We start from the raw sequence: 144,179 nt of genomic DNA, 5'->3' as shown, positions 1-144,179 counted from the left end.
CATTACAATGATGGTTATTATGGCTCATGGTCCGACACATGTGTGTGCGCGGACGTTAACAAAAATGCTACACAGTGTATGGGCCAATGATAAGATTTTCTGGTAGCATATGTAACAGCCCCATTTTGCCAGTATACAAAAAAGGTGATAATGCGATTCCCTTTCGTTTTATAATTGATTTACGCGCAATTAACAAAATTGTGGCTCCTCAATTTCCTATTGTACCTGATGTTACAACGATATTAACCATGATTCCGGCATCTGCCACTCACTTTAGCGTGGTTGATCTTAAAAACGCGTTTTTCAGTATTCCTATACACAAGGATAGTAGGTATTTGTTTGCGTTTTCCCTAGGTGGACGCTCGTTTACATTTACTCGTGCACCACAAGGGTACACTGAGAGTCCAAGTATTTATAGTAGGGCATTAAAAGAGCAGCTTGATACCCTCGAGTTGCCTACTACTTGCACGTTACTACAGTACGTAGATGACCTCCTCTTGGCTGCTGATTCTGAGAGTGCCTGTAAAGAAGGCACTGTGTTGTTGCTTTGTCATCTAGCAAAACATGGCCACAAAGCTTCACTTAAGAAATTCCAATATTGTTGCCAGGAGGTTGCCTATTTAGGCTATCTCCTGTCAAAGGAGGGAAGACGGTTGACACCTAAACAAATAAAGACTATCTCTGGTATGCCTGTCCCAAATACGCAAAAGGAAGTTAGAGCCTTGATAGGTATATTGTAGATTGTGGATCCTGAATTTTTCGTTAACGATTAAACCAATGTTGGCTTTGACAAAGAATGGCATTTCTTTGCCATTGCCATGGACCTTGGAACACCAGACAGCATTCGATTTGCTCAAATCCGCCCTGTGTCCGGCGCCAGTTTTAGGAACTCCGAATTATGATAAGGCCTTTGTATTTTTTGTGCATGAACGTGATGGATGTGCTTTGGCTGTGTTAACGCAGGAACATGGAGGGAAGAATAGGCCGTGCGGCTACTATTCCTCCGCCCTTGATCCTGTAGCATGCGCTTTGCCAAGTTGTTTGCGCGCTGTTGCTGCTGCTGCTGCGTCTATAAAACAGAGTGAGGGAATGGTCCTGGGTCATGCGTTAACCCTAATGGTACTTCACTCTGTAGATATTCTATTGAATAGAACTCAAATGCAACACCTCACTTCTGCACGATTGACAAGATATGAACTGATCTTGTTTGCTCCCCACATTCAAATTCAGAAGTGTTGCGTATTAAATCCGGCTGAACTTTTACCTGTCTCACAAAATATTGTTGATGATGACGATACGTCACACGATTGCCTTTATATGACAGAACAAGAGACTAAAGGCAGAATCGATTTGAAAGACACGCCTTTGAATAGCCCTCCAGGAGAGCTATTTTGTGATGGCTCTTGTTTTAAACTTCCAGACGGTACATCCACGGCTGCTTATGCTGTCACTACTTTAAGCACGGTTGTTGAAACTAAAAGAATGATGCATAACTCTGTGCAGGCCGCAGAAATTATAGCGTTAACTCGAGCTTGTGAGCTTTCTGAAGGGCGTACAGTGAATACATATACTGACAGTCAGTATGCCTTTGTGGTGGCCCACAATTTCGGTAGACTTTGGAAAGAACGAGGTTTCTTGACCTCGCACGGAACGAAAATCCAGCACGGCACTTTAATAGTGCGATTGCTTTCAGCACTTGCACTCCCTGTTCAGTTAGCTATCATAAAATGTTCAGCACATCAAAAAGTTACAGATGATGTAGGAAAAGGGAATGCCTTCGCCGATCAGATAGCTAAACAGACTGCCACTGATTTCAGTTCAGAAATGTACGCTGTAAAAGAAGTTGTAAATGTTTGCACTTTGGGAGAAAGTATCGATGTTGTAAAAGATATTCAAGCAGATGTTACCATAGAGGAAACTAAGAGATGGATCGAGGGTGCAGGAAGATTGGATGATGATGGGTGTTGGGTAGACAATGTTGAAGGGAAATGGTTACTCCCTGACACCTACATTACAATGATGGTTATTATGGCTCATGGTCCGACACATGTGTGTGCGCGGACATTAACAAAAATGCTACACAGTGTATGGGCCAATGATAAGATTTTCAAAATTGCGGAGTGTTTCGTCCAGAACTGCATGGTTTGCTTGCAGCACAATGTAGGGAAAGGTACCTCGACTCCTAGAGGAAGATTCGCTCCACCTTCTGTCCCATTTGAGGTTATTCACTTTGATTTTATTGAAATGGAACGGTGTAACAATCTTAAATATGTATTGGTTGTTATTTGCGCCTTTAGTAAGTGGGTTGAGGCCTTCCCGGTTAAAGATGCAACGGCCATAACCACGGCAAAAACTCTGTTGAAAGAGTTTTTTCCTAGGTTCAGGCTGCCGAGAGTCATCTGGTCTGATAATGGGCCACACTTTATTGCCACTGTAATCCTGCAAATTTGCAAAGGATTACAGATTGACAAGCGGTTCCATTCAGCTAGACATGCCCAGAGTGCCGGATTAGTGGAAAGGCACAATGGCATTATAAAGAACAAACTCGCTAAAACGTGTGCTGCCACCAAGCTAAAATGGCCGGACGCCTTACCGATCGTGTTACTATCGATGAAAACGACCCCTCAAACTAAGACTGGGCTCTCTCTCTTTGAGGTGGTAATGGGGAGACCTGCTAATATTTGGGGTATGCCAAAAAGTCGCTCTTTACGGGATATAGAAAATGCGCTTCTTTCAGACTACTGTAACCAGTTGACTAAAAATCTGTTTTCAATTTATCACCAGGTGCGAGAGGCATTACCTGTACACTACTAGGGCCCCGGTCACAGTCTACGACCGGGGGACTGGATTCTCATGAAGGTTTTTGAGAGGTTATCTTGCCTTGCACCTCGGTGGAGGGGTCCCTACCAAGTCCTGCCAGTCACCCAGACTGCCGTGCGGGTAGCGGGTCGTAAACACTGGATCCATGCGACGCACACCAAATGGATCCCACAGCCCGTGCCATATGATACAGAAGATACAGAATCTCTTCCCACTGCTGTAACTCGCGTGCCTGAAACAGCAACAACCGACAAGGGAGAATCAGAGACCGCTTCAGAATATGCAAGGTCGGACAAAACGGCCATCTTGTCTCCGCACTCCCCAACAGTGGAACTTCCGTATCAATCCTTTCTTGATCCCATTTCCGTCCGTTCGCCACTTCCAGGAGGAAGTGACGACACTTTGTTCCCACCAGAAACTGCAAAATATAATTTGCGCCCAAGGAAATAAATGTACAGCATGGTCTGACTGTGCGACTGAAAAAAAATCATTTGAGGGCTTGTCTTTTTGGCCCGATTGTACGGAAAGATTCTGTTGGCTAAGGGTTGTGGGAAAGACATTAAGAAGACGCGTGACTGGAGTCGCCAGCAAACGAACAATTGGTGTTTTTCGATTGAAGACTACGATGCCTGCACCCGCTACCACTCGTACTGAACTTTTAGATAAAAATGTGACTAGCAGAGACAATGATCAAGTATGTAAGGGGACCCCCAAAGTGTATTGTTGCCTCTTCGTACTAATTACTGGATTTGTAATGACTTTTGGGTTTGGGTTATGGTATCTGGAAGAAGCATATCCGTTAGAGGACTTTTTACCTATTGAAAATGTATCTGTGATTCCCACTCCTTCTGTGCAATTGCATACTTTGTCGCCTAGAGATTCTTTGCATAGACGGAATTATCAGAATAATACCCTTTTATTAATAATGAATGCCACTCATGCAATTTTTACTAAAACCAATTGCTGGATCTGTACACATTTACCGCAACATGGGGATAAAGGGCTAGGTTGGTATATTTACCCTATGCCTCTGGCAACTGCCTATTACGCTTCTCTTAGAGCACTATTTTTTGGTCGATGGAATGACAGCATCTCAGGGAACTTTGATGGTACAAATTTAAATAGTTTTGAAAAGAATGTTTTGATGCCCCTAGGATGCTCGCTTTTTGCAAATAGAAGTAAGCCAAACGTTGCTTCTGTTAGGCCCTCTGATAGATTGTTTCGTCCTTTTCAGTCTTTAATCTCTTTCAAAATGGCTCCTATAGGCAATAAGGATGACACGCCTCCATCTTATTCTGTTAATCACAGCCCCGATTCAGTATCTGTCTGCATACAGAGGAATGGAACACGGTCAATGGGTAATTTTAGAAAGTGCACCAACGTTGCGAATTTGACTAGTGAAAACAGACCTCTGTACGTAGGCGAACCTGTCTATTTTGTTTGCGGTAATGTGACATTTCCGTGGTTGCCCAGGGATTGGCAAAGAACCTGTTATTTAGGGATTCTATTACCTGGGGTATTTGTTTCCAGTACTACAGAAATTTCAAAGACTCGTCCACGACGAGGTGTAAAAGGGGATACTCCAGCGCAAACGTTAGGAGATATTATGAAATCTTTTGTACCATTTTTTGGGAAAATTACGAATTCTGAAGATATTAGGGGACTAGCGAGAGTATTGGAGAGAACCATCAATCGGACCACTGACATACTCTATAATATGACGTTAGAGCAGAGAGCGATAAGATTAGTGGCTCTTCAGAACCGGATGGCATTAGATGTCATCCTGGCAGAGCGAGGAGGAGTATGTAAATTAGTGGGGTCCGCTTGCTGCGTTTACGTTCCAGACTCCTCTCCAACGATCTTTAGGGCGATCCAAAATCTACATGTTCTTAGTTCAGAAGTACATGTTCCTGAGGGAAATTGGGAACTTGGTACATGGTTTTGGGACCTCCTACGGTCATGGGGATGGAAGTTGTTCTCGGCCCTACTGATTATCTTGGGAAGTTTTCTGTTTCTTTGTTGTTGTATACAGTGTCTCCCTGGTATATGCTCAGTATTAGGGGGATGTTGCGTGCAAGCAACAAGTGTATTAGGGAATAAAATATACGCCCCAAAGGAGCTCTCCAAAGAGTATGTGTTGAAGGAAACTCTGGTATCAGACCTAATGGCAATAGATATGTCCGACAGTGATTCGGGGTGTCTGGATGATGACGCATGGAGTTACTAGCAATCAAATCAGAAATAGTATTAGCACTTGGCATAGGCCAAAAGGAGGGTTTGTCAAACCGGATATTAAATGATGCCTCTTATTACAAACGATTTGTATGTATATTGGCCCACGCCAAGTTGCTTAAAAATTGTACGCGAATAACTCTCTGCGGCAAGGTCTTGACCTTAGAAATTGATGTAAGCCGCCATCTTGAATCAAGCCTCCATTTTAGGTTAGAAACCGCCATTTTGGGGTTTTATACAAAGTCACCCTGTAATCTAAAATGGCCGTCTCGTGTGTCCTTGTTCTTGCCTTAACCTCTCCAACCTCTGTAGGGGAGTTAATGTCCAACCTGCCCTCAGGCTACATGTTAGGGTCATGTAGACCTTGTCCTTTGTTGACCTCGGGAGCAGGGGATTACTTGAATTAGCAATGTTAAACTACAAGTATCCAAGAACAGTAATGCTATCCGAATATAATATGCAAAACATTGTTTGGTCTGTATTAAAGCAATATATAAAGAGTGTAAATGTTAAATTGAAGAATAATGGAGTGTGTTAGCAAATGTATTGAAAAAGTAAACCACAAGCACGGGATATGTAAATTAGGAAAGTGAACCTGGCGCGACCCTAGCCCAGTGCATGATTAACCTGTAAAGGGGCTGGACATCATTTTACAAATTGTATAAATGCGTCGGTGTCCAGCTAGGAAATTCCCTCACTGCTCATATTGAACCCTGCTGGTGGTCTCTGTGATGTATTGACGGCCAAATAGCTATTTGTGTACTGTGTTGAATACTGTTCAGTTTTGTAATAAAGATTCTGGGAAGCTTTATAAGCCTGTGTCGGTGTATTTTCCTTTGCTCGGTGTAAAAGCCGTAATTTTGTATTTTTTTCTTATTCCACAATGTAACAATATCCATTAACGCCAACAAAATGCTAGAAAGGGTAAAAGTATATGAATGGGGATGTATGTATTTGATTATGTAATAATATACAGGAGGAGTCACCAGGGAAGAAGATAGGAGGAACTCCCAAAGAAATGGAACAGTAATTGATGTTCTTCCAAACATTAGCAGTGAACAAACCTGTGGTTTCGTATTCTATGGGTGGATCGTTCTTTGAAGTGGTCTATCACCCACATTGAAATTTGAGATCTTAATAATTCAAAAAGAAAATTGTTTATCAATCTACATTAAATATAATAATATTTGTTTTGGATCAGGGTATTGTTTTTTCAAGACCAATGATTAACGTTAAAGTGCACAACGTCCAGTGACTTTATATGCCAAAACCGCGAATTACCATGTATAGCTCAAATACAGTGGTATAAATGCATGCGAGTTATCTTTAATGTAAAAATGAAGTAACTAGCAACTGATTAAAGGAACATTCCCAAGTATAACCTTAGTTAAGTGAAGCATGTGGATAGATTGCTATGGACCGTATCACCTCTTCAAAATGGCCGCCGCCATAACGATAGATGGAGACAGCGATGAGGGACAACTAGGTTGTCGTGGTAACATATTAAAACAACACTGTGCGCGCGGCCAGCACTTCCAGCAGACTGGAGCCGACGCGAGGGACTGAAACACTAAGAAAACAAAGATAAGCGCGGCGGGTGGATTTTTCTGTCCGCCTGCAACACGCATTACTCAGAGATATCAAGCTATAAGTGATTGCTTGCACTTACGCACGGGCCGGTCGAAAAAAGAGACAGGATGGGTCTTTTAAAATACAATGGGGGAGGAGAAATTCAGCAACGGTAAAACTAATTTAAAGAATGTGGACATTTATGAAAGCAACGGGAGTACATAGTCAAGTATAAATAAATATTTGGAGTTATGACAATGAAAGGCTAAAATACGGAGCTAACGGGTGCAAAGTGATATGTATTATATATTTTTTACAGGGATTAACACATGATTAGGTGAACATGAATTTTGGTAAGCAGAAACCACTTATTCACTATTAAAGGTGTCTAAAGTAAATACACCGGACGCGGTGGCACGTCATTGAATAATGTATTTTTAAATGAATAGGAAAAATGAAAAAGATAACAAATTTCTTAGGTGTAAGAGAACGGTGATACACAACCACAATACTTAGTGTGCTTCAACTCAAGAAACAAAGTGAGCATAGTCATATATAGTGCATGATTTATAAACATTACCAAACGGAATGGGTTGAATGCAGGGGTAAAGTAAAATTTAGGGGTATACCGTTCAGGACAAGCAATTATACTCAAATGTTTTTTCTATTTTCTCTTTTTTTCCTTTTTTTTATTTTTCTCTTTTTTCACAAATGCATTCTCTCCCTTATTGTTATTGTTATGTCGGTTATCAATATATGCGTAAATATGTATACTTATTTGATTACATGGGTATTGTAACATATATAACTTTTGAATTGCTTACATATTACGATGATGAATGGTGAATGCAATCAAAACCCCCCTTCTCCTTTCTTTTCTTGTTTTTCGAATGCATGGCTAAACCAAATCATTGAAATACTGATTTATTTTGAAGTGATTACCAAAAAGGATTTTTGCCCAGACCTTTAGTCACTGTTTTGAAAAAGGCCCTTGAGAGGCTGAAACACGTGTTAACAAACAAAACGGGCAATGGAATTAATTAACAAGTGAAAATAAAAAATTGTTTTGACAATAGCAAATCAAGTGTGAGCAAGTTTCATCCATTCAAGAGGGTGGCGCAGTCCAAGTGTGTACCAATCTTTCTATATTCAGACCAAGGGAAGGAGGGGATTGGTCCTTCCCTAAACCTGCACACCAATGCGACACCAGACCGAAAGGATTCATATTTAAGGTTGCTGGCTTAATTAGCTGCACCCAGGAAAAAAAAAACATTTCACATAGTACATCGACGATATCCTAGTATATTCTGCATCAAAGCAGGACCACGTTAAACACGTCCGATCCGTATTGGAGAAACTCTGTCAACATCAGCTCTACGCCAGGCTCGAAAAGTGCCCATTCCACGTCTCCCAGGTGGAATTCCTGGGCTTTATTCTCAGCCTGAATGGAATCCGAATGGATGTACAGAAGGTAGATGCTATCCTGAACTGGCCATCCCCAAATTCATTCAAGGGGGTTCAAAGCATGCTGGGTTTTGCAAACTTCTACCGCCGGTTCATCCCAGGATTTTCGCAAATCGTGCATCCCATCACGTCATTACTAAAGAAAAGCAACAAAAAGTTCCAGTGGACAACAGAAGCCGAGGTGGCTTTCCAGGAACTCAAAGCAAGATTCACATCTGCCCCAATCTTATGCCACCCTCGCCCTGATCTCTCATACCTGGTGAAACGGACGCCTCAAGCATGGCTATGGGAGCCGTCCTCTCACAAAAGGACCCCTTTGCCTTCTGGGCACGTAAATTCACACCCGCTGAACTCAATTACGCTATCACAGACAAAGAACTCCTGGCCATTAAGTCAGCCTTTAAGGCATGGCAGAACTACCTCTTGGGCACCAGACACACAATCACCATAATAACTGACCACCGGAACCTGAAGTACCTAAAGACGGCAAAAGGCCCAATCCTCAGGACAACTACGTTGGGCTCCTTTTTTTTGCTGAATATGACTACGTGATTACATTTCGACCAGGGGTGAAAAACGGGAAGGCCGATGCCCTTTCCCATATGGGGGTGGAAGAGCAAGGGTATCAGACCCCTGACCCAATAGTAATCATCCCGAGTGACAAGCCCCTAGGAATCACAGCAACCATAACTCAGAAAGAATTACATGAAGAAATCCAAAACCTGATGAGTCCGGAGCAATTATAAGTGTGGAGTGCACAAGGAGAACATTACATGATAAAAGATCAGTTGCCCTACTTCAGGAATCATTTATTCTTACCAAACCAAGAACCACAAGAACAAGTCATGTCCGGTTATCATGATTCCTTGATCGAGGGCCACCCCGGAATCGCTAAAACCCTAGCCAAGGTAAAACGGAATTATTGGTGGCCCACGTGGCGTAAAGATATTATCCAATTCATCCTATCTTGTGGAGTGTGTGCTCAAAACAAGTCATCCAAGCAGAAACCGGCTGGGCTATTACAACCATTGGAAATCCCACCAGCACCCTGGCACACGCTGTCCCTCGATTTTATTACTGACTTACCACCCAGTCAAGGGTTTAACACTATTCTTGTGGTCGTGGACCTATTTTCAAAAATGGCACATTTCATTCCTCTTAAGGGGCTCCCAAATGCTTCCACTCTGGTAAAGGTATTTCTTGAAGGCATTGTATGGCTCCATGGGTTTCCTTCAGTTTTGGTCTCAGACCGAGGTACTCAATTTGTATCTAACTTCTGAAGAAAATGCTGCTCTATGGCCCAGATCGACATCCGGCTATCCACCAGTCACCATCCCCAAACGGATGGTCAAACTGAGAGGACAAATCAGACGCTCAAGCAGTATCTGCGCTGCATGTTACACCAAGCTGAAGGAAGCTGGCTCGACCTATTATGGATAGCTGAATATGCTTATAATAATTCCCTACACACCAGCACTGGGAAGACACCCTTTTATACCATGTATGGCAGGCACCCACATACTTCTGAGTTGGATGTTCCTACAACCCTGGAAATGCCAGCAGTCAAAACCTTGCACACAACCATTTCTCAAACCTTTAAAAGGGCAGCTGAACACCTACTCCAAGCTAAGAATCACCAAAAGAAGTTTGCTGATCAACACCGAGCAAAGGCCCCCAACTATCAAGTGGGAGACAAAGTCTGGCTGGCGTCTAAACACGTGTCCATTAAAGGAACCCAAACTTTCCGTCCAAGATACCTGGGTCCATTCACCATCACCTCCGTGATAAATCCTGTGGCGGTCAGACTAGCTTTGCCATCAAACATGCAGATTCATCCTGTGTTCCACGTGTCTCTCCTTAAACCTGTTCAACCTGGGACCCGGGTGGCAACGCCACCGCAGCCAGTAGTAGTCGCCGGGGAGCCAGAATTCGAAGTGAAGGACATCCTAGATTCAAAGTACGTCAGATCCAAATTATACTACTTAGTAGACTGGAAGGGATATGGTCCACAAGACAGGACATGGGAGCCTTGTGATTACATCCATGCACCTTGCTTTCTTAGACAATTTCATCAAAACCATCCAACCAAACTAGGACCAGACAGAAGAGCCACCTTGAGAGGGGCCTTGGGCGGGGAGTGCTGTCATGATTCCTGCCCCTCATGTCCGCAGCCCTCCAAGATGTCAGGCTGGAGCCAGGCCACGATCACCTACATGGCCCTCAAGGGCCCCTCCATCCCTCCAAAGACCCACTTGGAGTCAGACTTGGCGCTTGTGGCACCGGACTCACTCACGCCCATAGGATAACATTGGAGATTGGACTTGTAGTGCATTGATGGGGACAAGATGGATGCCCCCACATATTTCGTTTCCCAGATCTGCATGTGCGGTCTAGTCTTTTGGGTGTGGTTCAGCCCAGAGACACCTGGGATACCCAGAGACTATTTAAGCCACACCCAGGCTGAGAAACATGCTTTGCGTTTTCTGCACCTGCAGCGTGACACTCACCGTGTTTGGAACGGTCTCCAGTAAGCCTGTATCTTTCTTCTGCGCTCAGCTCCTTCAAGAACCTAAGGAAAAGGGAAAAGAACAGAAAAAAGGCATTAGTAAGCATTCTGCAAGTCTTCGCTTATTTTTAAATACTGTACGAGCTTCAAATGCTTACCTGAATCCCAGCCGCTCTGGAGGAACTCTGTCTCCGGAACTTCTCATCCATCTGCAAGAGGGAAAAGACACTCCAGGTTAGCATGGAAACATCTAGAGGCGCTGCATACCGCGCTTACCCACTGCATTTGTTCTTCATTACCGGCATCCACCCTGAAAACATTGCAGCACCTAAAAGACACAGAAAAATAACTCAATTCTACAAATACGAAAGGGGTGCATCGCGCTCTCACTCACCTTCAGTGCTACTCGTCTCAGCAGCACGCCGCCATCCCTGGACGCCGGCCATCATCTAAGGAAGGAAAGGAACGAAGTTAGAGAACTGTTCAAAAGACTCATTATACTTACCTGTCAGACACTTGCCAGTGAAGTAACTAGGCAGCAACGAGCCCGCATCAATCAACATGCCCCTGCGCTGAAAGCAGGATGGAGAGCACACTATCCAAGAAAGCATGGTGAGCTGTGGATCAAAGTGAAGGGTTGGACCCCGGGGAAGAAGGGGTTCAAGCACACAGAGACAATAGGGAGTTAAACTCTACCAATCCTGTCACGCCCAGTCTCCAGTCGAATAGCCTCCAGGGAAGGGTTAGAGGTCGTAAGAGGTCAGAACAGGCGGAGTGACGTCCCTGTGGATACCAGGTGAGCGTTACAATAACCATCACCACTGACTACATGGCCCAAATATTCCAGGCTCTTTAAATTTGCATTTACTCTTCTTAACTTTCAAATCCGTCTCACTCAACTTAGTCAATACATCACACACCCGTCTATCGTGCTCTTCTATCGTGTTCACCCTCTCCCTTTCCAAACCCAATTATGTCATCCTGGTAAACCAACACCCCTTTAGAGCCTTCAGCACTTGCGTCATGGCCCTCTGAAACACTGCAGCAGCATATGTCAGTCCAATCAGCATTCTTTTGTATCGATACATGCTGAAAGGTGTTATGAAAGCTGTCGGGCTCCTGTAATCTTTTGTAAGGTTAATTTGATGGTACGCATTAGACAAATCCAACGTAGTAAATAGGTCTGTCCCCTCAATCCAGTTCTACATTTCTGATATTAAGGGCAGTGGATATTTGTCCACCAAAGTACACTTGTTTAAGTCTCTGAGATCTACACAGATTCTCAATTTTCCATTCTTTTTGACAGCAACCACAATGAGTCTCACCATCCAGGTGATTCAATCCTTTCAATTATGCCTTTGTTCTCAATCTATATAATTCATGCTCCACGCTTTCCACCAAGGCGAAAGGGATTGGCCTCGCTTTCGTATGTGCAACTGGAATTGGTCCCGGTTTCAAAACAATCTTGTGAGCATAATTCTTTAACAGTCACAACTCCTGATGAAACACAACATCATCCTTTTTGTTGAAATCCCTCCCTGTGCCTGGGTTACTGTTCTTCACTAATAGCAGAGGCTCTTCCTCACACAGATCTAATCTTATCTTCAACACTGCCTGATCTCTCCAGCCGAGAACATTTACCCTTTTCTTTACTATGTAGACTTTGATTTCGACCTGATGACCTTTGAACTGTACAAAACTCTTGATTCAACCTGTAATGTGAATTTTTGAACCTTCAAATCCTCCTGGATTCTTGATGTTGGGTGGATGAACTCTTGCTCTCAATCCCTGGTACGTCAGTCTTACCCAAGTACCAGTAGTAATTATGGTGTATGGAGTGCAGCTATGCACCATAACTGATAACTCCAATTTACACTCAGCATATCACATCTTGGACACTTTAATTCTCCCTTTCCTCGCACTACTGCAGGCTCTTCTTCTGAATCAGAATCCTCTTGTATCAATGACACCTTTTATTGTTTCTACAGAAAATGTCCCCTGATCTTGCAAATTGCACAAATCTGATTAATAGATGGACAGTTTTTTGAATAGGCATAATGCCCCACATTACCACACCTGAAGCATCTGTCTTTGTGTCTTCATTTTTTAATCCTGTCTCCTTATGCCTTTCTTATTTTCTCTACAATCTTGATTGCTTTTCACTTGTTTCATCACCCTCAGCCTTGTCTCTCTTGCTCCTTACTACACTTACAAGAGATTGTTCTCCGACCTCCTTCCCCCACTTGGCTTTGACTCCCAGTTTGTGCTTGCAGGACTTCCATCTTCTTACTTTTGATCTCTCTAGCACACACGTGGGTGTGTTCAACTCTTTTCGTTTGGCCACCGCTTCAGACAGTGAGGGATTACCCACCATCCACAACCGATCTTGAACCAGGGGGTCTTTGGTGTGAATAATGATCTGATTCCCTAATCAACTCATCAAGTGTGATGCCTGCACCAAATCAACACATGTGAGCTTGCTTCTTGATTGCTGAAACATACTCTTCCACTGTCTCATCTTCTTTCTAAGATCTGGTGTAGAAATTGTACCTCATGATGGCGACAATTATCTCTGGAGCATAATATTTGTCTAATTGCCTTAATGCCCGTTAATATTCATCAATGTCACCAGGTTCATCACCAGTCAATTCCGGCAACTCCCTGTATATGCGCTGACCTTCAATCCCCAAGGCATGTAATAAAAGCAATATCTTCTTTTGTGGTGATAAACCTGTCTGTTACACAGTATTAATGCCATTTTTCCAAGTCTTTCTCCATTCTGGTCACAACACATTTGGCTGACCAGGGTTTGGTAGAAAACTTTCCGGTGGATGCACCGTGATGCCTTGCATTTTGTGCTGTGATATTTCTCAATGACTATAAGTAGGCTAAATAAATCATATTTACACTTGTGGCAAGCTGTTTGTTCCTCTCTGTCCCTTTATCTTATCTTTCTTTGTTTAAAATGAAAATGTAACTGGGAAGAGGAAGCTCTTCAGGAAGGACGAAGATCGCAGTCTATGCCTAGGCTCACTTAATCCTACTCAAAATGGCGGCACGTTGTTCGACCTTCAAGTGTGCTTTCCTCTAACTGTGTCAACAATGCCATTGCTACAAGCTCACACTGGGAGTCTCAACTCGATTTCCGGAGAATAAACAGATAAGGATCTGCAGTTGTTCATGAACTGTACCTAACTGCGTGCACTTTGGGATGTCATTTTCTGCATTTTTCCCCGGCTCTGATAATCAGTGCCTAAGCCAGCCTGGAAGAAGCTCTGACTGAAAGATGCAGCCTCCTTGATGCGTGGGTCCTCCACTGGCCATTGGTATCCTTATCGCCAAATATTGCATCCACTTAACAGGCATGGAAACCAGCAGTAAGTGAATGAAAGCAGTATCTTTATTATAACCAATGGCCCTTTGCTTCCTCCGTCATTCATCTCTCAACTGCCTACCACGAATCTCTCCAACATTCTCCTCGCGCACTGTACACTCCGCATTCCAACAATCACATATTCAGCATTCATCCGACAATCAACCGGAACTACAAAGCATAAAACACTACACGTAGTTTCAGTAGGCATTGTATATTTTCTCACCCCAAGTACCTCACATTAAGGTGTTCCCTCATGTGTCATGGTCACCAGTAGACATTGACTGCTAGAGCCTGCGTATCAACAATCACCACCACCCCGAACTAGACTACCAGGGATGTTCTTAGGGGGATAGGGCCTACAGGTAGGCCGTACAAGAAGGGAACAGCTGTTCCCCATGAGCCATCACATGACCCAGGTCAGAAACGTGGCATGGGAAAGGGGGTCGGGCTTAGAAGCCCTTATTAGTTCTCCCCAACCTCTTCCCCTGTCTCACCACCTGGACAAAGGTAAATGATTGACTAGGGGAAGTTGGCCAATCCTGGGAGGGGATTGGGGTATTTAAAGATAAGCTTGGGAATACTTAATGTGGGGTGTAGGTGAGGAGGTAGAAGTAGGAGGACCGACAGACCAGTAGGAGGATGGAGTGGTGAAGCGTGGAGGCAGTTGGAGAGATGGATCTAGAGAAGGAGTTGTGTGTGGGTGGGAGGAGTGAGTGCAGTAATGGTAGTGTTAGCTGTAGAGTCAGTGAAGAATAAATCAAAAGGGTAGGTATTAGTGGCAGTTAAAGGTAGTGTGTAGTGCTAAAGGGAGAGAGAGAGTAGTAGAAGTAGTGGTATTGGTAGAAGCAGAAGGAAGAGGTAGTGAGAGTGAGAAGTGGTAGTATGAAGTGCTAGTTGTAGTAGCAGAAGAAGAGAAGAGGAGTAGCGGTAGTAGTGGGGAGATCGTAGTTGTAAAGAAGCAATGTGGTGTAAGAGGTGGAGTAATAGGAGAAATAGAGTGGTAGTGGTAGTAGCAGTGGCAGTATTAGTGGAAGCAGATAATATGTGGTAGTAGTGAGAAGCGATAGCGGAGGGTTAGGAGCTGTAGTAGGTGTGGAGAGGTATTCGTGGTAGTGGAGTAGTAGCAGTGGTAAGGAGGTGAAGTAGAGTGAGAGGAGGGAGGTAGTCGTAAGGGGTAGTAAAGCAGTAGTAAGAGATAGTGGTAGAGGTGAGTAGATAAATAGAAGGGGAAGAAAGAAGGTAACATCAAAGGGTGGAGGTAGGAAGGCAGAGTGTGACATCAGAGGGACAGTAGCATGGTGGGAATGAAACACCATGGGAACATCCGTGTAGCAGGACAAGGTGAGAGTGTGCGTGAGTGCTGGGTGATTCAAACAGCACGGGTGTAAGTCACCATTCCCTAACTCACCAAGACTACCGAACGGGAATAGCTGAGGAACAGAATAGAATGTCCCTAGTGAGGTAGTTAGCCAATGCCTTAGGGGACCACTGTAGTTCTAGGCCTAGTCCAAGACAGTAGGGGTTACCATGCCCTAGAACTAACTATGGTTAGGGACTACTGGGTTAGGGTGAAGGTAACCCAAGGGAGTCGAGCAAGAGAAGGGACGGTCCTAGTGCAAAGTCCTCTAAAACACTCTGGCCCTCATTACGACCCTGGCGGAAAGTGACTGACCGGACCGCCACAGCGTAAATAGCGTTTCCGCCATTGCACGAAGGAGCAAAGTGCGGCCCATTCCGACCCATCGGGCACGAGCACCACGGCATGGCGGAAGTGCAAAGTCCGCGATGGCGGAAATGACCCCAAAACGGCCCACACCGCCGCCGTACGGCGCCCTAGGTGCAATACCGCCACCCATCACAGCGGACACCGCAGTGTGCGCCTACCGGAAAGTACGGTGACCGGAAATATACGGAAACGGAAGTTAAAACATGGGCCCGGAACGGGAAACATCCCGCCGTACACCTATAAAACCACTAAAACCACACAACCACTAAAATCATTACCCTGAGACACACCCCAACCCGTCATCCACCCTAGCGAAACCAAGAAAAATGGGAAAAGTAGCGAAGAAAGCGTGCGACCGCAAGCGGCAGGTCCACTTCTCCCGTGAGGAACTCACCGTGCTAACAGAGACCCTCCAGGAGAATGCTGCCGTCGTCTTCTGCACGCAAATGACCAGGACGGCACTTGCAAACAAGAAGGCCATATGGGCTCTGGTGGCACAGCGGGTAAGTGCGGTGGGGACCGCACCCCGCACCCCACAGCAATGCCGTAAGCGATGGGACGACCTGCGGATACGCGTCCGCAGCATACTCTCTGCCAACCGCAACATTGCCACAGCCACCGGGGGAGGTCCTGAATCACCCATCAAGTTGACCCCCTGGGAAGAAATCTGTGCCTCCACCATCGGAATGGAGAGCATAGAGGGAGTCGGAGGGATGGAGAAAGGAGTGCAGACATCCGAAGATTCAGGTAGGTGGCCCAAATATAACAATGCCAAATCCACAAAGTCCATCCATGTGAAGTACCATGCGTCCACATAGTGCAACAGAAACACATGTCCAGGAGAACGTCCACACACATTGGCCTGATAGCGCACGTTAAAACCCACAATAAATACATAAATAATTAAAAACCCCTAAAACACGCACTACACGTGCAGCAGGCACACCCTAACTGCAGGCTGCCAAACAACTGCACCCTCACTCCACACACAAATGAAAGCACCTCCAAGGCCCCGACCCAAATCACCCTCAGGTACCACCCCAATGCATGTGATACAATGCCATTCCAATTCCCACAGACCCATCAATAACCCTCGCCCTCCTTTACTCCACCACAGGGTCCGATCCAAACGACGAGCTTCAGGACACCCCTACCAGCACACCTGCAAAGAGGGCCAAGACCAACGGCCAAAGACCCTCCACCTCAGCTGCACGCATCAAGACACGGCAGCAGCACAAATCAGGTGGCAGCACAGAGGAGGGAACATCAACAGGCACCCCAGCAGCCAGCATGCCCACAACACCACCACCACAGGTCCCCCCAACGGATGCCACAGAAGGCACTGCCTCCGGTGGCAGCAGCACCATAGGTGACACCCCATTGATGGCAGCATGCTCCGACACAGAAGACGGGGATGTCGAAGTCAGATCCATCCATGACCTGTCCCAATCCCCCTGTCTGTCCCATCCCGTACAACATGAGGATACCATGCAGGGGCACCCACAAGACGACGACTGGCCATCCCCCACAAGCCCTTTGGCAAGGCAACATGAGGTCAACAGCCCCTCTGTGACACCCCCGCAAATGGCCATGGCCCAGCAGAGGCAACAGTCCCTCGACCAGTTAATCGTGCAACAGCAGCAACTGGCCACGCTCCTCAAGGACCATGCCGATGAATGTGGGGGCACTAAGGCAGACATAGAAACATCAACTGAGACACTTAGGGCAGAAATGGAGAGAAGCACAGAGACACTAAGGGCACAAATGGAGAGAAGCACCGAGAGCCTGAGGGGGGAACTGCATGCGACGGCCAAGGACGTATGTGCCGAACTTGCCGCAGTGCGCCGTGTGCTCACTGAGCTCTCGCAAACCCTTAGGGACATGCATGGACGTGAGCAGGCAGAGACATCATCCGTTGCAAGTTCCGTCCAGGGCAGCCCCCAACGTAGATCTGGGAGGAACCTGCGCTCCACAGGCAGGGGTGCCCCTGATACCCGCAGAGGGGGCTTGCAATAGCGACTGCCCACTGACAATGAGCATCTTTGGACACTGGTGTTCGGGGGGGAGGTAGGAGGGTGGAGGGGGTGTGTTGGGCTCACTTGGGTGGCGGGTCGATAGGGTGTACAACATGAAATCACATATGCCATAAAAAGTGCACGATCAACCAATGAGATGTGTGGACATTGATCTTTGTGTACTAGGCCATCATAGGCGTACAGTCCATATTGTGCATGTCCCAGACACACACAGTGCCACGAGTCCCGTGTCCATGTATCAGCCACCAGGCGTGAGTGCTAGAAGCATACATCAATGAGATGCTGACGAATGTCACGGCCCTCCGGTGCCTCGCAGACTCCTTGAGGTGCTGCCACATCCCCACCCTCATCATGACCATCATCAGGTGCTTGCAGTTCTGCGTCAGGGGGCATGGGCACATTTCTACGTACGCACATGTTGTGGAGCATGACACATGCCATCACCATCTTTGCAACCTTCTCATGGCGGTACAGGAGTGCCCCGCCAGACCTGCTGAGGCAGCGGAAACGAGTCTTCAGTAGGCCGAATGCCTGTTCAATGACTACACGGGTACGTGAGTGGGCATGGTTGTAGTCCTCCTCATGCTGGTCCCGTGGGTTCCGGACTGGTGTGAGGAGCCATCTCTTCAGTGGATATCCAGCATCACCTGTATGTGGACGAGAAACGTATGATGTGGAATGCCATTGCTACGTACGCACACCCCGCCCCCTTCCTGCCAGGTCATTGCCGAATCACATACCCCACATTATCATGCATGTAATGAGACTCACCGAGTAGCCAGGATCTGTTCCCTGCGTGTCGCTCCATGTAGCGTGGTATTGTAGAGTTCCTCAAGACCATAGAATCATGGGTTGATCCAGGGAATCGGGCACAACAATGTGTAATGATCCTGTTGGAGTCACACACCATTTGTACATTCAGAGAATGAAATTGTTTTCGGTTGCGGTACTGGGCCTCCATGGCATGTGGGACGACCAATTCCACATGGGTGCAGTCGATGGCACCAATGCAACCAGGTATGCCGGCAAGTGCATGGAATCCCACTTTTGTGTTGGTAATTTCCTGCTCCGAGCGTGGTAGGGAGATGTAGTCGTCTGCGTGCTGCAGGAGGGCATCGAGCACTTGCAATAGTGTCCGTGAGAACAGTGGCTGAGAAATGCCATGCAACTGTCCGACTGTGTGCTGGTAGGTGCCTGTGGCCAGGAAGTGGAGTACAGACACCACCTTCAGTATGGGTGGGATGGCGGTTGGGCTGTCTATCATGCTGACAAGGTCAGCCTGTGTCATGTCCACAATGGCGGCTATGGTGTCCCGGTCCAGACGGTAGAGGGTGTGGATCTGCTCATCAGTGAGGTTGAACGGATGTGCTCGGAGGCGTGGGATTGCGGGCTGCCTGCGTGGTGGTAGTGGCTGTGCTGGCGGCCCTTGCTGGCCCTGCCTTGGCCTCCTCCTCCTCCTGCGTCTCCTCCGTGCGGCCGGTTGTAGTTGGTGTTCGTCTTCTTCTTGGAGTTGGAGTACTTGCAGTGCTATCAGGTCCCCCAGGGCCAACATCGCGAGTCCTGCCGGTAGCATTTCGGTGTGGTTGTGGGAGGAGACTGGCTGTGCAATTTATGTGTTTTCAGGCTGAATGGCCTCCACCTGTGGTGATTCATTCCACCTGTGCAAACTGCTCTCCCCTTTGGCCGAGCACGTCCCGCGCACAACGCTGCAATTCGTGGAATGGCATCTTGCTATTGCAATCATGTATTTGTACCCAATGGCCGTGTAACATTGGTTGATATGTTCATTCTGCTGTGGTCCCATTGTTTCACATACTATCTGTGCAGTCGCGAACAGAGTTGTGAAGGGTCAGTGGAACGTAGTACTCGAGTAACGGTGGGCCCTCATGCATCACTGTACCGAGTTGCAACGACGGGCGGGGCGTCCCATTCGTGGGTGAAGGCAGTTGCCATTTTCACACACAGCCGCACTCGATGGATTAATTAGTGTTTTCAAACGGCCACAGATGCCTCTTCGACGTGATGTTGCAAATGAGGAATTCGAAGGGCGGCGCTTTCGGTTTTCAGCTAGCGGCGAGGAAATGCCCACAGGTCTGACTGCAAATATAACGTTCTATTGTTCAATGTCCTTGGGACAGGGGCCATGGCGAGGATGCAATGATTGATATGAATGGTTTGGGATGCGCAATAGCGACGTGGGCGATGAGGCCGGACGTTCCCAAATACATGTTACTTCACTACACTGGAATTACGGGCTGGGGCACTGTGGATTTTGCAGGCTGCATAACGCACAGACTCAATGGATATTTCTAATGTTATGTGAGTAAATATTCAGGCGTTTTTATACCGGGATGAGGGAATGATGAATGGATGCATGGGCAGATGATTTGATACAGAGTTTGCCATGTACAGGGCTTCTTGGAATCTGTCCGCCTCCCCTGCGCTATGTGATGCAGGGCTGCCATAGTGGGACCATCGTCTATCTGGCCTTGTTGAGCCCTCCCTGTCTCGACGCGCCTTCAGACACTTGTGTCCATGCACGTTAACAATCCCATCAGATGGATTCTGTTTTCACAGACGCATGCACAGGTACACTCGTTTGTGATGGTGTTTACACCTCGATATAGATAGTTATGAGTCGCAAGTGGTTTTGGGGTGGTGATGATCCTTTGGAGTGGGCTAGCATGCATATGGCTGTGGATTTAGTGTGATCATTGCAGTGAGTTGTTGGAATGTAGTACTGATGGCCATTCTGTTCTTTTTCTTTTCTTTTGGTTGACAGGTATCTCCTCCCCTTTTGCCACTGCCATCTGTATGCCACTCCTGCAGATGGGTTTTACTCCCGACACCTGCTGCTTCGTGTTAATCAGTGGAGCAGCATTACGATCTTATGGGACGATCGCCAATGGGCCACATGCCCTTACGCAGTACTGGTGGCTCGGAGCAACATTTCGGCCTTTCAGCTGGACTAGTGCCTCCCCATTGGGACGGCCCTGCGGTTTTGTGCGCTTCCATGTTGCCTTTTCGTACGTGAATGTGGCTCTGTGTACCATGAGGGAACAGGGCGTCACACAAGTAGTGGCTGGTCATTTCTTGCGGATGCAGCCCACAATGGTGAAATGTGTTTTGGAGTTCATGGCCTGATGGCTGTATGGGCTTGGTAATTTTGATGTGCATTAAATTTCTATTCTGATTTGGCCCGTGTAGCGTTCTTCTTTGCAAGTGATGTGGCATATGCCTATTTGGGGGGCGATGTATTGTGAGGAGATCTGCACTGGGTTCCAGCTTCGGAGTTTAGTTGCGTGGTACTGTACTGGGCGCGTTTGCCTACGAAGCCCGTGAGGTCAGGGATGGGGGCTGCCAATATGACAGTTTGAATGTTGTCATGCTCAGGGGCGGGGGATTGGGTTTTGTGTAACAGATGCCGGTCAGCCAGGTGGACTGGTGGAATGATGTGATTTTCGGAATATTGCTGGTCACAGGTGCCTGTGTTTGCGTGCGTTTCTTGGTGGGGGACTGTGGTCATGTCCATTGGGATGGCTTCTGTATTCGTGCCATCTGTGCCCTGCAGCTCCCATTGGCCCCTGTTGTGTTTCTTTTGTTCGTTGGCATGCATGGGTGACTTGTACATTTCAATGGTTGCATTGTGACTTCATTGCACCTACGGGGAGTTGTACTTTGTGGGCAGGGAGCGGTGTACGGGCACTCAGTGGGGCCGTTTACGGTTGATTCGCGATGCCGTACTTCTCACCATGGCGGAATGGTGCATTCCGCCATGCTTGATGGCGTTAGGTACATGTCCGCTAGGGTCGGAATTGGCGTACCCTTGCGCCATGGTGGTGTTTACGGTTTGGCATGGCGCGCGCGCGCGTGCTTGGTGCAGTTAGCGTTGGCGTTCACTACGGTGTCGCTAATGGCATCGTACTTTGCGGTGACGGGTCATAGTCGCACCGAGCGCTATTCGATGGCGGTATTGCATTTCCGCCATCGTTTTCCGAATTCCGCCAGGGTCGTAATGAGGGCCTCTGAAATCCTTGGCAAATATCATCAAGAATTAATCCGCCTGTGCATATCCCAAATAAACACATTTGAACAGCTGTTCCGTGTCAGTGTGGCTAATTTTAGCGACACCCATCACAGTATGTATATATGAGAGAGGAGGGAGAGAGGATGGATAGCTCAAGGGCAACGCGTTTGTCGTGGAAGCAAGACAACGCAGTGCAACACAGGTTCAAATCCCGATCCTTCGAAACAACTCGCTGGTATTAAGTATGGTACAAAATAACAATAACATAAATAAAATAAAAAAAATAAGAGTGAGACAGAGAGTGCAAGAGACTGGGATGTCAATGTCGCAGTAAGATTGCCGGCTTCGATAGCAGTTCTTGGTGATCCCAGGATGTTCCTGCAGAGCTCTACAGCGTATAGCGTAGAACGTGGACTAGGCGCATTGGTTTTGTCACATAAAATGCAAACGCCTGACATTTCACAAAATTGGCAGAATGCCATATGCAGATCTCAAGCTAAATGTGCAGTTTTTCAGAAAGCAATATTTTTTAAAGTGTATTGTCGCCCTGCCCAGGATCAATAAAGAGAGAAAAAGTACAGTAGCCTGAATCGAGCCTTAGTAAAGCAATAGCTGCAGTATGGCTCTACTGGATCACTTTGAGCTCGCCAGGTTGGGTACATGAGTGCGATTCTGAGCAAACACGAGAGTAAATGAATGGATAGATGGGTGGTTGGATGCATGGGTGGATGATCGTCGATGGATGGGTGAGGGGATGAAAGAGTAAGGAATAGTAGGATAAATGGGGGAATAAAGTGAGTGCTAGGTGGGTGAATGAGTGGATTGGTGAATGGATGGATGGGTAAATGGAGGTGTGAGTGACTAGATGAGTGCTTAAGTGGATTAGTGGGTCACTGGATGTATGTGTGGGTGGATGTGTGGGTGGATGACTGAAAGGATGGGTTGATTGATGGATGGACCAGTGGATGTATGGTCGCATAGATGAGTGGATAGATGCATGGTGTTACCCTGTGCACATACCATGCTCTGGAGGCTACTTTGTCATTACTTATTTATTTATTCATTCACTGGTTTAACACAAAATAAATAAGTAAACCTTACTCAAATAACTTGAATACATTAAATTGAATCTTATAAATAATGTTCAGTTTATAACAAGTTTAAAATCCGATGCCAATAAAATATCACTGCATTAATTAGCAAAATGTATTTTCCGCTCATTAGGCGCGACCAACATACATCCTTATTTATAAACTCTTCATGTTAAACACACCTACTAACAACGCTTTTGCGCCTCCTTTTCAAAGCAGGGCATTCTATGAGCAGATGTTTAAGTGTCTTCACAGCCTGGCGATTAAAACAAAGTCGACAAGTGTGAGAAGCTCTGGGAACCTTCATACGGACTCCCAACATTTCATATGTGGGTAATAATTTGAAACAAAACAACATAAAAGTCTTGACAATATGTCCATTGTGAGAACGTATCACGGAAGGCTGAGCAATATAGAACCTGGGGAAACAACACACATAGTCAGACACTCCAGATAACCTATTCAATTGTTCGAATTTATTGAATCAATCCAGTGGCAGCTGGTCATTTTGTTTTAATATGAGGGTTGTATATGTTTCCCACCAATATGTGGGAGCGACCTCAAATAGCAAAGGAGCCTGAAGCGACAGAGGGAGGTTTGCAGGATTCTCCCCCCAAGAACATTTTTAAATAATGGTTTAAAAGGGTGCATTTTACAGCACACTTTCAGTGAAAATTGGATAAAAAGTCATAAAGTTTGCAATCAGTTTTGTATGGTAAAATGAAAAAAGTTCCATAGATACCAAGTCACCAGCAGTGGACAGGAGCAGTTCCAACGCAAAAGGCCTGATGTCATTGCCCTCAAAATATAACAGTATAAAAAAAAGTGTTGTGCTGGCTGTGCTATACAGGTCGATGCTGACTCTGCCAATATATGCCCGTGTCCACACGTAAGAACATACTCCTGTTACTTTTTCCAGTCGAAAATGCCATTGCATCACAAAGAAATCATATGCAGAAAATCTGCTTCAAAGTAGGTCAGTATGGCCACATAAGAGCACTCATCATGTTGGTTTTACTCTTGATGGCAGTAAAACATAACATGCCACAGTAAGAGACACATGTGGGTAATGGCTGAACCAATGTAGTCGAATGCCAAAAGTTAGGAAAATATAAGCAGCCAATTTTTAGATAGTTGGGCTGAAAAAACATGTTTTTTTCCATATGGGAAAACCACACGTTACAAGCTGTTCAAAATGGATTATCGGGGGAATACCGGGAAAATCTTGCGAGATTCCTGTGGAAATAATGCAAGATGTGCTCAGAAAAGGAAATGCGTCACACGACCCAAAGAGTGAAAGGTGGGAATAGCAGAGGGCCAGGGAGGAAAAAAACAGACGAGTGGAGCGGGAGTGCGGGGTCCTGGAAAGAAGAGGGGGGCACTTTGTGAGCGTCTATGAGGAATGGGAAGAGTTTTTGATTTTTGAGCGTTATGAGGGGAATACCGGGAGAATCCCGTCGGCATGGGTATTTCGTTGTCATTATATGTGTATTTCGTTGCCGTTATCCGGGGAATATCGGGGGAATTCCGTGGCAATGAGAAGACAGTGAAAGGAAAAAGGACATTTTACACCTACAGTGATCACATCTACTAGGCAGGGGGTAATGGGCCTTTGTACCACTGACCATGGCAAAAGGTCATGGCTAGTGGGCCCCAAAGAAACATATTGGTGTACCATGCACAGTGGCCACAGCTGAAGGCCATGACTAGTAGGCCCTGCAGAAACATTATGGTGCAACTTGTGTAGTGGCCACGGCATAAGGCCAGGGCCAATGGGCCCCAAATAAACCTATTGGTGCGACATGATTGGTATAATATTTGTAACTAAGCCTCCAAGCTTTCGCTTTACCTGTTTATATCTGTAACTAAGCTTTAAATATTCGTGTTATGCTCTGTACCTAGTTACCTAAGGGTTTGGTGTGCCCTACAAATGAATAAACAAACAAACTACATGTACATTGGCCATGGCCAAAGGCCATGCTAGTGGGCCCCAATGAAACCTATTGGTGCAACATGTACATGGACGTAGGACATGGAGGGGACAGGGGGGACAAATCCCCCCCACAATTTTAAGTGGACGGATATACTGGCATTTATCCCATCCAGAATATGCATACTCGAAGCCCTTTGATGAAGCAATTTCTACTGCGGCCTGAAGGTAAGTACTAAGGCAAATGTGTGTGTGCCTGTCTCTGTGAGAGAGAAAGCTATACTGTTCATGTGCAAGTGCTATAATGGTGTGTGAATGTGCGATGTGAACTGGGTCAAATTGGGCCATACGATTGTCTCGGCACCAATGAAAAAGGGGCCCACAGTTGCAAATTTCCATTCATTCCTGTAGTCCTTTGGCATCTCCTCTTGCAACTCCCATCTGAGAACATGCTGCACCCCTTACAAGGCCCCTACACTACCTGTCTCGGGAACCAGGTGCTTATAAAAAAGACACAGTGGTGGCGCCACTCTTGGGAATTCATTTCTCATATTTATTTGCTCTGGGTGCTCAGACACCTGTAGTTCAAATGGACGGGCCACTTTTCAATGGAGGGAATATTGCTCCAAACCTCGCTTGACAGCTTGGCGATGCCCATTACCAGACCATGTTCTCATGAGTTTGTCTTTTGCAGATGCAACACTAATTTAATCACATAAGACCAACATTTCATTCCCAGCTCCTGTCCGTTGCTCAATCTGACACAATTAATTTGCTAGCTGCGTGGCATGTCGCGCCCCTTCTTCCTTAACCTTTGCTGTCTGATCATTCGCTAGCGGAAGGATGCATAACCTCTAATTACATGAAAAGAGCAAACGCTCCACACAGCGGTCCAATTCTCTACCTTCCAAAGGCTACAGTTCCTAACGAGGCCTGCGCCAGTATGGCTGAACTCTTGCTCATGTGGTACATAGCCCTCATATTATTACAACATGACCCTTACCCTATTGCGCTACTGAACCCTTCAGCTACCTTTTTGTCCGCTTCCAAAAGCTTTAATATAACATCGTTACGATCTGCTTGCTACAACCCAAACACTAAGCCAATCACTACTACGAGCTACAAAATGTATTATGCATGCCCTAACTCTAACCTCTACCTATAATATGCAACATTATTATATTGTTGCTTCTTCTTTCATCATGTAAGGGTTTGCAGTGCTTTCTAAAATATGTCAAAGCTTAACTACACATAACACATGTGCAGAACTGCCAACCGAATGGCAAAATACCAACACTAAATAACCAGCTCTCTTTGCTAATACAATATGGGCAGCCAGAACCGTTTTCCATAGTTGGAGCATTACATCTGCATCCTAACACTCCCGCCTTTAGTTAATTCATTAACTAATCTTGCTTTCTACTCGCTGTAGGAATCCTCCTTGGGCACCCACACCTTACACACATGACATAAGCTTTCTCCACGCTGGGCATATTCTTCAGGGGTACAGGTCATAAAGCAATGTCCCAGTACCCTGCAAGATATAACCAGTGTTATACATAGATCTCTGGGTCAGGTGGGGGTGTGTGAATGGGTTCCCGGGGGACCAACTGGATGTTCTAACCTTACCATATTGTGCTTTATTTCACCATTCCATTTCTCTGTCTGTGTGTACACATGTTTTGAGACAGGGGTGGTCTTACCTGTTGTGAGGGTTAAGGACATCATCATTGCTCCTTTGGTTAATGTATTGGGCAGCATCATAGAACACACTGACAGGAACATAACACAACCAGTTAAAGGACAACAATGGAAACTAGCACTTTTATGGCTAGGCCCAACCAGGAAGGAGCCCTTGAAAATAACAAATCCAGTCAATCTTCTTCTCCCACCCCAGCTTCCTTCTGCATGGGAATACACACATTGTGCAGGGTCCCTTTAGAGTCGGTCAGGGACACATTATTGGAGTCATTGGGGGGGTATGTATGACGCCACAATTTTTGTGCTAGATCGAACGGTTCCTCTCTTTTACACACAAAATAGAGAACGTGCTCTACAATGACCGCAGATAAAAGTAAGAATTATGATGACAAGTATGTGAAAGAACTATTGACAAAAGCATCCTTCTTGCTAGAAGAAGGCAAGGGTCCATTGGCCACAAACCTTAGCAAGTGGGTTGAACTGTTATAAATAAAAAAAAGAATAGTGCACACAGAATTACATGGTTCAATAATGATTGAATACCTATGCTTGGGCACCTTACCTCAAAGCCTAATAGTACGGAACGAACCATCGTTATTCCTAGATGACAAGCAATTTATGTTGCAATGGAGCTATATTGCTAACAAATGTGGGAGCGACTGGGTAATTTTAATCATTGATACAGCTTGGGAAATGTTGATTAAAATTACGGGAGATCTGGATAAAATGGAAGACGAAATCAAAAAGCTGGTCCCACTTGACACTTAAAAAAAGCGACTGGAGGAAAAAACACATGAAATTGCTGAATTCTAAATGTACTGTTCAAAGGATCTCATATCAAGGATTAAAAAAGATCTAATACAGTTCTCCCATGAGAATGCATTTCATTACATTAAAGACGGATATGTTACCCCCAGTTTCCAAAAAGGGGCCAAAACGAGCAAAGACCAGGAAGACCAGGCAATATCTCCTATAGCTTGGGTAACTCTAGCAATGGGAGCAACTATGGAAGTAATTACAAAGGCCAGAGACCCTACAGGAATAGGGGCAGACAACAAAGAGGGAGTAACCGGAATAGATGCCCACAAAAGGGCAGAGGTACAAATAACCAATTTTTCTCAGGCCACCTAACCCACAACAACTACAGGCATCCACATTGGTCTCTTTTTTAGACCAGCGCACAGCACTCAACAGTTGGGAACAGGAGGAGAAGAGAACGCAAAGCTATCACCCTTACTAGTGAACCTGTCTAAATATATACCCAACGACATAGAAGAAAGGGTCCTCAACAAAGGACTGGGCTTTGTACCCACCACCACATACTACAAATTTCAAACTCGTATAGAAATCGAGGGTCTATTGCGTAAAATTCATTTAGGCCAATACTTCCATGATAAAACTTATGACTCCCCCCACCAATGAAAGCGATTACGGAACAAAAATCACTATTTTATCCCACGGTGAATTGCAGGCCCCCAGAATCAATAGTGTACGCTACAATAGAGAGGCATGACATTACAGCACTAGAGAAACTCAAAACACCGGTAGTGTATCACAATTTCAGCAATGAGGAGAAAAAGGCAGTCAAAAGTTTAGCCACCAACAATGAGATAGTGATTTGCAAGGCTGATAAAGGCGGTGCAGTTGTCGTATTTGATAGATCGGCTTATATCAGCTCAGATCACAGAACATCCTACAATAAGACTGGCTGGCCTCATTTTAGACAAACTGGAGAAAGCTTTACAGAGGGAGTGGATTTCGAATCAAGAATGTGAGTATCTTAATGTTCAGAAATCATCCACCCCGAAATTCTACACTCTACCCAAGATACACAAGTCTCTGATCAACCCCCAGGGTAGCCCAACAGTATCAGGGAAGGGATCCTTACTGGAACCTTTATCTAAGTTTGCAGACAAATACTTGAAACCCTATGTCGCAATCATGTACTCGTCCATTCAGGATACTATCGAGGTCATTAATTTGATAGAAAATCTACAGTTCAATCCAGATACACAACATGCTAGCCTCAATATTGTACCTCTCTATACGTGTATTCCACAGAAAGACACACTCGAGGTCCTTGAGGAGGTCCTTCTTACTAAAAGGACTACAGGCTCAACTCCCATCAGCTTATCCTGTGGTGTGCAGAAATGACACTCACAAAGAACTACTTCTGTTTCAACAGAACATTGTACCACCAAATCCATTGTACAGCCATGGGCTCTCCGGTTGCCCCTACTGCTGCAAATTTGTAAGTAGAATTTTTTGAGACCCAACACATGTATCACTCTTCCTATCCATATTTGGATAATATTGCACTGTGGCGTAGGTTCATCAATGATATCCTCATCATCTGGGAAGGATTGGAAAGTTCATTTTTAGAATTTATACAATGGATGAACCAACAGAACCAGTTTTTGAAATTTACATCAACGTACAGTAAAAGCAAGATCAATTTCTTGGACATTTCTATCTGGGTCGACCATCAAGAACAGGTGTCCTGAAAATAAGACCATATCACAAACCCATGGGTAGGAATGCCCTATTGAGCTTTGGAAGCTGTCATCCAAGACATACACTGGAAAACGGTCCGTTTGGCCAGTTCCTGTGGCTCAAACGGGATAGTTCACAGAACCAAACGTTCTTATCAGAAGCCAGTTTACTAACTTCTAAGCTGTTAATGAGAGAATGCCCGAAAAAAATTGTGAGACGAGCCTTCAAAAGATCCATGCATAACAACAGGGAAGCACTATTAGAATACAAAACCAGAAGCAAAACTGACGCCAAGATTGTGTTTGTCAGCACGTTCAACACTCGGTCCAATAAAATCACTAAGATTATTAAGAAAACATTGGCACATACTGGAAGGGGGAGATTGCCCATTGCCAATACCATTGTGTGCGTACAGGAGAAGTTCCAATCTTAAAGAACTCCTCACCAAAAACGATATTTCACTGAAACCTAATGTGTAGAGAAGCATTACTGAACAATGGGGGATGCCCGCCTTTTCGGGTCATTCACCATGCGGACAATGTGTGAATTGCAAGTTTACTTGTCGTACCAAGGAGGTAGACCTTGGACTCAAAAGACCCTGGAGACAAACTGGGTTTACCAACTGCAATTCCATGAATGTCATGTATGTGATTTGGTGCCCATGTTCCAAAATTTATATAGGAATGGCCGAGCGGAAAGCAAAACAACGGATCAGTGAACATCGTAGTTGTATTAAGAATAAGGTTCTGACAGCCCCCCTGATGAATCACTTTATAGCAATGGAACACAATAGTGATAGATTAAGGTGGACTATTTTATGGCATCTGGCAAAATCCCATAATAGTGAATCAGAAACTTTTCTTCAGAGAACAATGGTTAATTTTTCTCACCAAAGCGTCCGAGATAGGCCTGAATGAACTAACTGCATGGAACAACTGTTAGAATGAGAGTATTATCATAAACTAGAACGTCCCAGGAATTAGATGGAGTTGTTGGAATATATGCTCGGAGTTGTAGGTTATTTCATATGACTATACAAGGTGTTTCACACCTTCACTCACCATGTAGACACCACGGAACCACTGTTGCTCCATTGAGATATGATTGCAGGTTTCAGAAAATGTCTGTTTTCCCTCCCCACGCTTTGGCACTACGCGGCTGGGTCCATGGGCAGTTATTTTTACCTCGTCATGAATGTGAATGGTTTTGGGAGCGCACATTATGATCCCTGTCCTATTTGTCCTGTAAGGTATCGCGGAGCATGACCCATGACAAGACCAGAAGGCAGGGCAACCATTAACCCCGGGCTAATCCCAGTCATGATACTATAGTTTTAACTGTTGGAACATAGAGCCATGCACTAGCACATTCCACCACGGCTACATCATCAAGTAACGGACCAATCGCTGACATTACGCATTACGTTATTCGTCAGTCGCATCACATGACTCAGCTGTTTTAGGTACTATACCTACAGCGTTGGGACAAAATGGGACGGCGAAACCGACATTGAAGACGCAGGCACTTGTCGGACACTGGAAAATGAAAGTAATTATTCCGGTAATTGAAGAGTGTGCTGGAGCAGGGCACTTGTGCAATTAGTTTAACAGATATTTACTATGGGCAAACAGTGAGTCATTCGTGTCATACACTTGGCTTTTAGAGGCACGCAGAGACTTCCGGTCTATGAACTTGATTAACAACGGACACAGGGGTGGATGGTAGATCGCCACTTACCTGTACTAAGGACCTGTCTAATTAGCAGCAGCAAACAACCACCAGAGGAACGAACCCGACAGAGCTGCTAGAGAGATTAAGGTAAAAAACGTGTGCACCTGTTGTACGTTCAGAACGTAGTGCGCAGTGGTCATTAGCGGAGGAGACATAAGAGTTAAGATGGTCTAGAATTACTAGAGAACTGCTCCAATTCTCACCAAGGCAGGCGATTCATGTCTGACAGTACTTATGTCCGTTTGGACCTAAGCTTAGCGACCAGAGTCTGATTACATATTAGAAGGCAGAAACATGCAGAGAACCAGACCGTTAGTTGGCGTCCCTATTAATAGTTGACTGTTGTTGTTTTTTGATTTCTCTTCTCTCCTAGAAATCTCGGTCTAAATATGAGACCCCCGAACAAACATGTGTAAAAAGGATCTGAACATTGCCTTTTTTACATGGTAAGCCTAACGTGGGTAGATACTTACTCCCCGTAGGTGGGTGGCAATTAATCACAGACAGTGATGCTGATTGCTACCTTTCTTTTCTCTCTTTTCTCTCCTCCCTTTTCCCTTTAGGTTTGGACCTTGTATTTTCCACTCAATATATGTGTGGAGTTGACAATCGTTTTTCTGATTGCACACTGACATAGGAAGGCATTGTAGTCGTTGGGTCTACTTTAAATGAATTGGAGTTGGTTCCCCTGAGGAAGTCCACAGAGATTAGTTTTACCTTATGTGAGATGGATGAAACCTGTTGGGTCTAGTACACTGTAAAGTAAACAGTGTGTTCAATTTCCATTAGGTTGAATATCTATCCCCAAAAGCAGATACAGGGGTAGTTGTCTCTTTGATTTTGGGAATTCCAGCAAGGCATCCTATAACAGAGGAGCTGTCAGGCTCTGCTAACCAATGCACAACTTTATTTGCACTTTCTTGTATTTTGCAGATAACTATTGTACTGTAAGGTTTTCCTGATAATACACCACTGTTGATTTTTAGATTTGTATAGGAAGAGTGTTTTATGAATAATTGTATGTATTCTTTCTCACACTAGGGGTATTTTTTTAGAAAGAAAACAATTTTTAACCATTAATTGTGTATTAATTGTATGTTGGTAAAGTGTTTTTATGTCAGTCTTTGCTAGATGTTCATTTTTACTTGTGTTTTTGTGATGAATTGTGTGATTAAATTTCAATAAAGTGAATGTTTAAGAGAAAACTCCAGACTTAGGACCTATTTGGTATACGGACTGAGCTGTCCAAATTTAAGAAGAGGGGAGAGATAGACACTCAGATTCTTTAGTTGGTGATTGTCCCTCGGTTGAATTAGGGCTAAATCCCGGTGTCTTAAAATTGGCCCACCCTGTCTCTTCTTGGTTTAGTTTTGGGTATTTAGGTATATGGGAACTTCATATCTTCTTACATATGCTCCCCTCCCAGGCCTTGAGGAGATCTAAGATATGTCGGGTCTGGAGTGTCATCAACTGTATGGCCCGCAATTCCTCCGTGATCAAGTTAAGGCCATGCTCAATCTCATTTGCGATCTGCAGCATTAGCACCTAGTAATTTGTAACTTTTTGGAGTTTGCAGCAGTTTGAATTCCTGGAGCGAGCAAGGACACAAAAAAGGTCTCTGTCATCGTGAATATACAAAATTGGTCTGGTGTTGCCTTGAGTTTATCTGTTGATTCTTGAGAAAAGTAGTGGAACATTTATAGCAAGGGGAGCTCATTGATTAACGAGTATGCTGGTGAGGGGCACAGTTGTAAGTGGGGTGGTTGTGGCACATTTACAACAGTGAGGTGAGCATCGAGCATGATGAGAACCATGGAATGTGATGTTGACAAGGAACACACCCCTTTCCAAGATGGCAGAAGGTGGAGATATGCTTAGTTCCCAAGGATCCAATACACATCAATGAGCAATGAAGTCCCTCCAGTTACGTCTGGTATATGCAATGTCCTGTTGCATGTTGCAGCGCTCATTGGTGCCAACAGGTACACTGCCATTGCCCCTGAAACACAAGGAGAAACATGTAAGTATCTGCACTTTAGCAGGCCATTAATTCATCTGTATCCAGGTGAGCTTCGGCACATATTTATTCCATACATCATAATAACTCTCGCTTATGTGTGCCACCAATAGTCCCCCTGCCTTGCAGCTCACCAGCCCCCCCTCCCATCTGTTGTTGGAAAACACAGAACCTTCAAGTTTTAGTAGTGGTCTGAGTTGCCACTGCACTTGCTCGTTATTTTTAGAACATTCACTGGTGTCTGGTTGTAACACAGTGGCCTCAACCATGTGTCATCAAAACAACCATCCTACCCTACATAGGGTTAGGTGCACTAAGAATTGTGCTCTTAGAGGTGCCAGTTGCATGTGGGATCAGGGAACAGATGTAGCAGACGTCAGTTGACTTTGTTCTTCACACCTCCCGCTTATCATTATACTGAAGGATATCCATATAGGAGTGCTGCAATATTCAGTGTCCCCAGTGTCCACATGTTCAGTATCCCTATATTCAGTTTTCGTTATAGTCAGTTTCTCTTTTGCTTCTGGGCATTGATCGACTCCTATTTTCTAACATACGTACTACTTCAGTGTCATTATATGATGATATGATATGATAGTTTATTTATATAGCGCCTATACACAATGTGTTTCAAAGCACTTCAAGGAGGGAGGGGAACAAAGAAAAATACAGTTACATTCAGCAAAAGTCCTTGAAGCAGTACAGAATGTAAAAATAACTATCATAATAGGCCTGTAGACATTTCTGATAGTGCAAGTGCATTGAACAAGTAAGGCAAGAGGTAATGGATAGAAGGAGAACAAAGCAAGCAGTAACATTACTATGTCTGTCGACAATTTACGCAGTGCAGGTGGTAACAAGAGGAGGGGTGGGAGGGGGGCAAGGGTACGGAGGGGAAAGGAGAACAAGGCACGATACTGAACAAAAATGTCGGTGACAAATTTGAAAGTAGGGGAGGGGGGGAGGAAGAGAACAAGGGGGGAGGAGGGGGGACAGACAAGCTGCTATCGAGAGTCATGGAACTAACGATAGGAGTAAGTGCTAGGAGGGAGAAGTCTGAGAGGAGGAGAAGGAGTGGGGAGTAGGAAGGTAGTAGAAGAGGATGGATGTGAGAAGGTGGGAAGGGAAGGAGGCAGGAAGGGGGTGGAACGCAGCGCAAAGAGGGTGGAGCAGCCAACTCAGGGGGTGAGGGGGGACACAGGCACTCACGGAGGGGCAGGGGGGGCACACTGGCAGTCACGGAGGGGCAGGGGGGCACACAGGCAATCATGGAGGGGCAGGGGGGCACACAGGCACTCACGGAGGGGGAGGGGGCACACGGGCACTCACGGAGGGGCAGGGGGGCACACGGGCACTCAAGGAGGGGCAAGGGGGCACGCGGGCAATCAGGGAGGGGCAGGGGGGCACACAGGCACTCATGGAGGGGGAGGGGGGCACACAGGTACTCACAGAGGGGGGAGTAGGCACACGGGCACTCACGGAGGGGCAGGGGGGCACACGGGAACTCACGGAGGGGCAGGGGGGCACACAGGCACTCACGGAGGGACAGGGGGGCACACGGGAACTCACGGAGGGGCAGGGGGGGCACACAGGCACTCACGGAGGGACAGGGGGGCACACAGGCACTCACGGTGGGGCAGGGGGGCACACAGGCAGTCACAAAGGGTCAGGGGGGCACACAGGCGGGCACACGCACTCACGGAGGGGCAGGGGGGCACACAGGCACTCACGGAGGGGCGGGGGGGCAAACAGGCACTCACGGAGGGGCAGGGGGGCACACAGGCACTCACTGAGGGGCAGGGGGGTACCCAGGCACTCACTAAGGGGCAGGGGGGCACACAGGCACTCACGAAGGGGCAGGGGGGCACACAGGCACTCACGGAGGGGCAGGGGGCACACAGGCACTCACAAAGGGTCAGGGGGGCACACAGGCACTCACAGAGGGGCGGAGGGGCACACAGGCACTCACGGAGGGGCAGGGGGGCACACAGGCACTCACGGAGGGGCAGGGGGCACACAGGCACTCACAAAGGGTCAGGGGGGCACACAGGCACTCACGGAGGGGGGGAGGGGGCACACAGGCACTCACAAAGGGTCAGGGGGGCACACAGGCACTCACAAAGGGTCAGGGGGCACAAAGGCACTCAAGGAGGGGCAGGGGGCACACAGGCACTCACGGAGGGGCAGAGGGGCACACAGGCACTCACAAGGGGCCAGGGGGGCACACAGGCACTCACGGAGGGGCAGAGGGGCACACAGGCACTCACAAAGGGTCAGGGGGGCACACAGGCACTCACGGAGAGGCAGAGGGGCACACAGGCACTCACGGAGGGACAGAGGGGCACACAGGCACTCACGGAGGGGCAGGAGGGCACACAGGCACTCACGGAGGGGTAGGGGGGCACACAGGCACTCACAAAGGGTCAGGGGGGCACACAGGCACTCACAGAGGGTCAGGGGGGCACACAGGCACTCACGGAGGGGCACACAGGCACTCACGGAGGGGCAGGGGGGCACACAGGCACTCACGGAGGGGCAGGGGGGCATACAGGCACTCACGGAGGGGCAGGGGGGCACAGGCGCTCACGGAGGGGCAGGGGGGCACACAGGCACTCACGGAGGGGCAGGGGGGCACACAGGCACTCACAAAGGGTCAGGGGGGCACACAGGCACTCACAAAGGGGCAGGGGGGCACACAGGCACTCACGGAGGGGCAGGGGGGCACAGGCCCTCACGGAGGGGCAGGGGGTCACACAGGCACTCACGGAGGGGCAGGGGGGCACACAGGCACTCACAAAGGGTCAGGGGGCACACAGGCACTCACAGAGGGTCAGGGGGGCACACAGGCACTCACGGAGGGGCACAAAGGCACTCACGGAGGGGCAGGGGGCACACAGGCACTCACGGAGGGGCAGGGGGGCACACAGGCACTCACGGAGGGGCAGGGGGCACACAGGCACTCACAGAGGGGCAGAGGGGCACACAGGCACTCACGGAGGGGCAGGGGGGCACACAGGCACTCACGGAGGGGCAGAGGGGCACACAGGCACTCACGGAGGGGCAGGGGGGCACACAGGCACTCACAAAGGGTCAGGGGGGCACACAGGCACTCACAAAGGGTCAGGGGGGCACACAGGCACTCACGGAGGGGCAGGGGGCACACAGGCACTCACGGAGGGGCAGAGGGGCACACAGGCACTCACGGAGGGGCGCAGGGGCACACAGGCACTCACGGAGGGGGGCCTGCGATCCGGCGTACCGCGGTGGACAGCGGTAGACAGGGCCTTCGTTGTGGGCCTTAGGTGGTGCGGCTGGCTCCCGCCTCCTGGTTGCAGCCATTGGCTAAAGGGGCCAATTGCAACCAATGGGAGAGGGGGCAGGGGCTGGCCCACCAAAGCAGGAAACAAATCACATATTCTTCAAAATGGCAAACAAAACAAGACATGGAAGCACTTACTAACTAAAGAAAAATAGAAAGAACTCCTGTTAAGTGAGCACCTGATGCTCAAATGCAATTATTCTCTAAATATTATAACATACACTTCCAGAGTTGTTGTTTAGTTCACAGAACTTCAATCTCAATAGGTAAGCACTTACAACCTTGACGCTGTATTTCTGTGAGGTTTCAAGACATCTGAAATTCAAAACTGCAATGTTCAGCCAGTGGGCCTGCATCACTGTTCTCATCTGAGGCCGTTCCTGCTATGGGCACTGTGGAAGAAGTGCCCACCTTTTTATTCCTTGAAAGGCCCTCAAGGCACCAAACCATTAAGTAGCTCCTCCCACATTTTTCCCGCTCTTTTCTGAGCTTGCTTGGTGAAGATTTTGAAAGTATAGAGAGATGGTTTTCTGTAGTGGAGATATTGCAACAATTGCTCACCTAACATGGAAGCACTTACTAACTAAAGAACTATAGAAATAACTCCTACATATTCTTATACATATACCCCCACTTCATATGACCCCACCATATCATTTGTACCAAAAGAAAGGAAAGAAAGAGAGAGAAAGAGAGAGACATATAATACACAACACATTCTTAACCCAATGTGTCGCTCCTGGGAGCTGTAAAGGAAAATTAATACTTGTACATCCAAAAGGACGCAGTCTTTGCAGAAATTGAAACAGTCTGTGGAAAACACTAATCTTTTAGGGCTGTCCCTCCAGTGTGTCCTGGGGAAAAGTGCTGGTATTAGTGTCCTTCCTGATGTCTGTGAGATGTATCCAATATTTGAGTCCTTCCACTTTCACAGCTGATGTCGTAGAGTAGACCACTTTGCAGGGCCCCTGGAAGTGCTGGTCATTCCATTTGCTGATGAATGATTGAACAAACACAGAAACTCCTGGGAAGAGCTGAGGTTATTGCAGAGATGTTGGGTCAGTGGTATCTGTTGCAGCCGGCTCTGGTGGACGTGGTGCAAACTGTGGAGACATCATTCTTACACATTGGGTTAAGGCCCTAAAATAGCCCTGAAACTCATCCCCTAGGATATCTGCTGTTTTGTGGTTCGGAGGATGTGCATGCAAGTGTGAGTGGTGTGTGCAAACTTCTGCCTGTCACTATTTCATGAGGGGTCAGGTGGTGGTCTTTCCATGGATGATTCCTGATGCTAAACAAAACTAGGGGGAGGCAATGAAGCCAATATTTCCCTAGAGAATGTCAAAAGCTTCAATGGGTGTTGTTTCAATAAACTATTTAAATTCCACCAAATTCTGTTGGCTTGCAGGTGGTAAACTGAACATAATTTGGGATTTATTTCCATTAGGGAAGTTATTTTATTAAAGGTATTTTTTTAAAAAGTGCATCCCATTTTCTGATTTCAGGACGCCATATATTCCCCAGCGAGGAAATACTTTGCATACCAAAAATGTTGCTGCCAATTTGGTGTCAGGCTGGGCAGAGGGTCCTACTTAAATCGAATGAGAGAAAGTGCATTCACAAAGATCAAATAACAATAGTTACTACACTGTTAATCATGTCAACATAGTCAATGTAAAGCTCTCGAAAGGCCCCTGAAGGTCTGGGCAGACGTTTATTTCAATGTTCTTAGGGTATGGCCTGTACTGAAAAGGTGGCAGGTGGTACAATTAGCTACTAAATGATCTATATGCTCCTGGAGATTATGGTCAAACCAGTCCTCCTGGATATTAGCAGCAATATATTGTTTAGATGTATGTGTAGGATAGTGCAATTGCTTTAAGGCCACTGTAAGCAATTCTTGAGGCATTACTATATTACCTGTTATTTTGTGTATCCAGATTAGGTCAGTAGGTGAAAGGCAACATCCTCCTTTTGTCCACAAGTCCTTCCCTTGTTGTGGCGCTTCTCTCTGTAGTTTCATTATCTGTGCCAAGGGGGTTGAGGCATATTGTGAGGGCAGCTGCAGCTACTGAAAAGCTATGTTAGGCTATTTTTTAATGTTTGGTACTCTAAGTATGCAGCTTCCTTCACTGCTTTATCTGCTGCATCATTACCACAAGAAATTGGGTCTGTGTTATGTGCATGGGCCATCCATTTTACTACAGTAACTACTGTGGAACCTGTTGAGGCATCAATTAAAGTAGCTAATAATGCTGCATACTGTATGGGTGCTCCATCTGATTACTTCTTGAACCTTCTGCTGTGTCATCTAGACAATCCTGAATGCACAGGGTAGGTAACATATGCAGAGTCAGAATAAATGGTACCTGGGTTGCCTTTTGAGATTTCTAATGCTTCTATGAGTGCTATAAACTCAGCTGGGTGTGCAGAATAGTGTGCAGGTAATCTCTTTTGTATCATGCCCTCGTATTCCCCATCCACAAGGCTTACTATTGCTGCACCTGTGTCTCTGTCCCTTCTCTTGATCAATTTATGATGACCCATCAACAGAAAGTACTTCTCCCTTCTCAAGTGCATCCTCTCTGATCTTTGCCATGTCATCTTCCGGACTGTCAAATGTCACACAGTCGTGTGACTGTACGGGTTCTGAAATGAATGTCTCAGGGTTCACTGTGCGACACCTGACAATGTAAATTGAAGAGTTGGACAATATGACCTCATAGCCAGACACTGTCTGTGTGGTGAGGGTTGATTTGGACCTCTCTAAAATAGCAAAAACTGTGTGTTCTACATATAATGTTACTGGCCAACCCATGGTGATCAGTGAACATTTCTCAATGGCAAAAGCTGCTGCTAACAGAGCCTGCTCGCATGGAAAAGGACCCTGCATTGCTGCATCTAAAAGTCCACTGTAATAGGCCAGGGGTTTATTTCACATGGATGTGTGTTGCTTATGGACAGCTGTTATTAGTAAGCTATTAGAATGTGAAAATAGAAAAAACTCATTTGCATAATTAGGTGTTGCTAATATTGGAGCATTACTGATCACATTTCCAAGTTCCTGAAAACATGTGATCATGTCTCCTGTAGAGGTGATCATTCCCTTAACCTTTTGTGCTTCTTTCAGCCCTTGCAACAAGGGATTGGTGTAGCAGGAGTAGTCAAAAATAAAATCAATAACCTGCAATTATTGCTCAGTCCTAAAAACGGTTGCATTTGTTTAACAGTGGTTGATTGGGGTGTGTTTTGCACTTAGGCTGCTCTCTCTTGAGTTACTCTCCTTCCTGCTGAGGATATTTTTTGCCCTATGTATAATCCCTCTTTCTGGCAGTACTGAAATTTCTCTTTATCTACTTTGTATCCATTTTCTGTGAGTAATCTCAAAAGTGTCACTGAATCCTCCCTACATTGTTCTTCTGTGGGGCTGCAGACCAAAAGGTCATATACATATTGAATGATTGTGCATGGAACTTGTATGCTACTTAAATACATTTGTAAAACTATGTTAAAAATACTTAGAGACTCACAGTACCCATGAGATAATCTTGCGTGCTGAAATGGCCACATTAAGTAAACACTGTCAGAGATTGTGAGTCTGGACGCAGTGGAATAGAGAAGAACGCACTCTTGAGATCAAGCACAATAAAGTTTGCTGCTTCCATGGGTATATTGCAAAGTATTTTAGTGGGGTTGGGTACCACTGAGAATTCTGCCTTTACAATATTGTACAATGAGCACAGGTCTTGCACCATCCTCCAGGATGAACCGTTTGCTTTTTTGACTGGGTATATAACCGTGTTGCATGGGGACGCTGATGGCTGTATTATGCCTTGTTGCCATAGTGCTACAATGATGCCATAGATCCCTACATCTGCTTCCCTTGACATGGGGTATTGCCTTACTGTGGGTAACACTGCACTGTGTTTAAACTTGATGCAAACTGCCCCTATGCTCTTCAATAATCCTAAATTATGGGGGTTACTGGTCTATACATTACTGGATACCTTCTCCATATCTTCCTGTAAGTGTGATGTCATTGCTGTGGTAATGAGCATAGTATGGGGCACCTCTCTGTGTTAAATCGAAACTTGACATGGAAGGCACATTTCCAAAATAATTTCTTCTGTGTATTTGGTGTCTTCGAACAACTGTTTGTCTGTATTGTCTCACAGTGTTTGTATTGGGTCAATCCACTAAACTGTGCGCCATTCATCCCCAATCCTCACCTGTCCTTAATAAAATTACTCTCTCCTTTTTCGTGATTACTGCTTCCAAATCCTGAGGGACAGCTGGTCTGAATAGAAATTCCATGTGCACTTGCCCCAAGGTCTTGTCCTTTATTCCTAAAACCCGTCCTAACAGAACTGTCACCCTATAAAGAAACAAATCTGGATGTATGGGCACTCCTCTGGTGGCACTGTTGCTGTAAAGTGCTCTTATTATGGCTGCAAACCCAGCATTATATATGCCTGGTGTTGTGCACTCTAAACCTTGCTCAGTAAATGCAATAGTCATGTTTAATTTACTAAGGAGATCCCCATCTAAAAGGTTTACTTGAGTGTCTTTGGAGTACAATAAGGGAGTTGACAATTCTTGCTGGTCCATAAACGGATTAATGAAATTTACCTTGAAATCCAGGCATGGATGTCAGCCCTTAGCCATTGTCTCAATGACGAGAAGACAGAGCTCTTGATCTTCGGATCACACATAAGGATAAACCAACTCGACCCCCAATACTCATCATTCAATATCGATGGGAACTCTGTCAAAGTGGCTAAGGAAATCAAAACTTTGGGAGTGTACCTAGATTCCACCCTCTCACTCAAGAAACAACTGAGCACCACTGCATCAACTACTGCCTATACCAACAATCTGATCAATGCCTGCAAAGCATTTCTCTTCGCCTAAGAGCTCCATCAAGATTGCCAGGCCCTTGGTACCTTCTAAGATTGATTATTGCAGCACCCTTTTCCTAGGTACCTCTGAACAGAACCTCAACAGACTTCAAGTCTTACTAAACAACGCTCTAAGATCAGCGTTAAGTATCCCCAGATCCAGCCACATCACCAGTCTCAGACAGAATGCCAGCTGGCTCCCGGTGCACGACTGAATCTCACTTCACACCATAGTCATTACCTATAAATGCTTCTCTAACTCTGCCCCCAAGTACCTATCGGACAAATTCTCCAAACATCAACCAGATAGACCCACTAGAGCCCCATACTCGCACTGCCTCACTATCCCGAGGAACAAACTTAAAAGAGCAGGAGGAGCTAGTTTCCCAGTCTTGCCACCAAATGCTGGAACTCCCTTCCTCTAACCATCAGAATTGAACCTGCATCTGGACCCTAAGAGCCAAAGTAAAGAGCTGGCTCTTTGATAAAAAAACACTAACTGCCGACCTCCTCTACCATCACTACCTACACACCTATGCCCATCTCAGCTGCTTTATTGCCTGTATCCTCTTTCCACATTGTCTGCTTATATCCCTATCCACTTGCACTGCCGTCTTACCTGACAAAGGAAACTTTCCTTCCCTAATCCTGGGTCAACCATAAATGTAATTTTATTTTCCCTATTCTCACTCCTACCTGGGGTTCCTCTTCTGGGTCGATAGTGACTGACAGAACTGGGCATGCCAGAGCTCTCTAAAGGCTGTCCTATTCGGGATAGGTGTGTTCCAGGAAGCAGAAAAGTGCTGCCCCTTAAAATGCTACTCTTGTGTAATGCATTACTGTACCTTGTGCTAGATGATTATCATTCCATGGCTGGGTCAGGGGTCTGTGTAGGGGAATTTTGCACGTATGGTGTATGGTATTCAGGGCTTGATACTGAATTGGCTGTGTGGGCGATGGGTACTTAAACTACTGTTATTGTGATGTGGCGGGTGGACTTTGGGCATATTGGGTAAGTGGAGGCAACATCTTTGATAGCAGGTGATAGCTGTGCGCAAACTCCGACCCACTATGGGAGGCGCGTGGATCATAAGAATAAGGTGGTCTGTTCCGGCATTCCAGCACAAAATGTTCCATCTTCCCACAGGACCAACACTGTCCTCAAAACCAGGGCCTTACCCCTCCAAAGTGACCCCCTCTGCTTCTTTGAAACCCTACCCTTCTCTCTGGAAACCTCCCATTTCCCTTCTGTAATTTGTGCACCCAGTAGCCCCTTACTGCGCCTGCCTCAGGTTGTGCTGCCCTTCTGTGGGGCTATAAATCATAATACCTTCCACGCCAAACGTAGCTAATTATTTAGGCACCAGTCTTGCCTATGCCTTTTGCACTTGTTCCATTATCTCATTCTCCTTGTCTTGCCGTCTTCTACAGTGAATTATTATATGGGTATGCATTTCGACCCATCCCTATGCTTCAATACCAACCACCTTATCTAAATCATTCTGCTCTTCCTTGGGAAAACCCTTATGTAACATATAATAGAATGTAGCGTTATTCTTGTCCAAAGCTTCCCCTGTCTCCACTCGCCAGATCTCCTGAATCTGGTCAATATACAGCTCTGGGTCTTCATCTGACTTTATGGTCTGGGCCATGATCGAATGTATGTCAGGTGTGTCTGGGTAGGCTAACACAACAGTGGTGCTCCATCGTGATCCTGACTGTTCATCTGTGCACCTGCCTACCCCATCTTTTTTTAATATTTTGCCTGCCGGTTCTCCCAGCAGTGCAGCAATCAAGCTTTTCATGTCCCCTACAGCTAACATTATTCCTGCTGTCTCTTTTTCTAGTGGATATGTATATTGACTTGCCTGCCCCCGCTGTGAGAGAGGTTAATGTCCTCATTAAGTTGTTCCAATCTATGTGTGGCCAGGGCACTTAGTGTGCTCTGCCTAGTCCCTTATGTAACAATGGCACCTGTGCCCCCATCTTAGTCGTCTGTGGTGTTCTCCCTCCTATCTTGCCTTTTGCCAGGGCCAGTTGGTCCTGACGTTTTCTAAGCCTCGGGCCACATGGTGTCCCTGCCCTCTGTTGCATTACTTCATCTTCCAACTGTTCTTTTTCTGCCGCCCAGCCCTCTTCTGCGACTTACTCCTCTCTGTTAGTGCCTACGGAGTCATAATCTACACTGTGGCATGTGTGCCTCCCTGCAGTGAAACCTCTCGTTCTTCCCCGAATTGGGGTACCCCTCATATGTTGTTACTTAGATGCCTCTAATAAGCCTGCTATCTATCTCAAAAATGATCTCTCATGCCCTCCACTGATCTATGCCTATTGAGTGCTCTGCCCCTCCCATTGCCCCTTCATCACTTGCGCTAGCTCCCCCTGAGTTATCTTTAGTGCTGCTTCTAATTCTCTCTGCGCCTTATTCTCTGCTTCCATAATCAATTGTTCTCGTGTTGTATCGATACGCCATGCTGGGGTTTCTTGTTTGGGCTCATTGGGGGGTGCATACCGGGGTGTGTACCCCACAGTGGTCTGTAGAGGGAAGTCCCCATAAGGGGGTGGGGCAGTTGGGGTGATGATATGTGTGAGTGCTGGATCTTTTCAAGCCCTACTGCTGTCAGGGGCATTCTCCAAATCTTTGAACATCTGCCATAGTTTGAGTATGTCCTGCTTACTTTTCAATTGTTTTCCTTTATATTTTGATGTTAAATAAGTATACATATGCTCAAGAATCACCTTGCCATCCATGCCCTCCTTGGGCCAAGATTGAAACATTTTTCCCTCGGTCCCATGAACCCACTCACGATAATACTTCAAAATGTTCTCCTTATACCGCAGCAACACCACACACATATGTTCCAGTGCAGTACTCATACTCCTTCTCAAGTCCAATCTTATTTAAAGCCCGAAATATACCAACCACCAGTCCAGCTGCATCTTACTCACAACCTTCCCATTACTTTAACAAATTCCATGCACCTTTTCACACCCACAATCCAAACCCTGCACATTGAGAAACCATCGCCCCCACTCTTATTTATGCAAATAATAAGACAATCATCAATAAAAACACACTTATTTACACAATGGTGTAGACCCTTCCTCTGTCTCCTTTCTCATGAGGGAGCTCAACCCTCCTCACACTGCCTTCACTACCGGGCGGAGGGATACCGGGTCCTCTGTATACTGGACCATCACCTTAATTACAGCACTGTCTTTTATCGTCAAAGAGGAGATATGCCATTTCTCTTTTATTACTATTACTCTACTAGGTCATCTTTCCCCCCCCTGGCATGGGAGATACATCTTCCTGCTACTCAAAAAGTATATATCACCACGTGGACTTTCCTCACACCCATACACACCCAAACTAAAGCTTGCAGCCCCTCCTGTTTTTCCTGCAAGAGTGCATTCACATTGTAAGCATTCTTCCCAGTTCCTCCAATGCGGTGGTCTCCTCCAGTCACCTGCACATTCGTGTGCAGTGCCTTGCTCCAAGGATCAGGTAGGCCTTCTGGCAACCCTGCTACTGCGGACCTCTTCAGAATGTACTCACGGATTGATCACTGCAGATGGGTGCCGCAACCCAGGATGAGTGGCGGCAGAAGCCCACAGTCTCACAGAGGATCTGGAATCATCTTTGGGCCACCAAATTCTGTAAGGAAGACCCAAATCCGATGGATAAAAAAACACTCCAGAAGAGGTCAATAATGAGTGCATGGCTTGCAAGAAAAAACAATCTTTTATTTTATGCAAATTTATGTCAGTCAGTCCCATAGAAGTCAAAACTGAAACCATACTAGACATGGCTGCATCCCAACGAAAGTCATGACCAGCATAACATGGCACGTTCCCGTTGATATCCCTCATAATACTATGTCCCCCATTATGCCATTTGGTATGTCATTATGAATACCTTCTCTTATAATATGTATGCGCTCATGGGCTTTGCAACGGGAACGCGCCAACTAAACTTTAACTAAAGTATTTTCAGTGAATGTCAAGGGTTTTGTTAGACCATCGTTTTTTTATGTGCCACCTTATGTTCCCTCAATATGTTTCTATTAAACCCACTAGGTGGCCTCGGCCAAAGGCCGTTGCCACTTTCCATGTCTTTTGAGTCTTAGCCCACTAGCTAAGGCTGGCCTTTTGCCATGCCCACTCTGTATTTTAAAACACTACCAGGCCACTAGCCATGGCCTTCGGCCTGCCTAGTTGCCACGGTGCAAGGCCCACTGTATATTTTACAACACTACCATGCCACTAGCCTTGACCTTCAGCCATTTCAACTTTCCACCCTTCACCTCGCTGTAGATGTCCAAATAGTTTTTTTCTTTTTTATCTCTTAAAAAAAAATCGTTTCACCCATAACTGCAGTTATAATAGCAATGTCCTACTGATAGCTGAGGTTATCTGTGGGCGTCCGATATCTGAGGTCATTGGGCAAAATGACAAAAAAAGTAAATGTTTCCCTGTCCTGTCAGTCACTCACCAATGGCCACTCTCCTCTTGGCATGCTCCCCCCCACTTCCCTAAACTCATGTTTATCTGCCTAGCCCTCTCCCATGCCCCCCAACCCTTGTTGTTCCATGTGACACACTTTCATTCTTGATCTCATTTTCTTTTGTAGCCCTGGTTATTCTGCAAAATAACTTTGACAACGAGAAAACGTTTGTGCTCTTAACTTGGTCCCTAGCCCCCTCCAACTTCCTAATTTCACATGGTGTCCTCCCCCCACCTACCCCAACCCTATCCTAATGCCATTGCATCGTTTTCCTCCTCCAAATGTCTTTTTTCAGCCTTTTCTTTTTTGGGTAGCCATGGGTATAACCACAGTTATCTCTTGCATCTAACAAAAAGGTGTCTTTTTCATTTCTGAAAATCTTCTCTGCTGCAAAGCACTATGGGAGTTATCACTGTCATTGTTGACCTCTTTCTCCGTCAAATATTTAAAAAAACATTGGACTCGGATTAATGCTTGGTGCCCAAGTTGTTTCGTACCTGGTCCAATTCCGTCAAGTGGTTTTGTTTGTGGGCTTCAGGAAACATTTTATTTTCGCCTACATGGGAAAATGAATGGGGACTAGGCTGAAACTGCGTTTTTTTTGTTTTGTTTTCTTAATAGTGGATCTTTCCCACAATGTCCAGTCTGGGGGGCCATAAGTACAAATGTTTGCAAACTGTCAGCCAAATCTGTCATACGAATCAAATGTTCTAATCAATTCATTTTCGGTTTTCCTATGGAACTGGATACTCAACTTAACTGGTCGCTGCACTATTAAAAATACATAAAATGAGTCTCTAAGTGCGATATTTTTAAGTTAAGTTTGAAATCGCTACAAAGTAGAAGTCACGTTGGGAATGCCAACGTTATCGTGGAACCTATCATACCTTTCAACAAACACTGCACATAACTAAAAATAAAATCAATTTTAAAACCATCATTGCTGAAACCCTTTTGGAGTGCTTGTAAATGTGTTAATAGTATGCGTTGATTGGTTTGTACAGTGGAAAGTGGAGAGAAAGTGATCTGCGGTGCCAGTGGGGAAGCACTGCAGTTTTTCTTCTGTGTCTACTTTGGAAGGTGTGGCTACTGACACGTACCTTGCACCTGATCATTTAAAATCTCCAGCCTTCTGCGGAACGCGGAGCGGAAAGTGGAGAGAAAGTGATCTGCTGTGATCTCGGGACTTGAGGGAGCCGAGAGCTGCGGATCACCATATTACATCCAGATCCACAAACTATGCGGACGGTTTTGATCGGCAGCATTTTAGCTTTCCAGCTTTCCAGTCTGAATATGGATCTCGGAGCCCCAACCAAAATTAATAAGCCGAATGATGAGGCAGAAGGGCGACGACTGAGAAGCCATTGTGTACTTCAAAACAGTACTTAGCATGGGAGTGGTCCTAACCACCCGAAGGCCACGGCCAGCATAACTGAACCTTCAGTGACCTCGATGCAGACTCAATGTAACCAGGTCTCGACGCCTGAGACAGCTGCCGACATAGGACTCCACCCAACAGGTGAGGAGGAGGGTGGAGTGGGGAATTGTGCACAAAACATCTGCCAACTTGAATTAACATCGAAACCCACAAGAGACACCCAGAAAATCTCTACTTGCGGTAAAGCTTACCGCGATTTACCAGAAAGGAGATCTAGTCCAGTGTTCGATGCACCTCACAAATTGAGCTCACCCATTGGCGCATGTAGTGGAGAGTGCCCCAAAGAGGCTGACGCTTCCCCTCCAAGGTCCCCAAGTGGGGAGTGTGGAGAGAGCAGGGAGGGCTTGGGTCTCAATCAGAGCCTTAGGCTGGTGGGCGACATGCCATTGCACCAACAACAACGAGATCCTTCTGAAACTATGAACGAGACAGTGGGGGCACGGTAAATGAAAACTTTCCCCAACAAAGAAAAGACAGACAACATCCTAATCCACCAGCTCCCCCCGGGTGCAACACGAACCCCTCTTTCACGGTTTTTGCGGTAGTACATTCCGAATTAGAAAGCCCCCTTGTCAGAGACACATCAGCACTTCATTTAGCTGCTAATGGAGGCGTCGATATGTCTAATGACGTGTTAAAGGATGTGATGCTTGAACCTTCAGGGCAAGAAACACCCCTGAACGTTAATCTTGTGCCCAAACAGAACCAAAAGACGATGCATGAAAGCAACGTAACCGACAACGCAAGTTTTGACAGCTCATCAAAATTGTATCCTACACGAAAGTTTCGTAAACAGGCTTGCCAACAAAAAAAGGGAAAGGAGAAAGTGCCCCGTCAATATACAGTGAATAAGTCGGGGAATCACCTTGCACCAGATGGTGGAAAGAAAACAATAGGCAAATTAAAATTACAGACAAGAAAAAAAGGTGGAATCAGAGCAAAGAAGCTTCCGCCACTGCTGATCTCAAACGCCTTAAAAAACCTTTTCTAGAAACAATGCAAGAGAAAATTGGATTCATCAGTAGAATTGTCTGATGCCAAATTGTTTGAAGGGATACAAGATTTACCAACAACAAAAGCACGGAAATTAGAATCATCAAGTTTGAAGGACGATCAAACCTCTTTTTCGCCCCGACTTCCTCTTGCTCTGAAGAGACCGCTGGGCCAACTCAGACAAAACATAACAAATCCTAACTACTGTTGAAAGGATTATGGCTGAGCTTGAGATCCAGCTTGAAGCAAGCACGTCTATAGCGTCTTTGATGGTGGAACTGAAGAATGTAGACTCTGCTCAGGAAACAATCAATCAGAAACTGTAAGACACCTGTTGATGTTGTGCTCAGCCATACGAGAGGTCAGAAAAGCATACCTCTCACGATGCACAGCAACAGACGCCTCCTCCATCTTCAAAAGTCAATCTGACGATGGAAGTAGATCCGAAAGAAGGAAAAAGGATGACCTTTGTGCCATTACAAACTAATCACATACACAGTACAGCACCTCAATCTATATCTATCGACCAGCCAAGAGCCTTACCTAAGGAAGATGGCACGCCACAGGAAGAAGTAGTGACAGAACTAAATACCCTTCCTCCTAATTGCGTACTGAAGAAAATAGACTGTACCACCCGGACACAGACTGTGGGTAGATCAATGGGCAGAGATTCTCCAGCCATCATTCTTAGCCCAATACATCATCGGAACTCATCGGGGCACAGTCAAAAACCAACCGCAGGCTGAGCGATTTACCCTGCACAGCTTCAAGAGACACCCGAACAAAGAAGCCAGATCTGCTGACGATTATGTCCACGGTAACAATCACACTGGCACCATTCAGTAAGCTGTACGAGAAAAATAATGACTCGTTGAAAGACAATTGTAATCGCGATGATGCACTCAAAGCTCATCTTCCTATAAGGCTATATTACTGCCAAGGAATAAAAATCGACAGAACATCAGGTGCTACTGGAACAAAAAAATGTCGATCTAAAAAGTGTCCAGAATTCACGATCGTCAGTTCAACAAGAAAATCCTCCCTTATTAGAGACTAAACCCCAATCCCTCCTGAGACAGCTTAAGACAACTTGAGCTCTGCCTAGGCCGAGGCAGACCACAAGAGCTAGCCAATGCAACTTAAATGCATCGTTTCACCAAGTGAGTGGTCATGCAACCTCCACGATTGCAAAAACGTAGATTCATCATAATACCATGACAGTCCTGAATAAACCAATCATGACAATCCTAAACCTAAGTCAAGCACCTGGTACAACAAAGCCCATAAATCCCAAAACGGGACCAAAAGAATCCATTGATCTAACTGCTGGTTTTTCTATCTTTGAAAATATGAAAATAAAAGGAAAAACGGCCACCACCAAAAAGAGGCAAGTGTTTCTGCATCTACCCACAAAGGTATCTGCAGGAGCGGAAATGGTTACACCTGAGCAAAAGAGCAGAACTCCAGATCATGGAACTACACCAGAGAAATTGCGAGCGTTACAGAACAAATTAAACTCAGGGCCAGAAATGGCAGATCTGGTGAAATCACCAATCACAGTTGAAGACTTCTTGACTGATCGAGAATTGATGGACTTAACCGTGCATTTGGCCTCAGATCAAGATCCGCAAGAAGTGGATTCCTGAGTTGATGGACTTAACCGTGGATTTGGCCTCAGATCAAGATCCGCAAGAAGTGGATTCCTGAGTTGATGGACTTAACCGTGCATTTGGTCTCAGATCAAGATCTGCAAGAAGTGGATTCCTATTCTCCAATGTTAAGAGACACGAACAACTTAAGTCGCGCTGCGAATGATCCACGTCTTAAATCGGATGAAAAATGAAAAGAAAACCAAAAGAGCACTTGCACGATTTCTAAATCAGAAGGCAAAGATCTGGGCATCCAAGTGATCTGATCTCCAACTCTAGACCATCCACCAAGACTCTAAGAAAACTCCACCTTGATTACGGAGCAGAGTGGTACTCTGTGATCACAACCTACTCAGATGAGTGAAAATAAGGCGAGTGCGAGAACTGAACCATCTGACAGCTAACGATCCAAGATTCATCAGAATCGATCGAAGGATTTGGACAAAAGCACATCTCATTCTGAAACAACAACTGGTCCTAGTGTCCTTAAAGAGACGAGAATCTTTAAATTAGAACAAACCTCTGCCTTAAAGGAAGATTAGAGCTTAAACAGAATAACAGTCCTACAATTACTCTCGAAATTTAGTAAATTGAGAACTTGGAAGATTTCACTTTAATAGAGTCTTATCATCGAGAGCGGAAAGCAAATGCATATCTACACATCCAATCTCTCGCACTGTCCAATCTCCAAACCAGAAATGTACAACAAGCTTGAAAAAAGGGGCTTTCGACTTACAGAACTGGAAAACTCAAGGTCTAGTAAGCCTACTGACTGAATGAAAGAGAGACTGGGAAAAGAAACCATTGCTACACCTCTAAAATGGAAGAACTTTACAAGAACTCTAGATGGGGCAGGTACACTTGACTATCTCTGGACCAAACACCCAGGCTGCTCCACCACAAGCCGCATAGATCTGACCAAAACGATTACATCAGATCACAAACAGAAAATAATAATCTTGGACCTAGATGCCCTCGTTCTACGAACAACAAACCGAGGAACCCTGATCGAACCTCAGAAGATAAGTCACCATGAAGAAACTTGCGGCTCCCGGACAAAAAAAATAAAATAAGAGAACATGAACAAAAAATCCATGAAACTAAAACAATGAAAAAAGAAAATGTTGAAAGTCTTAGAAAAGGACTATGGGCATGTCTGCAGAAAGCTCTTGAAACGAAGATCAGGAGATAGCAACCATTGAATCCAACGTCAGGAAGTTGGAACAAATCTGTGAACATGGAAGACCAACTAAGAGCATCAGCTGTGAAAATGGGATCATGGAATACCAGAGACCACCAACACTTAACACAACCTGGAGGCATAGATTTAGGTGTCTATGATATCCTATGTCTCCAAGAGACCTGGTTAGAATAACAACCGCTCTCAACGGTTACACAGTAATTGTTGCACCAGCTACAAAAGGCCTACTTGGAAGACTGCCGTCAGGTCTTTTATTAGCAATACGAGCCAGGTCTGGAGTTAACCTCATAAAAAAAATATCTGAGTTTTACGGCCAACTTGCTGCTCTCCTAACTTGGGAGAACTGCAAAACCATAAAGTCTAAACCGGAAAAAATCCGGCTGGGACGTTATATTGGAACCCACAGAGACCAACGACTGAAACTTTCTGCGTAAAAGTTGCAGAAGTTATCGACGAGCTACTGGTGGACAAGCACCTATCTAATATAATTATTTGTGGAGATCTGAATGCGAAATGCTCAAAATCTGACAAAATTGGACACCCATAAGTCATCGGCAGAGGAGAGGGGTGTGGCATGGATAGAGCTGATGAACTCAAGAAATTTCTATAATGTCACATCCATCTGCCAAACTGTCCCTTTGATTCCGACATGGGAAAGAGCTACATCTTCAGCGACCCTGGATTACATCTTTGTCTCACATGCTCTACTACCCCAGATTTCCACCTTCGAGGTCCACAGAATGGATCAGAGTAATCATAACTTGCTGGATATGAGCTGGAACGCAAATCGTATCCAAAACCCTTCCTGGAATCTGAGTGTCGAACCAAATTAGCAACAAACTCGACTCCGGTTGACGGCATCTAACATAGTCGACCTAGCAAGAAAATACAGCCAACAAGGCACGACCAATGAATCTACAGGAACAACGCCCCACAGTAAATTACCAACCTTTACTGCTTAAACATAGATCAAACCATGTTTCAAGACCAAGAAAACGCAATCACAGCTATAACAAAGCACTGGTTGATCGAAGGTGGAAACTGAGAAATTAGAAACTAAGGGCGGTAGCAAAACACAATTCTCCAGTAGTGCGAGCAGACCTAATGCCAGAGACAAAGAAGTATAAATCATAGCTTAAGACCTATCAAATTAATCTTTACCAGTAATATTCTGAACAAATGCTACAGATTTTGAGTTCCAAGAAGACTAAAGAATTTTGGATGCTACTTAGACCTTCTGACATCCAAACCAACGAAATTCTAGCAAGCTCGGTCAGTGAGGCAAAATGGGTGAATCATTTCAAAACGCTAATTTCTTCAATAGAAGGACTCATTCAACTCAACAAACAGAGCTGTTCAGTTCCATGGGAAGACTTAGCCAATAAGGACGATATCATCAGAGTGATCAAGAAGTTGAAATCGTCAATAGCACTAGGACCCAATGGTCTAACTAACATCGACCTAAAACAACACCAGAAGAGTGGACATCACTCATCATCCAGGTTTTCACCCGTTGCAAAAACTCAAAATCAATTACTACTTCATGGACCACGGTGGTAGTTGCTCCTATTTTTAAGAAAGCAACAAGAGAAGATCCGAGCAACTACTGCCCGATAGCCTTGCTAGGTACCATCAGCAAGGTTTTTGCATCACTTCTTCTTGTAAGATTTCAAAAATGGGCCAAGTAATCCCCGTGCGCTGATCCCTTCCAAACGGGTTTTTTGAAAAATGCAAACACCTCTGTGAACATCATATTATTAAACATCATCAAAAGCAAGGTCAGAGCCGGTGCCCCCAGGGTGTTCTTAGCATTTGTTGATCTCACCCAGGCCTTCGACCGAGTGGACCGTGAAAAGCTCTGTGAGAAACTAGCATTTTGGAAGTGTCCTCCATCCATTCTGCCCCACATTAGGGCTCTAGACACCGACACAAAAATACAAGTACGTCTGAGTCGCCAAGGCCTCCTCTGAGCAGAAATACCTTCTTACAGAGGCGTCAAACAGGGCTGCCAATTGGCTCCCCACTCTTTAGAGCCTTTTTGGGGGACTATAAGGAGGCTGCAGCAACGATTCGTCCCTTTCCGCCTAAAATCGATAACACAACAGTCTCTCGTCTCCTATATGCCAATGACTTGATACTCATAGATCAAACTCCTGTCGGACTTCAAAGACAGCTGGACAACTTGATGTCATATATAAACCAAAACAATCTTGAAATCAATAAAATCAGACCCAAAATCACGACCTTGTAGAAAGCACCAAGGAGAACTGTGAAACCCAGCTGGTCCTTGGGAGGAACAAAAATCGATCAGTCACCCATTTTAAATATTTGGGAGTTACTATCGACTGTTCAAAAACTGATGCTCAAATGCAACAAGTCTTCTGGGCCTAAATGCAAAATCTTACTGCACAAACTAGAGCGACAGACAGACAATATGGAAGGTTTTCGCTGCTGCCGGCTATCCAAGTTCATAAAGCAAAAGTGATTCCTTCAATCGTCTACAGGATGGACGCTAGTCCCGCCATCCCCGCTACGATATGGCCTAAACTGGAAAGTTTTCTCTGGCGATCCGTGCTAAACGTACCAAAGTCTACATCAATTGCAGCTATTCGACGAGAATTAGGTCTGCTTTCTCTGTCAGTCATGATAGAACATTACAGCATGCAGCTTTTTAGAAAGATCTTGATGCTGGACAGCCTGCGAGTTTACCAAGTGATTGCCGAAGAGACCGCAAAAGGCACCTGTAGCATGCTAACTACTTGGCTGGAAAAGAAAAAAGCCCAGCTAAATAATATATTATGCACAGAAGAAGTCCTCATCTCTAATCCTCAGACAGTAAAAAAAGACAATGGAGGATGAAGATTGGATCATTACCTTAGATCAAGTATCCAGCAACAAACTCCTAAACCATCTACCTCAAGCATCTCGAAAAAGAAAAGAGACGATGAAATATATGAAGAAATTTCCAGATAAAATTCTAAGAGGAATATTTTTGAGAGCATGACTTAACCTCCTTTTGACCCGTGAAATTCTTGAAATAAGGTCACTGTTAACTACAAAAGAATGTAAACTTTGCTCCAGAAACAATCATTCAGAAACTGCAAGACACCTGTTGATGTCGTGCCCAGCCACATGAGAGGTCAGAAAAGCATACCTCTCACCTTTGTTTTCTGATTGCGACCTCCGAGAAGAAGAGGTCTGATGGACGCGTCTCATTTCAGGCAAAAATAATAGATGGACCATTGCTGCAGCAAAGATTTTAAATTTTGCAATGGAAAAATTGCAGACTTAGAATTTAGAATGAAAATAAGAAACGAGAAAGCTGCCACGGTTTTAATGAACTCAACAGTCCCTGTAAAAGCCTGAATTGGCTTTACAGAAGTATGATAAAAAAAATTTAAAAAAATTAAAATTGTTTGTACACTGTTGGTGAATGCATGCTTGTTTGTACTAGATATGTTAATGTCATTTGTTTTGGGCGTGAAGTGTGGTATGAAGATGTTATAAAGAATACATGTTGTTATGAGCGAGTGATCTTTAGTGATTGTTGACGAATATGTTAAGGTCATTTAATTGATTGTAGGGTTACGTTTAGAGGTCATTTACTATAAGGTGTACATTTTTTGTATTCAGCTACTCGATGTGTTTAGGATGTTTCGACTTTGCTTTGTTGGACATTGTAAAGAGATAGATATATTATGTTTTGTTGTGTTAATATACTTTTATACTGCACCACATCACCACCGTAGTAGTTTTAGAGGGCCAACTCTTGTCGTGCAGTGTCATATAGTGCCCCCAGTGGGGTATCCAGACCTTGATATGTTGGAGGGTGGAAGGTGTGTGAGGGGAGGAAGGAGTATGGGAATGCATGAAAGAGATGCTACTAACAACAGTACGGAGGGATGCAGCGGGCAAATAATAATTTTGATACCCTAGGTCAGCGGTATTCAAACTGTGGGGCGCGACCCCCCAGGGGTCCGCGGGTGCATCCCTGGGGGTCCCTGAGAGCTCAAAATGAAATGTAAAAAAAAAATGTAAATTTTTTTTTTTTTTTTTTTAGATTGGAAGAAATGGGCAGGGGCGGCTCACATGGTCAGGCTGAAGCATGAAACTGACTCAGGCAACAATGAAAAAGTGGCCCGCAGTTGTAAGGCTGGGGTGTTTTGCTTTGCCAGCATTACATACCTCAATGGAAATGTTGGCTGGGACACTCACATGTCTGTATGTCCGGGGGGAGCTCCTGCGCCTCCTCGCACATACAGACAGAGCAGCCTGGAGCATGGTGTTTCAGCACCCACACGCAGGCCAATGCAGAAGGTACGTTTATGTTCATTTTTTTTATTTAATCATGTGTATGGATGCGTGTATGCTTATGTTATGAGTGAATGTATGGTGATGGATGCTCGTGTGAATGATAGAGTGATTGCTGTATGAATGTGCAGCGCCTTGCATACACACACAATCATGTTGATTGTGTTTGGCCCAGTGGGGCCCAGGGGACAGGGATGGTATCTTTTTACTGGACATCTATCATAGATGTCCAGTAAAAAATGTCATGCCTGGGCCCCCCAGCACCAATTGCAAACTGTTTGGCTATTTACCCATTTTTTTGTTAAAAGTATGCTCTACAATGCAACATTTTAACCCATTATTTAAAAAAATTCACGGGGGGAAACCCCCCGAAGCCCCCTTTATTGGTTTGGGCTCCCTCACTATGCTCGGTCGCTATGGCATTTTTGGGGGAAATAGTTATGCCCCTCCACTTAAAAAAATCACCAGCCACCACTGGCCCTCAGACTGTGTTGGTAACGGGATGGGGGGAACCCAGGCAGGAACTATGGTGGGAGCACAATGGCCGGGAACCATGGGATAGTGGTGGGAGCAGAGTGGGAAGAGCCCAGGGTGTGTGATGGGGTGGGGAGAGACAAGGGACTGGGTAGCAGTGGGATGAGGGAGCCCAGCAACTGTGATGGGAGCAGGTGATGGCGCGCAGTACATATTGTCCATTTGGCATTTCTGGGGGGTCCCGGCATGCCAAAATTTTGCTCAGGGGGGCCCCGGCCAAAAAAGTTTGAAGACCACTGCCCTAGGTGAATGTCAGTCCTGTTAGGTGCACCATATTTCTGAAAATTGGGAGGAGGCAGATATGTCTTAAAGTGTTGCAGTAATTAGAATTTGTTTCCATGGCAGAAATTTGTTTACATTAGTACGGAATGTAATGTTGAATGCGGGGCCCAGGAGTGTGTTCTAGCAATCCTGGAAGTTTGACACTTTATTTGCCTGGCCATCTCCTTAAATTGTACCCCAAGGGCAAATTCTAGAATGTTAATTCTGTGACTACCTCACCTGAGCCAAGAGTGGCATAGTGTTAGACTCTGCACTCTGTGTGTCCTTAACTTCTCTACTTCCCTCCTCCTCCTCCTCCCCTGATCCATTGGAGTTCGTGTCCACCGGGCTTAGTGGTCTTCTGGCTCTATAATCCTTTTCTTTTCTGGCCTGAAGATTGTGTCTCGCACGAGAGAAATCCACAGTGAAGGCTTATCAGGGAGCCCACGCTGTGACCCCCTTCACGGGAGGGACCGAATGGGGAAAAAGCCAAGTAAGGCGTAAAAAACCCGAAATGAAGTGTAGCTGTGGCAGGCGTCCTTTTGGAATCTGGGCTCCGTTGGTATTGAAAAGGTCTTTAAGTGTCCAAAAATGAAGAATCTAGGGTACAAGAAGTAATATTACTGCGGATGACAGGAGGACTCCTCAGCAAGCAGGTAAGCAAAAAATAGAGCGAAGCAAAGAGGAGGAAGTAGGAGATGGGGAAACAGGGGTGGAGCAAAGAAAACAAACAGGAGGAAGCAAGGGAGAGTGACCAAGCGGCCTGAACGGAAAAAAAGCATCCTTACGGCGCCGAAAGCAAAGTGAACCAAAAAAACAACAAAGAGAGGAAAGAAAAAAAGGAAAGAAACACCGGCCGAAGGCACGGAATAGAAATGAGCAGGAGAACTAGCATATAGCAACAGTGGTAGCGCGAGAGGGTAGCTGGCCGTGAATGGTTGCAACGCAATGCGAAGGAGTGTGGGCGTGGTTTATGAGCCCCTACGTCCATGAGCGGAAAAAGAACTAGACCGGTGGAGGAAGAAAGGGGGCACTTTGGGGTTTCACATGTGGGAGAAGGGGGTGCAGTGGGGTGTGGGCGAGTTGATGGTTGTGACAGATATGGATCTAGTGAGGTGTCCGATGTGGATGATGAGGTCTCCTAAGGTGTGCTTGAAGTTGACGAGTGTGGTGTCAAAGAAGCGGGGATTGCGAGGTGAGATCAAAGATTTGGGTCAGGCATATGTGGCAGAGAAAGAAGGGTGCAGGGTGTTCACGGATGGTTCAAAGGATCCGGTATCTGGAAGAGTGGGAATGGCGTATTATTTAGAAAGCACGGGGGAGTATAAAGTGGGGCGTCTGACGGATGATGTGTCAATTTGTACGGCTGAGTTGGTGGCGATTGCAATGGCGATTGAAAGGGTATGCGAGTTGAGGTTTGAGAAAGTAGTGGTATTTTCAGATTCATTGAGTGGGTTACAGGCGATTATGTCAGGGGATGGTGATAGGAAAGATGTGATTTTGGATATCAGGAGAAAGATTGATCGGTGTGTGCGTGGAGGGATGGATCTGGAGTTGGCGTGGGTCCCCAGTCATAGCGGCATTTTGGGAAATGAGTTAGTAGATCTAGCGGCGGGTGAGGGTATGAGAAGGGAAGCGGTTGATGTAAGATTACCTTTGAGTGTGGATGAGACGAAGGCAGTGATGGTGAGGCGGGTCATGGATGAGTGGCAGGAGAAGTGGGTGAGTGGGGTGACAGGTAGGTGGATGTTTGGTATTCGTGAGAAAGTGTCAGTAAAGGTGAATTCGGGAAGTCTAGAATGGAGGAGGGGGGAGGAGGTGATGCTAAATCGATTGAGAATAGGGCATGTGGGACTGAATGAATACCTATTTAGAGTGGGGAAGCGAGAATCGAGGGATTGTGCGGTGTGTGGAGTGCCTGAGACTGTGGAACATTTTCTGTTTAGGTGTGAGAGACATGCTGTAGAGAGAGAATTGATGAGGGTTCGATTGACTGCGCAGGGTGTGGCTGAGTTGAGTGGGAAGGCTTTGATGGGAGGTGATGGGGTGAGTGGCAGAAGGAGGAGTAGTGTGTTGTTGGATTTTGTGAGGCAGACAGGGCGGTGGAAGGAATTGTGAGTTTTACGTGGGTCAAATGCTGAATGGTGGATAGGTGCACATCATCCAATTGGATGGGGAAGCGCCTGCGTGGGTCCGTCCACGCCTACTCTAATTTAAAGAAAGAAAGAAAGAAAGAACTAGACCGCTGTTCGGATGATGGAGGAAACGTGATGGAGCTTCAGCGTCCCCTCAAATGAAAGCTGGGCCATATGCACCAGGATATATTACGGCGTATATAGTCAAGTCTACACTGTGTGTAAAGGTGAATGTTGTTTGTAACAGAATGTCATGGAATGGAGTAAAGAAGCAAGGATTGTAAAATTGAAAAAGGCCGGGCACCTTGACGTCAAAATGGTTATTGTCAAGAGATTGTTCTGTGTCATGTTCTGCCAGACTTTATTTTAGTTTAGTTTGAGACTGAGTGGTGCTTTACTGGGGAGTAGGATATCAGTGTTTATTAGGAATAGCCATCTTTAGTGAGACAATATAGCCTGAGTGGCATATGCAAACTGAGTACATTATATGGTATGAAGTGTGGAGGCGGACATTTGAAAAACAGGTTAGGTAAGGAGAGGAAGGCCAGATGTCTCTACTTCTGTTTGCAATAACAGCCTGGCAGTCTGTTATGCTACGTTACTATGCTTTAACTGATAGTATAAGGCTATGGCACACACTGTTGCTTGTGCAGCGCATTATGACACGTAAGTCCACCTAACAAGACTGAGGTGCAGGGATGGAATCGTTCGGATGTCAAGTCAACATCGTGAACACCAGCACTACCAAAGATCAGAATATGGCTTTCATGCTCTGCCAGGCGGGCGGACATGTCCTTTAATGGCCCACCAGCCCAAACTAAAACAGGCCTGAGTGAAGTGAGGTCCTCAGCTCCGGCTGCAGGCCGTTAAAGTCTATGTCCTCCGAACTGCCAGTGCATGAAAGCCATTTGCACCCTGGGGTTCGTTCAGAGTCCAAATGTATTTCACAATTTTTCATCAGGAGATCCGCACTGCTTGCACAGCCGATATCCCGATGAAAAATGAAAAGAAAAAAAAAAGATGCCCGCCGCCGTATGGAAAAGGGACATAGTCCCTTTCGCAAGTCTATGGAGGCAGCCAGACTGGAGCAGCGCTGGGACCGGAGCTCAAGGCTCTGGTCCCGCAGGTAAGTGGAGGGGACGGCGAGGGGAATCTGCTCCCTGTTGCCTCCCCTCATATAAAAGATAAAAAAAGACACCACTCAGGGAAGGGCCTTGAAGATTGTGTATTCTCGCCTGCTCTTCCAGCCACCTGATTGGCTGAACGCCCTTCCCCAGTTGCAAATTATTATCATTATTATTTCTTCTAATCAGTCACATGCCCATGAGCCTCAGGGCGCACATATAGCAGAAGACAGACGCACATACAATAAAGTCAGGAGAGAATAAGTAAAGTGTGGGAGCATGGCAGGGCTCCTCACTCAACCAGCCAAACTGGAAAGAATGGGTGAGAAACAGAAGTGAATGTGCTCCAAATACTCAAAGGCAAGGGTAATGGTGATCTGCACAGCTTGTACACATGGAAAACCTCTGAAGAAAAACACTAGGGAGGAGTTTTATGTCAGAAAGATACATTTGCCATGTTTGCAACTTCCAGAAAAATGAGCACCATTTTCCATTTCCTTTTCCCCCTTTATGGTCACAACGTGTTTATACTGCACTGAATCCGAAAGACTACCACTGGAGTAGCATCTTAGCAGATAGACTTGTTCTTTTGTGTTAGATGATTAATGACACTGAGTGCAGTCTTTAAGCCTTCCACAGTGACAGGGTGCCCTTCTGAGCCTGGGCATTTTGAAACCATGGACAATATAAAAAGGAGTGCAAAGCACTTCTACTTATGTGCTGATGTTATTGTTTTAGTTGCTATTTGGGAGGATTATTGTGACAAATCAAGTTCCACGGCACCAGTGGTCCAGGAATGAATATCGGTTTCTAAACCATCAATCAGCCCACACCTCTAATACACCAGAAGGCATCCAAACAGATTGGCACACAAGTCAATTATAAATCTCCTTCTCCAATTTTGGTAATGTGGACGGAACCGCAGGCTTATCTCTGCAAGGTCCTGGATCGTTGTTTAGTTTCAACACTGCAAAATTACAATTATTACCCAATGATCAAAGGGACTGTCCAGTCAATGCTGTATAAAAATATCTACTTTATTATTACTAAAACAGACAGTTCTAGCACACTACGAATTAAAACCTACCCGGTAAAGGAACACAGAGGACAGACAGTTTCACAAAGGAAAGGGATGCAGTCTGGTTACTGACAGGAGGGTAGTTGGTGAACTAATCAGTATTACCGTTCGAGGTTAACTGGTTTCAGCCCCAAATAGCAAAGGGTTGTAAATGTCTCTAGTGGTCTTCAGAGAAGGACCAGCATGGCAGAACCACAGAGTGCCTGGTGCTCAAGACGTTCTTGATGATTGACAGAGTTGAGATGGATCCATTGCATTTTACAGCTCGTGAGACAGAGTCCGATGCGGGAAACAGCTGGGGGTATCAGGCAGCAGGCAGTTCGGCAAGCAAGGCTAGATGGACGACTGCAGGCTGACCTACACCGTGGCTCTGGCCAAGAATCGTTGTCTCTGTACTGGTTGGCAGATCTGGAGTGCTGGTTGAGGTGTCTCGAGCGGCACTGATGACTGTAGTATGACAACAGTCAGCGGTGCAGCCGGTTGCAGTTTGAGGACCCAAATGTCTCAAAAATGTCCCTAAAAGATGTACGCTGATTTATGCTTGCAGGGGCACTCCTCTTTGCTTCTTCACAGGGTGTGTGTCATCCTTTCAAGGTGGACCACCCAAAGCTTATAAGAGTGCTTGCAGGCAAACGCCTTGTCCTTTGTTCAGATACTCTACAGCACTTCCCACTTAGGAAGCTTGCTGGCAGAACCTAGCAGGACACACTGTGTGCTGGCTGGGTATCTGTTCTGGAGCTGCTGGACGGGTTCTCTGAGTCTGGTATCTCCCTCTGTTGCCTGGGAGATGTTAAGGGGAGGGATCTTGCTTCGCTCTTGGAAATTCTGGCCTTCCTTCACTGGCAGAAGATGTGAGGTAGACTGTACGTTCAGCCCGGGTCCAAATGAATCCTTCTTACTCCTTTCGAAGTTGTCAGATGATCTCCTAAGTAAGGGGTTCAGCCCTCTTTTAAAGCCAAACGGGCCCCAGTGATTGCTGCAGGCTAAATCTACCTTAATGAACCAATCTGGGTCCCCACCAACAATCTTCTGTTATGCATGAGGTGCCTGAGTGCTCTGCAACAAGAAAAGTAAGGGCTGACAACTTATACCTAAGTCCCCCCCATCTTCCTGTCTGTTATAGATCAAAGTGTCTATCTTGTTAACTGAGCCCTCTCTGACTCTCAATTAAAGCGTAGGTCTCCCTTGAAGTTTGTGATGAGAGCAGACTTCCTCTCTCCCTCAAATTACATACTTCTCTCCTCTGAAACGGGTCCGCTCTGCAGGGGTACCTACGGTAACTGATGGACCCAGACATGCCATTCAATGCCTTTCATACAGAGGGGTGGAAACTAGCTTCAACGTGACACATTGCATACTGAAGGGGTGTTAGCCCCCTTTTCCTGTTGTCTGTTCAGCAACCAAGCATCTTCGACAGGCTTGCCTCATTTATCTCTCATTAGTATGCACTGCCATCAGCCGACCTAAACAATAGGAAAGCAGATGCATGTAGCCTTTGGTATTTTAATTAGGCTGCCCATTGCAGGAGGAAGGTGTGCCTTCCCCCTGCTTGAGATGCTTTGATGTACCCGTGGCTGTCACATTCCAGCTGAACGTGACAGGGGAAGATGGCACCTTTAGGCTGTGTCCTTCTGGCATACACGTGACTATGCATTTTGTGCAGTGAGCAGAGAACATGTGTGTGTAATGGCCTCACACATTTTCGGAGGTTGATCTCCCATCATTCATTTTCATTATCAAAAAAATAAAAAAAGCCCATGCGAGCGCACGCTCCCCGTGTAGATGGTCGAATTCTTCACATGCCCGCCAGCCTCAACATGTGAACCACTACCCACTACCATACTGAGGGTCTGGTTCATCAGAAGGCAAAAGTCCTCAGAGGACATTTCTGAGATGTGCTTATTAAAAAGTAAAAATAAGTCCTAGCTTTCCCTATCGCTATGGGGTATTCCCTATATATTTTACTAATCAAGGTGCAATCGTCAATCATCAGTAAAAGTCCAAAGGAATACATCCGCTGTCCAAAACTGATGGTAGCTGACCCTACCACTATTCTAACAAACTAAGGTTGACTCCCTTCTCCTGATGGATGCTTCTCGCACTTTTCTTCTTTAGTCTTTCTTGTTTCTAGTTAACATTCAATTTTCAAATATTCTCTTGTTACTTTCTGTACCGGTTCTTGTAGTTCTCTTTGAAAACTGTTGGCTTTCCTCTCCTCTTTAATGACCTGCTTTGATCTCTGTCGAATCCTTTGACTCGTGCTAATATATTGTGGGTAATCGTGGAAAGTGTCTTTACCCATGTGTTGAATACAGTCAGGTTTCAACCTTTCTTGGCATAGTCTGTCTTGTATTTAATTTATTTCTGAGGCTTCCCTGCCGTTCACTTTATAATATGCTTACTCAATTCATTCTCCTTAATGTTCCTTGAGTAACTTGGTGTTTCCCCGCTTCATAGGATAGTGTGACCCACGTTCCATTAATCTCTCAGGGTTATTTATGATCTTTCTTCTATTATCACTGTTCAAGTTCAAGAGATTTAGTTTTATGACTTTGGCAATTGTACTGAGGCGAGTCCCTGTGCTGGCATAATGAGCCTCGTCCGGCTTCCCGGTTCTTGCGTTCTCCCCATTACCTTTAGTCTGTCAGGGGACTGTCACTGGGGCTTGCACTGGTGTGTAACCTTCTCCTTTGCTCAGTTTCTCTGTCTGCTCTCTTCCGCCAGCATCTTCTCCTTATGGTTCTTTCGCTCTCTCTTGGTGTCTTGGTATCCCGATGGGACACCAGAGCAGTTGGCACTCCTGTTTGGTACAGTTTGGCATTGTTAGACGGGCAGCCTGCCCACCACAATGTCTTCGTGGTCATGCCACCATACCACTTTGGACTCCACTCGCCTCTGCTTCTCACTTTTCTGCACATGCTGGACATTTAGCATTTGTTTCCTGTGTTCAGAGTACTTCTAAACATCGCAGGCTCTGCAGCTTTCTCCAGCTCCACCTCCAGTGCTTACGCTCCTAGGGAGCCTTCCATGCCTGCGTATGCATTCCTCTCTCCAAGCTTTGTTAGGCATGCACTCTTTCTTCAATCTTCTCATATCAGTTATTTGGACATTTTTATCTAAAGAGACATTTTCATTTACTTCCTGGTGATGACATAAAATAGCTTTCTCTTCAGCCAAGGGTCTGGACTTGACACTACTTTGGATATTAGATAGTTCCATGTAGGCTATCATGAGACATGGTTTCGGGAGTTCCTCACAGGAATGAGAGTCCTTGTCCCGAAAGTAGGAGTCTCACCCACTGAAGTTTGACTTGCCTCTACCACTAGGGAGGGTATTGCAAAGCAGGCTCACCTCCCTAGCCTTACAACGAGTGTGGGGGGGAGGTCTCCCTTAGGGAGAATGGACGAGTTCCCTCGATTCATCACAATTCCCTGTCCTGAGGTATACACTGTTGGAATGTTTTGAGTGGTGCCTGCATCATGCTGTTGACCTGTCTAAGGTGAGGGTGTTTTATGGACAGAATTGCATTTTTTAGGTTTCTTCTCCCTAGCTTTGTGGCTCCCTTGAACATTTTACTATCTTCCATAATTTGTTTACATTATTTTTGTTAAAAGAGGTATATTCTATTACCCTGAACGTGTGTTGTGGTAGCTGTAATTTAGTTTTGGCTAAACCAGGGTTGTCGTCACTTTAATGGCCCAATGCATTTGGGTTCTAATAAATGTTTAAGCTGTGCGCCTGCCCATTTTATTTTATAGCCTATCTTTTTCAGTGTGAATCATGAGATGAGCCTAATCCTGAGCCCACAAAGGTAGCCCTGGCTGTTGGTTAGACTAGTGCAAATTGGTCTAACGTTCCTATATCCAAATCCACATCCTGTGTTTTTTCTTTATTTCTTTAGGGCCTGTCTAGTTGACTGCCCATCAGAACCTTTGTGATCTGCCTGGATTGCGATTGATGCACTGACTTTTGGCCTGCCCCTGAGTGAATGTGCTATCAATATGAGACCCTGTCCATTCCTCAGATCTGTTCCGGATTTTACCTAAAGGCTGCTGTGGAGATGGGTTGCTGTTTAGGATCCTGGTATGGCCATACTGGCTGTGCTCCTAGTCCTCTGCCCTTGCATCCCTGCAGTCCCGGGCTTGTGGAATCCAGTGCTTGGCATCGCCAGTGCTTCTTGTCATCCTTCTAGCAGGTGGGATTGTCTGTTCTAGCTGAACTCTTCTTTACCTGCTTTTGTTGCTTCCCAGTTAACTTTCTCCTGGTCCAAGTGTCTGGAGGTAAGGGGGCTTTCTGGCCTGGAAAACCACTTCAGCTACATCATGGGACAGCACACATGTCCAGTAGTGAGTGAGTTTAGGACATCACCACCAAATGTGAAAGTAAGTACCTGTTCCTCAGCCGCAGTCCAGCACAACACATCTTCCCCACTATTGTCCAAGTGTTTTGTTCTATCTGGAGTTAGGTAGTCTTGCACTAAAAATGTAAAGCTCCTTTCAGCGTATTCCACACTTGGGGTGGCCCCTGCATATCTCCAGCAAGTTCACTTCTGGAATTTCCAGCCCCGGTTCTTTGTGTCAGGACTGGACATATGATGGCAACTTTTCGTACTGCTTATCGCCTAGGCATGCATATAGGTGGGATATTAGCCCTGGGGAGTCACTGGGGCAGAATGTAATCCAGTGCCTTAATTATCAATATTGACACTGTTCCTTCTCCCCCAACCTAAAGGTTGTCTTGCAGGACTCATATGATTTGGCCTTTCTCAAAAAGGTGTGTTAGAAACTTGCAACTGCCACCTAGCTATCTAGAGAATGTTGTACTGTCACAAGCCGATTGGAAGTCTGCATTAAAATTAATAGGGGTGACCAGAGAGGGAAATATTGAGCGGCCTAACCTGGGTACCGTACCTTCTCAAATCTGCATGGTTGTGCTAATGGTTGATAACATGTTGCCCAACCCATGGGAGCCAGGGCATGTACCTAAGAGGTCTACCCACCACCTCCTCCTCCAAGTGATTCCATCCCTTGCATGTGTTTGGATTAACCCACTTGTGTATCGCTCTCAGTTGTGCAGCAAGGAAGTAGTGCGAGCCCCCCCCCTCCTTGTCCCTGGATGTGTAGAGGGGTGCCCTTGCTATCCATGGTCTTCTATTTTGGCAGACAAATGACAGGATGTCTTGTTGCATCTTTCTGAGGATTCATGGGTGAATTGCTACTGGCAGAGCATGGAAAGTGTATAGTAGCCGAGGTAGGATGTTCATCTTGATAGAGGCTATCTTCCCAAACCAAGGGGGTAATTCATAGAATCCGGTGCACAAGTGGCGCAGGCGGCTGGCGCACAGTGAGCGTGTGCGGCAGTCTGGCCAGCCGCGTGCACCAAAATCCATTTCCGCGCACAGCGTATTCATGGATTTTACCATCCATAACCAGCCGTGGCGCAGAGTGGCGCAGCAACCCTGCAGCAGTGCCAGTTACGCCCCAAACCCCGCCCTGTGCGCCATGAACAGAGCACACATCTCGTACATGGTGCACAGGCCAGTGGACCAGCATACAGCCCCCCAACCATGAAAACGTCTGTAAAACTCCCCGCGCACCCCTCCGAATACACATACCCCGCTCACGCCGGGGTGCGCATGGAGAATCACACGCGATAGCCTTGTGCAAGCGGGGTACGTGTATTCGGAGGGGTGCGCGTGGAGAATCACACGCGAAAGGGCTTGTGTGAGCGGGGAACGTGTATTTCTGGGGTGCGCATGGAGAATCACACGCGATAGGCCCTGTGCGAGTGGGTACGTGTATTTCGGGGGTGCACGTGGAGAATCACAGGCGATAGGCCCTGTGCGAGCGGGGTATGTGTATTTTGAGGGTGCACATGGCGAATCACATGCGATAGGCCTTGTGCGAGCGGGTACGTGTATTTCGGGGGTGCGCATGGAGAATCACACACGATAGGCCTTGGGCGAGCGGGGTACGTGTATTTTGGGCTGCGTGTGGAGAATCGCACACGATAGGCCCTGTGCGAGCGGGGTATGTGCATTTCGGGGGTGCGCATGGAGAATCACACGCGATAGGTCTTGTGAGAGCGGGTATGTGTATTTCGGGGGTGCGCGTGGAGATTCACACGCTATAGGCCCTGTGTGAGCGGGGTACATGTATTCTGATGGGTGCACGGGGAGAATTAAACGCGAAAGGCCTTGTGCGAGCGGGGTACGTGTTTTCTGAGGGGTGCACGGGGAGAATCACATGCGAAAGGCCTTGTGCGAACGGGGTACGTGTATTTCGGGGGTGCGCGTGGAGAATCACACGCGATAGGCCCTGTCAAACGGGGTACGTGTATTCTGAGTGGTGCGCGGGGAATTTCACATGCGATTTAGCTTGTGAGCGTGGTATGTGTATTCTGAGGGGTGCGTGGGGAGTTCCACACGTGAAATGGCAGTGTGGGTCCTCCCAGGTGTGCCCTGTACCCCCTCCCCAGCCCCTGCAGCCAGCCCACACCACAAGGGACTACCCTGCACCCCTGGTCATGTACCGTAGGCAGCCCATCCCCACTGGCCATGCCCCCCAGCCAGCCCACATGTCACCATGCACCATTGAGCACCGACTCATGTCCCCCTGTACCGCCACCCACCCAGCATTGACGGGCACCTGCCAGCAGGCCCCGACTCATGTCCCCCTGCTCCCCCACCCACCCAGCATTTACAGGCACCTGCCAGCAGGCCCTGACTCATGTCCCCCTACACCCCTACCCACCCAGCATTGACGGGCCCCTGCCAGCAGGCCCCGACTCATGTCCCCACCCAACATGTCATAAAGATGCACATTCATGGGCCTCATGTCCACCAAAATCCCACTGCACGCTACCCCAGTCTTGAGACACAATCAAGTTTCCCATCCACCCCACACTGAAAGGCCTATTTCATGACACAAACCAAAAGTCAACTATGCACATCAACACATGTCCGTCTCACACACACACACTGGGTGCCAGTGATTGTGCAAACCCACATTGTGACATGCAGAAAACCAATGAGCGAATAACACACATGGAAGTAATACATCAAAATGTATTGTGCACAAAATGAAGCAAATGGAATCAAAGCATGAAAATTATTTTAAACAAGAAATAAAATGCATGTCCAAAAATGAAAAAAAAGAAATGAAGTCACAATCCAAAGTAATCCAAAATAAAGTTACTCCAAACTCTCTGTCCACCAAAGCAAATCCAAAGGAAACGTAAATTCAAAAATCCATTGATCAATGGTGATTTAAAATAATATTTCTTCAGAAATCCACAGTTCAACTATGTACAACGATTGAAACCAGGGTCCATGAGCTCAACAAATAAAATAAAACCTATTAAAAAACCCCTACCTAATGAAAAACTATATACAAAAACATGGGGCATTGTCCAAGCGTCCCAAAAGAAATAAAAAGAGAAAGGAAACCTAACACTAACTAACTATATACAATGGCGGCGGGCAAGTCCTACGGCTCACTCTGTGATGTTGTGGGCCAGGGTTGTGTTGTGCGAGTTGCCTCGAGGCACTCAGCCCGCCTCAATGCCCGGCGCATGGAGAACTCCGCCCTGACCATGGTGACCTGCGCCTCTTCTGCCCGCCACCGTTCCGCATCTATCCGCTGGCCCAACGGTAGCCACATGGAAGACACTCCCATTCCAGGGTCCTCCTGCCCTCTGGCCGATGCCTGCCCTTCTGATGTTGATGGCCCGAGCCATCATCGCTCCCACCTTGAGCTTGCTGCTGCTGCTGTCCATGTGCCCTGTCCGATGATGCCTGCACATCCTCCATCTGCTGGTCTCCAGTTGGTGGGGTGTCCACCCCTGCTGGACCGCCGACTCCAGACTGTGGCAGGGATGGGATCTCCACCAAGCTGGCTGTGTTGGTCAGGCCAGGTCCACAGGGGGCCCTGGTGGAATCTGGGCCGGAAGACGGCAGGGAGAATGACTGGCGCATAGCCTCCACAGAGGAGGAGAGGTCTGCCACAGTGCGCGACACATGTAGGAACCCTCCGACCATGGCCCCTTCCAACTGTGCCACGGTGCCACGCAGCTTTTCGTGATGGTGTGGTCCCACCAGGAAGCACGCACGTCATCACGAATGACACGCGTGCGCAACGCGACACCAATCAGGACGGAGCCCATACAGTCATGGGGCTCCTCGTCCGCAGGTAGTGGAGAGCCAGATGACGTGTGCCTCCCCCCTACCTGCGGACAGGCCTGGGACGGGGCATCCCTGCTGGTGTATGGTGGTGCAGTCACAGGGTCAGGGACAGCAACATGCACAGGCCCCTCCGCGGCAACCTGTGCTGCTTCCTGACCCTGGCCCTGGACTGCACCTCTTGCAAGAGTGGTACTACCCCCACCAGGCCCCATGTGTGGCTCCGTAGCGGGCTCCTCCTCCTCTGTGGAGACCACCAACCTGGATGTCTCTGCACCGTCTTCCACCATTGCAAGCCCCTGTGGGGGCTCACCCGGCCCTTCCGCCACAGCCATAGTGGCAGACGCGGCACCAGTCCCCTCGCTCCCGGATGATGGCAATTCCTGGGAGGGTGGCTGGGCCTTGCGTTGCCGCCCGATGGAGGCATCCCTGCCGCTTTGCTCCACGCGCACCCCTCCGAATACACGTACCCCGCTTGCACAAGGCTATCGCGTGTGATTCTCCATGCGCACCCCGGCGTGAGCGGGGTATGTGTATTCGGAGGGGTGCGCGGGGAGTTTTACAGACGTTTTCATGGTTGGGGGGCTGTATGCTGGTCCACTGGCCTGTGCACCATGTACGAGTTGTGTGCTCTGTTCATGGCGCACAGGGCGGGGTTTGGGGCGTAACTGGCACTGCTGCAGGGTTGCTGCGCCACTCTGCGCCACGGCTGGTTATGGATGGTAAAATCCATGAATACGCTGTGCGCGGAAATGGATTTTGGTGCACGCGGCTGGCCAGACTGCCGCACACGCTCACTGTGCGCCAGCCGCCTGCGCCACTTGTGCACCGGATTCTATGAATTACCCCCTTGGTTTGGGAAGATAGCCTCTATCAAGATGAACATCCTACCTCGGCTACTATACACTTTCCATGCTCTGCCAGTAGCAATTCACCCATGAATCCTCAGAAAGATGCAACAAGACATCCTGTCATTTGTCTGCCAAAATAGAAGACCATGGATAGCAAGGGCACCCCTCTACACATCCAGGGACAAGGAGGGGGGGGGCTCGCACTACTTCCTTGCTGCACAACTGAGAGCGATACACAAGTGGGTTAATCCAAACACATGCAAGGGATGGAATCACTTGGAGGAGGAGGTGGTGGGTAGACCTCTTAGGTACATGCCCTGGCTCCCATGGGTTGGGCAACATGTTATCAACCATTAGCACAACCATGCAGATTTGAGAAGGTACGGTACCCAGGTTAGGCCGCTCAATATTTCCCTCTCTGGTCACCCCTATTAATTTTAATGCAGACTTCCAATCGGCTTGTGACAGTACAACATTCTCTAGATAGCTAGGTGGCAGTTGCAAGTTTCTAACACACCTTTTTGAGAAAGGCCAAATCATATGAGTCCTGCAAGACAACCTTTAGGTTGGGGGAGAAGGAACAGTGTCAATATTGATAATTAAGGCACTGGATTACATTCTGCCCCATTGTCTCCGCCCTCTTCTTCACTCAACGCTGTGTAGAGGGAGACATAGAACACAAGCATCAGGGTACTGTACAATAGTCCCCTAGACAGGAAGCAATAACACATGAGTGGCACTGTCAAACATCACTTCCATCCTGTCCCTCCACAACACATGGGTCAATGCAGGCAACACACATGCAGAAACAGGCACGGCAGATGCAATCAACATCAGCATCCATGTACAAGGGCCTCTATTGACATAAATGTTGCCTTAAAACTCACATGCATCATGGCTCATACTGATCCCATGCACACACAGCACCGTAGGGTCATGCATCATGGCTCGTACACCACAGACACAGTGGATACAAGGGTGACTAGACTGCATAAGTGAATCTACACATCGTCACGGACATGTGTCATGCATCCATGGCGTTTCAAAGTCACACACACGCTTCTCAGACACACAGACATGTACACCATACATGTACATGAGAGCAGCACCCATCTCTCACCCCCCCATCCATGTTCAAGAAGAGGGACAGGCATGCACTCATGTGTGCATTCTGCATGCTGCTCCCCATGTTGCATTGGAACACATGCACCATCCATGTGGTTCACGCATTACTGGTCTCACATGCATTTCCATGATGTCGTTGCACACACACATCCATACATGGCCTATGTCACACATACAGGCAAGTAGCTGACTACCAGCACACTGCAACATGCCCTGTTTCACACAGCAATGCATGGTCACTTACCGCTCGACTCCAGACGGGTCTTCCTCTGAAGGATCTAGGCATGGAGCGCTGGGCTTATGCGTTCCAGGACCCCCTTCTGGATGTTGGTCAGGCTGACCCGGCACCCCTCTGCATCCTTTGCCTTCATGAGGCACCGGGCCTTGTTGAGGGTCCTGGACCTGAAGTCCTCCCAGCGCTTCCGGACGTGCTGGATGTCACAGGTTGCCACCCCCTCTGTGTTGATGGCAACCGCTACGTCCTCCCAGATCCTCTCCCGTCCTTCCTTGTTGACGCACGATGGTGTGAAGAGGGCATCATAATGCCCCAGAACTTGCTCCACCAGGACACCAACTTCCTTCTCACTGAAGCTGGCGGCCCTCTGCCTCTCTGGCTGGGGGCCGCCAGTGGTCTTGGATGGTGTTTGCCCCGACATGGCGACCCCAGAGGCAGGTGTGGGTGGGCAACTGGGTCTTGGGGCTGGGCTGTGGAGCGATGGTATCCCAGTCGGGAGTCTTCTGTTCCAGCAGGGGTGGACACAGCAAATGGACCCCTGCAGATGGCTGACGTGCAGGCACCAAATACAGGGCACGTGGGCAGCAGGCAGGCAGGCAGCAGCAGATGGCAGGTGGGAATGTGCTCAGGGCTCTGGGGGGCAGGAAAATGGCCTTTTGGGCAGGAGCGTGGTCTTCCATGTGTTGTCGCGTGGCCAGCTTGATATGGAGTGATTTGGCACATGAAAAAAGTGCACGTCAGCATGTAATTCGAGGAAAGGCCCTTATCACGTAAGCGCATCTGTGATGTTACGCGCGTGGGCGTTTCCCTCGTGACGGGTGCATAGTGATTCAGCACGTGTGAAATAGCACGTCTGTGTGTTAATGCGTGTCATCCGAGGAAAGGGCCTAAGCGCGTAAGTGACTTAACGCGCGCGAGGGTTTCCCTCAGCACGGGTTAAAGGGGAGTGGGGCCAGCAGTTTGCTGTACGTGCTGCCTTTCATGTTGTTTCACGTGCCATCACAACTTCACAGCAGATCAAGGACGTATCTCTTCTTTTGGCGGGGGTATTGGTTACGCGTGTTTTTCATCATCATGCTAGTCTGACGGTGAGTCGCGCACGCTATTTTTCCCACTGCGGGTGCCCCTGTGTATCGCGTACCCATTTGTGAGGTCATAGTAGCCTGCGTGTCCCATGCGTACATGTTTTTCGTGTTCCTGGATGCCACCGCGTACTGCGGGAGATTAATTCCACGCACGTAGGCTGCAGGGGTTGTGTGCACGGTTTTACTGCAGTTTTGGGGGTGCCTGAGCATTGCGTGACCAGTCCCTTAATCACCGGGGTCACATACAGCCTTGCAGGTGCAGGGGTGCTGTTAACATCTTGCATCCCACCCCCTTCACCTCAATTGCCCAGGACAATTGTCGTGTACACCTCCCATTGGCACTTCTCCATCTGTGCCGGCACTACTCCATCTGTGCCATGGTTGAGAGGCCACCAAAGGTGAGGGGCGCCTCAGCTGGGCGTACTCCTCGTGGCGGGCGTGGTCAGGGATGTGGCCGGGGTGACCAGGGAGTAGGGGGACTCCAGGGTGTCCAGGGTGGCCGCAGAGGGGGAAGAGGCAGGGGTGGGCCACTTCGGCATGATGTTGTGCCATGTGTTGGTGCAGTCATGCCACCACCTCCTGTGGTTCCGGGAGATGCAGCTTCTGCATCTGGCACTGGCGTCTTTGTGACCTGGCAGTCACTTTCATCGACTGCCACGGGCCCAAGGGTAGTGGAAGCTGCAGGTGCAGCTGTGGACACCACCACCCAGGCTCAGGGTCTGCCAGCGCAGGCTGCGTTGGCACTTGAAGAGTCCATGGAAGATTTCCAACAGGTCGGGAGGAACACCATAGGTGCACGCAGGGCTGCCCTGACCGAGTCACGTGTCCCTGGGGCAGTAATGTCATCTGCTGCCCCGACTAGCCGGGTGTTGGCAAGTGCAGGGGCAGATGCAGCCAACAACACCCCGGTTGTGAGTCTACCAACCAGGACAGTCGCGGTCAATGACCCTGCCACAGTGGATGTTGCTGTGCAGGGTCCATTCCAGGGCACCCAGCAGCCACTGACGCAAGTCAGGCCTTCGGTCATCCTTCCACCTGCCACTCCCTTGGCTCAATCCACCGGTGCCACTGGCCATACTGATCAGGACGGCATTTGCCAGCCAGGGTCCGCGCCACTATCCAAGAGGAGGAAGGTTGCACCTACAGCACAGACTGGGACCCCACACACAGCCGCGACCTCCTGCACATCGAGGAAGAAGCCTTTCTGTGCACAGGAACTGAACTTCCTCGTGGACTACGTGCGGGACCACAACCGTGACATGCTAGTCGGGCCTAATTGTCAAACTACGGCTGCCCATCGTGATACCCACTGGAAGCAAGTTGCGGAACATGTGAGTGCATTCGGCCATGTGGTGCGCACGTCGCAAGAGTGAAAAAAGCATTGGAATGACCTCAAATGCAGCGCTAACGCAAAGCTAAGGCAAAGCGTGCCTCAAATTACAACATGACTCTGGTGACTGGCAGTGGGCCGGCACCTGAGGAGGAAGACCTCACTCCACACGAGTCACTCGTTGCGGAGTTCATACCACCTGAATTGGTCGAAGGAGTGGTAAAGATGCAGGACTTTGATGCCCAGCCCAGTGAGTGTTGCTGTGTGTTTGTCGAGGCCATGTGTGTATTACTTGTGTGATGTGCTGTGCATGAGTGCCACTACATTTCATGTGTACATCGTTCAGATGTGCAAGTCATGCAATGCTTCACTGATGCATGGCTGCTCTGCAGGATGGTGGACATGTGGAGCAGACGGGGACTGTCCATCACCACACTTGCACCCTACTCACATGCTGGTCACATCAATGCCGCTCCGGTCCACGTACCACCTCACTGTCCCTTCTGCATGTAGCCTGGGGTGTCCTTCCTCTCTGCACTGTGACTAAGTCATGACATGACTGAGATGCATGTGTCCTCTGCCTGCATCCGGGTACTCCACGTAGGCATGCTCCATTGCCCCTCCACCCCCCCTGCACTCCAATTTGACCTTAGCACTGGTGTGCATAATATTTCCGTATTGCAATGGCCTGTTCATGCCTCCTTAGTACATGCTAACTTCCACCAGCCAACCTGATAGACACATGCAGTGGGGTACATCTTTTGTCCTTGATGCTGGGTGTCTCACTTGGACTGTGCACATGGCAGATGCTCCACAAGGACATGAGTGCCCATTCATGCTCCATGTGCATTCCATGCATGCCCCTATGTGTCCTTGAGTGTATGATCATTGTAGTACGTGTCCAGGGTGATCTACATTTCATGGCATTTAATCAGCCTTCCCATGGCCACTGTGGCTCAGACCTGCATCACACACATGTTTAGTGTGTGGCAGTCTGCGTGGCTCACAGGCTTCACCCTGTTCATGGCCCACTGACTCTGTCCAACTGGTGTAGTGTCTTCTGCACACATGGGTGTACTACTGAGGGTTCATCATGTGTCCTGTTTTCTGTCCCATCATCATCTGCTGTGTTGTCAGTTGACTCAGATGATGCAATTGATGCTAGTGAACACTGTCTGCCAATACACAGGTCTCTGGTCATCCTTTTGGTACCATGCAAGGCATCCCTGCATTGCCACTTAGGGGGAGGGGTGGTTTGCTTGTAGCCATGCAACCCATTGCATGCATATTGCACGTGATGCCTGAACTTGACCTTGCATTGCCTTCACGTTTTCCGATGCACACCATGAAGCACTTGTACATGTAGATAGTGAGTAACGTACAAATGTTCTGCACTGCATCGACCCACTTCTGAGCGTTATAACACCCTTCTACATGCCTAATTACAGAAGCAATGTCAAGTTGACCCAGCATGCATGGCAGGGTCTCTTCTGTGTGTGACATGTCTGCTTCATGTGTTGGCTGTCTGTGTGATGTCTGTGTGTGTGTGTGTGTGTGTAGTGATATTTTTTTCTCTCTACTTTTCAGATGATGACGCAATAGAGCCAGAGGATGGTGTTGTCATGCCAGGCACAGAGTTGTTATCACTACAGCAACCCGGCAAAAGTGGGGGTCGTGGGGTGGTAGACCACGAGAACCCACATGTGCTTCAGACCATCTTGTCTTTGGCTGGCAATGAGTGCAGCACTGATGACCACTCTGATATCCATGTCGAGTTGGATGTGCATCAGGTCCATACGTCAGGGGTGAGTGATTCTGATGTGGACACTCCTCTGTCCGCGACACCTGCACTGAGGGGTCAGACAGTGGTGGGACCTCCACCTGTGGTCGATCGGGACGCAGGGTCTCCCTCCACACCAGTCACTTGATGGGCCTGGGCCATCACGTCGACGGGGGAATGTAGTCGTGCAGCCGCGGGTGGTTCCAACCCAACGAGGACGGACGGTCCTTGGGTCCCGCAGGTGTGGAGCCCAGCAACGTGGTGGCCGCGCGTCACTGAGGTATACTGAGTGGGAGCAAGACATGACTGCCAATTCAGACCGCCAGGGGGCAGCAATGGAAAACATCGCTGTGAGCATGGAGCGTGTGGCCCAATCCGTGCTCCCCCCTGCTAGGCAGGTGCTTCTCCAGCAGCGGGCGGCACAGTCAACAGCCCGCTCACTCAGGCTGGGCATGGAGGCCTCAGGGCACGCCAGACTGAAATGTTGTCTTTGCGTCAAGCAATTGCTGCTCATGCAGAGGCACACATGGAGGCCCTGAGGGCTGAGTATGACTCCCTCACATCCACTCTGGGTGTCCTCTTGATGTCCCAGAGGGCGCGGTCAGAGGAGAGGTTTGAGCAGCTTGAGCGTACCATCTCGGCTGAGCTACGTGCTTGCCGGGAGGTGCATCAGTTGTCCAGCCAGGCCTTGCAGGCAGAACTCTGTGTTACACGTGTTACCTTGCAAGAGGAAGCACGCGTATCACGGGAGGTTCTGCATGCAGACCTACTTGTCATCGCCGTACAGAACCAGGCTCACCCGTCCGGCACACTTGCTGCCGATGAGGGGCATGCTGCGGCTAGGCGTGGTCAGGCTCCTGTGCCACGTCCTCCTTTTCAGGAAGAGACAGACTCGGACGACGAGGTATCTCCCACACAGGTTGGGCTGTGCAGGCGTTGAGCCCATGGAGGTTTTTTTTTCCTCAACATCATGCATGTGGGTGTTGAGCTGCACCCTGTACCTCCCCCCTCCTAATTAGGTAATGTAGGTTTTTTATAGTTAGTGTAATTAGTTAATATAGTTTATATATTCCCTCATCAGACATTGCTCTCTGCTTACCGGATCATCGCTGCTAGTGGAAAAACCAGCCTCTACGCGCCAGACCTCGCGCTCGCTTCCTGGAGGAGGCGGAGCGCCCTTGCGCTCACGTGACAGGTCACGTGTCTCTTCTGCCGGCTCAAAGAGGAGCACAACCCGGCCGAGCGGCGCATATTCCCTCATCAGACATTGCTCTCTGCTTACCGGATCATCGCTGCTGGTGGAAAAACCAGCCTCTGCGCGCCAGACCTCGCGCTCGCTTCCTGGAGGAGGCGGAGCGCCCTTGCGCTCACGTGACAGGTCACGTGTCTCTTCTGCCGGCTCAAAGAGGAGCACAACCCGGCCGAGCGGCGCATATTCCCTCATCAGACATTGCTCTCTGCTTACCGGATCATCGCTGCTGGTGGAAAACCCAGCCTCTACGCGCCAGACCTCGCGCTCGCTTCCTGGAGGAGGCGGAGCGCCCTTGCGCTCACGTGACAGGTCACGTGTCTCTTCTGCCGGCTCAAAGAGGAGCACAACCCACCCTTGCGGCGTTAAGCCCGACGGGGTAAAGGGCGCCGGCTGTTGTGCGGCTGTTTGGCACAGTGGGGCCCGCAGAAACATTGCTAGCTTGCTTGACACCGATCAGAAAATGACTGCTCAATCAAGTCATGGTGGACCCGTCTTAAGGCGTAAGACCATTCAGCAGCGGCGGATGCAAAATCCTTGGACTGCCCTCAAGCCTGACGGCTCGCCCTCTACACTCAAGAAACCAAAGGTAAGCGAACCAAGTTGCTTGCTTTCATCTACTGCCTTTAATGACCTGCAAGTAGCCCCACTAGCTGCTATGAACAATCTTGCACCGCTTAACACTTCTGAAGTTACAATCTCTGGTACCGAGTTAACCTCACTATCCCCAGCTGTACGAGAGCAAATAACCGTGACGACGGCCACGTCCGGATTGGCGGACACGAATCTCTCGCTGCTTAGCACACAGGTTATTCCATCTGACATCTCCGCTGAGTTCCCTGTAAAGTCAGGAGAAATACTAGACGATGTTGCGACAACTACAATAGATAACGTCCTGATTGGCCATCAAGAAGAGCCAGCGGAAGTCTCTAAACTTTCAGTCCACTTAGAAGCCACTCACAATACAAAATTCCAACCTCAAATGCGTTTACTCTCCTTAAAAGACTTACCCCTGATTTCCCGCTTACCATCGACTGTATCTCCTCCTCTGACAAAAACACTTACAGAGCAGTCGTTACTAACCGCCGAGACTGTTGACGAATTTTTCTCACCATTTGACTTCACTGACGCCGAATTAATGGAAGCTTCTCAATGTGACGAGGACACTGAGCCACAAAACATTTCCTCGAATACCGGAGTTGAAACTGAAAAAGAATTGGATGCTGTCGTTGATAAGCGGCAGGTGACCATATTAGCTGAACCCACTCCTACTCCGACGCATACAGACCCAGACGCTACCCAGCCTCAAATAAATCACGAGAAAAGGAGCACTTTGCACCATCCAATTGCAAATGTTCACCGGTCACTGAGCATATCAACCTGTCACCTAGAGCCAACAGCCTCGTTGCAAACACCAAAAAAACAGCAAATTACTATAAATAAAAATGACATGCAACGAAACATGATTCGACTAGATGACACCCACCCCATTTTGTCAAAAAATAGACCAAACTCGCGTTCAACGCTCTACGTTGAAAGAGCAGGGTGCGACCTTACAGTATCAACACTGCAAACACAGAGTTTGAAGCCATACGCATCTCAAGCCGGAAAGAAACAAGCCAGCACGCCAATAGCTCCATCTGCTCGCACGAACTCAGTACCTTTATCAAAAGAGAACATCTGTGCTGCACCAGAAAACCCTTCTTCATGTAGCGACCTGCAGTCAGAGACACTAAATAACACACGCTCTTCTATTGAAGAAAATTCAAGAGTCAAATCTAAACCTAGTCTCTCCTCTGCCGCTGCCATGCAAATCTACAACAATGTTTTAGCAGCTTCCTCAACAGCCCTTCTTCCCTGTTTAAAAATGTACGAATCCCTTCACGAGTCCTTTAAAGATCAGACTGCGCTCATTATAAATATAAAAACCAAGATATAAAAATTTGAAGTAGTCAACGAGGCCCTACAGACACAACTGACTCACGAGGCCGAACAAACATTAAGATGGCAAGAGCGGCTGAGTGATCTCGCCGCTCGTCACCATTGTCAAAATGACTCTTTAATGGACGGGCTACTGGACGCAGTAAAATGGATGAGGCACACAACAGACAATGGTAAAGTTTCAAACTCTGGTGCCCCATGGTGCTGTCCTGGGCCTCACTTGACAACTACTAGCGTGTCACCAGAGGTCGCCACCGTGAACAAGGATTCGCCATTGCAACTCACGGAATTGAATAACATAAGGAACAAAAAATCGCACTCCACAATCAAGCTTCCAGCAGTGGCCGACATTTCAGTAGTGGTGTCATCACAATCCACAAAAGGAGTTGTAGAACCATCACCCTTGAATGGAAAGTTCGCAGACAACTTTCAAAAACCAGTTGCCGATCAGGCGGATGAACCGACACCTCTAAGACCTCAAACTGCAAAAGGAGTAGTTGCAATTCAAAATGTCTCGTTTGGAATCTTTTCTGGTCCCGCCAAATCAATACAAGTCAAGAAAGCAAAGAATTCTACTCAAAAAGGAACACAAAATGTTAGCAATAAGACGAATATTAGCATAAATAAACCTCTCATGAAAAGGTCATATTCTAACGGCGCAAAGAAATTTATAAGAAATCTGACAACCCCTCCACGCCCTGTTGCCACCAAAACAAGTGCCCTGAAATACAGATTGGAAAAACCGCAAGCCAAGTACATCTCCACCAATGATTTAGATCGCTTACCAATTCCATCTGTTAAGTGTAGACGTGAAGAGTCAATCCTCTCAGAGGACTTGTCTTCAAACACTTCATTCGACCTATGCGATCTCTCTACTTATTCAATTGACGACGAAGATTGTTTAGCAACTGTCGTCAGTTTGGCTGACTAATGTCCGCGGCCACGGCGCGATCCTCATGGCGACCAAGCGGCGCGGAATTCATCTAAACATTTGTTCAAGCCTCAGGAATCCACAAGCCCTAAGGATAAACAAAAAGAAAGACCGTCGTCATCGTCCAATACGGCACAGCACCCGAAACCTTCAATAAAGTCAACATCAAAAGTAGTTAAGTCTCCTGCTTCAAAGCTTAATCCGAAGAAAACTGCAGCTCACTCGATGAAAAACGCTCAACCCGAGACCAACTCAAATAATCGAGTACCTGGACAATCTAATTCACGATGGTGGAAATTGGAACTAGAAAACATCCTTGAAGAAAAAAACGATGTAAATCTGAATCGTGCCAATATAATGAAGCTGCTGCACTATATCCCAGCTCTACGTATCATATCATCTGACGACATAGCGATCGTAGAATACAAATCAGAACGTAGAACTGATTGGGTCATTCTTCACATGAAATCTAGACACGTAGCAAAACCACTGCTCGATGCCAAAGATGACCTACTATTTTATGGATTCGATCTAACGATATGTGACGAGCAGTCTTCATCCAATACTGTCAACTCAAATTCTTCCAAAACCACCGGCCGCAACATGTCAAAAAGAGACGATCTGTGGAAACAGCTCAGAGAGCAGCCTTCGCTCTCATCCAACATATAAAACCGGAACAAGCGCGATTAGGATAACCTCGGGTCAAATTGTATGACCCCATTGTTAACCTCATGGAATACAAGAGGATTCACACATTTGTTTCAACCAGGATCAGCGGCAGATCTAAGAAGCCCAATAATTTGCCTGCAAGAAACTTGGCTCCGTGATTTACCTGTCTGTGATGGATATTCCGTGGCCCTAAATGCTGCGGGGAAAAATCAATTTGGCAGACCATTTTCAGGGCTACTCACGCTACTAAAAAACACATTCGAGTGGGCCGTGATCGACAGTTCAAACCCAAACTTGTTCGTGCAAGCCATAACCCTAGAATCAACATGTGAAGCCCACTTTAAAAAGAAAAAACATCTTCTGATAATAAACACTTACTGGAACCCCGCAATGATTTCAGAACTTGAGTACTTAGCATCAATCATAGCGCAAATAGATGCCAGTTTGTGCAGTTTGACGACCCTTTCGTCCTGATCTGCGGAGACCTAAACTATTCTTGGTTCAATCAAGACAAAACACGCATCTCTCGGAATCAGTCTAAAAATCTTTCTGACGCTGCCGATCGCGGTCACAAATGGGAATATGAATTAAGTTTGCGACATTGCACAATGCTGAACGGCTGTACTACAGGCGACATTCCAGCAGCCGACACCTGGCATAGAGGTCAACTAAGAAAAACCTTAGACTATATCTGGGTGTCTGATAGTTTACACCGACACATTTCCATGCTGACCATAATAAAATCGGCCAAGAGCGATCATGATGTCTTGAGGGTATTTTGGGAGCTGAAAAACAAAACTACCCAGCCAAGATACAAAACATCCCTAACTACAAACATTGCGCAAAACCGACTAAAGATAAACAGCCGTCAGATTGACATCCTGACCGCCGACTTTTGTCACAATAATAAGCGGGGCAACGCGAATAACTACGCGCTGTTGTTGTTGCAATTTTCTTCATGTTCAAATAGGCATAACATCAAAGTGACAAAAAATAAACATTCTTTCAGTGAAGAACTATCTGAAGCCAAGAAGTCGCTAAAAAAGGACATTCTGCGGTTGAAGAAACTAGCAGATGGAAATGCACATGAACAAATTGCGAAGAGACGATCACGTTATCGAAACTGGCTAAAATCATTTAACTGCTTTCGTGACCAAGATCAAGCAGAACAAATGCTGCATGTAATAACACAAAAAGATAGCAAAAACATATGGGAACTAATTAACAACGGCCATTTAAAACAGACGTTTGCATTATCCAATGGTGTGTCTGCATCCTGTTGGGTAAAACACTACACGTCTGTATTTACATCTTTGGACGCTGTGGAAACTGGACCAACGCTGTCGGAAAGCCGCATCTGGCATACAACTGAATCTGTAGAAGATATCGAAATTGCTATTAGAAAGCTCAAGAATTCAAGGGCGGCGGGCCCGGGCGGCATATCAAACCTAATGCTAAAAGCTAATAGAAAACAATGGGCAACTTTCATCAAAGCACTATTTGGTCAAATAGCAGCAACACAAACTCTTCCGGCCTCATGGACTTCAGCAGTAATTGTTCCAGTGTTCAAAAAAGGCAATCGCGAAGATCCGGCAAACTACCGCCCTATCGCGTTGCTCGATACTATGGGCAAAATATTTGCCACATTTTTACAAAAAAAACTTGCAAGTTGGGCTGACGAAGCAAATCTGATCGATGAAAGGCAAACTGGCTTCACAAAAGGAGTGGGAGTGGAATTAAACCTACTGCTTCTCAATCTGGTAAAGCTGGACGCCCTGATCCGCAAGAAAAGGTTGTTTCTTGCATTTTTTTACCTCAAACAGGCCTTCAACACCATTAACCGACAACTGTTATGGTCAAAACTCAAGGCCTGGGGTTGCCCACCACAACTACTGTCGCCCTTATTGGCACTTCATTCGAACACTACCATCCGTGTGCGGACGAATGCAGAGGGAGACTTAACAGACGAAATTGTAACAACAAAAGGTGTGAAACAGGGCTGCCCGTTAGCCGCATTACTATTCAAATTGTTCATCTCAGATCTTCCAGCAGCTTTGTCCGTAACAAGGTTGTTTCCACCGAAGGCGAATGGCAAACAGCTCAGCTGGTTATTCTATGCCGATGACATAGTCTTACTTGATTCCACCGAAATTGGCCTACAAAGACTTCTGACATCCTTACAAGTTTACGTAACTCAAAATCATCTGGCAATAAATGCTATCAAATCAAAAGTTATTGTCTTCGGCCAAAACACGCAGGCCAAGAAGCCAGTCTTCACCTGGAAAGTTAATAATGAAGCGCTAGAAAAAACCGCTGCAATTCGTTACCTTGGAGTGTTGTTCAACACCTCTATCAGAGAACAGAGTTGGACCCTTGATGTTCTATCCCGAATGAAGATTCTCGCTCAACAAGGATCAAAACTGCATGCTAAGTATGGAAAATTTACTCTGCATCCATTAATAATCTTTTACATGCAAAAAGTATCTCCGGCAGTAACATTTGGAAGCGAGGCAGGATGGAACATAAAAGCGGAATTTTGGACTCAAATCGAGGGGTTCTTTTGGCGAAAAGTTCTGAAATTACCCCGATGTCTCTCAATGGTTGCAATTAGATATGAACTGGGCCTTGAGTCGCTATATAATCTAGTGGTCTGGAAGTCGCATTCAGCGCTTCGAAAAATGCGTCTATCAGCACCAGAAAAAGCATATGAGATCTTATCTGAACAGTCTAACGATCCATCAGCAGGCCTACTAAACAAATGGGAAGCAAAACTGAAGTCAATCCTACTCGACGCTAACATCAACATAGAATTGTTGTTGTCGACTCCGCAGATAGCGAAAAAATTTCATCAATGGAATTGGATAACAAACATGAACAAACAAAATGCTCTTACTTCATCATTAGATCTGGGAGTCTCATCAAAGAGGCTCGGAGATCTGCCAAGATACCTTGAGAAATTTCCCTCTAGACACCACAGAAATCAATTTCTAAGATTACGTCTAAATCTCTATAAAACTCGTGAGGTGCTGATGCAAAGGAAAGATCTGTCTACACCGAGTAATATCTGCCGGTTCTGTACGAAAGATGTGGAAACGAGCAAACATTTGATAATGGGGTGCCCAGCAATCGCTGCCCAACGCTCCTTACATTTGGAACGTTTTGCACCCAAGAACGGAAATATGCAGGACTGGTGGAGTTACTTAATTTCAGGGACAAACACCCAACTAACCTTTGCCACCATTAATTTTATGGATTCGATTCTTCCTAACCTTGACGCGTTATAAGTCATTAAGAGCTGGAATTAGTATATTCTCGTGTGTTTGTCTGTCTACACCCCTCCGCTCGTTTTTATTATCTTACTTTGAACCTGTCACTTCATTTGTAAGGATTGCATTATGTAAACATTGGAAAGAATGACAAAAAAGTTTTTTTTTTTTTACAAAACTAATGTCAATAAAAAAATATATATATATAGTTTAAAATTGCTTGTCTATTGTGCTTTCATGTGACGGTGTGGTGCTTTGTGGCTTTTGAAATCATCCACTGTCTGTTCCAGCTGGTCCCTTCAAGCTTGTCTCATGTATGTGTTTGCAGCTTGGGGTCCTGACTCACATAGGCCACTCCTGCTTCCCTTATCCATGGGCTCGCAAGGATGGTTCGGTGTTACAGCCTATTTCACAAGCGCTTTGGACTGTCATATCTGTGGCGTGTCTGCTGCTGTACTACTTGTGTTAACACCCCTGGTGGGGATTATAGGGGTCTTATTGACCGCATTTCTTCATTTGAGAGATGGGTGGTTTCATGATTCATGTGTACTTTAATTGATATACATTGTGTAGTATGTTTCTTATCTTTACTGTACATGTGCTTGATGCAATTCATGCTGTAGACAGTGGCTAACACATTTTGCCTGTCAAAGTCACACTGATGGTGTGAATTCTGATGTACGTCTCTGACATGGTCCAATCAGAATCTGCCTGAAGAGACACGCACAGGGGAATTTCCAGCATTAATCATGTGTTTTGTGCCCTTTCTGCAGGGGAATGAGCCTCCAGACCACCTTTGGTGAGCTTGGACAGATATTGGTGTTGAAGCCCACAGTACAGCTAAGATGCGTTGGTGGACTAATGGCAAGTTGATGACAAAGTTGTCAGGGGCACACGCAGGGGCAGTTGCACATATCCTCTGGTCCACCATGGTCCATTGAGGCAGATCTATTAGCCCTGTAGCTTTCTGAGCCAGGGAAAGAAGCAGCGCACAGGGACACACAGCAGCAAGGGACAGACTTGTGTGCAGTGCATGTCATTTGCATGTTGAAATTGACGCATGCACTACCTACTTTATTTGGGGGATGCCGGAACACGACTTGTACTGAAGTCATACCTCGCTAAATGCGTCTTGCTGCTTACCCAGGGAACACTGCATGTTGTGTGACTCTTGACACATTGGTCTTCCATTTGCCATGCACCCACGTGCGCCTGACTTACTGCATTGACTGTGTATGAACCACCACGGGGGGAATGTTACATATGGGTATGATGCACACACAAGATTGTTTGTTTGTAGAGGAGTTTGTTACTTTGGGGCATGTATGGTGGTGTGTGTGTGTGTGTGTGTGTTATGGGCACACACAGATTAGTAACTCTGACTCTCTTTGCAGCATTGAACTGCTCCTGTTACCGGACATGAGAGTGCGCAGGCAGGAGGCCAGCACTCACCCCAGAGATAAGTTTCTCTTTGACTTCCATTTGAGTAATTTGGTACAATGTGCATGATGAACACGTTTTGTCTGATTGTGTATGTGTTAATGTGAATAGTAGATTTTTGTACATTCCCTACTTTCCCTTGACAATCCGACTCCCCTCTCCTGCCCCTCTTTCCGGTTATCCAGAATACCAATGCCTGTCCAGGCAACATATCCCTGACCCTCCTTCCCCACCGGGGTCTCAGAGGCCTGTGTAAGTTTGACCTTGCAGGCACCCAGACCATGGTGGGGCTGGTTGGTTCATGCCATTCCTGCACCTGTACACCAGAGCTGTGACACTACACATCAGTTTGTGGTGCATAATAGATTATGTACCAAATATGGTACACATCCTGTTGTGGCATTGTTTCACTGTGCTACCTTGGTTGTTCAATCATTGTGCTAGTACTTGTGCTTTGTGATTTACTGCTACTTCAAGTCATCTACTGGAGACTCTTCCGGTGTATTTTGCTGCCTAAAGGCTTTTTGCTTGGCTTGTGTGTTTGGCTCCTTTTAGTTCTCTTTGATTTGGTATTTTTGCCAGTCAAGGTGGCCTCTGAGGGTGCTGGACACTTTTTACACACAAGGTGGAAGATGGGGACAAAGGGGAAGGGTGATCTTGTGGCAAGGTAGACTTCAAGGAAGAAGGCTACATACCCCAGGCGCAGTTGTTTGTTTGTTTGTTTGTTTATTTTATTTGTATAGCGCTCCAAACCCAGGGGTAGAAGGGCGCTTAAGAATATGGTTACAGCGTTGAGAAGTATCTTTGTGTTACATACTTCGTACATACTTATAATATATACATATATATACAGTCATCAATAAACAGAGCACATACAATACGCACAATATACAATTTTCAATATAAATACAGTACCTAAACCAGTTACTGCATAGGGGTGTAAGGTCTGGTGTTAATGGGGCTATTCTTTGTTTAGGAGCCAGCTGATGACCTGCTTCCTGAAGATCTGGAAGGATTCGATAGTTTTGATGTTGAGAGGTAGGGTGTTCCAGAGTTGGGGGGCAAGTACTGTGAAGCTTGCCCCTCCAGCTCTTTTTAGGTGGAACCTGGGAACTGTCAAGCATAGAGTGTTGGAGGATCTGGTGAATCGGGTAGCAGGTTTCATGGTGAATTTATTAGCTAGATATGGTGGTGCTAGGTGATTGAGGGACTTGTACGTGAGGCAGATGGTTTTTAAATCAATTTTTTGGCGTATGGATAGCCATTTGCAGGCTTTCCTAATAGCGGAGATATGCTCTCGTCTAGGAATGTTGAGGGCTGAGCGCAGGGCGTTATTTTGTATTACCTGCAGCTTGTTGAGTACGGATTGGTTGGCACCTAGGTACAGGCTGTTGCAGTAATCCAGTTTGGATTGTATGAGGGCCCTTGCAAGGGTGAGGCAGCTGTTGGGTGATAGAAATAGTCTGCTGGCCCTGATGAGCTTGCCATTGTAGGCAGCGGCTGAGGCGGTCATATTGGTGTGTTTGGTGAGGTTGGTGTTGGCATCTAGATAGAAGCCAAGGGTTTTTACGCTTTTGGCTATAGGGATGGAGTAGCCATCGATGGTGATGTTATTATAGCTAGGGTTGAGTTTAGCTAGGGTGTTAGGGGAGCGGACGATTAGGAGCTCTGTCTTCTCATCATTCAGGCACAGACCATGCGAGGGCATCCATGCCTGAATGATGGAGAATATTTTGTTGATCCGGGCAGAGTCTGCTTGGTAGTTACCTGTGATGGTGAGGAGTATCTGGGTGTCATCTGCGTAGTTTGTGTAGGTGACACCCAGACGGTCCAGTTGGTCAAATAGAGGCTTTGTAAATATGTTGTACAAAGTGGGGGATACACAGGATCCCTGTGGGACCCCGCATGTGATGGGGATGGGGTCTGCTGCAGCTGTTGTGGAGAAGACCCGCATGGTTCTGTTTGCCAGGAAGGATTGTATCCATGTGATGGCAGAGGAGGAGAAGTGGGCTGCGGTGGCAAGGTGATTACAGAGGATTTCATGGCTGACCAGGTCAAAATCCGCTCAGAGGTCTAGTAGGAGAAGGATTGCGGCATTGCCTTTGTCTTTAATTTCATCAATCTGGCTTTTGAGATCAACAAGGGTGGTTTCTGTTCCGTGTTGAGGTCTGAAGCCAGATTGGCGTATTCCTAGCAGTTGGTTGGATTCCAAGTATTCCTGAATTTGGATGTAGGCAACTCTGTCCAGGATTTTTAGTAGGAAGGGGACTGTGGTGATGGGCCTGTAGTTGGTGGGTATGGCTGGGTCGAGAGATTGTTTTTTTAGGAGTGGGAGAACCCATGATTGTTTTAAGTTTCTAGGGATCGAGTTATTGGTGAAGGATAGGTTGATGAGTTTGGTGAGGAAGGGGGAGAGCTCTCTGGTTGCATCTTTTATGATCTGTGTCGGGCAGCTGTCTCCTTTGCAGTTTGAGGGTTTCAAGGAAGTGATGATTTTTTGAACTTCTCGGATAGTGACTTTCTTAAACGAGAAGCCAGAGCTAGTATTATTAGGCGTGGGTGGGCTGGGGTTGGTGACCTTGTTATTGGAGAGTTGTTGGCGTTTGTCCTCGATTTTAGTTTGGAGTCCTGAGATTTTATTGTTGAGGGCGTTTTGGATGCTGGTTCACCAGGATTTGTCTTTCAGACGGGTGTCTGGAGGTGAGATAGTGTTTTCTAGTTCCTTCAGAATTTTAAATAATTCTTTAGTGGAGGATCCTGCCTGAACAATCCTGGTGTTGTATACATCTTTTTTGGTGCGGATTATCTCGCTTTTGTAAAGTGAGGATAGGTTTGTGAGGTTGGATTTGTTTTCTGCGGTGGGGTTAGTCTTCCAAGTGTGTTGTGCCTTGGCTTTCTCTTTTCTGAGTAGTTTGAGCTCAGGGGTGTACCACGAGTTCAGGTGAGCTTTGGGTTTGACTTTGCGTATTTTCAGGGAGGCAACGGTATCCATTGCTCTGGCCATTGAGTGGTTAAAGGTGTCGATCAGCAAGTTAAGGTCTGCGTTGGCTGGGAGAGCATTGAGGGTAGGTAGGACTAGTGGTAGTAGGGCTTCAGCAGTAATGTTGCGTTTATTCCTGGTGGGACAGGCTGGTGCCTTTGGGTGTTTATTGGGCAGTACCTGATTGGTGTTGACCTCAAGGGGGATCATGTGATGATCGGTCCATGCCAGAGGTTGGGGGTCTTTGCAAGTTGTATTGCAATTGTAGGTTGCTACCCAATCAAGTGGGTCATGGTGATATGTGAGGGAGGGGGGTATTTGGTTGTTGGACAGTTGGCTTGGCCTACAGTGTGATGGGCACCCTGACATTGTAATTGTGGTGTCCTATGTACATGATGTATTCTGCTGGTCAATGCCTGTTCATGTGTTGTGTTTAGCTTTCAGGTGTGAGGGTATTGGTGTGGTTTGACATGCTGGGGTATACACATGGGCAATGTTCACATGTGATTTGTAGAGGACACTGATGGTTACTTGATTGTACATGCATGTATTGAGTGCATGTCCCTACTGCCACACACACTCGCACTATGATCCACAACATGTACAACCACCCTTCCATGTCCACATGTGCACTCAGTTTGCCTTCTGGGGCCCACTGTGTCCCTGCAGCACATGATCTATGACCATTTGTGCATCTGTACATGCGTCAATTGTTTTTTGATTTAGTTTGTCCTTTTCATGTGATGATCAGGGTGTGCATCACACACAATGGCTGGTCGCTATGCTGTGTGCTGAGCAGTGTGTTGCAGGAGATGGACACAGCACACGGATTCTGCAGTAGTGATTTTGCCATACCAATGTGCATGTAAACAGGTTTATGTTCCTGCTACAACTGTTGGTATGCATTTGGGTATGATTTGTTTTGTGTGGGAGGTTGTTGTTCAGTCATTTCATCTGATTCCATGACAGACATCATTGTCTGACGCCACTTTCCATTTTTCACATGTCAATTCGTTCATTATTGGTACTGTGTTGGGGTTTTGCTAATGCTTGCCATCTCATCGTGTGGCAGGCAAGGGTGATGTGGTTTTGGAGGGTTTGGGTAACATACCAGTGATTGTCATGGCCTGTTTTGCAGGTGTGTGTGTTACACACCTTGCATGTGTTCCTTTCGGTCACACAGGGTTGGTTAGGTTTGAGTAGCTAGGGATGCACACAATGTTGCACTTCCATGGCAACATTCTCAGGGTGGTAAGGTTGTGTCAGTTGACTGTCTCTTTGTCATCATCGATTGTCACCTGGTATGTGCCAGACCTGTGTGCACTCCGCAGGGGTGGGAGTTTAGGTGAAAAATGTGGCCACAAGCTGGGTCTGGGCTGCCTCGCCACGTGCCCCATCCCCTCCCAATGCCTGTGCCTGCGGTTGGCGATGTGGTGGCACCACCATGTCCACCGGTACGCCCTGCCATGTTGCAACATTGTGCAGGACACATGCTGCCACAATGATCCTGTACACTTCTGGGGTGCATAGAGTATCTTACCTGGGGTGGTGAGGTGGGGTTCTGGATTGGCGTCATCATGTGGTTGCTCAGAGGGTATGCACTGTCCCCAGGAGAGGTAATAATGGTTGTGATTATTGGGGTTTGTGTATTTGTCTGTGTGTGACATGCATGCATGTGCACGGGCATTTGTACTCACCTAGGAGCCATGTGTCACCATGCTGCCCAGCTTTCAGGGCCCGGCTCAGGGCGGACATTCTGTATATGAAACTGTCATGGGTGGAGCCAGGGTAGTTTGCATAGACAGAGGTGATGATTCCCTTTGCATCGCATACCACCTGCACATTGATGGAATGCCAGTGCTTGCGGTCTCGGTAGATGTGCTCAGTGGCCCTAGGTGGACGTAGGGCCACATGGGTGCAATCTATGGCACCAAGCACTTTGGGGAAGTGTGTCATCCTGTAAAAGTCCTGGACAACGGCCTGCCTTTCTGCGGGAGTTCTGGGCATGTATATGTGCCTGCGGACTGAGGGGCGCGCAGTCATGATTGCCAACACCTGGTGTAGGCAGCGTGACTGCGTGCCTGTGAGACCCCCCCCACTATGGCAGTAGTCCGCTGAAATGACCCAGTGGCCAACAAATGCAGGACATTGAGCACCTTCTCCAAGGGGCTCAATGCTTGGGAGCAGAGGGTGGGGGATGTAAGGTCATCTTCCCACTCCCTGACCAGGTCTAGGATGATATGAGGTGGAAACCTATACCTGCCATAGACCTGGTCGCCAGGCATCCCAAAAAGGCTAGTCGGGGGGAAAAAATGCGGGCCCTGGCTAGTCTCCTCCTCCTGCGGCGTCCCACGATCAGTGCTGCGACAAATGGGGCATTCACCGTAGCGGTATATAAGTGTTTGTTGTTTGCGCGCACTTTTATATTGTACGCGGGGACGCTTACGCCTGCCTTCCTGTGGCGGACGTGTAGACGCATGTGCGCATCTTTTAGCATGCGCTTGTTTCCTGTATTCGAATCCATGAATACGAGTTGTTCGCGTGCGTGTGGGCGTTCCGTGCATTTCCCTGCAGTACTTCCCCAGTTACGCCTTCTTTTTCACGCATTGTTCCCCATTCCGCATGTTACGCCCCGTGTCCCGCCCCCTTTTTGGTGTGTGCGCCGACATTATGCGCTTTCCCTGTGTGCGTCGCGCACGGCGTTCGGGTTGTTGCAATGACGTTTGCGCCCGTGTGCGCCACGCACGGATTTGGCGCACAACCAGTGGAAAACACATGCAGCCCCTTTCTTGAATCGCACGCGTGCGCTTTCTTTCTCACGCTTGCATCACCTTGCGCCAGCTTGCGCTGGAATTTTCGGCGCACGTTTGTTCCATGAATCGGCCCCCAAGAGATTGCCGGTTTGCCCCACGACTGCAGGTCTACCATGATAGCTGCAAACAACTCTGGGTAGTTTGCTTGGTATAGACCGGGGCTGTGTGGAGTCAGACGTATCCCCAGGTACTTTAGTGTCACTGTGGCCCACCAGAAGGGAGCAGTCCGCTGAATATGTTCCATAGTTTCATTGCAACTATTAATAGTGATGCTTCACTCTTATCAAGGTTCACCTTGAAAACAGAGGTTTCACAAAAAGATTTGAGAATTCGCAGGAGTAAGGGAATCAAGGCTTCCACCTTTGGTAATTTTGAGATTATGTTTTCCGCAAACAAGGCCATTTTATGGGACCCACTCTGGTATGGGATGCCTTTGACTCCATTCTGTGCTCTAATCCTCGCCGTCAGGGGCTCTACCACCAAGGCGAACCGTAACGGCGAGAGGGGGCAGCTCTGCCTAGTTCCCCTGGATAGACTAAAACCAGAGAATAAGAAACCATTCCTCACCACTTAAGCTACCTGAGCAGAATATAAAGAGAAGACCCCTTTGACAAATGTGTGCCACAAGCTGAATCTGCTCAGGACCTCTGAAAGAAATGGCCATTCAATGTGGTTGAATGCCTTCTTCTCAGCATCCAGACCCAGGAGCAAGGCAGGGATGCCTGTTCTGTGTGCTACATCAATGAGACCAATGATCTTCCTGACATTGTTTGACCCCTGCCTCCCTTCAACGAAGCCTGCCTGATCCGCTCCCACCAAGAGCACTAACACTTAATCTAGCCTGCTCGCCAGTATTTTGGCATAGATCTGTGTTCAAAACCGCTAAAGGGTGGTAAGAGGTACATACAGTGGGGTCCTTGCCCTGCTTCGTTATTACAGACATTTTGGCCTCATGGTACTAGATGATATTTTGCAAGAACACCGTATTAAACACACTATGGAGCGGAGCCAACAGGCTGTAAAAAACTGTTTAAAGAAGGAAGCCGTGAAGCCATCCAACGCCCAGTGCTTTGCCTCCTTCAAGGAGGAGATAGCTTTCAGGATCACCTCCTTAGAGATATCCTGATTAAGATAGAGCTGCTGTTCTGCTGTGTGCTGTGAAGTGGGAGACTTATCAAGGAAGCCTTTTATTATTGCATGCTCGGGAGGTTTACTAGATAATATAGGACTCTTTACTCAACCAAACTCCACTAGAAAGTCTTTGCCAGAGTGCACAAAGTCCCCCTTCTCCCCTCGCATCTCGACAATCTGCTTTGAGCTAACCTTTTGCCTAAGATTTCAGGCCAAGACTTTCCTCTCCTTGTTGCCCTCCTCAAAATACCTTTGATTTTTATGAATAGAGCAAATTCAGCCTTGGATGACTCCACATCGTTAATGTGCCTCCTTGACATCTGCAAAGTTCAGAAGGCTTTATGTCAGCCTGTTACCCTGTTATCCCACTCTTTTGCTTTCAACTCCTGGCTAAGCAAGAGGGCCTGTTCCTTCCTCACTTTGAGTGCGGCAGCCTTGAAGATCAGTGTTGCCTGCATATATGCCTTGCAGGTATCCAATCTAGTTGTCTCCGGGACCTGGCCCCCAGGGTTATTCCTAAAGAAATCCACTATTGCGTTGCCTATCTCCATGCACACTGTTGGAACCCCCAATAGGGCATGGTTTAGTTTCCATTGTCTGGGTCTGGGACCGCTGGGCAACAGGGTTATGTTCCCAATCTCTATTTTACCCACCCTCGGGATTAGGTCTCTATTCACCCAGAAGTAGTCTATCCTGGAGTACATACAATGCGAATGAGAAAAGAACATGTCATCTCTGGTGGTGGGATGTGCATGTCACTAGGCATCTATCAGGTTGGAGTCAGCCAGCTGTTTGAGGAGGTCTCCCGAGGGTTATGTGGCACCCCAGTATGGGCCTTTAGAGGTTTTCCAGTCAGCATCCATGAGAAGATTAAGATTCCCAGGTAGTATTATGTGCTCAGTCGCGAACGCTAGTAGCTCACCCAGCCAAGGAGTCTTGGAGGAAGTCATTCTGCCCAGAATGCGGACCCATATATTGAATCAAAGATCACCTGCACCCCCTCAACAGCCCTAGTAGAAATAGGTACCTGCCCTCCCTGTCCGCCTTTGTCCGCTTTCCTCTTCTTTAAATGACAGGACGAGAAATGCTGATGTGAGTAAATGTGTGTGCTTAGCCTAGTTGTGTTGGCTTTCCTCAAATGTGTTTCTTGTAGGAAGGCTATATTTATCTGCTGGCATTTCAGCTTTTGGAGCAAGATGGTCCACTTCCTAGGGGAGTTAAAGCCCCTTACATTATATGTCATATCAACTTCATGCCGCTGATAAGAGTTGGCACATATGAAATGACCACTGCAGCACCCAGGCTTCCAGCACCCAGTGCACGTACTCCTCTGCCCCCGGGACCTCAGCTTCTGACCCCTTCTCAACACCATTAGCGGGAACAAAGGTATCCAGTGCCATCTTAGGATTCAAACATGCATGTCATCCATTAACAGCAATAAGATACCATTTAACTAACATTACCAGACATTGAACCACAGCCATGTCCAGAATCCCCTGAAACAAGGATAAGCCCCCTCCCAGGGATAAGCCCTCGATTGAACCCACCGGACATGAAATTATCCACCCACCCCACCTCTTTTCCAACCTACTCATCTTCAACCTGAGAGCTTGCTTCTTACTAGAGGAGATCAGGATCTCTTATAGCTTCTGCACCTTGTACAGCCTGTGGGCCCCGTAAGGTGTTCCAAGTCCTTCTATGTCCATTCCCTGTACCAGCCTCAAGCTTCCATCATTTCCTTGTTCTCATACGAGACTTAGAGTGATGCCGAGACCTTAAGCTGCTTCCTCGGGGGCCACGCAACACCATTGTTTCCCCTCCCAAGAAAGGATCAGGCTGAATAAAAACGTCCACCTGTATTTAATCTGTTCCTGATGCAGTTTTCCTGTAATAGGGCAGTACGCTTGCTTCTCCTGTAGGGGTAGAGTAGCCAGGTCTTGGACCATGAGGAGCTTTTGGTCCCCATAGGTAATCTCTCCCTTCGCCTTTGAGGCCCTTAGAATCTTTTCTGTGACTGTGAATGCATGAAAATCCATGAGTATTTCCCTTGGCTAACCTCGAGGGCCTCTCTGCAACATGCCCAGCCTATTTACTAGGTTCAGAGTGATAGTTGTGCTGTCTCTACCCAGGAATGTCTCTTCAAAGAACAGTAGGACCCAGGCCCTCAAATCTGAACCTTTTGTGTTTTCTTCCCATCCCCTCATGCTTAGGCTCTCATCCTGGAAGGTTGGAATTAGCTCCTCATTGGGCCCAGCCAGCTAATTGATTGGCTGATATTTTATTTCTATCGCGCTCGTACACAAGTGTTTCAGAGCGCGACAAGGCAAGGGAGGGGAACAGGGGAGAACAAAACAGCGATCTTACTAGGCCCAGTGACATTAAGAACGCGCAAGTGCATGGGAGAAGGGGAGGGGAAAAGTGCATGGAAGGAGGGAGAAGTGGAAAGTGCGAAGCAGAGGAGAAAAAGATAAATAACAATAAATAAATAAAAAAGGCAACAAACAGTGGTAATGCAGCCAGCAATTTGCAAGTGCTAGGTTTAAGGCAGCAGACAGGGTAGGTCTGATAAGTGCAGGACGAAAAAGGGGGGGCTGTATGGGTACAGATAAAGACCCCAGCGCAAGGGGTGGCCCGGAGGCAGTGTGGGAGGGTGGCAGGGTGAGCAGGTACCTGGGACCGAAGGACAGAGGGTGGCCAGGTGCACAGTGCCAAGAGAGAACAGATCAGCAGGGTAGAGGGGAAGCGAAGGCAGAAGAAAAGAGGAAGGTCTTGAGGTGCTTCCGGAACCGGAGCTGACCCTGCAGATGTATCACATCCTCTTGTAGGGACTGTATAGCCTCTTCAGTGTCTCCCACTCTTGTGTTTATATGCATCAGTTCCTAAAGAGGTCAGGCGAAGATTTCTTAATCCTCTCTGTTGCCCCTGGAATCTGATGCTTAACCGTCAGGGAGATTTCCTCTTCTAGCATTGCCATGCATTCCAGGAGGTCCTTCTTAGTGAGTGGCACAGCGCCAGCCCCGCCATGCTCCAAATCATACATCATGGCCCAGTCAGACTGCTTTCTTCGTCTGCCAAAAGGAATGACGCAAATGCAAATTTCCCTGTCCTAATGCTTCCTAAAAAGCTTAAACCCTATAATCCCTCTTCCAATAACATCACAGGAAGGAAAATCATCCTTAAACCTATTAAAGAAGTGAGAAAACTGAATTTCTCTAAATGGACTACATGTCACAGCGTCCCACAGTGACTGTGACGAAGAAGAGGGCTGGAGAACCATGTAGGAGCCCAGGAAAGGCAGGCAGACCTAAGAGCTTTTAGCAGGGTCAGACAATTAGCTCTAAGGGCCTGTACCTGATTCCAATTAACCCATCTGAGGGGCTTACAACAGTGCCGCAGGAAGAAGCAGTAGAGAGAAGCCTGAGCAGGAGCTGGAAGTTTGGCAGAAGTAGTAGCAGAAGAAGAAACAGAGCACAAGGCTGGCAGTTCACAAGGAAGTGTGACCATAGAAGGGAACCCGGTTGCAGAGGAAGAGCAGATTACACCTGCAGGTTCTCAGTTGGCCCTGTGCTCACACACCCTGTTTGGCTGTGGCTGAATTGGACGGGACTGGGAGTAATTGGCAGGCATTCCAGGTGTGCCGAATCCTTGTGAATGCTGATCTGAAGTGCATCCACCCAAGGGCCATGTGAAGAAGCAAGCCAAGGGAAGCTGAAGAAAGGAACACTCTCCATTATCGAGGCCAGTTCTGAGGCACCTGTGCCGCAGAGGGGTGTAGGTCCTAAGAGTGAATGTAACAGTAGTAGCAGAAGAAATAAAGACAGGAAGTAGAATCAGCCTACAACTGCTGTGATTGTGGGGTAGGTGAAAGAAGCTCTGTACTCCAGATCATCAGGAAAACCTTGCTGGTAACTTAACCAGCATACTTTTTTTCTTTATTGTGCAACTAGCTTAATTGATGCTCGCATGCAAGTAAAAGCGAGTAAATATTGTTCACATTCATGGGAAGTCACACTAACAAGGGAATTGTATCACATGCTTATTTCACCAAAGGTAAAGTGCTAGCGTGAAGAGAAAGCCTTTCTTTTTCCCATTGTTACATTTAAATTGTTGCGTAACAGTGGCATGACTCCTATTGAGGAGGAGAAAGTTACTGATAAACCATTATGAAGTAGAAGCTAACTTTTCTGCAGTGTTACAAGCCTACATAGCATCAAAGAGAGGTTGTGCATATGAAACTGTTTCTTGATTTCTATTAAAGAAAAACGCTGCCCGAATAAGAGGGAATGCAAACCGTTAAGTAAGTGGACGTGTGTCATCAAAATGAAATCGTGTGTACCTAAATTAGTTTCTACAGAGAAATGTACTTCTTGTACCACATTGAACAATTATTTAGCAGTTGTAAGAAGTTGTCGAATGTCACGAAAAGAACACGCATTACCCAAATAAGTAGACAAAACTCTTTCCAGGTGAAACCAGACCAATTAAGAACTGAACACAGTTGTTTGAAAGTTGTTGAAGTTGTTGTAAACCCAGTGTCCTCTTCTGATATGAGGGTGACAAGGTTATAAAAGGTTGGAAGAGAGGCAATACAGCTTTGGGGTAACTAGGGGAGAAAAGAAGGTGTACATGAAGCTGCGAAAGTGAGCTAGGTGCTGGTTAAAATAACTATTTAATATGTAGAGCTGAGACTGCTGAAGTTACCATACAGTTAACGTTGCCTAAAATACTTTATTATTTTCAAGTTGCAGCAGAAGCAGTAGAACTGTGGTTGTCTAAATCTTGTCAGAACAATATTTGTTTTTTTTTTATTGTTCATTTATCAGACGCTTAATACCATGGAGTGGTTTCTAAGCACGAGATCGGGATTCAAACCAGTGTTGCACCGATTTGTCTTGCTTGCAAGACAAATGCGTTGCCCCTGAGCTATTTATCCTCTCCTGTAGTGTGCAGTAGAAACAGTGATAGACAGTAAGGCAAATGAGCATGCTCTCACAGTATCATTGACAGAAGGGAACTGATAAGGAGAGAGCAACCCCTAAGAAGAAGCATCCTGACAAATTGCATTCAAGAAACTGCAGAAGTTACAAGAAGAAGAGTTGTTATTAAGCAGAAGTGGTACTTTTTAAAAATAAATTCTGTCCATTCCTTCCTGGAAGGAGGCTATCCAGGAATACCATTGGTGCTGTTGTTTTCTTTGTGGAACTTGGAAAAGGAATCTTTTCATCAAACGAAGAAGGGACTATTAACAGCGGCTTTTTGATTGAGTGAATTTTTTGTTTCTTTGCAACTTTTCATGAACAATTTAAGACTTTCTTTTCCTCAGAAGAAATTGACTTTGTGACCCTTCCTGGAGGACCAAGATCTACCCAGAATAAGTAGAAGTCATCCAAGAAATTGGTTTTTGGGTAATTGTTTATTTATGTTGTTTATGTTTTGTTTTGATTGTTCTGTTGTTTTGTGTGAGGGCCAGATTGTGTATGCTAGAAGGTTTTCCCTTAGATCCTAGACTCGGTAGGGAATCCCCTGGTAGAGAAGGCTGAGTTAAGGTTTAATTTCTGCTTTTGTTTAAAATAAAATGTCAAACCTTGGGAAAATGAAAGACAATTGTGAGCCTCACATGATTGACCCCTCACGTATGGTGTCCAGAGTGGGATTTAACTAGCTTGATACCAACTAGCTTAACGGTGTGGCAAATAAGATTCCTCCATGACAATAACAATCCATACTACAAAGGGAGAGGAATTTGTGGCACATGTAACATCTAGAGATACTTTTTTGAACAGATAGTTGATCAAAGAGCCTTTCCTATGTCAAAATCCCCTGTCTGATATCAAGAAGGTATGAGATTATCATTTAAAAGCATACAGTAAACTTACTTTGATATTAGTACCTCAAATTAAAGTTTCTTCTTCCCTTTCTACAACTTCACCTGATATTGCAATTAGCGCGGGCGAGGATCCCTGGACACCAGGAGCAGTGGAAGAGTACTTTACACCTACCTCTGAAGATTTTGAAGGAAATTTACCTGAAGTTGTCACCAGCGCTACATTAAATGAACTATTAGTGAAATTAACAGAACATCAGATTCAGGCTGAGACTAGGTTTCAGGAAGGACTGGAGAGAATTATAGCATCTGCACAGAGACCAGTGATTCTGCAAGGGTTATTGCAACAATATAAGGAAGGGGAAGACAGGAATTTCTTTTCTCAACTTTGAAAGGTCAACCAGTTAAATTGATGTCCAATGTTAAAAACTTGTTATCAGGCCACCCTCCACAAAGGTGAAATTCAAAACTCTTATCACCTCCTTAATCCAGATGGTACTACCCCTTTTTCTGGGATCAAAGAGAAAAAAGTGAAGAAAGTGGGTCAGGCTGAAAACCTCTAAAAGCACACATTGCATGACATCAAATTAAATTCAGATGAAACTCCTATAGAATTAGCTACTAGGATTCAAATCACTTTATCCTTATGGTTAAGGAAGAAGACGTAAGAAGAAGTATTAGAAACAGTGACTGAAGAACAATGTATTAAGGTGGTTGCCCCTTTCTTACAGAAAGCCATTCTACAAATCAATAAACCTAATGTATCTTTGGTCATAGAAATGGCCCAAAATCTTTTTGAAGCTAGCAAACATGTACAATGCTTACATAAAAATAAGGAAGTGAAAAGAGAATCTAAAATGTTATCAGCTACCTCTCATAAAGCAGAAAGAAGTAAACCCCAAGGACATTTTTCCAAAACCTCTTCTAGAGACGGGGAGGTGAAACAAAAAGAATCTCTTAGGTGAAAGGAAAAGGGCGTCCCATAATGGAAGAAACTGAAAGCACAAAAGTCTTAACAAACGTATGCTTTTCTTGTGGACAAGTGAGCTATTTAGCTAGACAGTGTCCCTCTAATAGAAAGGAAGAACCCAATGGAGATTGCATATATGGCTGAAAATGTGGAAGAAGAAGAATTAGATGAATAACAAGGGGAAGATCATCCCATTGAAAGTATAAATAATCTGTTCCTAGGTGGGAATAAATGTAGAACACAGGACAATGCGTTAGTAAACGGTTGTCACAACGCGACCCTGGACACTGTGGAAAAGATGGAGGCTAGTTTAGGCTCCTTGCGGTCCTTACCGTTCTAGTCTTTTTTGGTCCTTTTCCTTTAAAAGGCAGCCACGCCCACAACGCTGTGCGTTGCAACTCGCATTGTCAGCCTTTCGCTAACTTCGCCTGCAGTGCCGCTCCTTGAGCTTGGTCCTTGGATACTTCCTCTCTAGTACTCAGCCCGCTTAGGCTTTCCCTGTTTCTAGGCTCTTTCCTTCTGTACGGGTGCCCGTACATAAGGCTGTCCTTTGCTCCCGCTCGCCCTCTCCCTTCCTTGCCCGATCCCGCTTCTGTTCGCTCTCTCATTCTCCTCTCTCTATCTCTCTCGCTCTCCGGTGTTGGCTCTCTCTCTCTCTCTCTCTCTCTCTCTGGCGCTTGTTCGCCCGCCTTTGCTCCCGCAGGCTCTCTCCCTTCCTTGCCCGATCCCGCTTCTGTTCGCTCTCCTCTCTCTCTCTCTCTCGCTCTCCGGTGTTCGCTCTCTCATTCTCTCTCTCTCTCTCTCTCTGGCGCTTGTTCGCCCGCCTTTGCTCCCGAACGCTCTCTCCCTTCCTTGCCCGATCCCGCGCCTGTTCGCTCTCTCATTCTCCACTCTCTCACTCTTACCTGCAGTATAGACTCACCTTCCTTGCTGACAGCTCTTGTGCAGCCTCCGCTTTGCCCTCCTTGGATCGCAGTGGACTCTCGCCCAATCCTTCTCGACACCAGTCTACCTCGTCTGGAAATACTTGGATTCAAGTACGGTTACCGTATAGAAGTCACCAGCCTCTTCCACTTCTGACACACTCCCTGCCAGCAAGGGCTCGCCATCTACAGGGTTTTTTCTGCCATAACTGGCTTTTTCCCTGGTGTTACGGGACTAGCTCCCCTGGGTCCACCCGACAGCTTGTTCCTACCACTGTCAGGGTGGCCTCAAGCGGAGCTCGTCCCTATCTCTACGAGCGCAAGAAGGAAAAGAAGGAAAGGAAGAGCACTAAGGCGGACGAAGAACCGCAGGAGATCAAGAAGGAGGGGAGAAGAAGACCAAAGACATCAACCCAGGAGGATTCCTCTAAGGAGTCAGGTGAGGAGCATTCGAGGGTGGTAGCTTCCGATTCTGACAGTTTGCAACGCCAACAAGTCAACATGGCCTCCCTAGAACAGATCCAGGAGATGGTAGCTGCAATCCAAGGCCTTCAGACTGAAGTACAGAATCTCCGAACCGAAAATGTCAGTCTACGGCAACAGATCGCAGTACGAGATGATACTCGGGGCGACTTGTCTCCACAGTCATTCTCTTTTGGAAAATATGATGGCAATCCGAAGCATTTGAAGGAATTCCTGGATGCTTGCATGGTCTATTTCACTTTTAGACCAAAGGCCTACGAACTAGACAGGTCCAAGGTTGGTTTCCTCGTTGCTAATCTCGTTGGAAACGCCTTGGCTTGGGCCACCCCGTTGATATCCCAATCCGATCCAGCAGTCAACGATTATTCCCTGTTTACCCAACAGATGAGAGTCAGATTCGACCGACCTGAGGTTCTGTTTTCCTCTTATGAAGCCCTCTTGGACATTCGTCAAGGGAATCAAGATGTTCAAACTTTTGCTTCTGCTTTCATCAGACTGGCAAAGGATGCAGGATGGCCTGATTCTGCTCAACAAACCCTCTTTCGCCGGGGACTCCATGACGATCTCAAAGACGAACTAGCCAGAGTGGCTCGTCCATCCTCCTTCCAAGAACTAGTGACCCTGACTCTTCAGCTGGAATACCGACTTCAAGAGCGAAGACAAGAAAGGAGGAGGTTCCGAAACCTTCCTTCTGCCAGCACTACTCCGGTTCCTCTTCCAAATCGGCACCAGACTGAAGAACCAATGCAGATCGGAACTACTAGAGGCCCCCTGACTCCAGAGGAGAGAAAGAGACGTAGAGATCTGGGTCTCTGCATGTACTGTGGATCTTCTAAGCATTTGCTCCGGAATTGCCCCGAAGTACCTCCAAGACGTTCGGGAAACGCTTCTCCTCGGTCTTGAGCAGGGATAAGAGCCGAGCAGAGACGACCAATCCCTGCAACATTACTTGTCAGAAGGCTATCGAAGATGACAATAGATTGCTGGCATTCACCATTCATCTCACTTTCGAGCCCAATCCCACCGTAGAGGTCTTGGCTATGTTGGACTGCGGTGCTGCGGGTAATTTCATCGATGTCCAATGGGCTCAAGATCAGGGGATGCCATTTTTGCAGAAGAGCAGTTCCTTGCCCGTAGAAGGAGTGGATGGAACTCCACTCTCCTCCGGGCCTATTGTACAAGAAACCATACCCGCTACTATGCTTCTTTTTCAACACCAAGAACAGATTGTTTTCGATGTGATAAGAGCTGCACACTTCCCAATAATACTGGGTATATCATGGCTACGTAAGCACAATCCTACTATAGATTGGTCAGCCAACACTATCAGCTTTTCATCATTATTCTGCACTTCTTCCTGCCTTCTCCAGACCAATCCGGTTCCTGGTAAGGGAATCCCCACTCCCAAGTCCGCCTCAGTGGTGCAGATGGTGCCGCTCTGCTACCAACGATACGCTGAACTTTTTGAAGACTAATTACCGCGCTCTTTACCTCCTCATCGGCCGGAAGACTGCTCCATTGAATTAAAACCAGGTGCTTCCGTCCCTTTCGGCCGAATGTATCCCATGTCTCTCCCGGAAAGAAGGGCCCTTAAGGAATATCTGGACGCGAATCTTCAGAACGGTCTCATCAGAGAGTCACGCTCCCCTGCCGGAGCATCTATGTTCTTCATACCCAAGAAAGGGACCTCCGAATTGAGACCGTGTATTGATTACCATGGTTTGAACTGTTTGACAATAAGAGACAGATACCCCATGCCTCTTATAAAGGAAGTGTTGGAAGCTGTTGAGGGGGCAAACATTTTTACCAAACTCGACCTTCGAGGTGCCTACCATCTGTTGAGAATCAAGGAGGGAGATGAGTGGAAAACCGCCTTCAGAACTCCTCTGGGACACTTTGAATATCGAGTGATGCCCTTTGGACTGGTAAACGCTCCGGCGGTTTTCCAACGGTTTGTGGACAAGATTTTCTCAGACCTGCTTTATTCTTTTGTAGTAGTCTATCTTGACGACATTCTTGTCTTCTCTTCTTCTCCGGCCGAACATCACAGACACGTGGAGCAGGTGTTAAGAAGACTACAAGAGAATCATCTATTGTTAAAGCCAGAAAAGTGCATCTTCGAATCCTCGTCTGTTCCCTACCTAGGATTTATTCTCTCCAAAGAAGGAGTTCAGATGGATCCCGAGAAGGTGAAGGCGGTACTTCTTTGGCCCACTCCCAGCAGCCCTAAGGATGTACAGAGGTTCTTGGGTCTCTCGAATTTCTACAGACGCTTTATCCCAAATTTCTCGGAGATCGTGCTACCTATTACCAATTTACTAAAGAAGGGTCAAGAATTTGTATGGGATTCGAAGGCAGAACGAGCCTTTCAAGTACTTAAAGAAGCCTTCACCACTGCGCCCATCCTCGTTCAAACCAATCAGTCCCTTCCCTTTGTGGTCGAAACGGACTCCTCTGGAGGTGCCATAGGGGCAGCCTTATTACAGTCCGGTAAGGATGGTATCGAACACCCGGTGGCGTACTACTCCCGGACTCTCACCCCGAGTGAAAGAAACTACTCGGTGTTGGAACGGGAATTGTTGGCCATCCGCCAGGCTTGTGTTGAGTGGAGGCACCTGTTACAGGGGGCTGCCCATCCATTTTTAGTGAGAACGGATCATCGGAACCTTAAGGTACTCCAACATATGGAGTGTCCCAATTCCAGACATGCCTGGTGGGCTTATTTCTTCTCCCAGTTTGACTTTGACATCACGTATCTTCCAGGGAAGGAGAACGTGTTGGCAGATGCCTTATCCCGGAGCCTAGGAGAAGAATGCCCAGTAGGCGGAATCAAGTCTGAGGAGATTCTGTCGGGAAAGAAGATATTAGGAGCGGTCAATTCATTTTTACAAGAGGTTGAACGTACAACTGGTTCTACCCAGATACCCAACGACCGTCTGTCTTCATTGGAGAAGAGAGGAACAGTGTACTTTTACAAGGACACCCTGTTCCTTCCGTCTAAAGAGCTTCAAATTCAAGCAATGTCTTGGTGTCACGATCTACCTTCTGCTGGCCACAAGGGGCAAGGAGCCACGACCGATTTGGTATCAAGGTATTTTTGGTGGCCCACTTTGGCCAAGGATGTAAAGGCTTATGTAGCCACCTGTCCTATTTGCGCCTCCAGTAAGCCCTCTACGCATCGCCCTTTGGGTCTCCTTCAACAAGGACATTTGCCAACACGTCCTTGGGAACACATTTCTACTGATTTTATCGTGGACTTCCTCTCTCTAGGGGCTCTACCGCCATCATGGTTACCGTAGATTCCCTAAGTAAGATGGCACACTTTTCTCCTGTACCTGGCCTACCATCGGCTCCGGAATTGGCAGAGGTTTTTCTGAGAGATGTAGTTAGGCTTCACGGTCTACCCCAAACTATTGTTTCCGACAGAGGCTCTCAATTCACTTCTCGTTTCTGGTCTACACTGTGCAAGACTCTGGGGATCAGTAGAGCTCTCTCTTCTGGATATCACCCAGAGTAACGGACAAACTGAGCGTCTGAACTCCACTTTAGAGCAGTACCTTTGTTGTTTCTGTGGTCAAGAACAGGAGAGTTGGAGGTCTTTTCTCTCCACAGCGGAATTCGCCTACAATAACACAGTACACTCTTCCTTAGGAACCAGTCCATTCTTTTTCTCCTATGGCTTTTATCCCATGCATATCCCCTTGGTCGGAATACCATCGACTGCTGTCCCTGCGGTTGACCAAAGGCTTAGTGAACTAAGACGTATACAAGGGGAGGCTAAGAAGAACTTGGAGACTAGCAGGGAGCTCCAAAAGAAGTACACCGATAGGAAGAGATCTCCGAACCCCAAATGGACAGTCGGCACTAAGGTGTGGTTGTCCACTAAATTCTTGCCACGCTGGTTACACCCAGGGAAGTTTTCTGCCAGATTCATTGGGCCTTTCCCCATTTCCTCACAGATCAATCCGGTGGCCTTTCGCCTGAAACTTCCTCACAGTATAAAGCGCATCCATCCAGTGTTCCACTCGTCCCTTCTCAAGGCCTATCTATCGGACCTGCATGGTCGGACAGTGCCACGCTCATCAATTCCAGATAACCCAGAACCTGAGGAATACGAGGTGGAGAGGCTGGTGGATTCTCGCTACAGACATGGTACTATTCAGTACCTGGTACATTGGAAGGGGTATTCCTCTGCAGAGCGTACCTGGGAACCTAGAGGCCACATCCATGCCCCTCGCTTGTTACGTCTTTTTCACCGCCGTCATCCGGGTAAGCCCGGGGGATCCAGGCTGGGAAGGGGGCATACTGTCACAACGTGACCCTGGACACTGTGGAAAAGATGGAGGCTAGTTTAGGATCCTTGCGGTCCTTACCGTTCTAGTCTTTTTTGGTCCTTTTCCTTTAAAAGGCAGCCACGCCCACAACGCTGTGCGTTGCAACTCGCATTGTCAGCCTTTCGCTAACTTCGCCTGCAGTGCCGCTCCTTGAGCTTGGTCCTTGGATACTTCCTCTGTAGTACTCAGCCCGCTTAGGCTTTCCCTGTTTCTAGGCTCTTTCCTTCTGTACGGGTGCCCGTACATAAGGCTGTCCTTTGCTCCCGCTCGCCCTCTCCCTTCCTTGCCCGATCCCGCTTCTGTTCGCTCTCCTCTCTCTCTCTCTCTTGCTCTCTGGTGTTCGCTCTCTCATTCTCTCTCTCTCTCTCTCTGGCGCTTGTTCGCCCACCTTTGCTCCCGCACGCTCCCTCCCTTCCTTACACGATCCCGCGCCTGTTCGCTCTCTCATTCTCCACTCTCTCACTCTTACCTGCAGTATAGACTCACCTTCCTTGCTGACAGCTCTTGTGCAGCCTCCGCTTTGCCCTCCTTGGATCGCAGTGGACTCTCGCCCAATCCTTCTCGACACCAGTCTACCTCGTCTGGAAATACTTGGATTCAAGTACGGTTACCGTATACAAGTCACCAGCCTCTTCCACTTCTGACACACTCCCTGCCAGCAAGGGCTCGCCATCTACAGGGTTTTTTCTGCCATAGCTGGCTTTTTCCCTGGTGTTACGGGACTAGCTCCCCTGGGTCCACCCGACAGCTTGTTCCTACCACTGTCAGGGTGGCCTCAAGCGGAGCTCGTCCCTATCTCTACGAGCGCAAGAAGGAAAAGAAGGAAAGGAAGAGCACTAAGGCGGACGAAGAACCGCAGGAGATCAAGAAGGAGGGGAGAAGAAGACCAAAGACATCAACCCAGGAGGATTCCTCTAAGGAGTCAGGTGAGGAGCATTCGAGGGTGGTAGCTTCCGATTCTGACAACGGTATTCCAGTTCAGGCTTTAATTGATTCTGGAAGCTGTCACACAGCTATAAGACCTATTCTAATCACCTCTAAAACTGTTAAAAGAAATCAACCCATTAGAGTAATTTGTGTTCATGGAGATGAAGAGATATATCATCACACCCCTGTTACCATTGCAATTCAAGGGTCAGTTATCAGAATGAATGTTGTCATCATTCCAGGGTTCCCAGAAGAAATCATTACCGGCACTCATTTTCAAAATTTAGAAAATTTACATTGGAATGTAAACCATCATATGAAAAGTTCATATTGCCTCCAGTATTCTTGGGCTCATGAAGAATCTTTTCTGAGGACCCTGTGTGGGACTGGCACACCAGGAAAATCCTTATAAATGTTAGAGTGACCATAGCAAAAGCAAAATTAGAACCTGGACTGGGAGGTCGGGTACTTAGGGGAATGGTATGTGGAGAAGCCTGCAGAACCCCCACTATAACCATGGCTATAATATCCTCCCAGGTAGCTAGGAAAGGGCAGATTCCTGATCCCAATCCTAGGAGTGATGTTCTGTGGGAGGATCACCTGGGTGGAGACAAGGGCTAAGGCAGTGGGGAGATTTCATAGCATGAGATATGGTATTGTTACTGGGATGCTTGGAAGATAATTCCAGGAGAGTAGCATGTTGCCATTCTGATGAATATCAACCTAGGATTAAAATCTCTAAAACTGTCACCTCCCCAGAAACATTCTTTTTTACCCCTATAATCACATATCCGCCCCAATGTTAAAGGTATGGCAAAAGAATGACGGAAATGTGAACCTTTCTGTCCTGTCTGTTCCTAAAAGGTTTCAACCCTATAATCCCTCTTCCAACATCATCAAGGGAAGAAAAATCATCCTTAAACCTTTTAAAGAAGTAAGAAAAATGAATCTTGCTAAAATGTCCCATAGTCCCTTAGGGACTGTGACGAAGAAGAGGGCTGGAGAGGCATGTGGGAGCTAAGGACAGGCAGGCAGAGATAACAGCTGTTGGCAGGATCAGGCAATTAGCTCCAAGGGCCTGTACCTGAAGCCAATTAAACCACCTGAGGAGCATAAAAGGCTGCAGCATGAAGGAGCAGTAGAGAGAAGATGGAGCAGGAGCTGAAAGGTCGGCAGCGGGAGCAGAAGAAGAAGCAGAGCAGAAGGCTTGCAGCTTACTAGGAAGTGTGACCACAGAAGTGACGCCAGGGCAGAGGAAGAGCAGATTACACCTGCAGGCTCTGCGTTGGTCTCGTGCTCACAACCCCAGTTTGGCTGTGCACTGGAAGAGACTGGGAGGAACTGGCAGTCTTTCCAGTTGCACCTAATTGCTGTGAATGCAGAGCTGAAGTTGTGCATCCACCTGAGGCTCGTGTGCAGAAGCAAGCCAAGGGAAACTGGAGCAAGGAAGACTCTCCATTATTGAGGCCAGATCTGAGACACCTATGCTGCAGAGGGTCGTGGATCCCAAAGGTGCCTGTAGCAGTAGTAGCAGAAAAAAAAAAGTCAGGATGTAGAAGCAACCTGCAACCCTGGTGATTGTGGAGCCGGTGGATGAATCTCCGTACTCCAAATCATCAGAAAAACCTTGCCAGTAACTGTAACCAGCTTACTTGATGCTTACATGTAAGTAAAAGCAAGTACAAGTTATTTGCAATTGTGGGATGTCACTCTAAGAAGGGAATTGTATCACATGCTTATTTCACCAAAGTTAAAATGCTCACGTGAAGAGAACGTCTTTATTTCTTTCCATTGTAAAATTTGAATTGTTGCCAAATGGTTGCATTGCTCCTATTAAGAAGGAGAACATTACTGATAAACCTTTATGAAGTAGAAGCTGACTTTTCCGCAGTGTTACAAGCCTATATAACATCAAAGAGAGGTTGGGCATGTGAAACTCTGTTTCCTGATTTCTATTAAAGCAAAATGATGTCCGAATAAGAGGGAACGCAAACCTTTAAGTGGAATTTTGTCATCAAAATGAAATTGCGTGTACTTAAATTCGTTTTTACAGAGAAACCTATTTCTTGTAACATATTAAACAATTTTTTAGCAGTCGTAAGAAGTATTTGAAGTCACAAGAAAAACAAGCATTACCAAGCCAGTAGAAAAAACCCTTTCCAGGAGAAACCAGCCCAATTAAGAACTGAACAATGTTGCTTGAAAGGTGTTTAAAATGTTGTAAACCCAGAGTCCTATGATAAAAGGGTGACACAGTTATCCAAAGCTAGAAGAGTGGAAATACAGCTTTGGGGCAATTGCTGGAGACACGTTGTACATGAAGTTGGGGAAGGGAGCTGGGTTCTTGTTTAAAAAAAAAGAAAACATTTAATATGTAGAGCAAAGACTGCTCAAGTTAAGAGATAGAAACAGTCTGGAAGCTAAGACAGAATTTGTGGTAATTGCAAGACAGAAAAAAAGGCAGAGAGGCTGCCCTTTTTTACCATACTGTTGAAGTTGCCTTAAATACTTTGTAATTTTCAAGTTGCAGTAGAAGTAGTGGAACTGTGGTTGTCTAACATTTTCTCAGAATATTATTATTTGAATGCAGTAGAAGTAGTAGTAGACTGTGAGGTAGAAGAGCCTGCTCTCATGGCATCATTAGCAGGAGGGAATTGCTAAGGAGAGAGCAAACACTAAGAAGAAGCATCCTGACAAATTGTACACCAGACACTGCAGAATTTACAAGAAGAAGAATTGTTATTAAGCAGAAGTGGTACTTTATTTCTAAACTCTATCCATTCTCTCCTGGAAGGATCCAGGAATAACATTGGTGCTGCTGTTTTCTTTGTGGAACTTGGAAAGGGAATATTTTTATCAAAAAAAGAATGAACTGCTACCAGTGGAATTTTGGTTGAGCAAATTTTTTGTTTCTTTAGAACTTTTCTAGAACTGATTTAACACTTTCTTTTTCTCTGAATAAATTGACTTTGGGACATTCCTGGGGAAGCAAGATAGATCTACTCTGAACAAGTACTTTCCTTATGCTTGTAGGTGAGTACAGGCCTGAACCGGTGGTTCGGGTGTGTCACTGTGGGTGTGGTAGGTTTCTTCCATTAGGTCATGCCACAGTGGCAAAAGCTTAAATGTGGGTGTGGCTATTTATGCAGCGTGGCTAGGCGAGGGCGGGATTTGGGAGAGTGGGGAAGTGTGATTGATCATAACTTCCCTGGGGTGCACATACGTAATAGATTGTGTTCTGGAAAACGTTCCATTGCTTGTCAAAGGGATTGCGTGTGTGTTTGTGTTTTCAGGGGTGGTGCTGCACTGCTGTATGAAATATAGTTTCTTCCATGTTTGTTGGCTGTGCTGAATGCATATTGGGCAGTAAACACTGCATTTCAGTAACATAACCATGTCTAAGTCAACCTGAGTCGGAGGGGTGTGCTCAGACGTGGGTCCCATGCCTGCTGGGCCTAGAGTTCCAAGCTACTCCTCACTGTAGATGCCCAATGAGGCAGAAACATATCTATTTGGGGATGCTTGTGGTCTCGTGCAGAAGGGATGTGACCTAGCAATTCGGGCTGGACTGCCACTTTTGGGGTCAGACCAAGCCTGGTTTGCATATGGCCTTTCTCCTTTCTGTAGCGGCTTGGCAGGATAAATATCAATAGCTTGGACGATGCCTGAGCTGCGCCAAAGGTTAAGATTAATTCTAAACCTTTCAGCCATCACCTTTTGTTTTGTCCATTTCAGTAACATGACATTGTGGGAGCGGATTTCCACAGAAGTGTGTATTTGTGTTTGGTCATTACATTCCTTGCTCGCAGGCAGGGGTTGTGCTAGGTCTGGAAAAGATCTGGGGCTTTTCTAATGTCGGGGCTGTCGGGACCATACAAAAGGTACAATTGTCGAAGGACATGCACCGACCCTCTAAGCATTTACATATAAAACACTCTAAAGAAAAACAACCAATCCCTTCCAATGGGGACCTATTAATAAGAGAATTATGAATATAGGCAAAAAACACTAATTAATTTGTTTTATTTTATTTTATTGTTTTAATAATCTCACCGATATCATCATAGAAATCATTACAATCAATTCATTAACAATCGTTAAAAACGAAGTTATAAAAAAACACCACACCAACCGGTAACACATTCATCTTCATATCATTTCATACCCATTCGAACCAATCTCATTCATACTTGTGCAGCAACTGCAATCTATATTGTATGTTCTAAAATAATGAAAGAAATAGAACAAACGGTCTAACCCGTAGACCTAGAAATGCTGACTATTATTTGTAGTCATAAAGTGCATCAATGTAAATGTTTAAACAATTGGTATGTATTATCACATTGTTTTCAGTATATTCAATTACCACAATATTTGTATAAATAACCCAAGTAATCTCCAACTCCTGGTTGGAGTCAGGACAATGGTTGTGTCGACTCGAGTTTCGGGCAACTAATCGATACACACTTTCCGACCAGTGCACCTCATCAGATATAAAAAACAGTTATTATTTTTTTTTTTAAAGCAACTTACACTGGCGTGTGTTTAAATTCCTTGCGCAGCTGTTCAAACCATGTTGCTTCTTCTGTATAAGATACTCTGCCCCTTCAGTTGGTGAATAACATTATGAAAAGGGAAAGCAAAAACAAGGAAGAGACAAAGAAAGGATGTTTTAAGGTCATATTTCCATCATGCTTTGTATCAAGCAACATTTTATGGCATTGTAAAATATCAGTGGTTAAAAAACATGCACTTGGGTTTTGCCTGATAATGCCACAACCATCTTGGTGTATCTTCTAAACTCAAATGATTACAAAAATCAACAAGCACAAATTTCTTGTATATTTGGAAAGGGTTGAGTTGCTGCCCACTGCCAAAGTCATCCTGGGAAACTCCCTTAAACACACGCACACAACACAGAATCCATATATATAATGCAATACACAGAGTTAAAGAGCCAACAACAATAGTACATTATCTAGTATCTGCCATGTTTGAGCTACCTATATCTGGATTCTTCCAAATTCTAATCAAATGTGTCCTTACCTAAATGTGTTGTTGTCGAGCCGGGCATGCGCCAAGCTTGTGAGGGCCCAGGCAAAAATTGATGGAATTATACCGCTGTTCGGACCTCTCACTGATCGTCTAAGTAGAAGGACGACGTTCTCTCCCCCTCCGTTATGCTCCTAGTTCCTGTATCGATGCCTTCTTGTTATCTACACAAAGGTGAGATAGCAAAACAATTGTGGATACTGGATGTCACACAACCATTGCAATATAGTGTGCATCACTTCCTATTTCCCCAACGGACATTGATACGCCTTCGATAGTATTATTTAAAAGTACCTCATTGCGGCACTTTGCAAATGTTTGGACAACACTCCCCATGAGTAATGAAGGTATTTTCTCCTTGGTGCAGTATGAACCTAGGGATAAAATTTGCTTTGCTTGAAAAGACGACTTGCAGGGTCTGCCAACAAAATAAAAAATAAAACAAGGTCAATTGTTGTGCCCAACTCTTGTGGATGTTAGCATACAGCAATCTTGCAAGTTAGTACAGACTGCTCCCTCTGTCTGACATGGCCGCTCACGTCGCCGGCCATTGGATAGCTCCCCCGGGCGGTAGCCCAGGAAGCCAGCGAACCAGTTGCTAGCCTCCGGGGCCACACACCCGCCCGGCTGCCGAGGCACATGGTCGGTGTGTAGCCAAGCCAGACCTTGTCCATCCCTGAGCAATGTGCATGACGCTGGGCCAAGGCATGCGTGGGTTTTCAAAGGCAGCAAAGCCGGTTGCTGCCCCCAAAGAAACCGTGGACATGCTGGCTGCCGGCGGTCGCACCTGTGCCGTGAGAAAAGCGGAAGGATTCACTTACCAATCTATTCAATGAAGGTAAATTCTGGAACAGTGCGAAATGTATTCCAGATCTGAAACCCTGTGAAACATTGGACGCCCCCCGTCAGAAAAAAGTCCAGTGTGACATTTGTTCCTTGTTTTGAATGCTTTCAAACAAGATTGCAAGGGGAGGCACCACTACCAACGTCCCATGCGTGAGCAGTCACATGGTGTGGGTCATGATCTCTTAAAGGGCCACCAACCAAATAGTTGTTGTTCTATTAAGGAATGGCTAAACAACAAAGGGCAAAGCTCGACGGTACATGGCATAGTCAATTGCCATTAGTACACAAAGACCACAATTGCAGGGGACTAAATTGCTTTGTATTCTAGGACCATTGTGTAGGCATACCAATAACCCCATGGTTATTACCTCATGTTCTTCAGTGGTATACATCAAACTATCACATTTAACTGGCTAATTATGAAAGCCAATTACCAACAAGGCAGAGGAAGTCAATACATTTAATGTTGTAACAACAAAGGCCATTGGATGTCTTAATTCAGGCCAATCTCATGTGTTTTTAATCTAAAGATCCAACGTTGTTCCAATTTAGTCAATCTGTATTGCATGGAGTGTAGGTTGGTGTCATGGATAAATTGATCTGTAACTGTCCAGTGCAGATCTTCTTAGGTGTGGTTCTCCATGACAAAGTGTTGAACCATCGGGGCAGCCATATATTTTGTCCGAATTCGCGATATGTGCTCACTGATACGGATGGAAATTTTTCTTGTCGTCATTCCAACGTATAGTAAGTTGCAGAGACACTGAATAACATAAAAAGCATTACTGGTTTGGCAATTTGTAAATTGACGAAGTTGCCAATTGAAAGCCCCATGGTTGAACCTAATCGTTTTAGAAGTCAAATGACAGACACTTACCACATGGGTAATGGCCCACTACACGTTCCCCTTCATGGCTCCAAGCTGCTCGAAGGCTGTTCTGTGAAAAATTAGTTCCAATGGATTGCAACCTAGATTGCACCAACCGGTCACGTAAGTTCTTAGATCGTTTTAGAGCAAATAAGGGAAGTCCGCTGATGCATCCTGTGCTCGTAACTAAATTCCAGTGCTTCTTGATTAACTTTTTTATCTGTACAGTTTGAGGCGAGAAAGTGGTGACACATACAAGCCGATCTGTGGCCGTCTCTTTCTTCCTGGGACTCAAAAGATGTTCTCTTGGTGTCCAATGTGCTCTTTTTGCTGATCTTTTAATGAGTTTACGACGATATCCTCTCTCCAAAAGTCTATCCCCCAGAATGTTTGCGTGTTGTTCAAAATCGACAAGATTGGTGCAATTCCGTCTTAGACGAAGGAATTGCTCATAGGGTAAATTATCTTTTTGGGAATGAGAATGTTGAATGGAATATTCTAATAAAGTGTTACAATCAGTCTCCTTTCTATATAGTGATGTGTACACATATGGCCTTGTTGATGTGAAATCATCAGGTCCAAAAATGGAAGTTGTGTAAAATCCGAATGACCTGTAAAGATAAGGTTGGGATTGCACTCATTGAGCTAAACCAAAAGGCTAGCTAGCCTTTTAGATGTAGCACCTGAGCGTCTATCCAGGGATATAACCCAAAGACCCTGGGCTACAGTCCCCTCTACCTACCCCATCAATACATTGTTCGCATTTGTCCACGCGTAATGGATTATGTACTGGCAAGCATTTATCAGTTTATACAAACTGTGTGTGTGTGTTGAGTATGGAATTGTGTAGTATGCTGTTATCGTGTTCTGTCTGTGTTGGATAGTGTAGAGGATTTTAATTGGTGCGCAGTTTAATTCTTAATTGCTTTAGTCCGGGCCACCTTACTACGCATGTGTTAAAGTGTGAGTGTGTGTTTGTGTGTGTAAAATCTCATATGTTTGGCATGAAATCATTGGTGCATGAATGTTCGGATCAGGCCAGATCAGTGGCCTGACCAATGCGCTGACCTTGCATGGTTGGAAAAGGAAGTTACACAGGAAAGAATGTTTACATTTTCCTCTGTAACCTGGACTATAGCGCGGCATCTGTGACTCTTATTAGTGGGGGCACAAGGCTGATGCTATACACGTTGGGAATGCCAGCTCTAAGGTTTAACCTATTATTTAAACGCTAATCATTACATGCCGAGGTAGAAACTTTATTAAAAGTATGCCCTTTTTAAAGAATTTTCAATGTTTCCCAATCACATCAACAATACTATGGAACCTCTTAGACCTATAGAGTTAATAATCATTGCTTCATAATCTCTCATAATTCCGGTCCCAATCATTGGTTGGCATTTGCTGTGCTTTTTCTCAGCAGTACAACCAATGATTTGCTCCTCAAACTTCACATTCTTCTAACATGGGCTAGAACGAACTATTTGTACCATGGAACCATTATTATTTTTCTCATTATTTTTCTTATTGTTGTCGCTGTCATGTAGCACCACACCCACCACCCACATTTTCCCTAGAGTTGTAAAGGGAGGATCTTGGTGATTTCTTTTTACTTTACTTGGACCCTTCTCACTTGTGATGAATTTCCCTGCCCTACAAACTTAAATTTAGATTTAGTCTTAGGCTGCGTTTCTGCTACTTGCTTCTGCTTCTGCTTTATTCTTCCCTCTCTCTGCTAGGACTTCTGGTATTGGCTCCATTTAATCTGTCAGAGAAAAGCAATGATACCATCTCAGTCAACATTTCTATGACAGTGTACCATGCTTGTCATGGGGGAACTCAAAACTCCTTGATATCATGGGCATGTAATGACCGGCATAAGCTAAATTCGGCTTCACACCATCCTATCTATAACATTTGTGGTAATCCAAAATAATTACCTGAGACAGCAGTGGTCTCCAGCTAGTTTCTATCATTCTGCGCGTGAGTTCACTATTCTTCAGGCTCAAAATCACACTACCCACACCCAATGCTTTATATGATATGACAAGTCAATTATAACGTGCCTGTACAAAGTGTTTCTAGGCACAACAAGAAAAGGGAGGGGCGACAGATGGAGGACAAAACAACAATCTTACTAGTCCTTGTGTCACTCAGATCGTTTAAGTGTGATAACGCAAAGTGCAGGGGGGGGGCAAAGGGGAAGTGCCAGGCAGAGGGAAAGGGGAAGTGCAATCAGGGCGTAATTGCTCTGAATAAGTGCAGCCAGGGCAGTGTGGCTCTGGGTAAGTGCAAGGAGGCAGGGAACTGCAGGGTTACAGTTACAGCCCCTAAGTGTATGGTAGGCATGGAGCAGGGATGTCATTTGGGGATCGCCAGGGGTCGCAGCTGCGACTCCTGAGGGCTCCCTTGCTACCCCTGTGGTATCCCTTGCTACCCCTGAAAATAAATAATGTAGTGTAAGCTTCTGGGCTGGCTGTGGCCAGTGCCATGTGCCTCTTAAAAACAAAAAAAAATAACAAGCGGTTGCACTAGTGTAACACTTTCAGCAGTGGCCCTAAATAAGAAAGAATAGGAATAACATATAAAGGCCCTCATTACGACCCTGGCGGAAATCGTGGCGCAAAATGCACCATGGAGCACGGCGGAAAGCTGCCGATAGCGCCATGGGGGTTGGCGGATTTTCCGCCCCATTCCGACCTTGGCGGGGCGGTAAATCCCCATTCCCCATTTTACCCTTCCCCATTCCCATTTTTGCCCCATAGGGTATAATGGGAGTGGGGAAGGCGTTAATTACGCCACCGTAAAATACGGTGGCGTAATTAACAACAAGGTCCCGTAGCGCCATGGATTTCTCCGCCCGGAAAAACCAGGCGGAAAACGCTCCATGGCGCTACGGGAACTCGTAGTAGGGCGGACGGGTCCGCCGCGAATACCGCTGGCGTAAACCCACTCCGCCAGGGTCGTAATGAGGGCCAATGTGTCTTTCTGGAATTCTATACAATAAATTCTAGACTCATTAAAGGGTTATTTCAGGCACACTTCAGGGGGTGAGTCACTGATTTAGTCTGTTCTTAAACACCTCAACTCAGCCTTTCATCCTTCGGAAGTCAATAATGAGTACCAACACAGGTCGGGTGATTGTATGCATGTATATTTGTTCTATATCGAGCGCTTAAGCGTAAGTGCTTTATGATAACACATCATTATGATTTGGCCTTAGATGTCTGCTTTCATTCACAATAATTAGGTGATATGGGCCTATACACACACTGATATTAACGATACATATGGTGATCCATTCTTGTATGAAATGTATATCACATTATAGTGATATTGTAACCATATATTTCGTTGTGTACTTAGGAACAATGCTATGTGATCCCCCTTCTTGTTTTGTCAAGGGGTGAGTGGTCGTGTCGCTTCTCTTCCCGTGATGTGCCTTCGGGATTGGGTCACATGACATCACATCCTGTGATGTCATCAGAGGTCAAGGGGCATGTGAAGTCACTTCCACTACCTCTGGCATTTTGGTGAAATGATATCCCTATCATGGAGGCAGTGAAGGGGCGAACCAGCATCCAGTGAGACTCTGGGAGGAGCCAGGCCACCAGTCAGCGCAGAAGACAGGCAGATCAGCAGGGAAGAGAGAGAGAGAAAGCAGAGGTGAAAAGGAAGGTCTTGGGGTGCCTCCGGTGAGGGGCAGGCAGTCCATTCCAGAGGGAGGCACCTGCAGAGCAGAGATCTTCCCCCCACTCTCTGCCTGGAGAAGCGTCTGACCCTAAGCCAGTTAGAGGTGGCTGAGTGAAGGGCTTGGGAAGGAAGGTGTTTAGGAAGAGAGAGATAGATGCAGTGCGGGCCGTGGCCCCAGAAAGCCTTGTGGACGATACAGAGAGTCTTGAACTTCATCCTTGCAGCCCTCGGGAGCCAGTGGAGTGATTTCAAGGCTGGACAAATACGGTCCCAGGGCTTGAAGCCAAGGGCAACTCTAGCAGTCCTGTTCCGGATCAATTGCAGAGGGCAGAGAGTAGACAAAGGCAGATTGAGAAAGAGGCTGTTGCAGTAGTCCAGACTAGAGAGAACCAGGGCTCTGGAGAGAGTGAGCTTCTGGGGGAAAGTGAGAAAAGGAATAATACTTCTGATGAGGTGCCGCTGGTAGTGGGCCTTCTTGGCAAGGTCTGTGATGTGTGGAGAGAAGGAGAGAGTGGAGTCGAAGATGACACCAAGTTTTTTTGCCTCACAGGAAGGTGAAGGAGGTGGGCTCAATGGGGGCAGCCAGAGTGAGAGTGGGAAACCAGGAGTGGGGGTCCCAATGAGAAGGATGTCAATCTTGGTGGCATTAAGGCAGAGATCATTGTAGGCACACCAAGCCTGAATTGCAGATAGACAGACAGGAATGAGCGGGAGAGGAGAGGAGGCTGAGAGGAGCCTGAAAGAGAGCTGAGTGTCATCCACATAACACTGAAAGTTAGAGGAGAAGGTAGAGATAAGGTGGGCCAAAGGGGCCAAGTAGACATTGAAGAGCCAGGGTGAGAGGTTAGAGCCCTGGAGCACACCACACGTGGAGAGAGAGGTGGTGGAGGGAAAGGACCCAAGGTCGACCTGGAATCTGAGTCTTCTAACACTACACATTTTCATAAAGTGTTCATTAAATGATTAGATCAACAAACTTCTGTTATTTTCATCTCATATTACCTCTCAAGCACACTCTCTACATCTCATCTTACCACCCAGCCTCATTTATCAGAGGTACTGTATCTTCAAGAATTATGACCATTCTGTTTACCTCAAAATTCATCAAACCTGTATCGTAAAGATCAAAACTATTAAAAAAATGACTCTTGACTCATCCATAATTTGAAGCCGTATGATCACAGACTCCCAGTTTACTATGAAATCAAATTACAGATCTTCAATCTTTTTCTCAAGGCGGTGCATGTTTGTGACCCATCCTATTTTCAAAGTCTAATAATGAGGTACCCTGTTGGTACCTCTACAATGTTGGGAGCCTGAGAGCCTCAGACTCTATACTCTGATCTGAAAGTGGGGAAGCAGCGCAGGTAGGTTGACATTTCGCATACCAGTGTGATGTCCAATGGGAGCTTATACGTCTCCAACTTTCTGCAAAAAAAACTCTTTGCTCTTTCAGCGGGTTCCAAAGAACCCACAACTGGTGGTGAGGGCAGGAGCCCCCACCCATCTGCAGCACCGAAGCAGCAGCAGCGGAGGACCAGATCTGCTTCACAGCCGTGCCGTGACACCAATCTAGGAGCCTCACCTCATCCCCTTGATGTGGATCCTTCTATTGGTAAACTGCTCATCCTGTAGGTTTTACACCATCCAGCACCCCATTTGACCCTGGGCAGCCCGGGTTGCACGTCTGCATCAGCACCGACATTGATGCAGCAAAACAAAATGTTGGGCGCAATGCGGCCCCACAACGAGGCTGAGCGTCCTCACGGTTGCTAAGCAACCAGTGTTTTGAAATTGTCCCATATCCGCCAGCAGGCAGAAGAGCCAGCCTCATCGAAGGCCATCTAAGGCCCTGTTTGCCCCTGTTTGCGCTTGTGCGCGCTATCTCTACCACTCATAAATCATATCCCCTGAATGTTTTACTTCTTGTCCTGACACTAAAGCTCCTGGACTCCTTAAGCAATTGATTGCCTTTATTGGCCGGTAATGACATTTCTCATATTGCTGCCGCTCACCATGTATAATTACGGACTGTAGTGATATCTGCCCTTTGCTGTTTACTCACCCTGCAAACTGCCTGCAATGTTATTTTGGTCACTGCTGCTCCATAGCCTGCAATGTTATTTTGGTCACTGTTGCTCCGTAGCCTGCAATGTTATTTTGGTCACTGTTGCTCCGTAGCCTGTAATGATATTTTGGTCACTGTTGTTCCGTAGCCTGCAATGTTATTTTGGTCACTGTTGCTCCGCAGCCTGCAATGTTATTTTGGTCACTGTTGCTCCGTAGCCTGTAATGATATTTTGGTCACTGTTGTTCCATAGCCTGCTATGTTATTTTGGTCACTGTTACTCCGTAGCCTGCAATGTTATTTTGGTCACTGTTGCTCTGCAGCCTGTAATGCTATTTTGCCCACTGCAGCCTGATCTCTATGTATAATAGTGGACCGTAGTGATATCTGCTCACTGCTGCCTGCCCACCGTGTTAATTGCAGCCTGCTGCGACTCCTGGCCTCTGCTTTCCCATCCGCACCATGCTGCCCAATCTCACAAGTAAGCTCGCCTGGAAGATACACACAAGTCACTCTACCTCCATCACCACAGCATTTGCTCTCTTACTCACTCTAGCCACCCACCACCATATCATTACACTCACTAACTCTCCCTACATTCAACCACCACTGCACCACTCCACTCCCACTCCACACCTTCACGCCATCATGTCCAGCCTCATCATCACCCAACAACCTCTAAGCCCACACATAGCCACCACATGCTCACCATCCACCAGACGCACCAGATTTAGAGCCAGAACTGAACCATTAGATCTCATTTACTCCTCCATGTCCACAGCTCACCGTAATCTCCGCCTAGGCTCCTGTTCCTCCCTCAATCGCACCACACACCTCATACACACTCACATACAAAAATTCACACACACAACACACACTACGCCTGAGGCAGGCCGCATCCTTGCCAGCATCAAGCTCAATTCCGCACCCACTCCACACCTTAAATGTGCCCTCCTCAACGTTCTCTCACTTCCAGCACATGCCCTTGAAATACACAATCTCATTTCCAGCCTGAACCTCGACTTATTGGCCATCACAGAAACATGGCTACATGAAGCATTCAGCCTTGCAGTTGCTCTCGCACTCCCCCCTGACTACACTATTTTCAGACAAGCCAGACCAGGTCGCACAGGAGGAGGAGTAGCCCTCATCTTTAAAGAAACCCTCGCCATCAGACCCGTTAGTAATTCCTGGGATAGCAATTCCGACATCCTATCTGTCAAGCTTGCACTGTCCCCCAATAACACCACCAACATACACATACTATATTGCCCCCCGTGCCCTCTCATCAGACTTACAGGGACACCTCACCCACCTACTCAGCGATAACATCAACGGTTCTACTTAGACCCTTCTTCTTGGAGACCTAAACTTAACTTAGGATTTAATGACTCCAATGACAAAGATGCCACCTTCTTCACTTAAGAGCTCACTGACCTAGGATTCACACAAAAAGTCTCAAGCTCTACACACTCCAAAGGCCGCACCCTTGACTGGGTTGCAGACCACAATTGTTTCACCACTGTCACAGCCAAGACAGCCTTGCCGTGGACAGACCACAACTGTATTGAGTTCACCTTACTCTTTTCTTCCATGCCAACAATCCTCACACTGGCCCCCACTGCTCAAGTAAGAAGCTCCAAAAAACTCACAACCTTACCTCAACATCACAGCACTAGCCCCAACGTTCTCCAATGATCCAAACACCTTAGCAGACATATACAAAATACAGCCATCAACTCCATAGCCCCACTTGAATACAAAAAGGAAAAAAGTCGCTACACAGACATTCCTGGTTCAATGAAGAACTGCAGTCATTACGCTCCCTTAAAAGGGAGGCTCAAAAAAGTTGGCAAACCAGCCCCAGCGACAACACTAAGAATTGCTTTAACCTCATCTCCCGCCAGTATGAAGATGCTATTACTAAAGCCAAAGCAAACGCCTTGAATGTCCAAATCTCCAATGCCAACTCACAATCTAAGGAAATCTTCACCATCTTCAATGAACTCATCTCTCCTCCAAACACTTCAGATGAGATCATCAAAGATGAAGCATGGTGTGCCAGTATCCAATCTGCCATGCTCAATAAAATTGAACTCATCCAATAAAAAATTAAAGACCACTACAAAGCTGTACCTCACCATGCCGAGCCAACACTATCTGTCCCCAATTCCCCTACACCAAACATCTTTTCACTTTTAGAGGCGTCACTGAACCCGAAGTCATCAGCCTCCTCAAAATCCTTGAACCCACCATGTGCAAAGGGGACATCTGTCCACCCAAGCTCATAAAGGACTGGGCAGACCTCCTTGCCCCGCTCCGGACAGCCTTCATTAATGCTTCCTTCAGAACAGGCACCATTCCGGCCAGCCTTAAAGAAGCATGGGTACGCCCCCTTCTGAAAAAGCCCACACTAGACCTACCAGAGCCCAACAATTATCGTCCCATAACCACTGTGCCATTCCTCCTCAAGATCTTGGATAGAGCAGCCCACTGCCAAATCCAACAATTCCTAGAGTCTCACTCCATTCTCGGGACTAGGCAATCAGGGTTCCGCAAAGGTCACAGTACGGAAATGGCCCTGGCTGATTGACCTCAAAAAACAGATCACCCAAGTCATGGACAAAAGGAAGCCAGCCCTCCTACTACTCCTTGACCTGTCGGCAGCTTTTGATTTGGTTGATCATAAAACACTCATCTCACACCTCACCCAATCAGCTAACTTCTCAAATGAAGCACCGCTATGGATCACCTCCTTCCTGAAAGGCAGGGCAATGAAAGTATTCTCCAACATAGCCAACGCTGCCCCCACCACCATCCACTGCAGATTCCCACAAGGCTCCTGCACAGCACCCACATTATACAACTTGTTTACGAAGCCCCTCTTCGACAGGCTTGATGCCCTAGGTATCACATATACCAATTATGCCGACGATACTCAGGTGCTCCTACCTCTCACTGGCTCCTACAACAAGTACACCCAAGCTCTTCACTCTATATACACCACCATTCAAGCCTGGATGGCAGCCAATGGCCTCTGCCTCAATGGGGAGAAGACTGAAATCATATTAGGTAAAAAAAACGCACTAGCCTAACTAGATAAACTGTACTCCAACTTCACCATTAACAATACAACCATCCCTGTCTCCACATCTGTAAAGACTCTAGGTCTCTACATAGACTCAACACTATCTATGACTAGACAGGTCAGTGCCATCACCTCCGCCTCAGCCCACACAACCAAACTCATCAACGCAAATTAAACCATACCTATCAAAGCCAAACTGCCTATCAATAGCCAGAGCCACCATTGGCGCACAACTAGACTACTGCAATGCCCTCCTAGCAGGTACATCCACAAAAAACCTTAACCGACTCCAAGCCACGCAAAACAATGCCCTAAGAGCTGCCCTGAGCCTTCCCAAAAGGTAACCCATTTCCCTTGCCAGACAGGAAGCTCACTGGCTTCCAGTTCAAGAGGACGTCACATTTAAAATCCTCACTCCCACCTACAAATGTCTTAACTTCACAGCACCATCATACCTTGCAGAGACTATAACCAAATCCAACTCAACACGACCCACTAGGACTTACTACGCCAACCAACTACACATCCCACGCATCAACAGAGCCAAAGCTGGAGGGATGGGCTTCCCCTACATAGCTGCCAACCTATGGAATGCTCTACCCCCAGAGATCAGAGCGGAAAACTTTCTCCATGCCTTCCGGAAAAAAATCAAAACCTCCTTTTTTATCTAACCCTCTGTATGTTCCTACCCGTGTGAAAGATTCTATGCAAAGCTGTATGTATGTAACTGAACTTGTTGTCCTCTGTCCTTTGCCTGTAACTAAGCTTTCTGTCTGTAACAAGTGCCACGATGCCTCCGGGCTGCTGCGCACTCTACAAATCTGAATAAATAAATACAATAAATAAATCCTTTCAATGTCTAATGAGAATGACTGCTTCCGTTGACACTCCGTATCATCCTTTCTGCGTCCTTCTGGTTCTCGTACAAGAATGCTGCTTTATTTGTTTTGATGCACAATGCAAAATGCCCAATAAAGCAACAGCACATTTAATAAATAATAGGTGTGCGTGCCACTTGACAGCATTAATGCTCTTTTTCTGGGCCTCTTCAGCCAGATGTCCATCATCCTTGTTTGTTGCTGCTTGTCATATTTCTTGTGTGGGGAATATGTGTGCTCGTATTGTTGTGCGGATAGTCTGGTGTAGCATGGTGCCTCCGGTTTTGAAAGAAAAACTATTATATTCAGCACAAAGGTCTCTCATATCTGCCATTGAAAATCTATTGGGTATTTTGAGATTTTGGAAATCAGAAAAGGCGATTCCGAACTTCCAGGTCAGCCCCCAACCCTTTAAACAGTTTACATGTTCCCCTTTGTACCCTCTCCAGGGTAAAAACTTCTTTGGTGTAAAAACGATTATTTTTGTTTTCTTGAGGTGAAACCCTTAGGGTGCCCCAGGTTACATTTTCTGTCACAACCCCTGTTGGCTGTTTGAGCTCTCACTATATCAACGCAACGTACCATTCCATCATGGCAGCCACTGCAGGGGCCTGAGGAGCCCCCTGCCAGCTCTATGCAGCTGCTCTGGCTGGCCGTTGCCAAAAGGTCAGAGAGGGGAACACCTAACACCCCACCGCCACCCTGCTCCAGATAGAGATGGGAAAGCTTGCAATAAAATGAGGTTAATAGGAGTTGGACTGCAGGCCCGAGTTCCCGAAAGAGGGAGACCAATTAAGAATGTGGGATTTAAAAAGGAATCACACAACACATTAAGGGATATTCTACCACATGTCATCTCATAAGTTATAACCATGTACAATTATTTTCCTTTAGCTAACCCTGCATGCCTTCTTCTATGGTGGGGGTGAGGTGTCAGTAACCTCTACAGCTCTGCACACGAGCTCCAGACTACTCTAGCAATCAGAACGTGTTTAAGTACCTCCTAGGCTTGCATTTGGGAAGGGATAGGACACGCCTCCCACCTTTACTATGACTGTATTTAAACTTAATGCCATATGCCCAACTACATCCACATCTGCCTCCCGAATATAGGGCACGAAGAGGGCTCTATGGATAATGGTTGTGAGCACCCTCATAAGCATTTAAACAACCCCCGGAAAGCTAGCGCCTTCTCCTGGAACTGTCAATTATCCCCAGGCCACCTGAGGGGTAACCAGATATTGGGGGTAATTATGAGGTAGGCGGTAAGAGATTACCGGCACCGGTAAGGGCACCGGTGCCAGTAATCCCTTACCACCCTACTACGAGTTCCCTTTGCGGGTCCTGTCCTTAACGCCTGGTTTTACCAGGCGGGTCCAGTCCTGTTAAGGACAGGACCCGCAAAGGGACCTCAGAGCTAATAACGGTACCGCAATTTGCGGTACCGTTATTAGCGCCTTCCCCATTCCCATTGAGCCCAATGGGGGCTCAAATGGGAATAGGGAAGGGCCTTGGTGAATGGGGAATTACTGCCCCCGCCAACCTTTGAATGGGGCGGCAATAGCTCCTTTCACCAGGGCAGAGTCGGTAAGGATTTGGAGGCAGCCATGGCGCTAATAGCGCCATGGTTAACTCCAAACTCCTAATGAGGCCCATTGTGTGTTCCTAAAACATTCTGGATGCTCTCCTATTTATGGAAGAAACTGCTCTGTAGGAGTACAGGGATGAGTAGAGTGTAAAGCGCCCCCACACTACTATTAAACTGAACCAGCCCAATCATAAAGCTGAAACAGGCACATTCTGACAGGTATGACTCCTTCACATCTTCTGGTGGTGCAGGCTAATGACAGGGTATACGCCTCAAGAGGAGTGTGAGCAGATACAGGGTATGCTCCTCTAGAGGAGTGTGAGCAGATACAGGGTATGCTCCTCTAGAGGAGTTTGAGCAGATACAGGGTATACGCCTCAAGAGGAGTGTGAGCAGATACAGGGTATGCTCCTCTAGAGGAGTGTGAGCAGATACAGGGTATGCTCCTCTAGAGGAGTGTGAGCAGATACAGGGTATACGCCTCAAGAGGAGTGTGAGCAGATACAGGGTATGCTCCTCTAGAGGAGTGTGAGCAGATACAGGGTATACGCCTCTAGAGGAGTGTGAGCAGATACAGGGTATGCTCCTCTAGAGGAGTGTGAGCAGATACAGGGTATGCTCCTCTAGAGGAGTGTGAGCAGATACAGTTGAAACACAATCTGCAACAGTACAGTGGTTGAAAATGAAAGAATGCTCAACCAAAGTGTTATAAAAAAAGGAACTTTAATAAGAAACCCCTGTAAAGGAAACACTGAGACCTTGAGAATAAGGAGCACTTAGGTTTGTGTAGCGGGGGCTCGCCACCTATGCAGGATTTGTAGACACACGAATTGGGTGAGTCCCGAGTCCTTTATTTAGTTACTCAGTAACAGCGTGCAGTTGTGTCCGTCCATCCTTCACTCTCCAGCCTCCCCATATAGCAAGCTACTAGCGTTCTCCATTCCAATTTCGAAATGGAACTCTTATTTACATCTAAAACATAACACATCCCCCTCCCTCCAAGAACTAAAAAACATGCCAACAGTTATAACTAACTAATAAAAAACTATAACTGGAGTATTATATATTGAGAATAAAAACAAAGAAAACAATGCTCTCTTAAACATTGTTTGATCAATTAACTCAGACATAATGCCTTGAACATCTCATGATATAATCCTTAGACCATAAAGGAGTCATTCTAATTCTTTTACTTGCACAACTTCTTCCACATCTCCTTTCAGGTACAGTCCATGTGCTGTGTCATTCTGACTTTCCATCTCAAGTTCACTCTTCTCAACCACTCCTTTGTTCATTACATCTCTCTCTGCATCCCTTCATATCCTCCATCCTCTTCCCAGTCTATCTTTCCTCCTCGGGCCACTCCCAAACCTCCACCTACTCAATCTTTCAACATTCCATATTTGTTTGTTTGTTTGTTTATTACATTTATAATGCGCACCAGACCCGGGAGTAGCAGGGCGGAGCAAGGATATGCGAAGCTTAAAAAAGTTACATAATGTACAGGCCATATATGAATAGACACATTATACAGGCAGATAATACAAAATAGAATATACAAGTCAGATTAGTCAAATTACACAGAGAGGCAGAGATATTTACATCTTAGTAAGTAGTGATGTGCACATTTACAATCAAACAGCAGTCGTGCTAAGGTGTCTGAGTTTCCAAGGTGGCTAATGCTCAGTTAAATTAAGGTGGGTGTTTGGGTGATGCGGTTCTTTCTGAACACATAATAGAGTAGGTCAGCTCTCAGCTGATGAGGCAGGGAGTTCCAAAGTTTAGCGACCTTCACAGGGAAGCTATTGCCGCCGATCTTGGAAGATTTGAATCTGGGTACTACCAGACAATTAGTGTTGATAGTTCTAGAGGGTCTACTGGAAGTTCTTTTGGATATTCTGTCGATAAGGTAGCTCGGTGCGACATTGTGTAATGCTTTATATGTCAGGGAGGCAATTTTTAGCTGTATTTTGTTAAGGGTGGATAACCATTTGTGATGTCGTCTGATTGCAGAGATATGCACTCGTTTGTTGAAGCCTAGTGCAGCTCTGATGGAATTATTCTGTGGTATTAGGAGTTTTTGGATAGCGGTTTTGTTGCCGCTACTGTATAGGGCGTTACAGTAGTCTAGATTTGACAGAATTAATACTCTGGCCAGTATAAGGCAGCTGTCATTCGAAAGGAAGGGCCTACCTGCTCTAATCAGCTTACATGTGTAGGCAGTGGTAGAAGCAGGAGAATGTATTTGTTTGTTGAAGGACATCATTGCGTCGAGGTAGAAACCAAGTGTTTTTAAATCTTTGGAGACAAAGGTTTTGTTACCGTTGATGATGAAGGAGGCATATTCATGACCTAGTTTGTAAATGTTGGAGGGGGAGCCGAGGATTATCAACTCTGTCTTGTCATCATTCAGGCATAGGCCGTGTGTGGCCATCCGTGCCTGAATGATGAGATAGATTCTATTCACCAACACCAAGTCTTTGCCATGATCCCCAGAAAGAGTGAGGAGAATCTGAGTGTCATCTGCGTAATTAGTGTAGGTGACACCCAGAAGGTCCATATCGCCCAACAGTGGCTTGGTGAATATGTTGTAAAGAGTGGGGGACACACAAGAGCCCTGAGGGACCCCACACATGATAGGGGTGGGATCCGCAGCTGCAGAGGGTGAGAATACTCTACTGGTTCTGTCACTCAAAAATGATTCTATCCATTTAACAGCGCCAATGGAGAAATGGGCTGCTGTGTCAAGGTGTCTACAGAGGACCTTATGATCTACAAAATCGAATGCAGCTGAGAGATCAAGTAACAGCAATAATGCTGTTTTCCCTTGATCCCTCATGGCGTCGAGCTGAGCCTTCAGATCTATCAGTGACGTTTCCGTCCCGTGTAGTGGTCGGAATCCTGATTGTCGGACCCCAAGGAGTTTGTGCTGTTCGAGATGTTTTTGGATCTGCAAATATGCAATTTTATCCAGAATTTTGAACAAAAATGGTACTGTTGTGATAGGGCGATAGTTAGTAGCGATAAGTGGGTCCAAGGTTTGCATCTTGAGAAGAGGGAGCACCCATGATTGTTTGAGATTAGCTGGGACGGTGCCGGAGGCAAAGGAGGCATTAATCAGTTTGGAGATGAAAGTGGAGAGGTCTCTCGCGGCCTCTTTTATGATGTGCGCTGGGCAGATATCTCCTTTGCAGTTGGACGGTTTGAGAGAAAGGATAGTTTTTTCTACTTCCAGGATCCTTGTTTTGGTGAAACTGAATGTGATAATTGGATCAAGGATATTCGCATTTGGTGGAGGGTCGTGATAAGATGGATAGGATAGGTTTAATGAGTCTTTCTTATTTTTTATTTTAGTTTGGAGAGTGTTAATTGTATTGGTTAAAGCTTGTTGTATCTCTGAGCACCAGGTTCTTATCTTTAATGCCGATATCTGGTGGAGAGATAGGGGACTCTAGTTCTTTTAGGATTGTGAATAGTTCTCTCATACTGGAGTTGGAGTTGGCTATACGTTCATTATAAGAATTTCTTTTTGCCTGGCAGATTTCTTTTTTATAATGTGATACAGTGGACGCTAGCTTCTTTTTGTTCTCATGGGATGGGTAGAGGTGCCAGTCAGTTTCACATTTTCTTTTTAATAGTCGCAGTTCCTTTAGTTGTAGAGTGAACCACTTGTTAAGGTGTAATAAGGGGCGACTTTGTCCAGAGTTGAGAGCATGATCTTGTTATATTCTTGCACCAAGGTGCTTGGGTCCAGGCTTTCTGGCAGAGAGTTTAGAGTAGGTAGAATATTGGGGATCACATTATCCACTGTTATATTCTTTTTTAGTCTGGTTAGACAGGGTGGCACTACTTGGGGGGCTATGAGTGTCTGTCTGGTGGTGGAGAGTGTTAAGGACACGAGGAAATGGTCGGACCAGGATAGGGGAAAAATAGAGGTGATAGTGGCTATGCAATTGTGGTCAGCTACCCAGTCCAAGGTTTTACCCTTGATATGGGTGGGAGCGTTCACCTTTTGTGTTAGTCCTAATGCATTGATGGAATTAGCTATTTGCAGGGCTTGTTTGTCCGAGGGGTCATTCAGGCCTAAATTGAAGTCACCAAGCAATAATGCTTGGGATGTGGGTTTGAGATTACTATCAATTAAGTTATGCAGGTCCTCTTCAAAGGTGCCAATGGGCCCAGGAGGTCTGTAGATCACATGCATGGTAAGTGATTGCGAGTTCTTTAGAGGTAGTTTGATGGAGAGAGATTTGCATGATTGTAGGTTGTAGGTTGTGTGGGGCTACTATTCTCATAGATAAGCTCCCTCTGGCTACGATGGCTATGCCACCGCCTCGGGAGCCATCTCTGACTTGTCTGAAGATTGTGTATCCGTCTGGCATAGCTAACGTGAGAGCCGGTCCTGCTGCCTTATGTAACCATGATTCGGTTATGGCTAGGAAGTCCAGGTTGTCTTCTGTGATTAGGTCGGCTATGTCGATGGCATGAGCCACCAGTGACCTTGCATTTAGGAGAGCACCTTTAAGGGGTTGGTTCTCTTCTTTGATTACGGTTGGGCAGGGGGTATAGCTGTTAGTGGCTGATGCCTTAGGGATGAGTATAATCTGGGAATCATATATACGACAGGTGGGTCGGGTAGTGGGCCATTTGGCGCTAGTAGGTGTCCAAGTAGGTAACAATTAGTTTTCTTTTTGGTGGGTGGTAGCGATCTCGTAAGAGGCTCGTAAATTTTGGGGAGTCTGCTACGTAATTTAAGATTTCTAATGTCTGTAGTACAAGGGATCATAGTAAGTTCTCCTGTGGACTGATGGTTGGAATAGGCAGGACTGCTAGATTTGGGTGCCATGCTGGGAGAAGTAGGAGGGAGTAATTTCTTCTCAGCTAGGAAGGTGTCATTAGGGTAGGCTACTAGACTGATGGATAGTTGAAGAGTGATAGATGGCATAAGGATATATAGGATACGGTAACCTGGCATATTAGTAGTGAGATGTGGGTCTCAGTAGACAGGTTTGGCTTTTAGCTATATGATACAGTATGTGCAGTACATAGAGTGTGCTAGGAGAGATCACAGGCAAAAATCAACTTTAGCTGAGTGGGCCTATAATGCAGTAAGCAAGTACACAAAATACTCTAGGGCTGGACACAATAGGCAGATTCAACCTTAGCTAAGTGGGCCTGTAACACGATGTGCAAGTACACAAAGTGCTCTAGGGCAGAACACAGTAGGCCGGTTCGATTTTAGCTAAGTGGGCCTGTAAGACAATATACAAGTACACGAAATACTCTAGGGCAGAACACAGTAGGCAGATTCGACTTTAGCTAGGTGGGCCTGTAACACAGTGTACAAGTGCACAAAATACTCTAGGGCAGAACACAGTAGGCAGGTTCGAGTTTAGCTAAGAGGGCCTGTAACACAATATGCAAATACACAAAATACTCTAGGGCAGAACACAATATGCAAGTACACAGAATACTCTAGGGCAGAACACAGAAGACAGGTTTGACTGTAGCTGAGTGCTCTGTAACACATGATGCTGGTACACGAAATACTCTAGGACAAATCCCAGTAGGCAGGGTTGACTTTGGTAGAGTGGGCATGAAGCACAGTATACGATGAGCGCATGGTGCTTGCAGACCGCCAAATAATGGCAGGGCAACATCAACGTAGGTTCTAGGATCTGAGAATGGGCAATTCAATGGTAAGCTTGTGTGGGCTAACTATGGTCAGCAGTAATTGTAGGTATATTTCAGCGCAGGTAATAGCGCATTAATCAAACGGCGCATTAGTGCAAGTGAGCAGTAGAATGTAGGCGCAGATGCGGTGGCATAGAGGTACATAGATGACAGGGTCGGTGGTTGAAGAGGGGCGAATATCTAGGTGTAAGCAGCAGCGAGGTGGTCCAAATGATACATTACACGAGGTGTGAAAGGAAGCAGTTCAATAGCGTAACAACGAGTGGGCAGCATGACATGTTAAACACATTGAATAGAAGAGTAGCACAATATAAGCAAACGTTACTTTCGTATCCAGTCGGGAGGTGCCTACCCACAGATGGTAGTAGTGATACCCAGAATGGTACAATGAGCATAATAATCATACATGGTGCAGCAACTAGTGTCAGGATTATAAGGCGAGAGACAGCGTGCCTGCGCCTGCTGTGTTAAGATTTGACTTTGTCGCAGTGCCCCGCTGTACTTTGGATCGGGCGCCGACAAGATAGAGCAGGAGCACGGTGTGAGCAGTAACAGAGGGCTCGCGTGCAATCAATGGAGCAGAGTCGATTAACTTCAATGAAATAATCACATATGCTAACAGGGATGCTGGCGCTTAGATGCAAACGGTGGCAAAGTTAGATAGCAAGTGAGCATAGCGGCGGCTTGCATAAAAGGGTAGTGTTACCTTGGCAATGGTCTGGTGCAAGAGCCAGGGGGGCTGGCAGACAGCATCCATGCAAAACATGCTCAAAACAGGAGCTTGTCTTGCCTCCAGTGTTGCCAACTCCTCAGTAAGAAAAGTAGCTATTGGCTGTCCAAAAAGTAGCTAGAAGTAGCCAAATGACGCCATCGCCTAATTTACATATTTGGGCAGGTGCATGATGGGTGATTGATAATCAGAGCGGCAAACATCTGTGAATTTCACTTTAAAAAATCACCCTTCTACGAACGCACCAGTATGTCTGAAAACATGAGGAATGTACTAGGTGTGACTCCAGGTGGCTTAAGGTTGCCTGTCCTGGTGCATAGAGCCGCAGCTAATTCATTACTTTTCCGGATCGAGCTGTATACTGAATTATGTATTGATATTTTATCATAGTACTTCTGGAATAAAAAGGTTGACATGTATTTATGTTTTGCTATTTTCTTTTTTGCAACACAGTTTTTCAAACATGTTTAACCGCAGCCTTGTGGGTTTATTCTGACAAAATGCACCAATGGAGCTTTCTAAAATGCACAACTGACCGCACACGATGGAAAGATGTTCAAATCTGTTAAATATTCTTAATGCAAGTGAATATTGAATTCACTTTCTAAATTCACTTGGGAAAAACCGCAGAGCCGAAAGGCAACGTTTGCCAGTGCCCTGCATCAGCAGCCTGATCAGTGCAGCACTGCACGAAATGGAGGCTGAGCCTGACAGGCTGAGGGATGGGGTCACGCTTTGCTGTTGCATACACTGGTGACCCCACAGCTGTCAAGTCAAGAGTTACGTCTGCATTAGGTCAATTGCTAGTGAGAAATCTAGCTACTTTTTTTTCATTGGTTTGGAAACCAATAGAAAAAAGTGTAATTCCCAAACCAATGGAAGAAAGTAGCTAGATTTCTCGCTAGCCGCTTTTTTAGCAGAAAGTCGCTAGGAGGGCGCACTTTCTCGCTAAATATAGCGAGAAAGTCGCCAAGTTGGCAACACTGCTTGCCTCCCGTTGGCCTTGGAGGGAGTGGGCCGGCTTCGCCTGCCGGCGGCCAATGGGAATGAAGATAGGCACAGTAGCCAATCGGCTGGCAGCAGGTGGCCTTGTTAGGCAAAGGGGGCTGCAGGCATTAGGCGGTCGGCCATCTTAGAAGAGCTAGGTACCTCGTGTACCTTAATGGCGGCATAAGGCTCACTTCAGCCTTTTAAGAGGCAGGATGCATGTATTTCCTTATTTCAGGTTCCGGCTTTAATACGTGCTCTGCTGTAATAAAGCAGGGGCTATGTTGGCAATTTTTGAATGGTTACGCAGGGGGCATCAACGCTTACCATAATTCGTGGTAAGCCAGGCTGGACAAATGGTATCCCTCGTGGGTCCACTGCTCCTGCAGGAACATGACCTGGAGCTCCTGCTCCTCAGGTGGGTGGTGGGGACTGCTGGTCATATTGATCCATCCTCAGCCCTGACAGTATTTGCAAACACCTCCCTAATCTTCATAGGGTTCCAAAATGTTTTCCCTCCCTTATGTGGTACAGCTCCTTTTTTGATCCTTCCCCAATCCCCATTGTGAAAAACTAAATTTAACTTTCCACACACCATTCTGTTTCCCTATTGACCCTATATTATTTTACGCCTGCCTTCCTTGATTTTGCTTAACGCGTTCAGGTAAGCAGAACCTTGTCTTCTTGAAAACATTGACCCACGCCATGTTCAACATTGTGTTTGGGTCTCTACCCCTAATTAAAGGTGACTCCCCAGTAACACTATTCACTGATGCTCTAATACTCCATAGTCTCACAGCAATTGCTTTACCCACTTCCAAATGATTTCTGACCCCTAGTTCTAATGTTTTTACAGTGACTCTGTTATGCGCTTCTACTAAGCCATTTGTTTGGGGATGATAATTCCCGGAACATTTCCAAGATATCCCCACCTTCCGGGCATATTCCATCATCTGCGTACTCTTGAATTGTACTCCATTATCACTAATTGTCACTCTAGGATAACACTCTCTCTAAAAAATCTGTTCCATGGATTATATTACCTCACTCAGTCACACATTCAGAACAAGACTGATCTCGAGCCATTTTGAATAATAATCTGCCATCACAATTGAGAATCTCATTCCAGAATTCAGTACATTGTATGGTCCTATAATATCAATTTCAAGTTGTTCCTAAGCTCCAAATGGACGTGAAATCTGCATTACTTCTCGTTTTTTTCACCTTACAGTCTTTGTTAGAGTTTTGACATGCCCAACAATTTCTCACCAATCTCTCAACCTCACATCCACATCAGGTCACCAATACCTCTCACTGATTTTATGTTTGAGTTCTATGACTCTAGGATGCCCTTGCTGTGCCATTGTCATCAACTCTTCCCTCAAGGCTTCAGGGGGTATCAATGTAACTCCCCCGACCAATAGCTTATCCTCTTTGGAAAGTTTCTTCTTGATTTCCCAATACAGCAATCATTCTTGCCCACTTCAGACTTCACCAACCAGCCTATAACCGTGCATTTCATCACTCTCTGCCAAACACAATCAAACTTCAGCTCTTCTGCCCATCGTTCCTTGATGCAATAATGTTCCTTCGTTATTGCAACTAGAAGGACTGCCACAACTTCTTCTTCACCATCTCCGTTTGTTAGTAGATCACTTTTTGTCAATGGCAATCAGGACAGAAAATCTGCTTCCCTATTGTTAGCCCTTGGTATATACTTGACCACATAATCATAATCCTGTAATTTAAACTCTACCTATTCCATCCTCATAGCTAACATGTAGGACAAAGATCAAAAAAGCAGGTGTCTGAGACATAAATCTGGCAAGTCCTTTGTACTTTATTTAGTTACTCAGTAACAGCCTGCGGTTGTGTCTGTCACTCTCCAGCCTCACCATAGAGCAAGCTACTAACATTCTCCATTTCAAGTTCAAAATGGAACTCTTATTTACATCTGAAAAGTAACAGTTTGCTAAGAAGGGGTACTCAGGTAAAAGATTTACGCTGTAATGTAAATGTTCAAGGATATGTCTTTAAAGGGCAAAGAAGTTGGGCATATATGTCACTAAAGTCCTTCAAAGTGGATTAGGTGGCCAGGGCCATTTCAAATACATTTGGCTCCTTATCTTTGTGGTTCAACAGCATGGAGGCAGACTTACCTCAGTCTAACGATGTTGAGATGGTTGAGGCCTAAATGGTGTGTCAGTCTTGAGTTGTTTCAAGGTGCAAGCTCCCAGTGGATCAAGTCGCTGTTTGAGACGGGTCGAGTCGATGTCTCCAAGCAAGACAAGACAATACAATGCTTCTGCTGGGTCATGTCAGTGTTTGAGACGTGCACGATAATGCTTCCAGTAGGTCGAGTTGGCATTCCAGTTGGTTGCTTCGATGGAGTTGAGCTGGTGATCGGATGAGGCATTCTACTTAAATGGGTCGAGTTGACATTCCGACAACTCAAAGATCAGATAAGCGGTTTGAAGATCATAGGGCCTCATTCTGACGTGGGCGGTATGTAAGTGCTTTCAAGCCAGCACTCCACCTAAGTCAATGCCTAGCGTGTGATGTCCAGCTGGAACCCTTAATTATATATTTTTATGTCTAAAGTTCTTTTATTTCTGAATGATGTACCCTTATATCATGCCCCTCTCTTTGAATCCCCCCCGGTCTCACTGAACCAAGAAGTAGGTTGTTTTGCAAAGTTAAAATATTTATTTTATGAATTGAACAATATATATATATATCACACTTTTATGAATTTGAACAATATCTAGATATCACACTATTAATATGTATACAATGATCAGCGTTGGGTGATATTACAATCAACAATTTCTTTAATCAGTAGGAGTATGGATGAGAAGAATAATGTAGCATAGAATAAACTTTGTGTGGGTTCAGTCAAATGCAATGATAGGAAATTAATGCAGCATAGAATTAAAACTTGATATGAATTCACTCAAATCGAATGTAATCACTCTTTGCCCCTGATACTGCTCAATCCCCCCTAATATGCAATATAGAGATAGAAGGAGAGAAAACAGGTTTCAGGAATAAACACTCTACAAATGCAGTTTCAATCCCAATTCCCCACAGCAAGCTTAGAGAGAAACAGGAATGATTTCAAATTGCTTTTAAATGTGATTTTGAATAAATGGGAAAAAATGCTAAAAATGGATTTAATTTTCTAAATGGGATTCAAAACTAGTGGGAGCCGCTTTGGATAGCTTCCGGTAAACACTAGCAATGATGATTGAATGACTATAAGGTTGGAAACTGAATTTAGAGGTTGAATGCAAGAAATAGCTATTTTACATGTGTTGAAATTGAGCCCGATGCAGATTCGCTGCAAACTTTTCAGCGTGCGGGAAACGCGATTACAAAAAAACTATAAGGGGTTGGAATGCGGTTCTAGGTTCGTTTGAAAGCTGAGGATGTTAGTCTCAATATGACACTTAAATAACTTCTAGCATGAACGGTTCAAAAGTTATGATGGTTTTAATAGAGGTCGATTTTTCTCAAAAGAGTCAAGATTTTCAAATGAAAGATGCGCTTTTGAATATTACAAACAAAGATTTTTTTACACTAGGGAGTCCATGAAGCCACAAGCTAAATGACAGCACAGCCACCGATCAGTGACACCCCTGGATGGTTTCTATCTGCCGAGATGCTTGCCTTTCTTCAGAAAATATATCAGCGCAAAGATAAATGTATCACTACAATTAACAAAGGACTATATAGATGAGGGAAAGATTCAGAACAGACAAAAAGGATTCTACCATGCAGTTATGGATATACTAGAAAGGATTGGGATTGGATTACTTAAAGCTAAGAGATTGGCTATGGACAATTCTATGCTAGATACTCACAACTATGTTTTGGAATAGGCCTGTCAAAGATCTGGTCAGAGGCTTCTGGACTAGAATTCTGCTAGCCCGCCAGACAGGACTCAGGCACCCGGTTCTGCAAGCAGCACGGCACTGGGTCTCTGCACGGCCTCCAAACTGGAACTGATGGGTTGGTTCTGGAGTTTACAACTATCTGGGTTCAGCTCTGCTCTTCTGGTTTGGATCTCTGGGTTCTGGCAAGAGTTCTTGGCAAGAAGCAGAAACAGCACAGCCAGGATGTTCAATTTTTGATGTGGTCCTTGGAAGTCTGGGGTTAAAATCAGGTTGCAAGATTTTAAAGGCCTGCTGAGAAGGGTTCAGCTTACAATTAGGCCTTCCGCTTTCAGAGTTCTGGAGTCTGGATCTGGATTCTCCTGCAGAGCGCTTCGCCAGTAAATCAGTTGATGGGTGAATGTGTCTGTGTGTGCCTAGGTCCTAAACATTCCCTATTTCCCAAAGGGGTGGCTACGCTGATTATACTAAGCCCACCCTCTACGAATCCAATTGGTCAGAGAATTTCCTCTCCCCTGATTTGAAAAGCAACAAGAGTGTCATGATGTGTCATGATGACACTGTGTTTATGGTCCAGGGAAAAATCTCCCCTTTGTTTCTACACAGAACATCTATTTTTCATATAAAACATATTTACAATATCACCAACTTGCTAATAATACATATTCACATCACAAATTTAACACAGCACGTATCCGGCCGAGTCTCATCTTCTTGAGAGTTTCGGTTCCAAACTGACAGTTTTTCCCGCTTTTGGTTGGTTACCCAGTGTCAGATTTGTACACATTTTTCCACATACATGCGCATGACATCTGGACATAATCCTGTAAACTTTCATATTCCTAGCATGATCACAATTGCTACAATATTAACATTGTAGTGGTCCGGTCTCTGAATATCGCACAGATTCCAGAGTAGTTTTAAAATGTGACCAGAATTTTCATTTTCACACCACTATATTTACAGATTTTTACCAATTTTGTTCAGTTTTCTATGAGTCTTTTTCAAAAAATATTTTCTGTGCTTTCAGAATAAACAAAACTGTCTGTCCCCACCTCCAAGGTTTGGCTGGGCCAGAGCAACCTGAGCCTTTTCCTGCCAGCAGTTGTTTTCTGTCAACACCTGAATTTGCATTTCATTTCAGTTCAAGAAGCCTATTGTCTCTTTCCCAGAGCAGCAGAGCAAATCCCCTCCCACATCCATTAACAACCAACTGAGAATTCCTGAGCTGAGAGCATGGGGGAAGATGCTTTTGTTTGAGCAAACTGGGGAATGTGCCGTTGAAGTCTAGTGTGGCTACATTAGTTCACTTTTAAAACACTGCTTAAAATTTTCTTTTCTACAATAAAATGACATTTTCTACAAATATCCACACACATCTCTTCATTTGAGTCTTTTTTCAAACATAGAGATTGAATTGTAACAACCCATATTGGTTTTGATGGCAAGGCTCTTCTTTTCCACAATTTGATTTTAAGACAAGCTTAAAATGACAGTATAAGTAATGACAGCTAGGATGCAGGCGAGCGGTGGTACTGCGCCCATATCTGACATATTTTGCCAAGGCAAGCACCTTTTGAATGTGGATTTTTTTGATGAAAGGTGTTTCTCCTGTCATGGTGCTTATGGGGATTCCTTAAATAGGGTGATGGTGAACACCCCACAAGGATGTTTGATCTTCTCTGCTGTTTGGGAACCATGATTTTGCACTTTCAACAGCCAAAGAAAATTGGATTTCAACACTTCTGGATTTTCCTGGCAAGGCAGCACAGCCTCTTCAAGCAGTTCTATTTCACTCTGTGGGCAGCCCAATGATAGGTGTTGGCAGTGTGGTCTCATGTTTTACCACTGACATAGGCAAAATGGATTGCCAGCCTATTTTTAAGGTTTTCCTGCGCACTTCTCAGCGGTTTTTAGCGCGCATAAGGCTTTCCAGCGGCCATTCTGTTGTTTTTGATGAAAGCAGCGTACAGTGATGTTGCAGGGCATAGGCTAGTGGGTCAGAACATCCCACAAGCCCCCCTTGCGATCTGGCATTGATCGTCCATCAATGGGAAGTCGCAAGACTGGGATGGTCAGTCTCTTTTCTTATGGTTCCAAAAATTGCAAAGTTCATCATCTTTTCTTTCATTAGGGGTGGATCGACCAGTTCTCCTCGCCCAGTCCTGATGTGAGTATGGAGCGATACTCCGGGCCCCTTTGATCTTTCCTCTCGGTCCCTGGGTGGTCCTCCTTGGTTTTAGTCTCCATGGTTTCCAATTAAAACTATGATGACAAAGCAAAAACATATTTGTAGACATTTCCCCACCATATTGGGGTGGACACATACATTTTGACAAATCAGGACACATTTTTCTATTGTAATTTAAGGACTATATATGGAATATTTTATAGTTGGAATTCTAGGGAGCTGGAGTGACCCCCTCTGGGGTTCCAGAAGACTCCTCCAGTTGCTGCAGAGTGTGCCTAGGATGGCAACACTTTAGTTGGTTAATATGGACCCACTTATCTTCCCCCTCTGCCAAACTGCCTTTGGGGATACGGATTTTGTAGGCGACTGGTGAAATTTTGTCTACAATTTCAAAAGGTCCCCTTCAGCTAGGCAAAAATTTGCGCTGTTTGGCCTGGTTCCTTTGGAAATTGTATAAGTAGACCCGGTCTCCTACATTGTATTCTTTTGTAGTAGTCTTTAAATCACAGTGGGTCTTCATGCTGTCTGCAGATCTTTCTAGATTTCGCTGAGCATAGGCAAAAGCATGTTGAATGTGTTTTCTTAGATTCTCAACATACTCATGAGTTGTGGAGGCATTGATCAATGTCTGCTCTTGGGTTCTGTAGAGCAGATGCTGGGGAAGCACCATCCTGCGTCCAGTTATCAGCTCAAACGGTGACATTTTAGTTGCAGATGAAGAGGTAGATCTGATGGCCATTAGAACAAGAGGTAATCGAATATCCCAACTTGGCCCAGAATCTGCCGCAAACTTTTTTAATATGCTCACAATTGTTTTGTTGTATCTCTCTTCTGAACCACTAAAGTCTGCCGGTAAGCAATGTGTACCTTCCATTTGACCCCAAGTATCTCCCACATCTTTGTCATTACTTTGCTAGTGAAATGGCTACCTCGGTCTGACTCGACCCTTTGGGGTAGTCCAACATGTGAAAAGATGTGGTTGATCATCAGGGCAGCTGCTGTTTCTGCCTTGCAGTTTGGGGCCGGGAGACATTCCACCCATTTAGTAAACAAGTATGTCACGGTCAACATGTACTTGTTCCCCCTAGAGGAGTGAATCACGGGCCCGATATAGTGGACTTGTAAATCTGACCAAGGCAGTGTCACCCCCCTCTTTTGGAGAGGCGCACGGTGTGTGAGGGATGTTGGCTGAAATTGTGCACCCACAAGACACCCCTTCAAGTATTGGTCGATGTGTGGCCCATGTGTGGCCAGTATGCAACCGCTCTTAAGATTTCAAGTGTTGTATGAAACCCCCTATGACCGGCTGTGGCCGTATCATGGGCGTGACTTAACATCAGGCTTCGGAATGAGGTAGGGACCACTCACTGGTCATGGCCAGCTAGGGATCTCCTTACCAACAAACCGCCTTGTATTCGGAACATTTTTGGACATTTCATCAACACTCTGAGGTCCTCTTTCCCTATGTAATCGGTATCCGTCAGGGGAAAGTTCTTAGGGTCCTCAATGTGTTGATAAAACTTACCAATTATTGGATCCCCTTTTTGAGCCGTAATCAAATCAGCATCTGGGGTCTCCTTACTCCATTGTGCAGTTGAGAGTTCACTGTGAGCATTTGTCTGGGACCTAGTGATATCCATGACCTGGATTTCCCCCAACAGAGACTCGATCTCTAGTAGATCCCCTTGGATGGCTCCGGTTTTGGCCAGCTGATCAGCTAGGTCATTTCCAGTTTTGTCTGGTCTCTCTACTTTGGAATGACCCTTTGATCCTTTTCCAGTAGATGGTCATCTCATTCGAGGTGACCAGATCATCAATATTTTGAATTCATTTTCCATCCTTCACTGGTTTGTTGTTAGCACATAACATGCCTCTGGTTTTCCAGTTAACCAGGTGCTCCACGAACCCGTTCCGCACATAATCCGAATCAGTGATTATGACCAGTTTGCGGAGTTGATGTTGGACAGCAGTGAGGATGGCTTGATGCACAGCCATCAACTCTGCCACTTGACTACTTCAGGGACCAATCTTGTACCCAGCGGAGGGTTCCGGGGTCTCATTCACCCATGCATTCCCTACGCCGGCCACGAGTTCTTTTTCCCCGTTGTTGTCAACATGGTAAGAGCATCCATCCACATAGACAGTGGGCATTTCGTCACACTTGTCTTCTTCAAAGACTTTGTGTGGGGAATTGAGGTATGCTTACATTTTGTCCTTGATTTTAAGACTTTCATCCTCAAGACAGTTTTCTCTGGCACAATAATGCAAGTCAGCCAGACCTTGCGCGAGGGGACTCTTCTTGTTTTGGCCATATCTGACCTCCACAGGAAAGCCTTGCATTGACATTGCATACTCACATTTCCGGCCCGGATTCTGTCACTTTGGAGATATTGCAGGGGCTGGTGTGGAGTCTCCACTATGATGTGTTTCCCCTGGATAAACGGGCGGTAATTCTTCAATGCCTACACCGTTGCCAGGAGTGCCTTCTCACAATCGTTGAATTTCTCTTCCACAGAGGATAAAGCTTTACTCGCATAGAAGATTACTTTATTGACCTTGTCATGCTTTTGGTATAATACTGCAGTCAAGCATGCATTAGAGAACCCTGTCTCCAAGAAGAACTCCTTCTTTTTGACAGGGTAAGCTAGTCAAGGCGCTAGTGAGAGGCTTCTTTTGAGTTGTCTTACTGCCTCGGCTTGTACTGGACCCCACTCCCACTTGAACCCCCCCTTCAAAAGATGAATCAGGGGTCTTGTGATCTCTGTGTAGTCCTCAATGAACTTTCTATTGTAATTAGTCAGTCCAAGGAGGCTCCTTAGTTCCCGCAGAGTTGTGGGGTCTTTCAATTTCTGGGGTGCTTCCACTTTCTTTTCCTGGGGACAGAGACCCTGAGGAGTAATCTCATGCCCCAAGAAATTTACATGGGTTCTACACCACTGTGCCTTTTGAAAGGAAATTTTGCTCCGGCTGCCCTCAACTGCGTCAGAATATAAAGGATCTCTGCTATGTGTTCCTCCACAGTTGAGCATTTGATGAGAACATCATCTACATAGGCCAGGTTACCCCTCTCACCCAGGTCGGGCATGGCCTTATGTAGAAATAATGTTGAATTAATTGCCGGAGTTGATGTATCCGAAGGGAGTCTGGGTCCATATGTACTGCTGCCCCCCAAAGGTAAAGGCCAGCTTGTATTGGTCCTCCCCACTGACAGGTACAGTCCAGTATCCATTGGTCGGGTCTATTGCAGTGAATAACTGTGACCCCTGGATCTGGGCCAGCCCTTGATCAATGTAGGGAAGAGGCCATCGGGAAGTATGGACCCGTTTGTTGAGCTCCCTAAGGTCGGCGCAGAGTCTCCATTGGCCGTTTGGCTTCAATATCCCCAGCACCGGATTATTGAAGGTGCTGTGGACTGGACGGATTATCCCACGGGACTCAAGGTGCTTAATTATTAGTAAGGGACTCCATTGTTGTGAGAGGCAAGCGATATTGCTTCACAAACACTGGAGTCATGCCAGGGTCCGTGGGAATTGTTGTTGTGTGGATGTCGGTGCGACCACAGTCATATGAGTCCACCGCAAAGAGATCTCGAAAATCAAAGAAAACTTGTTTCAATTTTTGCCTTTGCTCCAGAGTCTCACAGGCATCAGCTAGGTTGCCTCTCTCTTCAACCATCTGCCTGAAGCCTGGAACGATTTCTGGTTTTGCTATCTCAGCGGCCTCCTCCAGCTGGGTGGAGAAGTCCCTTGTCAAAGTGCTGATTTGGACCAGTGGCTCCAGGTGGGGACGGCAGTCCTCACGGACTTGGAAAATCACCTCATCCCTCCTGAAGTCACAGGTCACATTTTCCTTACCATAAGGGCAGGAAGTGTACACCAGGAAGTTCCTCCCATGCCGGGTAAAGATCCTGTCTGGTTTTGTGTTGTCATCACTATTACTGTCAAAACAGTCCTTGGGGATTGGTCCTAACAGTTTATTGCCTAAATCTATGGAAAAATGTCAGTCATCAACCGCCATTCCAATAATGGTGCCTGCGGCTAGAGTGATACTCTTTAAGTCGCTGTTATCCACCTCTATTGGAATGGTGTCATGCTCTACATTGACTAGTGGTATTGGGTTTACCCTCAACCCTTGCTGTTAGAGAGAAGCATTTAGATGAATATAGGTATCAGAGTTTTTCAATTTCTGTCCTCTTTTAACTTTCCCTTCCAGGGAGAATTGTCAGGCCCTTTCTGGGATGGTGACTTCCTCTCCAATCTGAATTTCCACTGCATAAGGCAGCAATTGAGCTGACGTAAATGCTTTCTCTGGGTCATCAACGCCCATGGGATTATCCGCTAATCGGGACCAAGCTTTGAAGTTTATTAGGTCCAAACTAATGGCAAAGCGATTAAGAATGTCACTGCCTAAGTAAAAGGCGGCAGTGACGTCTTCCACAACCCAACAATTATGGACTATGCTCTTGTTGCCTATGGAGATTTTGAGCATACATCTGCTTGGCAGGAGATGTTTGGAATTGGGTGTTTCCAGATCCATTTGCCATCAGTTTAAATGTGGGAATGGCTGGATCTTTTGTGAGTTGGCAGAACATGGCTTTGCTGATGAAGCTCTTACCGTTGTTCACACCCACTCGGGCGAGAACAGAGTCCTTCCCTTCATTTAACTCAATATGGATGAACAACTGCTCTCCAATTTGCTGAATATAAACCAGGTTCTGAGCTGATTTCTCATCTTTCTGGACTATAGGAGTGGGAATGTCTGATTGTGGTTTGGTAAAGAATTTCAGAGTGTTTCCTTCCAGTGTGGAATGCCACCTTAAACTGGAAGGAAGGTTGATTTTCAGAAACAGAGAGGACCCCCCATCACCAGTTTGTTGTCCTACTGCTATTACTGTCACATCTGGGATTTGGTTGTTCTGGAAGTGAAATTCTACTTGGTCAGATTTTTGTTCAACCATGTGGCAGGTGCCGTTTAAACTAACATGGTTGACACTCTGTTTTAATTTTATCGGTCGGTTAGTCTGGGTCCAGAGGACCTTGTTTACACAATCTGTTAGGGGTGACAACCTTCACAAGAGGTAATTCCCTAGTAAACAAGTGGCGCCATCTGGAGTTACAACTATGACAGGGTGCTTCACCTTGTGTTGCCCAATTTTACTGTCCAAATCCGCAGTTCCCTCAACGGGAATTTCCTTCCCGTCAAAGTTCTGAAGTTGTCCAGGAAGAAGGGTGAGAGGAATTTGGCAATTCTCCCCCCTTCCTGAATTCAGTTTATCAAAGGCCTTTTTGGACAGAAGGGTAGGTTGGGATCCAGTGTCCACCAGTGCCAAAATTGTACCCTGCCCATGTATTTGGACTGGGGCATAGAATCTTCCCTCCTTCTCCGCAAGAGGGCACAGATAATGTACATTTTCGGACAACTGGTGGGTTAGTTTTCTAGTTTTGGACACTGACAGAGAATTGTTTTGGACAGAATTTGGTTTGGAGTCTAGGGAATCTGAAAAGAAAAGGTGACAACTAGATATGGGAGAAGTTTTGGGTTCCCCTAGTTCCGGTTCTGGGCCGCCTCCCTCTTTTTGGAGGCAGTCACCAGGATGGGTTTGAACCAGGGGATTTTCATGTTGTTGTTTCTGGGGGTGGATGATGGGCGGCGCTATCTTAGTCCCCACATATCCCCAGTCTGGATTTGAATCCTTTGGGACCCATTTTTCTTTGGGAGGAGTTCCCCCATCTCTGAAGGAGTAGATCCTTTTCCCAGGATCCTCTGAGGATCCCTCTCCTTCAAATTGGAAGATTTGTACCTCCTCCTCAAAATGGGTCTGTTTGGGTTCTTTGTTTCTCCTACCCCCTCTCTGCTCCTTGGGTGGCAGACTTTCAGGGGCAGGAGATTTTGGTTCTGGTTCCTGAGTTTCCAGGGGCTTTTTACAAGTGGGGAAGGAAGCTTCCTCCAAGGCTTTACACCCCCTTACCCTTGTGCCTCCTCCCTGGGGACCGGTGGCTTGTCGGGGTTCTGCCCCATCATTGTTCTGGAGCACCAGGTCCAGAGTCTGAGGCATTCTGTGCCGGCATGCTCCTCTGAGGGTTATGTTGAGACCTCAGCATGTGACCCAGATCCTGTGCCATGTTTTGTACCTGTCACTCTAGCTGTGACACCCGCTCAGGCTGATAAGGGGTTCTCATTTCTCCCCTGGGCTGATCCCGGGAAGGGTAGCTATCCCTTCTCTGAAAATACCTGGGGTATGGAAAATGTGGGTACCCCTCCACCCTTGGCCTCCCCTCTCATGGATTAGGTTGTCTGGGCTCAGGAAAGTGGGGAAAGAAGGATGGATGGTTTTGGGGTTGAAAGTTTTGTGGGTACCTGGGGAAAAAGTTCTGTCCAGGATTTGGGGAATTCCTGCCCTCCTGGGAGAAGTGAGGAGGGACGTTCCCTGGGTTAGCTGGTGCTTGGTTGGATCCCCCCCCCTTGGGCTGGAGGAGTCCATACATAACCCAGGATGGGTTGGGTCCCCTTGTAGCGGGGACTTATGTAGTCAGGGGAGTGAGGGATCCCATTTGTGGGACTACCTCCTTGGCTCCCTGTCTGTGACTGGCCCGAGGGCCTTCTGTGCTTGGGATTGCTCTGATTTTGTTCAGGTGGGTTTTTAGGCCCCCCATCTCCAAATCTAAAATGGGGGCAACCTTCACCTCTGCCACCTTAGCAGCAGCAGGGGTGTTGGTTGGTTTGGCGCTTTTTTGAGTATTTTTGTTTTGTATGGGCTTTTGCACCTCATAAATTCGGGTGGCCTGTTCAATGACCCAGTCTAGTGATCTTTTCTCATGAAAATCTCTCACTAGCTGGGTCATGATGTACTTTGGTAGAGCGTGGAAAAAAGTATTTACAAATTCTTTGCTGTCCGTGCACACCCTTTTAGTGGTCTCCGCAAAGGCACGCTTTAATTCCTGCACAAATTGTTGTGGGGCCTGGTCCTCCCCACATTGCAAGTTGTAGGCTGCCTTGCGAGCCTCCTGAGGATTTCTGTGAACAGAAAAATGCTTCAAGATGGCCACCCTATAGGTGGACCATCTAGAATGATTTTGGTCCTCCCGCCCTGCAAAGAAGCTGGAGTATTCTGGTGAGAAGGTCCATTTCACATATTTAATACAGCTTTGGCTCTCCTTCAAATGGAAAGTTTCCATCATCTGCTCAAAGAGCTCTAAGTGCTCCCAAACAGAATACTTGGCGTTCTTATGATAGGGCGTGATGACGCTCCTTATCGCCTTGATTTGATTTAAGGGTTCCTTAAGCAAGGCCCTTTTTGCCTTATTGGCCTTCTTGGTTCAGGTAACCCTGGTCCACTCCTCCTCTGACTCAGAGGCACTGCTGCCAGAGGTGCCCGTCTGATCTTCTAGGTTTTCTCGGATTCTGCGAGCCTGGGAATGGCTGGCAGAATGTGGGGACCTAGTCCCCTGTGTCCTGGGGCGCTCAGTGGAGTCTTCTGATTCCTCCCTGCTCCCAGGATTTGAAGGGTACCCTCCCACTGTCCTAGCTGGGCAGAGGCTTTCAGGATGCCCTTAGTGAGCCTATTCTCCTGGAGTTCCCCACTAAATTTCACAGTACTTGGTTACCCATACCCAGATGCCCTCCCATCCATTCCTGGGAGATAATGGTCTGTGAGCCCCATATTTCTGATTGGATTGAAATCTGCCATCCCCGTGGCCCTTGGCTCATGTGCGCCAGTAGACATGTGGGTGGCAGAGTCCAGGGATTGGGAGAGATGAAGGCCTCTGGTACTGGGGTTCCTGAGATTATGCTCAGGTGTTTCCCTTTCCCGGCGAACCTCATCTCTATCAGCCCCTGCTCCATGTTGCCATGCAAGAACCTGAGCTTTCTGTTCCTCTATCAAGGCCTTGCTAGTCTCTATCAATCTCTCTTGCATGGCTACCTGTCCTTGGAGCCTGTCATTGCTCTCAGAGAGAGCCTCATTTTCTCTC

The 144,179-nt window shown here is 46.4% G+C and overlaps 1 long non-coding RNA gene across 1 annotated transcript; it reads right to left on the bottom strand.

The window, feature by feature from the left end:
* Positions 1–29,764: 29,764 nt before the first annotated feature.
* Positions 29,765–129,205, bottom strand: LOC138583002 (uncharacterized). The gene is made up of 4 exons (XR_011305133.1): positions 129,115–129,205; positions 109,680–109,849; positions 109,167–109,238; positions 29,765–32,701 (listed from the first exon to the last, which is right to left on the bottom strand). It is a non-coding gene; the product is annotated as an uncharacterized lncRNA (long non-coding RNA).
* Between the last annotated feature and the right edge of the window lie 14,974 nt (positions 129,206–144,179).

The sequence above is a fragment of the Ambystoma mexicanum genome, chromosome 3q (assembly GCF_040938575.1).
Source record: "Ambystoma mexicanum isolate Mex_15411 chromosome 3q, UKY_AmexF1_1, whole genome shotgun sequence".
In the NCBI taxonomy this organism is placed as follows: Eukaryota; Metazoa; Chordata; class Amphibia; order Caudata; family Ambystomatidae; genus Ambystoma; species Ambystoma mexicanum.
This window is presented reverse-complemented; position numbering and strand designations above follow the sequence as displayed.